The 125,624-nt window shown below is 41.8% G+C and overlaps 1 protein-coding gene and 2 long non-coding RNA genes across 5 annotated transcripts in view; 1 reads left to right on the forward strand and 2 right to left on the reverse strand.

Annotated features, from left to right (window-relative positions):
- Window positions 1-12,138: 12,138 nt before the first annotated feature.
- On the reverse strand, window positions 12,139-104,869 carry EP300 (EP300 lysine acetyltransferase). Of its 3 annotated transcripts, XM_077339390.1 has the most exons (32): window positions 104,852-104,869; window positions 102,833-103,494; window positions 83,356-84,014; window positions 61,051-61,227; window positions 52,099-52,360; window positions 51,020-51,133; window positions 47,620-47,856; window positions 46,962-47,055; window positions 45,091-45,228; window positions 44,018-44,135; window positions 42,445-42,616; window positions 39,611-39,688; window positions 37,831-37,940; window positions 37,227-37,382; window positions 36,446-36,904; window positions 35,803-36,000; window positions 32,714-32,870; window positions 31,502-31,620; window positions 30,682-30,921; window positions 29,927-30,015; window positions 26,794-26,904; window positions 24,441-24,497; window positions 23,172-23,249; window positions 22,953-23,020; window positions 21,691-21,841; window positions 20,223-20,369; window positions 19,278-19,391; window positions 18,374-18,539; window positions 17,910-18,074; window positions 17,436-17,597; window positions 16,279-16,560; window positions 12,139-15,467 (listed from the first exon to the last, which is right to left on the reverse strand). In XM_077339390.1, the coding sequence occupies exons 2-32, from the start codon at window positions 102,924-102,926 to the stop codon at window positions 13,269-13,271; spliced, it is 7,371 nt and encodes a 2,456-aa protein (XP_077195505.1). In that variant the 5' UTR covers window positions 102,927-103,494; window positions 104,852-104,869; the 3' UTR covers window positions 12,139-13,268. The 3 variants fall into 3 exon arrangements, with proteins under 3 accessions (XP_077195505.1, XP_077195504.1, XP_077195506.1); XM_077339389.1 differs by lacking the exon at window positions 104,852-104,869 and having other exon boundaries at window positions 102,833-104,421; XM_077339391.1 differs by lacking the exon at window positions 104,852-104,869 and having other exon boundaries at window positions 26,794-26,874; window positions 102,833-104,420.
- Window positions 104,520-115,590, forward strand: LOC143838296 (uncharacterized). Its single transcript, XR_013231323.1, has 4 exons — window positions 104,520-105,009; window positions 106,000-106,132; window positions 108,279-108,483; window positions 115,106-115,590. It is a non-coding gene; the product is annotated as an uncharacterized LOC143838296 (long non-coding RNA).
- A 7,890-nt stretch (window positions 115,591-123,480) lies between these two features.
- Window positions 123,481-125,624, reverse strand: part of LOC143839117 (uncharacterized) — a 10,225-nt gene continuing 8,081 nt past the window's right edge. The window contains exons 2-3 of the long non-coding RNA XR_013231622.1: window positions 125,227-125,369; window positions 123,481-123,720 (exon numbers count right to left, since the gene is read on the reverse strand). This is a non-coding gene — a long non-coding RNA (uncharacterized LOC143839117). The remainder of the gene's footprint in view (window positions 123,721-125,226; window positions 125,370-125,624) is intronic.

The following is a 125,624-nucleotide window of genomic DNA, read 5'->3' on the forward strand; positions in this document are numbered from 1 at the left end:
AGCCTTATAAGGCACAGGAGTAAAGTTTAAGGCACAAATCACTTTATTGAGTTTCTGTCGTCCTTCTGTGCAAACAGGGAAGGGCAGGGTCTCTTCGATGCTTACTTTGGTTTCCTGAATTACTTTGCAATAATGCCTGCTCTAGATACAAGGTAGCCCCTTTTCAAAGTGTGTGTGAAAAGCCATATATTATCCGAAGGAAGCTTCCATTAGTGAGGTCCTTATCACCTACATTTCAAAAGCAAGTTTCACCAAGATGTTTGCATTGGATGAAATGGCCTATGAGGAAAGGTGAGTAGTTGATTATACAGGCACACTGGATTAGAATAGGAAGGTAGGGAGCACGCTGGACTCCCCCCTATTCACAGATTTCACCACTTGCCGTAATCCTGGGAACAGGCCCCTTGTGAAAGGTGAGGGTCTGGGTGTGGTGGATGACACACATACTTGTCAAGCCAATAGATTTCCCAGTTAAATATCACATGTCATAATTTGGATTGCCTACAGGTGTGGAGAAAATTGTCTTCTCCCTATAATGGAAGCACAAGGTGTGGAAATGAGCAGCTGAAGCTTCTTGTGGGTGGAGGTAAATAACATTCCCTGGGAAACAGAATCCCATTCAAGCCATGAACTTCCCCTTACACACGTTTGGTTTCTTGTGCTCACATTTGTGGGGGTTGGTGGATATCACACTGTTGAAGAATCAAGTATAGAGGAGTGGTGCGCAATACAGAGGAACATCTAAGTGCATGTCTTCCTCTTCATTACAGAAACTTATCCAACACCCCATAGTGGTAGTTTATATTTGTATTCTGACCTTCTTGAGGACTCAAAGCAGATCATATCAGTCAAAGAGACAATAGGTATATAAATAAAATTTAAATTTTAAACATTTAACATTCTGAAAGATAGATTAAATTAACATTAATACATTGTACCAAGCTACCCCCCTCCCTAGAGGAAGAGAGGAAAATCACATGAAATGCACCCTAAATGGTAAATTAATGTGTGGAGCCAAGTGTGGTGTAGTGGTTAAAAGCAGTGGCATATAATCTGGAGAGCTGGGTTTGATTCCCAACTGCTCCACATGCAGCCAGCTGTGTGACCCTGAGCTAGGCACAGTACTGATATGTTTTCAAAGAGCAATTCTGTCAGGTCTCTCAGCCCCACCTGCCACACACGATGTCTGTTGTTGGGAGAGGAAGGGAAAGGGACTTTAAGACACTTTGAGACTTCGGTGGGTAGTGAAAAGTAGGGTACAAAAGTCAACTCTTCTAAATAAATCTTATGCAGGTGTATTCAGAAGTAAATTCTATAGGACGTATTTAAAAACTTGTACACTGGATTGCCATCTTATCCAAAAGTAAGCCTCATAGATTCAAGAGGGTCTTAATGACTTGAATGGGGCTTTGCAGAGGATGTGAAAGATGGTCACTGTGATCCTTCCCGATTTTACTGCACTAGTTTTAATGTTGGCATTTGCCTTGGATTTCAGCAAAGAAGGAAAAATTAAGCAAATATATTTTAATTATTCTATTTATATTTCTCCATTCCCAGCACAGCTGGCAAAATAATAACAGACACATTTCTTATCTTCATTCTATGCTTTCTCTATACACTTTAAATGTTTTTCACTATTTGGGCTGCTACCATGATGACTAAGAAACCCATTATTGAAAAATAAGAGACTTCAAAGATGCCAGATTCTTTTTAAACATACGCACATATAAATATACACAAGGCTCAAGTAACCAAAGCCTTGGACAGGAAACAGTTTATTAACAAATATCATTGTCCTGATCCAGCAGCAAGGAACGTGTGCCAAACAGGTGCTGTGCACACATTTTCTGGATTGAAGAGTGGGATCTAGAGGAGAGCTGTTTGCTGACTACACCAGTTGGACTGTTACCAAGATCTCTTTTGCACTGGGTGTGAGCATATACCACCCTGGCTTTTAGATCTGGCTTCTCTATGGTAGCCAACAGGCCTGGAGAAAATGTCCTCTCTGTTTAACAAAGACTTTATGTGTAGATATTGACAGCTTAAACTTTTCATAGCATGGAAGGAAAAACAAAAATATTGTAAATAATAGCTCATTAAGCCTCTATTCAATGAGCCTCTTGTGGCGCAGAGTGGTAAGGCAGCAGATATGCAGTCTGAAACTGCCCATGAGGTTGGGAGTTCGATCCCAGCAGCCGGCTCAAAGGTTGACTCAGCCTTCCATCCTTCCGAGGTTGGTAAAATTAGTACCCAGCTTGCTGGAGGGTAAATGGTAAAGACTGGGGAAGATACTCACAAACCACCCCGTATTGAGTCTGCCATGAAAACGCTGGAGGGTGTCATTCCAAGGGTCAGACATGACCCGGTGCTTGCACAGGGGATACCTTTACCTTTTAAGCCTCTATTAAAGGGACAGGGTGGTTTTTCTCCAGGTAGTGGCACCCTATGTAAAGAAGAACAGTTGGTTCTTATATCGTGTTTCACTACCCAAATGAGTCTCAAAGCAGCTTACAATCACCCAACCTTTCTCTCCCCATAACAGACACCCTGTGTGGTAGGTGGGGCTGAGAACTGAGATTTGATTACCTCAGAGTGGAATCAAATCTGGCTTGCCAGATTAAAAGCCGCCACTCTTAACCACTACATCAAGCTGGCTTTCAAAGAAATCTGAAAACACGAGTTGCTGATGATTTCTGGGTGGGAAAACTTCATATGGGGGAAGATAATTTTCTTTATTATGATTTCTCTTGTATGGTCACTATAGTGCCATTTGATTGAAGAGGCTTGCTGCAAACCACTAGGAGGAATATCTTCTTGTGAGCAGATATGCTGCACATGTATATTCCCTAGGCTGGTTGACCATTGTCCGGGGATGCTGTAGCCACATATTCCTGCAGTAAGCAGGGGTTTAAACTAGTACCCCCAAGATACTTTCTAGGATGTCACACTCTATGACTCGGGGTAGGGGTGGGGACTGAGAACCGAGAACCAAAATTTTGAACAACTTTGCATCCAAGACAACTGTCTTTGTTCTTACTTCAGCTCAAACTGGCTGTCGGACAGGGAGACAGAGAGTGTATGATCACTTGTGTTGTTCCACTCTCTTTGCAATATTGCTGGACAAGCCCTTTCCACATATTTTGTTTCAGACAAAGTTTGTCTGCAGAATCCCAAGGATTTATTGGCTGCCTGTTAGCTCCATCTTTTCTTCCATGTCCACAATAGCAAGCTGCATCTTGGGGTGAAGGAACAGAGCTCATTGCACATTTAGTGGTGCTAACGTTATGATAAATTGTGGATTTGATGGGGTGGGGGTAACTGTATTGTTCTTTGCGCTGATTTGGGAATCCCCTCTGTGTCTATATTTCTTCTGCAGTAAAAATATAAAAAGGTTTTTCTCTCCTTGTGATTCATTAGGAGGGACAAAAGGAACCCTAATTTGGCTATTTGGCCATCAGATTCATTCAATTTCAAAGGCAGGCAGTGTAGCTTAACCCAAGATGCAGCCCATTCAGATTCTCCCCCTGGCATGAGGTTGACCTGCACAGGGAGCTGTTTCAGTTTGGCACTTTCCAGAGCTTACTCCTTTGCTCTGTCTTGCATGGCTGGAGAGCCAGACCTTGCACTCCCATCTATATGTAAAAGAAAGTAAATCATTCTCCTAATGCTTAATTATTATTTGTTATTTAAATAAGTGACTGGGGGGGAATCCGTGTGCAGTGAAATAAATTTTTCAACAAGAAGAGTGAATAATGCCTTAATTTTTTTAATTTGTTATTTAAACTAAAAGTAGTTTTATATGAAGCTTGGCTGTGGTAATTCAGTGATAAGAATCAAGATACTGAACCTGCACCTTCTTGGGGTTTGTTGCTTGCCATTTTTGTTTTGTTTTGTTTGTTAATGAAATGTTCTCTGCAAGTGCTTGAAATTAAATGTGCATCAGTGTATTGGGGTATGTAGGTGTCTCAACTGTAAGAGTATCCCCTATACTTGACACCCTAGTGCTGCATAATCTGGAAGATGTTCTTTCTAATTGCAGAAGGTAGAGAATACTGGTAAAAGCAAAGGTAAAAAGTTCTTTCTCCACAGGCAGCCCTAGGTCTGAACCCATGCACTGAAAATAGGTTCTTGTGCTTGGAATAATTATTTATTTCCATTTAAAGCAGGGGGAAAGGACAGTGATATAATGGAAGAGCTCAGGAGCTACTTCTGTAAGGGACAGTAATGCAGTGTTTATTGTACATATCACTTCTTTTTACTGCGGTATGTTCTACCTCTGTAATCCCCTTTTTATTATCGTTTGTCATGCCTTCTTGTTTTTCCAGTTCTGCAATCCTAGGCCTACTATTAATTGGAAACCTTTGTTGCCTGAATTGTTTTTCACAGTTTCAGTAAGAAAGGTGGGCTATAAGAACAATAAAAGAAGGAATTAGACCATTGTTTGAGAAGCTGAAGCAATTAAGAGAGAGAAAAACTGTGAATATTCCCTGACACTTTCAAAACTTTAATGATGTATTTGAGGCAATGGATATGCATAGGTTTTCCTTACAAAACACATGAACTGAAGGCTTTTTCCCCTGTGGCTTTGCTTAATTTCTGAATGAGAGATGGTAGAATAGGAAGGTATTTTCATGCCATTTCCCCCACTTATGTGTGCATCCCACACAACATTGTATAATGTGTTATTTTTTGGCTATAGCAGTCATTGACCTCCCTGGAGTGTCTTGTCAACACAGGGAAAAAATCCAGGTGTACAATATGTGACAATGTGTGAATGCAGCCTAAAAACATGTACAAAATAACTGCATTTTTCAATATGGAAACCGTGACCCAGCATACCTTGTAAGACAATTGTTTCCTTTATAAATGTGGCACAAGTTATAGCGTGAGAATTGGAATCATGCGCCTGGCCCTCTTGTAGCTGAAAAGTTCACCTGCTTGCCCCAAACAATGTTAACATGAGAACCCTTTCCTGGGAGGAAGTTGTAATGAATATTTTTAGTAAGATTCTTAGTAGACCCCCTTAGGATTGCACTGCAAATTATGCAGAATAGATGGCTGCACATTCACTTAATTTGTTATTTTAAATGCTGAATTCCTATCTTTGTCTTAAAGTAAATAATATTCACATGCCATTGCAAGGTATGTAGCTTGTTAAACCAGATTGATCAATGTGAGAGCAGCTTATAGAGGGGGAAACACCCACAATTCTGCACGGCCTGCAAAAGGGAGCTGAGTCCTACCGACCCAACAACATCTGCTGGTCCCCCCTCAGACAATGCTAAACCAAAAAAGGAACAAAACCTAACCTTAACAGGTAGGAACTCACAAGTTGAGCTGAACAATAAAAATAATGTAAAACTTGTTATATATTTATTATGGTGCACAATTAAAAACAGAATAAAAACTTCTTAAAAACTATACCGAACTAACAGCACATAGAACCAAGGACCAAATCCGTTTCGACCCTTCCGGGTCTTCCTCAGTGGTCAAGATTATAATAATACACTCTATATATAAATATACCTATATGTATACATCTATAATGTATAGCTGAATGGTTCAGTGGGATCTGTAATGTGTAAACTTTATCCTTTTTGGAGACCAATTCCTATGTTATGTCCCTAAAGTCACCACTCTTCGCTATCATCAAGTTCTGTACTCAGAGTGTAATCTCACGTGCGTCAGAAAAAGCTCAAGTTTTACATTATTTTTATTGTTCAGCTCAACTTGTGAGTTCCCCCCTCAGACACCTCCTCCATGACCCGAAGCAGCCTGACCTTCCTGGTAGCTTGCCTAAGTTATCATTCAATTTTAAGCCACTGTTAGATTGTTATGTTATTTATTACTGTTATTTGTTTAGACTGTTCTATGTATTATGCTGCAATGTTTTATGTGAACCGTCCTGAGTTGTATGGGAGGGCGTTATAAACATTTACTGAATAAATACGGGATGGCCCTGTTGCTCTCTGCACTTTGCTAGGACAAACTGTTTTTCTCTGCCTTGGAGGGAAAGGAGGCTAAAGCTAGAAGCAAAGGGAAGTCTCTCTCTTACCATCTTTATGTATTCTGTAATGTAGTAACCTCCCTAAATTCAATGCTGTTTATTGAGCTACAGACCTTAGAAAATCTAGTCTAGATCCAATTTGTCTTGCAGCTAGGTGAAATACAATTGAGTTCTATTGCAGCCCCACAGCAACTGTTGTGGATAAAAGGAAATTACCAGATTTATCGCCAAATTCTAAACACACTCACTTCTGGTAAGTCTCACAGATTTCAAGGTGGTTAAATGTTGACAAGAGTGCAGCTGAAGGGTTACCAACTACCCCAACAAAGCTACCGTGCTGTGGCAGTAACTCCCACCCAACAGGTCAGCAGGACAGATTATGGATTTTCTTCAAGACTGGAGGCAGACGATAAAGGAAGGACTGTTCCTGTGGGAGCAGCACACAAGCAATGTGGTAGGGGAAATAAAATGATCTTCTGGAGGCAGCTTTGAGTTTGCTGTTTCAGAGTTGTTACCTGAATAAAAACTTCTTAAAAACTATACTGAACTAACAGCACAAGGACCTTGGTCCTATGTGCTGTTAGTTCAGTATAGTTTTTAAGAAGTTTTTATTCTGTTTTTAATTGTGCAATAAATAATAAATAAATAAAATAAGTTTTATATCATTTTTATTGTTCAGCTCAACTTTTGAGTTCCTACCTGTTAAGGTTGGGTTTTGTTCCTTTTTTGGTTTAGAGTTGTTACTTGACCATCTTGGAGTTGATAATTTGCATGGTGAAGTTAATGTCATCTCCAATTTGAAGTGGAGGGAGGGGATGATGTGGTGGCCATATCTGGAACCCCCCCTAAGCAAATATTGTCTCTGATTTTTAGGGAAAGCATAAGAATCTGCATGTACTCATTATTTCCCTCCAGTTCATTTCTCTTTACTGTGTATGCATGTACAAATTCTTCCTGCTCCTGAATACAGTTCTATTAAATATATTTCAACCTCAAGTATTCTTTTAAGGGGGGATTTGAGGGGTTGCTATTTTATTATGGTTTTAATTGAAAATGGTTTTATCACAGTAAGTTAACTTGATATTTAAAAATGTTTACAGTATTTACTCAAATGCAAGCCTATTCTTGTTCACTGGTATGAAATAAAAGAGGATGGTTGTTTTATTAAAGCACACAAGTGATACTTAGGTTAAACAATTGTGTGTGTGTAACATTTTAAGGGGCCAGACCCTCTTATACTCAGGATCATCTTCCTTTTGATTGAATACAGTACCTTATCTATCCTTAGATGAAAGCCAGTGTACACTGTAGGAAAACAACATACTACAGTAAGAATACAAAAAGACATATTATGTCTTTGAGCATTACTGGAACACACACACACACACACACATATATATATATATATAAGCTGATGGAGTGAATTCAGTTTTTACAAGAGAAAGTTAAATTTGTGGCAGGCTACGATTAATTCCCTAACAGAACAGGAGAAAGAATGAATCATGCAGCCAAACTATGAATCTGTGTGTTGAGAAGCACAATGAAAAATGTGGAAGTAAAAAGTCCTATTATATTAACAAAACTTCATTCTAAGCAAAATTAACAGAGTAAGTAATCCATGGACAAGTAATCCATGGACCTTTAAGCGGTGCTGACCAAGGTTCCATAAGTCCTTGTTTTAAAAGGATTTCCTCAGCACCAACGCCTATGAAGCATAAAAAAAAGTTCTATGGATTCAGAGGACAGATGCACTGTCCTAACAGGCAGCAGTACCTCAGACGGATCACTTAAGAAAGGTTAAAATAGCCATTTTGAGCTTGGCTTTTTATGTTTTGTAAAAACTTGTCCATGGATTATTTCCTCTGCGTTGATTTTGCTTAGAATGCACATGTTAACATAATAGACTTTACTTACCCTTTTCCATAGTGCTTCTCAAGACACAGATCCATAGTTTGGCCACACGCTTCATTGTTTGTTCTATTGTTTTCGTGTTCTCCTATAGTGTTTCTATTTTATGATTAATTCTCAGCAGGCTGGCTATTTCTATTGTTCTCTTCATCTTTTTCCCAACTGCCACATAAAAATTTCAATAGAGTGGGGTTAGTGGCTTGAGATACAACATCAGCACATGGTTTGCCTACAAAGACCCACAATACAGATCAAACGTGAGGGTGGGGTAAAACTCCCAATGGCCAGAGGTGCTTCTCCATCTTCCACAGATTCACTGTTTCTGTACCTTCAATATGACCTTGATGTTCCAACACCAGTTCCCCTGTTTCCCTTCCTATTTGCTAGCATTACATTTTAACGTCCATATTTTTTTAATGCAGGAGCCAGTATTTCTGTTCCCTTGGAAAACATCATCATCGTGTTAAGCAGTACTGTTTCCAGCTTCTTAGTATGCACCATGAATCTGTTGAACCTCTGCTGTTACTTACTTCAGTGGAATGAAGATGGGGAGAGAATGGGATCAAAATGGCTTTAGCCTTTCTTTTGATTAACTTTCCATTTAACAAGCCACCCATATTTCCCGGGTCTGTCTGCTTGCTAGAACTTAGCCTCATTTTTGTTGTGATGGCTTACAGTAGCAGTGTTCAAACTTCAGTAACATGGGGACCATTGGGGTTATTAGGATCCTAAACCCAGCCAATCTCCTTCGCCAGCACTACCGAATGAAAGTCAGCCCCATTTCAAAGTGTGTAGCTTGCCCAGCATAGACCTAAGTGATCTTGGTTCTCATACGAATAGAGACAATATAATCAATTACATTTTATGATCGACATAATAGTTTGAATCCAGTGGAACCTTTAGGACCAACAAAGTTTTATGCAAGGTGTCAGCTTTCATGTGCAAACACTTTGTTGGTCTTAAAATCACTAGACTCAAACTTTGTTCTGCTGCTTCAGACCAATATGGCTATCCACCTGAATCTATTTTATAAGCAAGATTAAGTAAAATGCTTTTGTTACGTATGCATTGCATGGTGTACACTGTAATGTCTTACACAACTCACCAAAGTCTAATCAATCTCACCTCTTCATTGGAAGGATTTTTACAGTGGAGGGAGCAAGGAAATTGCGTTCCATTTTTTCACACGGGTTCCAATGGGGTGTATATCAGGGCTGGGCCATACAAAAGCGGGAAATGTCAGGCTGTCCCCAGTTGGGCATTCCCAGCCATTGCTGCCTGCCAAAAGTGCCATTTCCGCCATCTACCCTGGCAACCTCCACCATCCTTTAAAAAGAGGGGGGGGGGCAAGGCTGGTCGTGTTATGTGATTCCAGCATGATGAGATTTTTTAAAGGGGGGATGACAGTGGAGCTGGGGAAGAACAGCACGCTGTGCAGACAAGCCTTGGCCCTCCTGTTTTTTTTATTTTTTAGACAGGCTGACTGCATTGATTCTGCTGTGTTTATTTATTTATATTTCTATATCGCCGTTTCCTATGGCTCTGAGCAGTTTAAACAAGCAAGGGCGCTTTTTTTGTCCCTAGAAGACTGAAAACAAGAAAAGCCAAGGCACTGTATATAATTTCCCCCAAAAAACCAAGTACAGCAAATCAATAACTATATTTAGTACATAAGAAACAGGCACGCATATAAAGCATCAGGCACACTGGAGTGCCGGTTTGAAAGCTGAGAGTGAGGTCCTGCAAGTGAAATAGAAAACACAAGGATTGGTTTGCTGTATTTGGTTTTGAATACACAAACACACACTGGCTTTTCTTTTCAGTGTCCAGGGACAAATATCAGATTTAGAGGGGGTGCTCAAATGTGACAAAATGGTGCAGGAAAATAACTTGAGTTTTTGCTACCTGACAATGTTTGACAAGTAAAAAAAATCAGTGAGAAGTTTTCACTTCCTGTCCTTTGGCTATGTTGTGTGGACACAAATCTGGGTGCAAACAGAAGGGGGAAGTGGGTCAAGGGCTCCCCCATGTGGATATGGAAAAAAATCAGGAGAGCCATCCCATGGCAAAAAACCAGGGGACAGTGTAACATAATGGCTGGGCAAGTCCTCTGTGTGGAAACTGTCCTGCTCATACAAAATGACTAGCATGTCAAATTTAACTGTGAACTGCTGTTGCCCATTACTGTCCACAGAAGCCTGGTAGCTTCTCTTTCCATAGCTGAAATACTTGGCACTGGGAAACATGGATGACAATCAGGAGAGTTAATACCAGAGTAATAAATTAGACTGCACGTCCTACAGGAATGTGACAGAATTGGCACCCCAGATGGGACATCTGTGATGGAGTCCCCAAGGTGGGCTAGCCAACTGAATAGCTTCATGGCTTCCTAGATTCTGGCCTGCCTAGCCTCCCAAAAAGATGTGACAGAATATTAAACCAATTAGTTATATGGATGAACTATTGGTGGTCGGTAACCAATTAGCACATCTGAGCAACAGTTGTTCAGTGAACTCTTCTTCCCCTTCCTAAAATATTGAGGTGTCTGCATTCAGAGAAGGAACATCCATTTTCTATTTCTGCACAACCACAGTCTATCCAAAGGAATGCAGATAGCAGCTTTGCCATTAAGTGTATATATATATAAATATATATTGGCTTTCCTTGGTAGACTTCTACAAAAGGGATTGATCCATATTCATACAAACACAATCCAGGCCAGCTAGCAACTTTGGTCCCTGCATGAACTGTGGGACTTTGCATGAGGCTCTGGAATAGTGTTTATAATCAACTGACATTACGAAAATTAGACCCATAAAAGAGCTTGGGATTTTAAAGAGTTATAGTCTTATTCTCTGCACCCACAAAGTACAAGGAGGTGTTACCTGATTACCAGTTTAATCCCATATTAAAAAAAAGAAAAGAAGAAATCCTTTAATGGACTGCATCCTTATTTTTCCATAGGAGATAAAGTACTGCATGTTTATTATGGAAGGATACACCATATGTAACTTACTTATAGTGCCAAACTCTCCCCTTCTAAAAGACTGCTGAAACAGTTTCTGAAATGCAAAACTAGTATGCCAAAAAAAAAAGGGGGGGGGGAAGGGTCATTTACATTCATATACAAGTTACGGTTACGTCCAGTAATATTTTTATGTTTATAAGATGTTTAGGGGCATCATCTTACACTCAGGTTTCCCATCCCACAAAGCAAGTCCCACAATGCCCAGCATAGCCTTTTTTGGTTAAAAGGGACCTGCTGGAACAATCAGGATTTTTGAACTTTTTAGCCATGCTGGGTAACAGTGTTCATAAAAGACTTTAGATACTGAATGCATGTGAAGCCAAAGCTTCTGGCTCCACCAAATTAGCTATTTCTGCTAATGTCCTGACTAGAGACCCCTTCAAATGAATGTTCTTTGGAGGTATATGTAACTGCAGTACCACAACAGAACAATCACCTCTCACGTGCTATAGCACAAAGCATCTTGGAGACTCCTTATACTTAGTAGCTCATGCAAACACCAAGCCAAGATTTCTCAGCTTTAAAACTTGGCATGAAATCTTTCTCAAACACTCAGCAGCCCTTTCCAAATGCCTGACATAATTTTAATATACTTATCATGAGACATATGCATCAGTGTTAGACCATCTAATTTAATGGGCATGGAAACCTTAAGGCTACAAATAGAAAACTCATGCGTCCCTTGTTGGCACTTATTCATAGAAAGAGGCAGTCTTTCAACCAGCGCTACTTGTTACTATCAGACTGGACAGTCACTCTTCCAGTGTGCCCGCAACCTCCATTCTTCCTCAAATTCTTCAATCGCATGACCTGGAACCCTGAGAGAAAAACATGTCTGAGGTTGTAAGACTCAACTCCTCATTCTCTTCCGACATTCAGAGTATGTTCCAGATGTTCTTTGGGTGTTGAGATTGTACTCAAGTCAAACATACAAATAAGATCCCGCCTGGACAATAAAATAAATGGTTGTAGTTTCCACAGCAAATGGAAGCAAATACAGAGTCATAGCAAAATGGACATTGAAAATTTTCATTACAGCCCAAAATAACAAATTGGAAGAAAAGAGACAATGGTATGTTGCTACACATTAAGAAAATCTCCAAATACTGACTGGTAATGGCTGTTGCAAAAAGCATACCATCTTCTTTCCCCATATTAAAATAAGCACCAATAGTCGGGAAAAGAAGAAGGGAAGCATTAAAAATCAGTCTGTCTCACACAGTTTATTTAACAATAGGTAATAAGAAATCAATTTTAACAGTCTATACAGTGATCGAAAGTTCATATTTATAAGTAATCAACTTTAATTGCATGATTTACAACATTTGAGGGTTTTTTGCTTTCTATTTTCAAGTTTTACAGAAAATGGAAGAGGAGGAAAAGGGGAGGGAAGGAAAGAGAAAGCAAGCGTAAAGAAGAAACCCCAGGGATTCTCTCTCAGGTTAAAATTTATACCCTTGGAATAGTTTCTTACCCTCTTTATTTTTTCCTTTGTTAGATGTAAAAATAACAAAAAAATTCTTTCAAGAAAACAAACCACAATATATATACTACATCCATTTGGCAGCTGCCCTGTGTATTTGCAAAATGTCTTCTCTCTACATGTACAAATTTTTAATACTTGAAGTTTAAGCTCAGACTCTGGTATAGAAAATTCTTGGAGGACAAAAGTAGACTTCGGGAGGGAGACTGGGTTACTTAATTTTTTACAAGTTTAAAAGAATTGACATCTTTCCAACCAAAGAGGAAAAACTGGTATTTATCTTTAATATATATTTATATATATGCACTGTATTTTTAAAGCAACATTCACCCTTTTTGTCCTCCAGTTTTAGGAAATGTTCTCCTGTGGTTTTTTTTTTCTTTTCTTTTTTTGCAGTAGATGAATGGAAAAAACAGAATAGGGAAAATGTTAACCATCTGCATCAGTAAATAACTATCAATATTACATATTTTCATTAATTTAAAAAAAAATAAAACCTATTGGAGGCTAGGGAAGGGAGCCATTTGGTCAGCAGCCAAATAACTATCCGCCTCCCAAGTACCTCCCCAACGCACGCAAAGGGAAAACAAAAACAAGGGGTGGGGGAAGGACTGGTTATGATTCCAGCCATAACAAAAATATATTTTCTTTGTATTGTATTGTCCCTCAGGTTCATTTTGTTGGTTTCTTGTGTTTAAAACCAAACACTACTGCTGCAGAGTTCAGATGTGTTCCAGGGAAAATTGTAATTTCTGCTAAGAAAGATTCAAAAAAATTGTCTTCAGTACAAAAAGTCTTGAGAAAATAAGTTCTTTTTTGCTCCCAAAATGCTACAATGTGTCTTAGTGTATGTCTAGTGTACTCTGTGAAAGGTTTGAATTCAAGTCTGAATTATCTGAGCTGAGCCCCAGTTCTGTGGCACTTGCACCATGGAGGCCTGCCATGCCTGGATTACTAGCAAGCTGAGAAAGCATTGCACTCTGGTCCGGGCTGGCAAAGTGCCCTTGATCCATGGGGTTTGCCTGGGCAGCTACCAGTCCTGGATGTGGGGAGCTGGTCTGTGGAGAGACATGATGTGGAGAAGGCTGAGGCTGCATCCTAGGGGAAGGGCTAGAGTGTGGGGGCTGGGACTGGGGCCGTGGTGAAGGGACAGGCTGAGGAGAACGCACTTGATTGGCGAGTGATGATGGAATCTGCTGGCCTTGTAGGTGTGGGGACTGGGCCTGGCTAGGGAGCATGTGCTGCTGGGGACTCATGGGATTAGGCTGAGCTGGTGATCCCATCTGCTGCTGGAGTAGCCTCTGCTGGAAGGCTTGCTGCAAGCTTGCTCCTGTTTCTGCGCTCATTGCTTGTGGAAGCTGGCTCATTTGTCCCATATTTCCTTGCTGCATCTGCTGCATGTGATGCTGCATCCGTTGCTGCTGCTGCTGGGGGTACCCGACTCCCTGGGGCTGCTGGAACTGGCTATGGTTGGCCATGCCTGGCCCCAGCCCTGGTCCTGCTCCTTGCTGCTGCTGCTGCTGCTGGCGCTGTTGTTCAATCATCTGCTGTCGTCTCAACAGGAGTTCTCGGAACTGAGGAGACATTCCCGAGTGATTCATGTTCATTGGCTGTGCCTGAGGATTCATCCCGCCCATGGCCTGCTGAGGTGGAGGCTGCTGGGGCGGTGACTGCTGGGGCATGCTGGGCCTCTGGACTCCAGCTTGCATTGGATTCATGTTCTGCATGGCTGGGTTTGGGTGCACCCCTTGCTGCCCTGGCATGGCCTGCTGCTGCTGCTGTTGCTGCTGTTGAAGCCCTGCTTGATGCTTGACCCGCTCCTTGATGAAGGCAGCCAACAGCTGAGGGTTGGAGTGCAGGATGTTAAGCACCTGCTGCTGCTGCATGGGAGAGCTGGGAGACCTGAGAGTCCGCAGCAGGTTTTGTAAGGCTGCCTGGGGCAGAGAACTCCGTCTTTGCTGAGCTGCACCTGGCACCTGACCCATTCCTGGCTGTGGAGACATATTGATGGGCTGCCCTTGCTGGGCCACTGACATCATGGGTGGCCTCTGCATTCCTGGCTGCAGCTGTGGAGGCTGGGGCAGCCCTCCCTGGGCCCATGCCGGCTGCTGCTGAATTCCTGCTGGTCCCATCCCTTGATCTATGTGGCCTCCAGGTCCTCTGGCCATCTGAGGAGGGGTTACACCCATAGGCTGTATTGGATTCATTTGGGGCATCTGATGCTGAATTGGCCTCTGGAAAATGGGGACATGAGCCATCTGCCGCTGGTGATCGGCTACTCGCTGAATCTGCATGGCTATTTCCACTGCAGCTGGAGGAGGACCCTGTATAGATGGCTGAGCAGTTTGAGGAGTTGTTGGAGGCGTTACCTGGCCACCTGCCTTGCCCTGGGACACACCACCCGCAGGCTGATTTCTTGGTAAACTATATGAAGGAATCGTATTGGGAAGCGTAGGCTGCGGCTGGGAGACAGGCTGGGCTTGAGGTTGCAGCTGTGCAGTCTGAGAAGTTGGCGTCTGTGGGCCTGTCGGAGTAGTCGGTGTGGCTGGCGTAGGGGAGGGCAACCCTTGCTGCTGGCCCACTATGCCGGTCCTCTGCATGCTTGCCATTCGCCTTCGGAGCATCTGGGCCTGCTGCAGGCGATGCTGAAGCTGCTGCTGACGGAGCTTGTGTTTGATGTTGAGGCAAAAGGGCACTGGGCACTTGTTCTCCTGGCAGTGCTTAGCGTGATAGCAGCAAAGCGCAATGAGCTGCTTGCAGATGGGGCACCCGCCGTTGGTTTTGCGCTTGCAGCCTTTGGTGTGCTGGACGACCCTCTTCATCTTCTGACAGGACGGCAGTGAGCAGTTGGCATTGCGACACTGGCAGGCATGGACCAAAGACTGGATGCAGCGCTGGATGCTCAAGCGACGTGAATCACCAGGACTCTGAGTGGTGGCTGTCTGCTGGTTGTTGCTCTCGTCATCAATACCAAGGCCCAGTTTCTCCATTTTGTGCTCATGGTTTTTAGTGTTATAGCATGTGATACACAGGTCATAATCCTGAAAATAGAAAGGATTCGTCACATAACTATCCACGAAGCTCAATGGAAACCTACACAATTTCACAAAGTTTTTGAAATTCAAGACTTCTCAACAGAAATCTAAACCTGAGAGAAAGTTGTCCATGGTGAAGTTGTCCAACTAATGCATCTGAAACATACAACCACCCTAAACTAGATCCAATAGAAGTCTGACCTGATTAACAGAGACTGCAGAACCACCAGTCTTTAAATTGGGAGCTGTGAAAGAACAGCCAATGGGCAGTGAGTTTCAGCAGAAGACACTCAGAGAACATGAAGGGCAAACAACAGGACTAACATGGACAGCAACTGACAGCTTCAGTCTCGCAATTACTTCAAAATGTATAAAGTCCACAGGCAACTATGGATTTCTATAAAGGGGGCCTTCAGAAGATACATTTCTAGTATGGCTCTGGCTGGAATATTAAGGCTTGTATGATATGTTTGCTTCAACTTCCCAAGGAAATACCCAACTGCAGAGGTGATAATATTAAAGGTCCCAAGAGTTATTTCCCCCTCTAAACCAACAAATAACAGCCTGCTAGGAAGTATCTCCTATTATTTAGAGCTTTACAGTGCCTGCTATACTTGAAGTCAGAGACTTTAATAGTCCTTGAGTATTCCAAAGCAGTCTTTACACAATTTGCAGTCACACAACACATATTGGGATGCCTATTTTGAAGTGAGAATAGTATTTGCTACATTCTAAAGTGCTCCGGTACGTACAGACTAAGGGCTCTGAACTGAGACAACATAAATGCTGTCAGTTCAGAATTGCTGCCCAAACGTACCTCACAGACAGTGCAGTGCCATCTTGTCTCCACATGGTGCTTGCACTCATTGCAGGTGTAAACAAAACGGTCCTGGCTCTGAGTATGCAGCTCCACCAACATGCACATCGTTGACCACATTGCCCTTCGCAGTGAGGAAAACTCCAGGTGTTTGTCTCTAGCAAGTGTGAGGAAGGCATCGCGCCCATCCATCAAGTCGCATGGAATGAGTGGATCAGGTTCAATGATAGGAGGCAGGGAATTGGCTGCAGGACCAGCGATGAGACGTATAACAAAGAATACCTGAAAGGTAACAAGAGCGGCTAATTGACTTAAGCTGTTCAAAGTTAACAAAAATCAACACAATTATTTAGTTATGCAAACCACATATGCCATGCAAGAACCTGCAAAGAGTTCAGCTTTTTCAACCCACAGGCGAGTTTACTAGTTTCCAAGATTAAAAACAAACAGACAAAAAAACCATTTTCTTAAAAAATGCGGACAACTAAAGGTATTATTTTCAGCTCGGGCTGGAATCTCCCTGAATTGAGCAGGCCCCTATTTCTCAGCTGCAGCTTGTCACAGCTGGGGGAATCACCTTGCTGTTTCGCTTTTTCCCACTTTGAAAGGGGGGGGGGGGACACAAATAGCTTGCAACCTTTTAAAAACCCAACAGCTGATAGGTGGATCTGCCATGCTGTTGTTTAAATGGCTGGCAGGCATTTCAGCCTAACAGGGGGGTGGGTAAACCCATCAACTGTTAGGCGGAAATGGCTGCAAGCCATTTCACTGGTCTGTTTTACTTCTGAACATCCCACTTAGGGAGCAAATCAGATGCGATTAATGGCTCATACCATTCCAGCCTAACAGGGCAGGTGTGGCCATCAGCTATTAGGTTGAAATGGCTGCAAGCTATTTCATCAGTTCATTTTACTCCCACCCCCACTAGCTCGGGGATGGTGGGGGGAAGCAAAACAGACATGTTAAATGGCCTGGACCATCAAACTGGGCAAAAATCCAGTAAATGTTTGGGAAAGCTGCCTTCCCTGAACATCAGTTTGGTGGCTATGAACAAGTCTGTGCTGAATGTTGGCCCATTCATTGGTTCATGCCCATCCCTGGTCTCTAGTTTAAAAGCCATTGTATATGGCCAAATATAGTTTGGCATTTCTTCTTACCTCCTTGTGCTTCTCCATAGTGGCGTACAGTTTTTGGGATAGGTCATTGGACACATTGGGCATTCCAGGCTTCTTTTTATTACCACGACTCAAGCTGCTCTTATTTTTACTTGTCTTTTTGTTGTTCTTCTTTTTGGCATTTTTACTGTCTCCTTTGCTCACCTGAAAATTGAACAGAAAACTTAGGAGGTGACTTACCCTTCCCACATTTCCTGGGACAATGAATGTATCACCTAGAAATAACTGAACTTGATTTCCAACTTGAGTGGTATGGCAAAGACACCAGGCAGCCACTCAAACTGTGCAGGATTATGTGCACAATGTACTCCCACCAAGCAAACAGAATATGGAATGCATTTCAACTCATGTCATTCCAAAATGTCTATTCTTTTTTTCCCCCCATTAAGCCAACTCTACAAAACCAAGACTCTACAAAACCAAGTAACAAATGGCAGGTAAAAGCAGCTTCCTTACATCTGTGCTCTCATTGCTAGTGTTTTCTTCTCTCTTCCTCTCCTCCTCTTCCTGTTCTAGCTCCTTAATGCTTTCTTCTAGAACATTGGGCCAGAAGTCTCCTTCAAAATAAGGCAGTTCTTTTGCACTTGTTAAACGGTCTTCTGTTGCCTGCTTAAAAATATCCTGCAACACAAAGCATTTATTAGAAAAAAAGACTGAGATGCACGCTCTGAACTAGTCTCTCCCCAAAGCACTTTCCCCAGCAATTCTTTAGTGTTTATTTGGTTCAACAAAATATAATTTGGGGGCTCACAAGGAAGATGTAATGTAATTACTGTTAAAATATCTCAAACAGCCCAAATGCTTTCCAACCATTAAGCAGTGACAGATGTCCAAAGTACTCAACACGTTTTTACAGTTTTCTGGGAATCAACTGCTACTCCATGAACCAAAATTGATGCTGCCTCTGGTTCACAACTAACCTTGTAATCATGGACTATGCGCTCAGACACAGATTTGTCCAGCATCTTTTTGTACCACTCTTGCAATCGTTTGGGCTTGGGTATCTTCTGATCAGGAGGATGGCAATGGAAAATATAGTCATCTCCTTCACTGGGAGGGCAGGCCCAGATGTGGCCAGTTGTATACCTGATAATACAATATAAACAATAATTTTCAAATGTCTCGTTATCTTCATTAAAGTACTCTTTCAGCAAGACTTTTACTTTTTCTTAAAAACAGTATCCCAAAAATAGCATCTCTTTTAGTATTGCCACTCAAGCTCAGACCTGTCACTCTGGAACAATGTGCAAAACTTCACTGAAGGGATTCTTAAAATGTATTCTACCGCAAACAACCTAACTTTTACATAGTCCCTCATCCTGATGGTATATGCTCTAAGGCGGTGCTCCCCAACCACCGGGCTGTGGCCTGGTACCGGGCTGTGGCGGGGAGGGGGAGAGGGAGGTGCGGGCGCAAGCAGGCACACCTCCCTACCCCCCCATGGAACACGCTCACTGCGCCAGGAGCAATCGGCCACCTCCCGGCACAGCAAGCACCATGCTGCGGGGGGGGGGGGGAGGCGTGGGTGCCAGTGAGCCGGCTGGCGCCCGCAAACACCAGCTCCCTCCCTCCCCCCCACAGCACACTCCCAGCGCAGCAAGTGCCACACCATGGAGGGAGGGAGGATTGCCTGCTGGTTTCCCCTCCCTCTCCCCCCCTGGTTCCCGGGCCTCCCTCTTCCCCCCCCCACGGTCCCCAGCCTGAAAAAGGTTGTGGACCGCTGCTCTAAGGCATGTCTAGATACCAGAACATAAAACATACTTTAAGGTGCAACACTTCCTTTTATCATCAAGACAAAGAATAAATGAAGGATGGAAAACTTACCCCAATTTCTTGACATACTCTAGGTATCCTATTAGTATTTCATGATAGACGGCAGTCCTCAAGCATTTAGGGCGGAAAAAATGAACACTGTCAAGGTAAGATATGTACACTCGCCTAGACAAAGGAGAAATATGTAAGTTCAGGAACAGTTTGCAATACTTAAAGCACCCCTACCACATTTACCATCCTTAAGATACATAAAAAGGTAGAACTCATGCTTCAACTATTGTTCAATTGCCTCTTAATTAATTCACATCCATATTTTCTCTCCTTCCATTTTAAATTTCTATTTCAGTGCTTTTTCCTATCAGTGTCGGTCTTGTCCCATGTACACCTGACCTTTTGTTACTGAGCTCTCTCTAGTATTCAAGTCCAGATACGTGTTACATCATATCTAGGGAGCTCAAATACAACTGGAATTTGCAATAAGACCAAGGAAATAAAATTTAAATGTATGTGACCACTAAAATCCTGTCACCAGAAGAGAAACATCTCTGCAGTTCTCACAAAAATTACGCTATCCCTGTTGATCTTTGTTATATGTTTGTTAGAAATTCAATTCTTAAGTTAAAGGCTTTTATTAGTATTTCCCCATTTAAAAGATTTTTTGTTCATAAAATGTTTAGATTAGAGAGATAGGCTAGTATAAGTGACACAGTACTATATGAGAAGCAGAGACGAGAAAGCATATTATTAGTAGCAGACGGGAATTAAAAATGCTATGGCTGGGTCATACACTTCAAGATGGATGACACTCTTATTTCATCAATGATTCTACCCTAGATTAAGTCAAACTGCTTCTACAAACCAAGCAGGTATTCTGTATTAAACAAACTAATCATTTCTATGCTGGAGGTAGGGAAGAACTGGGCTCAAGAGACACTTGCTACTGGACAAAAATTAACTAGCATCGACTCATATTCACTGTTACAATGAAGTCCTTACCTCTGGTTAGGTTGTGGGCAATCAGACCCATATTCCTGAACATGCATACCAAAAAAGCACAAATCTACACCGTCAATTTCCTCAAAAGCAAAAAGGGCTTTTGTTCGATAAGGGAACTGTTCTGCCATCTCTCCACTATCTACAAATCTGCAGAATTTAAAGACATGATTAAAATGGATTCCAGAAATTATATAGAAAAGTCAACAAAATGCACATAATCCTGTCACGTTAGATTAAAATATGAAAACTACCACACAAAAGGTGCCTGCAGCTATAGAGAAAGGAACATCAGATTTTATTGTGTCTGTTCTTCTCAGCAGATAGAATATTATGGAGGTTGCCCCTCCCATTCACCTCCACAGGAAAAATGTTCCTAGTGAATTCTGTGTGAGAAGATTCTCTGAATTTTAGGACACAGCTGAAGAACAAGCAAACTACTATACCATATACACTTCAACACAACAAAGTGCACAGCATGGATGGGAGCTGGGACAGTAAGAAAGCTCTAGTGAAAGACAAACATTTGTGTGGTCTCTGTTCAATGACAGCCTCATATCCCCTTCAGTAAGGCTCCTCCAAAGTAGGGCAGGATATCCTTGGTCCACTAAGCAAGTACAAGTGTTCCTCTTTTTTAACAGAGGAAAAGAGACTATATTAAGGTGGGAACTCAGTAAAATACAGGGAAAAGAACCCCACAATTCCTCCTCCCAAATACGGCTTCAGTAAAGATGTGATTATTAAAGGTGTGCAACCAGATGTTGCCAATCAGGTAAAATGCCACACATTTCTGATTGGTGCAGTCCAATGCTAAGAAAGGAATCCCTCAATATTTCTGATGTCAAAATAACAGAATTGGAAACTGAGTCTGGGATGCAGCAGAAGCAGCTTATGAAGAAATCATCACACCCTAGCTTATCCACGTTGCATAATTCCTTTAAGATTTAAATAACCACAATTTTTAATGGGCACTAGACCTGGCCTCTAGAGTAGGGCAGTGGTTCTCAACCTTCTTAATGCTGTGACCCTTTAATACAGTTCCTTATCTTGTGGTGACCCCCACCCATAAAATTATGTAAGTGTTCTTTCACAGAAATTAAACCCAAACTGACCAATGGTGTGAAGATCCATTGTTGACAACGGACTAAGAAGTTGTCCCTTTCTTTCTGAATGAAGGATAATAATATCTGATACAAATATGCACTGAAATAGCCATGTGATCAGACTGATGGAATGCAGCCTACTTTCTAAAAACACTTATTTAATTCATTTGAAATCCTTCAATTTTCTAATATCTAATTATTCAAAGAGCAAAAGTTTCAGACTAGTCTTCATATAAGTAAGGTACAGCTGATGGAAATCAAGATTACTTCCAGAGGCCTAAGTACATGTAGCACTAATTAATACTTAACTACAAAAATAATAAAAACCAAGAGCAGGAAACGCTACATTAAAGATTGACAAAACATACCTTGCTTTCATTCCTGGTTTAACTTCTACAGTTTTCTCTGAAGTATGAACAACTCTGACAATAACTTCACCCGATTCAGGGTGATTTTGTCTTCTCAGGAAATCATTTACTCTGTTTTCCAAGAAAGTACCAAGCCTTGTGGTCGGCAATCCTACATAAACAAAAACAAAAACCTCTCTTAATTTATTGTAACAGTAGCACACAAGAACCAAATTAACCTCATAAAATGAAAAACATGTCTGCTTACCTTTTGGATCCCAGTGATTAAGTCTCTCAGTCAATTAAAACTTTACCTGATCTACCCAATTAAAGGCTTCCCTTCTGAGGGACTATTAATTACCTTGATATCTGCTTCCAACAAAGTAATTTCATAACTGAACACATGCATAATTAGCTCCCTGCTAAAAGGGTGCCATTAGGCATAAAACTTGACTCTGAAAGTTCCAGATTACTGAACTCATCTAGAAGCACAGGGGGGGGGGGGAACTAGCTCTGCTGATCTTATTAGATACTATCAAGGGTCCAACTGGTTATGTCCATCCAGGAAAAAGACGTTGGCAGATAACTCAAGGAAGATGGGGCAGCTCATAGCAACAATAAAAAAGGGAAATTCACTGCTAAAATTATGAGGACAGATCAAAACCAAATAGTACATATGAAAGCAGTATCCCTAATCCCCACCCCTGCCAGCTCTCAAGGAATGATTGTAATAAATCCAGAAAGTTTTAATTAGGAAAAACCCAACCAGATGTTCAAGGCTTGAAGTATCACTCTCACATTGTCATTTGGATTCCATTTTAGGAGAGAATGCAGCTAAAGAATGAAACTTCTGGATAGTTATGCTGCAAGTTAATGTCTTCCATACTTCAAAGATGTGTACAGAACTGGGCCTCCTAATTGTATCTTGTCAGCACAAATGATCAGGCAGTTACTAACAGCCCCGAATTTCTATGCTAGCCTTGAAAGGTGTCTTAAAATAAAATTAGAAGTGACCCAAGATTCATAACTCAACTTAAATTTAAAACACAAATTTATGCTGGCATCATACCCCTGACAGGGTAATACTGTTGTAGGTAACAAGAAACTTGCCAATAACTTTCTAAAATTTCTGAAGTATAAATATATTAGAAAAATTGAGAATATGCACTTAACATTGCCCAACTTCAATAAAGCTGAACACACCATTTCTAGATATGGTTCAGTGAAACTAACAGGCTCTACTTTCAAGTAAGAATAGGACTTAAATGTACATCTGTACTTACTTCTAGCAGAGAATTTATTTTCTCTCCTTGTTCGTCCTGTTTTCTTTAGACATCCATCACAAACAAAGCTGAAATAAAAATGAGATAATGGTACAAATTAGTAATATACTTAAGTGTAAACAAAAACATGCAGTGTGATTATTTTAGATCTACAACTACATCAAAACATAGTTATCACCCCAATATCCCTTAAAAGAGAAGGGAAGAGCAGCAACTCACCCAGAAGGCCAAATTATCTCATTGTGAAGTACACAGATTTGATGCATTTTTCTTCCACATTCTATACATTCAACAAACCTTGAAAGGGGAAAAAAGTATGCATAACTTACAGAGTTCTTACTGCTTGGATTGTTTAGGGTAATGTCTATGTTAAAACAATTCACAAATTATGAAACCCCAAACCAAGGCTTGTGTTCAAGCTTACAGATTTACTGTAGGTTTACTACAAAGAAAAAGTGCTACTCTTCGAATGATACGTCTCATCTGAGGAGTACCACCTTTCCCAGATTCTCTCCACCAATGATTTCAGGTGGATTTTGAATATTATAGCTCTCTTTTCCCTACATTCCTCAGAGCAATTGAAGTGAAGAAGAGTTGGTTTTTATATCCCACTTTTCACTGCCCGAAGGAGTCCTAAAGTGGCTTACAATTGCCTTCCCTTCCTCTCCCTACAACAGACACCTATGAGGAGGTGAGGCTGAGAGAGCTTCTGACAGGACTGCTCAGTCAGAACAGCACTGTCAGGACTGAAAAGAGCTCAAGGTCACCCAAGCTGGCTCCATGTGGAGGAGTGGGAAATTAAATCAAGCTTGCTAGATTAGAAGTCGCTGCTCTTAACCCCTACACCACACTGGCTCTGATTTCAGTGCATACACTATGTTCAAAGTGGGATTAGGCACTTTACAACATAGGAGCTGGGTGTGTTTTTTAGAAGAATCCTATGAAACTGATGATTCCAGTATAGGATATCTTAATGGGGCCTCTCTTGGATAACACCCCCCAAAGGAGAATGACTTCTTACAATTTTACATCTGAAAGAAACGGAATGGTTGACCAAGATGTTTGTAGTCTTAATTTTATTATATGTTTTATTAACAATGTTTACGTTTTATTAATGTTAATGAACTCCTGTTGTTCGTCACCCTCAGCCACTAGGGAAGGTGGTATATATAGCAAACAAAAAACAAACTAACAAACAAAACCCCAAACAAAAAACACAAATACATGTTATCATTTTTAATTCTCCATCCATCTTTCAACATTCCAAAGGGAATATAACTCCTCCCTGGAAGGTTTGAGACAGATCACAGACTACATTTAGGCAACATTTGGGGGTAGGTGGATATTGGAGGCAATTGGGATGTCTCAAGGCAGAGAGAAGCTACAATTTGCTACTTTAAATTGTACATGGTGGGAAAGAGCTGCTGCTTTTAAAAGACAATTATAATGAATCATTTTAAAAGGCAAGATTTGAGTTTCTTTACTTACTGTTCAGGGTCCAGTGTATCATTTTTCCTTTTTGAAAACTGGTCTTTATTTATTGTGCTGAGGAGACAAACATACAATCTTAGTTGCAACAAGAATAAGCAACTGATCATAATAAAAGTTACCTACTATATGCGGCAGATTCTGCACAGGACATCCTAAACAAACAACTTTTTAAAAAAAGAGGACAACAGAAGACAGAGACTGAATTGTACAAGTTGAATTACAGTACAGGATTAAATACATTTTCATTACCAGTTTGATCATGAAGCAAAATAGCTTTTCACATAATACTATAGATAGATTCAGACAACTGAAAACAACAGACCAGCTGCTTAAATATTTACAGTGCAACACAGAGGCCACATGTAGCCGGTGCTCATGAAGTTAAACTGTGCAGACACCTGGAAACTGAGAACAGCAGAGAGTGGCAAAAAGTTTTAACTGTGTGGTCAGAAACTACAAATCAGTTGTTCCTCACACCCACTTTGTATGTTTGTAATTCCTGGAAATCTGAATTCCTTTTGTCTCTTTGGACTCCAGAAAGTACAGAATTACTATTCTTACTATTAATTGTTAAAATAAAACTTTATAGCTAGAACTGAAGTTTGTGAAGTTTTATAAAACCTCACTTATTTTAAATGTTTACACATAATTAACCAACATCTAATGGCTATTCAATTGCTAGATTAATCAGGCATTCTCATGTCAATATCCAGTTATTTTATGAGAATATGTACTATAAACAAAGGTATTTTGATTTGATTTCAGTCAAACAAAATTAGCTGTATTTTAAAATATAAGGTTTGTAATCTTTGTATTTTAACACTGCTCACATCAGCATTAATACATCTAAGAGCATTTTACCTATAAAATGCCATATCCATTATTTGGCACAAAGTATTGGTTTCTCAGCCTTAGAATCATAAAATCAAAGTTGGAAGAGGCCATATAGGGAACCTACTCCAGCCCCCTGACCAGCTGCTGCTTGAAGACTGCCAGTGAGAGGGAGCTCACCACCTCCTTAGGGAGCCTATTTCACTGCTGAACTACTCTGTGAATTTTCGTTCTTGATATTGAGCTGGTACCGTTCTAATTTAAAGCCAATGCTCCTATCCTTTGCTGTCAACATGCCCTCTTCCAAGTGACAACCTTTTAGATACTTAGAGATCGACCTTCTCTTCTCCAGGCTGAACATTCCCAAGTCCCTCAACTTCTTCTCATAGGGCTTGGTCCCTAGGCTTAGCACAGGGTGCCCTGGGTAGACAAATATGACTGCAGATGCAATACATAATTTGTTCACCGCAGCACTTTATGTTGGTGCTAACATTTGTTAGCTGTGATTTTATTGTTAATAGTTTTATATATTTTATCCATTTTATTGTATGTTTTTGTACTTGTTATTGTTATTAGCTGGTTGTACACCACCCCAAGACAGCCAAGCCAGAGAAGGGTGGTATAAAAATGTGTAAACACACGAACAAACATACATACATACATCTTTAGGTGGCTGTAGTTTAGTAAATGATTGCTAAATTTATCAGATGGATCTTATCAGTAGAATTCTCTCATATCAAGCTTTTGCATCTAACAGATACATTTTAATCCCAGTCTTTATTTAAGGCACTCAGGACAGTTTTCTTAGTTATTTCTGAATAACTTGTTCAGTGCTTTCCCTGTTTATACTTACACATGAACTCAGAATCCATCTCCATCATCAGGCCCACAACTAAACTATATTCAGTTTTGCATAGGCTTCAGCTTTTAGAGCAATTATGTTTTATAGGGATGTTCTTACACACACACACACACAGAGTATATATACACACTTATATAAAGACATAAATTGTTCTGTGCCATTATACAGATACTACTGCCAGAACTCCAGCAGCATAAAACTACAAAAAGGACAGTAACCTTCACTTTCAAATTTAAGCTTGCCTTCATTTAGTTATTTGCAGGGAACAATTCCTTTCAGGTGAACAGACTGCTATATCTGCTACTTGAGCCAAAGACAAAAATGTAAGGGGTGAACTGGGAGAGCTCTTTGCAGGCTGATAAAATTATTTACAATTAGCCTTGCTAACACATAATTTGATAAATTTGATAAATAATTTGATAAATAAAGTATGATAAATAAATAATTTGGACTTGAAAAATATTTTTGCTTGTTTGTTTCAACATTCATCATTTTATACTGAGGTTTTCAAGTGCCTCAACTTTTCCTGCAATTGGCACAAAGCTTGAGCATTAAATAAAAGGTTTTCTATAATTTGTAGAGTTTAGACTAAAAGAACAGCTGAAGTTATGACATTTTACAAAGCTATTATTTAAAAGGAGACACACAGCTACTCACGTTTGAGGTTGTGATGGGTCATCCCCCAAAGAAACGCTCTCCCCTTGGATTTCGTTGAAGCACTTCTCACAGAAATGATACCTGTCGGCAAGAAGGCCATATTTGGGTGAACTGTTCCGTCCACACAACACAGCCCAAGCCAAGCAACGGAGCCACCAATCACAGCAGGCCAAGGAGGGGGGCGGGAGCAGAGAGCAGGTCGTCAACGGCGACAGGGACATTCAATGATGAAGATTTATGGGACCCAGAGTTTGTTTGGTTTGTTTTGTTTTGGGTTGTTTTTTTTGCAATCAAAGCCAAGTGCAGACAACGACAAGCATGAAGGAGAAATAAAAACACATACACACACAAAGAAATGGGGATTTGCAGGACGAAAAACAAAAAACACAGAAGCAAGACAGGACAACACAAAGCAGAAAGCCAAGGCAAAGCACAGATTAGCATTAAATCTCTCAAATGGGATCACAAGCAGCAAATTATAGCAAATAAAAAGAGTATTCAATTTTAGTATACCCATGCCCTCTTCATTTCAATAGTCAATGCCACATAAAGCAAAGAATCAAAATGAAGAAGAAAGCGGGTAAGAGCAATTGCTGCTCCAACATCTGCATAAGGGTAGCAATGTTTGTAAAAGGACATCTGCCAAGAGAGGGCTGGAAGGGGGTGAAAACAATCCATCTTGAGAATGCTCAAATATTGAAAGACCAGTCTTTTCCCCTCCTGAAGTGGCTGTTTTCAACATCTGTTTAAAGCATCAGTAGCTATCTGAAACTATTTCTACACAGTGGTTTGCAATCTGCCAAAACGTTAGGGTACTTAGAAGGCTTATGGGAACAAGCTACAAATATACTGCTTTTTAAATCTGCAAAGTACAGATGAATATCAATTTAGAGGGATGGGATAGTCAAGATATTAAAGAGATTCCATCTGAAGAGTTTTTACTCAGGATGTTTTCTCCCCTCAAGAATGTATTGAGAATGCAGCCTCTCCATTTCTAAGCAAGTTAATTTGAATGCACAAACACATCTAAACAAAAGGAACAAAACAAAAAAACAACAACTGACAGTATTATAAAGCAAAACAAAGCCAACACTATGGATCTATAATTTAGAGAATCTCAACCAATCCCCCACTTTCAGTTAAGGTTCATTTGTTTATAGAAAACAATGACATGAATCTGTTTAAGCATTTAGAAGTATAGCCTAGATCCAAAGAACTTGGCTAGTTACACGTTTCCAAGAGGGTTTCTTAAAAGTTCATGCATCTCAAAAGTGTTACAAGATAAGATCTCATGATCTCAATAAATCTTACTAGCATACCTAAGTCATAGACCATATGTAAGGTAGTTCTCTGGATCTCAGCTCATATGCAGATAGCAGCTCAGTTAGCATTAATACAATCTCTGCAAGTTAGGCTACTAGAGCCCTATCTAGTCCCAGTGATCCACGCAACAGTTACCTCTGGGCTGGATTACTGTAACTCCCTGCTCTGGAAACTGCAACTGGTCCAGAATGCAGCTGCCTGGGTCCTCACTCAAACACCATGAAGGATCTACATAACACCAGTCCTTCAGCAGCTGCATTGGTTTCCAGTTGAATTCCAAATCAGGTTTAAGGTGCTGGTATTAATCTTTAAGGCCATACATGATCCAGGTCCAGCGTATCTTAAGGACTATCTATCTGAATATGTTCTCTGAAGGGCATTATGCTCAGCCAATGCCAGCAGGCTTGTGATCTTTGGCCTCAAAGAAGTGTACCTGGCCTTGACCAGGCCTGAAGGAACGAGCTCCCAAGTGAGATCAGGGCCCTGTTAGAACTCCAGCAGTTCCGCAGGGCATGTAAAATGGAGCTCTTCTGCCAGGCCTTTAGTTGAGGCCAGCATAAATGGAAATAAACAACTACAGGATGCTCCCTACAGACACACTCCCCTTTTCACTGTTCATCACGAACTGCCCTGACAAGGGCTAGGTAGATTCATGACTACATGGGGTTATTAATCCTAGTTTTATTGTGTATACTCATATTTTACAGTTTTAAAATGGCATTCATGCATCAATGTTGCATTTTATTCATGCTATCAGCCTGAGACACTGAGTGAGGGATGGGATATAAATCAAATGAAGAGAACAAATCAAATCAAATCAAATCAATCAATAATAGATATAGGCCTTTTTGATCAATTTGACAATAAGAATATCATCTTGTGGCTTGAAACTGTTTAAGTTACAAAAATAGAAGGGATTGAAGTCATCTAAGAATGTTGCAACAACATTCTTGCCCCCCTGGCAGCGGGGGAAGGAAAGAAGCAGGAGGAACACATCCCCAACTCAAGAGTTCTCAACATTACTTCCGCCCATAAGACAGCTCCAAATAAAATCTTCCCATTTGAAACATCACTGACCACAAGGATCCTCAATTGTTTCTGAGGAGGATAGCAAGTCTTGAGAAAGAAAGACTACCAGCATAATGCTGGCTGGGCCTGTAAAAGGATCGACTCCAGGCAGCTCAATCTTGTACACTAAGTGAGCGTCCACTCTAGAGAAGAATAGAGTGGGCAGAAAGTAGGCTGCACATCCAGAGCAGGTAACTTAATGCCTGCTGGAACTTGTGCAAATGATGCTGGATGAGGTGGAGCTTGGTCTGCTCCAGTCAGGGACTTGTGTTTAATAGCCCTTCCCTGATCTAACAAGAATCCTTTAAAAAAATTAACTCCAAAATTTAATACTATTTAATGACTTTAGGTTGGGATGTGACAAATGTGCGGGCTGAGACAAACAAAATAAAACTCCCTCAGAATGATACGGAAGACAAAAAAGCCAGTGATCTCAAGATGCAAACATGCATGTTTAAGGAATGGTCTAAAACCATTACTGTAACCTCCTAACATGCTGACATACTATTGTGCAATTCAGTATGGAGGAAAGACAATGGGTTTACTGCAAGACCTTTGAACTTATCAATAAAGATATACAAAATATAAATTAACATTCTGAATCTGATACATGGAGAAAAGAAAAATGCACAGAGCAACTTGCTAGCATAAGAAGTGACCAGGCTGTTCACGGCTCTAAGGGCATGCCTGCTTCTGTCTAATGCATTACTGCAGGCATAGTTCTGCACCAATTTTCTCTTACCTGTTCTGGTAACTGTAATACGTCGCATCTCGTGGGATTGTACATAACTGTTTGCCATAGCAACATAATGTCTGTGGTGAAAACTCCAACTGCAAAAACAGAAAAAAGATTTTATACATATTTATGTCAGCATTGGGGAGCTGTTCATTTGAGGAGATTTTTGCCTAGCCAAAAGATTTGTTTGGTAAATCACAACACAGTTTTCTTACACACAGACATCTCTAGTGCAAAGTAACATGCAAGTTTAGCTGTTCTAATGAAGACACATTTATCCCTTCACTGTTCTTTCTCTGGACAACTAAAATGTTACATAGTATGATACTGTGTCTGGGGCAGCAACCTTTTGCATGGTTACTTGGTAATAACTGTCACCAAGTTCAGTATTGTTACAAATGGAAACATCTCAAATAATGTGACTATCTTACAACTGCTTGCTCACAATGCTAGATACCTTGAGGCACAATTAATCAGCTCTGGAATAAAAATAAACCCACAATTTTAAAACACTTTAAATGAATGTGACTGAAATATTTTCCTATTGTGGACTTTAACTCTCCAATGATCTTCACAAAAGGGTAAGTCAGCCCTATAAGAAATTTTGCTAGGGACAAATAAAGCCATAGGCAGAACACTCACCACCCCCAAGCATCTATATTGAAAACTTATAATTGATGGGAAGAAATGTTTACATTTATGTATTTTAATCTTTGAAGGAAACTGCTATACTTTGTTCATACTCTGAGGCACTTCCTCACCTTTCTCCCACAGCAATAGCCAAGGCTCTGCATTACTGGATCAATTTCCTGTTCAAACACCTCTGCCAGCTTGGAACAGTACTTATATACTCTGGATGTTTTGCGGTTGTAAAGCCAAGCATTGTTAAACATGAGCCAAATATCATCAACATATTGCCAAGGTTCCTGGTACTGTCCTGTGTCAAGTTTCCTCTTGATAGTAGAAAGATCCATTGGGTTCTTAACTATGTCAAAGTAATCCTACAGAAAAAGAAACAAAAAGGCAACATTGACCTGAACTACAAGGAAAAGGGAATTTTGAAGCATTAGATGCTATGCTATCTTGGGCATTTGTTTGCTTCCTTTGTTAATGGAATGTTTTGCCGTTACTTTATGAATTCAGTTTTGCAACATGAGTTTGTTTCTCCATTTGAGAACCTCAAATATAGGTTACCAAAACACAAAATTAACCAAGTACTTTGCGCAGTCCTCCGTGAGGCAGAAGGGAACTAGTAGTCCACTCATACCAAGAGGCAGCTCTGTGAAGATAAACCAAGCCCTCATGCTGTTCAAAGCGATTAGAAAAGTTTCTTCCTGTGCTTGTAGTACTTGGAATGCTCGCCAGTGTCAGTGTAAAGAGCACATGAATTATCAAATTATCTCTGGCTTCTAGAGTTTTTGAGGGAAACTTGCTCTGAACAAGACTTCTCCAGGTTTCCCATCCCAAGTCCTAACTTTTAATTGGGGGATGAGGTGTGGATAAACTAAGCTTTATTACAATTTAGTTAAGCACAAAAGCCCTTTGTCACCGGAAGAGAAAATACTTTTGTAATGCACTTACGGGAATTCCTAGTACTTGGGGATCCACTGGCTGCCTGAAGGGAAGGGACTCTGGATCCTGACGGTAAAGTGCCTCCAAAGTTGGCATAAGTGCCTGCCTCAACTCTTCTGGCTTGAAAACTTCTCACAGATAAATGCACAAGAGGAAAAATGGGGGGAAAGTTAGAAATCTGCTGAAACATCCATTGCATACATGTGCAATTGCTTTAATCATTCAGTATCCAGTTCTGGTATGATACAATCTGTAATGGCTGGAGGAGAGAACTGAAAATGCACACATTCACCAAATGTAATGTTTTGTTAATAGTAAATTCACAAAAAGACATGCACAACAAAACGTTATCAGATATTAAAATTTTGCATTAAAAAGGAGTTCCTAAAACTCCCAACAGATTTTCTATGGAGGTATTGCACCACAGCCTTGCTAAAGTATGGGAATGGGAACCGAAAACAATAAAACATTAAATACTTGCTTTTGCTATGGGGCAACAGCTCCTTTCAATGTTAGTGTTAACATTGAAAAGTGGATGAGGGAGGAGAGATGGTTTGGCTCTTATCCTCACTCAACCCCACCCTCTGCTGCAACTTTCATAATCAGGGCTGGGATACTCCAAAGCCTTGATTACGGTAAGGCCATGTTGCATTGTACTCCACTACTTTTTTAAAAAGTAGAATTAGGTGAGATAAGAAACTGCTCCTCTACCACCACCTTTCAACAAATCCAATATGCAATTCTATGAGGCAAAAGCTCTCTAATGCTTTTTCTGCAAGGAGTATGTGGCACAAGTTAAAGAACTTGTTCCTTTCCCATGTCTATCCCCTTCTCAACAGTATCTAGAGCTCCTGTCCTATGAACTTACAACGTTTTTGGAAAGGAGGAGGGGGAAGTAAAAAGCTTATTCCTCTCTCACAAGGAAACCTGAAAAGTAGATCTAAACTGAAATCTGATCTGGAAGGGGGGGGGGAGTCCCTCCAATATGCAGAAACATCCATTCTTCTTGTACTTAACCTCATTTGTGCTATTGTCATGATCAGCACAGTAGTCAGGCACGTGAACACAAATGCTGCACTTCACTGTTTAGTCTTCCAATCCGTTTTTCAGCAGACAGTTCTTAAAACCATAACTATTTCTGTGACTAATATACTAAAAGCATGCCTTAGTTTCATATTTAAAAGTTACTCTGCTTCCCTGTGCAACAGAAAAGCTACTTACTTTTCCTCTTAGACTGTCCTGAAGCTGGTGAAGACTGGGTACCTGGAGTACTCGGTCTTTCTTCCTCTTCCTTCACTTCTGACTTCATCTCTGGTTTCTTTTCCTCCTGCTCTGGTGGTTCAGATTTACATTCCTCTGACATAGACTCTATCTTTACCTGGATAAAGGTAATGTATTTGAGCAAAAAGTCTAGCACAACATTAACATGTACCTCTAAAGAAAGCAGCACCATTTCCCCACCACCACCACGTAAACATTGAAGCTCACCCTTCCCTTAGAATCATAGAGTTGGAAGGGTCCTCCTAGGTCATCTAGTCCAACCCCCTGCACTATGCAGGACACTCATAACCCTACCACTTATCCACTGTAACCTGCCACCCCCTTGAACATTCACAGAATCAGCCTCTCCGTCAGATGGCTATCCAGCCTCAATTTTTCATCCCATTTCTTCTGGTCCGTTCCTCTGGGGCAAGAGAGAACAACTCTGCTCCATCCTCTATATGGCACCCTTTTAAATACTTGAACATGGTTATCAGATCCCCTCTCAGTCGTCTCTGCTCCAGGCTAAATAGATCAAGCTCCCCCAACCTTTCCTCATAGGTCTTGATCTCCAAACTTCTCACCATCTTTGTTGCCCTCCCCTGAACACGCTCCAGTTTGTCTACAATATATTTTCATTCAAGAAAATGAGACATCCCTATGATTTGGAAAGGAAAAGCTACAAATCTAGATGACCACATGTTTCACAAGAGTATCACATGAACAGAGGTTAAAAGACCTATACCTAACTGCAACCTTCTAAAACTGCGTACAGTGAAAATAATCTACATTAATTTCTCACAAGTTAATAACATACATTTTTTGTCTTCATTAATATTTATAGGTGGGAAACAAAGTTTAAAAATTACACAAAGTCAAATTTTTACTAAACACTAAAGCAGTACCATACTAAAAATGTTAAGTAGGTTACACAGACAGAAACATAAAGAGCTTTTTGGTAAGAAAACTACAAAATACATCCAGCTAAGCCTAACAAGACTTTATTCTGGCAGATTTTTAAAAATCTGCATTTTAAAGTTCAGTTTTATTCCTTTCTGAGGTCAGCCTCTTAACCAGCCAATTTCTTCAACAAGGATTTCACTTCTACGGTGTCCTATCATGATGTTCTTTATTCAGCTCTTCTTACTCAATACCAGGCCTCTGATTCCTCTTATTTATGTAGTTTAGGTCTGATACATCCACAGAGATCTTGACTGGTCAAGGGAAGCCCTACAGTTCCATGCTCAAAATCTGAGTTTCATTTCACCAGAACTACAAAAGACACTTCTGTTTTGGTTGCTATTTAAGATGATTCTTATGAACTTTCTGCCTAAAATTTTTTAAAAATGATTTTTATGAATTTTTAAAAATCTCTTTCCCCCTTTAAGGCACCCATTTTACATATTAAACATAATAAGAACCAAATCTCCAATAGGAAACAGTTATTCCTTTGAAATAGTGCTGAGGAAGGCAGTTGCATAGTTAATTCTGAAAAATAAAACCACCCCCTACACACACAGTGGGAACCACCATCCAGAAAGTATATCCAAAATTAGTTGGAAGCCACTCTAAATACCCAAGAATACTGCTTGCCATCAGTTGATCTTATTGTTAATTGGTTTTAATGTTTAATGTTAATAAGTTTTAATGTTATATTAATTATGAAATGTTAGTTTTATTGTTTATGTACTAATAGTTTTATTGACTTGCAAACCGCCCCGAGCTAGCTATGCCAGGAGGGGTGGTGAATAAATCACGTAAATTTTGTAAAAATACAAGAAAAATTGTGTACTGTAAAACAGTGAGTAACTCTACAGAAGCACCCAACTGTAAATATCATCAGTGAACCGTAACAGGAATGCTGCATTGTATCCATCTTTTAACACTGCTTGAATGAGAAGACTTGGCAGTTGTTAACTTACAAGCAAGAGACTTGTCTATAAAGCACACAAATTGAAGGATTGTGTTTTTATAATTTTTTCATTGACTCCTAAGTCTTCTCCTTCTCCCTTGTTGATACCTGCTATGTGCTGGATAGCCCCTTTTCAATTATACATGGCAAGCTGTGCATATCCTACAGAGATCTCAGTCCTTTTTGATCATCAAAATAATGCAGTGAACCCTATCACCTGCATATTAAAAGCAAACAGGTAAAATGTATGTATTTTCTGTACCAAGAGTCTGGTAGCACCTTAAAGTAATAAGATTCGTAGCAAGAAATCAAATTTCATGAGTCATGGTTCACCTCTTCAGATCAGCTAGAATTTGAATCAATCTACATCTTGAAGAGTGGAATGATTTCAGATGCCGAATGACAATAAAAGGTAAATAAAAATAACAGCTGCCACAAATTTTCTTACTTATTAAGGTCCTACTGGACTCTTGCTCTTTTCTACTGCAACAGATAGACTAATATGGCTATCCATCTTGAGCGAATGTCTTTACTGGGATTTTGCAAACCAAACCAAACCAAACGTCCTTGAAAAGAGTGAAACGAGTTCAATGCTGTACAACTACACATTAGGACTGTACCTCCTCAGTGCCACTCAACCAATTAAAGAGTTCATAGGGCTGAGATACTGGTCCCCATCAACTTAACACACTTTTTGGCTTGTGCTTTTAAGGGTGATCTGAAAGCTACATGACTGCAAATGGTGACAATTCTATAATTCCACTACCACCATCACCTCCCCTAAAGTGCAGAGTCTGCTCCCATCTGGAGAAACAGAAAACGTTGTTTTCAGGTTAGCCAGAGAATGTCTCATCCTTTGTCCTCACAAAGATCTTGCTGGTTCTCATACTTCTCTATAAGAAATGCTGGTGCAGAATGCTGTACTTTTATTAGGTTCAGCCATGAAGCCCACAGGGTTACCTTTGGTCAGTTACTATCTCTTGAACCTAATATACCTCATAAGGTTGTTATAAGAATATAATGAAAAACAGAACAAAAATGTTTCATGTATGCCATCCTATGTGCTATGGCAGGGCAGAAATCCAAAGGACTAAAAAAAACCATCATTAGACACATCTAATGAGCATGCCCTACTCACCTCCGGTTTCTCTTCCATTGGAAGATCAGTTTGTTCAGACTCCTCTTCTTCCATTTTAACCTCCATTTTAATTTCAGGCAAAGGCTGTTGCTGCTGCTGCTGCTGCTCAGGAGCAGCCTGCTGAGAGTTCACATCTGCACTGCTGGTAGATGGTGGGTTTGATACCTGCCCATCTATGCTTACCCCTGGTTGTGAAAGCTAGGGGACAAACCAGAAAACCCAGATCCTAAGTAATAGCTTTACAGTCAATTTATTCTTTACTTCATTTTTATGCCTCTCTTAGATAATATCTTAGGCATTGCATTCCAATTTGAAGAGGGGCCATACAATTATAATGTCTCAACATTAGTCCAACTAGTATATAGTGTTCTTCAACATTATTCTCCAAGCTCGCCCAGTGCTGATTATGCAGAACCACATCATTTACAGAGCACTGCACTCCCTCAAAACTCTACTAAACAAAACATACCATGGGTTATATACCAGAGTGTATTATTCTATTTTTCCAGAGCAATGCATGCCATCAAGTTTGCAGAGTCTGCTCAATCACTGAAGCTGTATACTAAGGTAAAAACCAAGAAAACTGCATCTTAAGTTTGAACTTTTGCATTTAAGAGTAGGGATATTGTTAAAGTTTCCTTACAGGTGTTGCAGGATGCTGAGGCTGCAGTGGTGCTGTTGGGGTGGGAACAGATGCAGTCGTGCTCTGCTGTGATAGAGGCTGCTGTGGCAGCTGCTGTTCTGCTGAAGGGGTAACCGACACTGGAGGCTGCACTTGCGGAGTCAGCTGAGCCTGTGGAGGTGTTGGAGTCTGCCTCTGAGGAGGATGCATAGTTTGTGACTGTGGAGCAGGTGGCATTGCTTGGGGGACGGTGGCAGGAGCAGTGGCAAGTGTCACCTGTGGTGGTGCTGGTGGCTGTTGCTGTTGAGAAACCAGACCTGGGGGTGTATGATGAGGTGTAGGAGTACGACTTGGTACAGGGGAAGGAGAATTTCGATGCAAAGTGGGCTGTGGAATAGGGGGGCAGTGAACGTGACCCCCTTGAGAACCTGAAGCCACCACTGGAGAGTTCACAGGACAGGAAGAGCTCATCATTTGTGCCTGGGGACAAAAATTAGACTTATCAATACCTGAACAAATGACACTGGACATCATGTTCCCTGAACATGAGCAATTCTTTCTTCTCTCCCCACTATACAAAAGGTAAAAGAGGAAAGTATAGTGGCAGAGGAACTGGAAGTTGTTGGTCTACCAAAGAGTGACTGGGCACCTTCTACTACCTCCAATCCTCTTTAGATGTCTAGACAAACCAGTAGTTGCATTATGGCCTAGTTTCTTTTTTTAAATGTCCCATTTGATCTATCACACCCAAAGAAGTCTATATACAAAGACAATGAAACTATCCTCAAAAGTGGAAACATACTTGAGAAGTTGGTGTCTGATTGCCAGGCTGAGACATAGGTGTGCTTGCTGCACTCATTCCTGGGGATAATGCTGGGAACTGGTTCTGCTGCAGGAACTGATTTTGATTGGAAGGCTGCCCAACACCAGGCTGTTGCATACGTGGGGGGAATCCCATCTACAAGAAGCAACATTTATTATGAATAAAACAGTGCAGTCATCCCCTTTTCTGGCCAGAATATAGCTTGACATTATATTTCCAGGAACAACAACCCAACATGTTTGATGGAACCCCTTCTCTTCAAACAGCTGCAAAGCATACTTGCTTGGAATGGATGAAAACATAGCAATGTTGAGGAGCAACAGAGAGAGGCTTTGGCCTCCTTGTTAGTCTTCTGAGATGGTTGGCCGCTGTGTGAAATAGGATCCTGGACTAGATTAGTTATTGGTCTGATGAAGCAAAGCTGTTCTTATGTTAGGGTAAGAATTTAGATTCTTTCTGGTTTCTCAGCCCTGTTCCTAAGCAAGCTCTAATTTCGGAAACTGAACCAGCTCAAGAAAGAGCTGTGTGAAGGGTTCACACACACAGGATGTCACACTCAATAGGGGAAAAACAGTCAACTGACCTGGCTCATGGCCCCTGCCTGACTTAGCTGTCCAGGGTGCTGAAGAGGAGGAGCTTGCCGGGGTCCGACTGATGGCATCTGCATGTTCATTGGGCCAAACTGATTGATTCCTGCGTATTCACAAAAGGTCAAATTGATTAGAACATTTAAACCATGTCACCTGTTAACATGCAAGGGTTAGAGGGCAGAAAAGTTTTAATGGCCAAGGCAGGCAAAAAATGAGTTAGGGATAAACATCATTAAGACCAAAAAGATAAAAAACAAGATGGCACCGAAAGTGCAAGTGGCATATAATCACAGTAGTTATGGAATGTCTTTGAAGCAAAAAGAATTAGAGGCAGTAAAGGGATATATAAATCAAGTGCAGAGAGGCAGTAAGCTTTGAATGCAAGACCTAGAAGCTGAAGTAAACAGACTGAGTCAAAGAAAAGTAGATCATGAGAATGTTAGAGGGGAAAAGCTACTTAGCATAGAAATTCTGAAACACGAACAGAGGAAACACAGAAGGAAGTAATAAGAAGGATGTGACAGGATTTGAACAGGGAAGGAGTTCTGTTTTTGCCACAGTCAGAGAAGTCAATAGAAAACCCAGGTAAGAATACGCCAGTAACACAGGGGTGGAGATCAGAATGAAGGTGAGAACAGCTGAAGAAACATTAGATAAGAGAACCAGTTAAAGAATACAAAAAAAACCATGAGAGATCACTTGGAGAAAGTGTAGAGGAATGAAAGTCTCAGAATCAAGCACCAAGCTCTGCTTGTTTTCTTTTGAAAGGTGAAAATAGTCATGAAACTTATGAGGAAAGTCAAAATAAGAAAACAATACTGAAACCCGAGGAAACCAGTGTTGGAGTGTAGATGTGTCAAAGACAGCTGGGCATGTCAAGAAGCACAAGTTTGAAGAGAGACATAACTAGAATCGCACTGAAAATTCTTGTGGGGTAGCTTCACCGAATGTAACATTGAAAGGACTGATCTAGTCAACAGAACAGAATCAACTATAAAAACAAACACTCAATGATCAGAACTCAAGAGGACAGGGACAGATGGGAAAGAGTCAAGATAATGGCCATTCATGCTCTTTCAGAGGAACAGTGAGAAGGACTGCAGGCAAGAACAGCCAAAAAAAGGCAAAAATACAAGAATGGAGCCGTAGACAAAAGGATTTACAGAAGACATTAGTATAATCTTTCCTTTGTCAACTCTGGAACAGCTAAATAGTGGAGGACAAGCAAATCAGCTATGGAAATGGATGGAGAGACTAGGAAAAGAACAGCATACAATAGCATTAAGAAATAAAGGGGGGAAGTCATAAAAAAACATGCTAGACCAAACAGCACAGTGAGATGTAGAGGAAGAGGAGCAGAACTTGGAATGGTCAACTAGGTGCATGAGACATTCATTTCAATGAAATCCTATTGGAGTAAACAACCATGGTGAAGAAAGTAATTTTTTTTCTCTGAGCTGAACACAATTTTTCGCATTAGACTTGAAAAAATATACAAAACATCATCATCATATAGCAATAAAGTTGAAACTTTCCCCTGTACATATGTATAATACTGACAGACCTCACAATGGTTTCCCAAATCTTCTAAGTATGTTATGAAAAAGTCATTTGTGTTTAAGGAAAAAGGGAATTACTGTAAGAGCTTCATAATGGTACATGATGAAATAAATGTTAACTGGTTAAGAGAAAAATGCCAAACTCCAGTGCATTTGAGGCGATGGGGTGTCTACTCCCTTTCCAACCTGCTCAAACTTTTCTTTAAACTCTCACCTGGTGCTGTAGGCATGCGATTCACCATCTGGTTTGGCACACTGGCACGAATCATATTTGGATCAGGAAGAGGACCATCTATAGCATTGATGAAATAACATTGTTAATGAACTAAGACTGTTTTCATAAGACTTAGATTTACTGTCTTTTACTAAGGGAGGGAAATAGTTTTTATATCCACAAGCCCCAAAATTAATCAGTACTGGACAAAAATTCACAGTTGGTCCACTGCCTTGCCGGGGCTGGGATTCAGGGGACAGCCCTGCAGTGGCTGTACTCTTTTCCCTGGAACTATAAATGGCTGCGGGGGAAGAGCAGTCACGTTGTTAACAACTCCCCTGTGGGGTGCCACAGGGCACGATACTCTCCTCCACATTATTTTACATCTTTATGTGCCCTGTGGCCCAGCAGATCCAGTGTTTTGGGTTGGGTTGCCATCAGTATGCTGATGACATCCAGCTCTATCTCTTGATGGATGGCCCCCAACTGCCCCTCAGAAACATTTGCTAGATGTTTGGAAGTGGCGACTCTCTGGCTCAAGCAAAGCCGGCTGAGACACAGCCCTTGCAAGATGGAGGTCCGGTAGGAAATGCCCGGATAAGGAAGCGTGTTTACCCACTCTGGACAGTGTACAATTGGAGATCTCACATATGGCCAGGAGCCTGGGGGTGATTCTGGACGCGTCCCTTTCTATGGAACCACAGGTCACCAGAGTAGCCCAACCGGCATTTTTCCACCTACTCCAGGCGAGGCTGCTAGTGCTCCACCTGATCCAGGATCACCTAGCGACACTGAGCCCAGTGTACCTGAGGAACCATTTAACTTCCTATGCCCCACACAGGGCTCTGTGACAGGTAATAGGCTGGAGCTCCTGGAAGAGCTCAGAGCCCTGGCAGAGCTTGTAAAGTTCGACAGGGCCTGCAAGACAGAGCTCTTCTGTTAGACATTTGGTTGAGGCCAAGTGGAAAGTGGAAGATCTAGCCCCTCCTCCAATGTGCCCAAATATACCATCTCCCATGGAGTTATGGAAGTCGGGGGGTGGGGGGGGGAAGGGCTGGAAGGGAGAACTGTTATGAGGGTAGTTGGGGATGTTAGAATTGCTTTTATTGTAAAGGTTGTTTTATAACTATGACATTTATAACTATGACTGCTGTAAGCTGGCAGGCTGGGAGCAGCAGCCTAGAAATGGAATTAATGAACAATATATAACTAAACTAACTTCAAAGCCCATTCATAAGAATGGGCTTTGAGAGCCCCCCCCCCCCCCGGCATGATGAGGTGGCGAGGCTGGACCCCCCACCCAGCCCCATGATATGGCGGGTTCCTTGGGGGCCTGGAAGCACACCCGCAGCCTCACAGAGACCACGGGTGTGCTCCCAGGCCCCCCAGGAAGACATCCCAGGCCCCCTCCCCCCTGCGGCCTCTTACCTGGGGCCCTGGAGTGCAGAGACTCACAGATGTGCCAGCTGTAGCAGCCAGGCACAGCTGTGAGACAAGGGGTGAGGGCTGGGTGAGGGAGGACGGGAGCTGTAGGACCAGGGCCAATCAGGGTGCAGCTGGCTGCACCCTGATTGCCCCTGGAGAGGCCAGACCCTTCATCCCCCAAGGCTGTTTCACAATTATATAGAGGCACCAAATGGATAAGATAGTTGACTTAAAACTTTGTTGGTCATAAAGGTGGCACTGGGCTCAAACTTTGTGCTGTGACTTCAGACCAACATGGCTACCCATCTGGACTTGTTCATTTGCTTTTAACTGCTTAGGACTCCCAAAATATTCTATCTAGCAAACTGCCAATACATCAATGTGTTACACTATTCTAAACAACGCAGAATATCTACTTATTCTTACGTAATATCCTAGTATTAAAAAGGATTCAAAAGGCATGCAGATGCAACAGAGTATCAAAATGGGAATGACAAACTTTGTTGGGGGTTGATTCTGAATCTGATAAAAGTTAATGATTTCAGTTGATCTATTTCATTGGAGTTTCTTTTTACATGTGCTTAATGCTACTTTAAACTAAGTTAGGTCACACACTGAAAATAGGTAAAATAAAACCTTTTAATAAATTAAAACAAACCATAATCCATTCCAATACCAACATTCAACAAAGGACAATACAAGCTTAGAAAATGAACTCTCCAGAAAAAAAAGGGAGTTCTTACTGTGAATTCCTTTTCTCGGCAGAGGCAGGATGGCATTCAGTATTATCACTCACATCAGAGAAGGTGGAAAGAATAGTTTTTAGGGAACAAAATCTACTGTCACTTAAACTTAACATTCCAGCTTGAACAAGTCAATGGCTAAGCATAATGGAAGTTCTAGGAAGCCCTACTCCCCCAAAAAGTAGCTTGCCATCTGGAAGAGTGGATCAATAACCTCAAAATATCATAGTGGTGGGCTGAATGCTCTCATGCCTCTTCTGAGAAAAGGAATTCATGTTTTCTCTAAAATATGCAGGCTTTCCATATCTTTTGGGATTAAGAGCACAGTATTCATGCAGGCTTTCCTATTACTCCTCAAGATGGTATTTATGGCAGCTACCTAACATTTCAGTATACTGGCACTGAAACTCTAGTCTAAACCTTCATGCAGAAACCAAGGACCAAATAGACATCTATGCAAGTTGGAGACTTTCCAGATTAATGTATCACCCAAGGAATATTTTCCAGGTAGTTCAGAATCCTATAGGTAGAATGAAGCAACCCTGACAACACTGGATCCAAATACCAGCATTCCTTCAGCCATATTGGGAGTCCTCACTCACTGGAAGCAACCAATGATTAGGAACCAACGCTTATAGTTTAATTGCCAGACCATCTGACACTTACTTGCTGTCATCCCAGGTTGCGGCTGCCCCATGGGTCCTTGATTCATAGGGGCTGGTGGCATTCCAGGGGCATTCGGTATCATACTCTGCCTCTGCAGTCTGGTCCTCCTCTTTTCTTCTAGTTCCTTCTGGATCTTATAAATCTTCTCTGCTAGTAAATGGTAATACTCTGCCTGCAATGGGAGAAGAATTAAAGAGGTATATGTTAAGAATACCTGATGAAGTGTATTTCTGTTCAAATTTTTATTTTTTATTTGATTTATTACTTCAATTTATTGACCGCCACTCCCAAAGGTTCGTGGCGGTTCACATATGTCCAACTAAAACCCCATAAAAACCCAATTAAAAACCTGTCAAACCCCATTAAAAGGACTATGGGAACAACAATAGTCATCAACAACAGGTAAGATGGCAGTACCTTCAACCCCCCAAAGCAGGAGAACTTCTATAGGGTAGGTAACTTTTTTGGACCAAGTAGCAAACAAAGCATGTTGGTAAATGAGAAGAGGTGTCAGCAGTAGTGACAGCTTTTGCTCTCCTCAGAAGCAACAGCACCTCATGTCTAATTGGCATCTTCCTCCAATTACCACAGAGTTTAAGCCAGGCTTTCTCAACCGGGGTTTCACGACAGTCCTGGAAGGGTTTCCCTAATGGATAGGAGTTACTTTTTAATGTTTTTTTAATTGTTAAATATTTATTGTGTAATATGACCCTATTTGGTCATGCAAACCTACCCACCCCCATCTCAGAATGGCCAACGATGGGCCTGGAGGGGAAGAGAAGGGGCCCCAGGTGGGTGGGTACCCAGCTATGCGTCCCAACCACATTCTGCACAATCGTGCCACTTTTTGAGTTTCTCGAAGCCTGAAGAATATTTCAGGGGTTTCTCAACAGTAAAAAAAGTTGAGAACCAATTTTTCACCTTTTCCTCACCTTGCTTGGTACCACATTACCTCAACTTGGTACCACATTACCTCAACTAAAGCAGTTTAGAACAAGCTGGCTCTTTTGCACATAAGAGTATTTTGGTCATGCAGATCATTGCAACCGGCCTTATAAATAGCTAAAAACTTCCTACAATTTAGTGGTATTACTGAATAAATCGTTTCAACCCATTTGTTTCATATGTGTGAATTACAATTCAGGGGTAGTCAACCTGTGGTCCTCCAGATGTCCATGGACTACAATTCCCATGAGCCCCTGCCAGCAAATGCTGGCAGGGGCTCATGGGAATTGTAGTCCATGGACATCTGGAGGACCACAGGTTGACTACCCCTGTTGTAATTTGTTTTATACAAGTTAAAATGAAATGAAAAAGAATACTACTTTATTTTTTTCAGCAACAGATGAACAGGCCTGACACTGAGGCCAAGTATTTAGAAATCCATATTGAAGGAGGTACTGTGATATCAGAAAATGATAGTGCTTAGCTGCTGTGTAATACTGGGAAATGAATTGTCACATCTGGGCTCAGCTCCAAACACAGAATCACTTTCGCACAAATGTTTTAATTAAATTTAATATCCTTACACATAGCAGAAACATAATTTCTTCTACAAATCTCGACAACTCACCCTGCTATTTGCTGATTCATACATGTCCCCTTCCACTTTCCGAGCATAGGAGACAAGATTAGCCATGCGCCTATCTTTTAGCGCCGCAGGGTCAGGCGTTGGAAATATGGCTTGTACTCTGCAGGAAAAGAATCAGCAACTGTTTAAATATTTCCTCCTAAATACCTAGACCCAAAAATCTAATGTCCCTTAACTGTTATCAATTTATAAGCCAAATAAAATCCCCTTCCCTCCTGATTGGGAAAGATCACAACAGATTATGTGAAAATGTTTGCGGTCGTCCCTCCACAACCATGAGGGGTCCCTTAAAAACAAGTAGTGGAAGATCCCGTGAGCAAAACTCTTTCCTTATAACAAACCACCATTGTCTAATGAATCGATTTGCACTTATTACAGAGAAATGGCAATGCTCTGGATTTTCATAGACAATACAAGAATAGAAGGGTGGGACATAGTGAAAAACCAGAATAATAGCCAAATTAGAGGACACTGGGATGCCTGCATGGAAGCATAAACTAGTTGAATCCAGCATAGTAAATTGACACACAAGGAGTCTTCAATCTTCAATACAATACCTGTTTAATAGTTTCCAATGCGTTTCTGGAGCATCTTAGAAGCTTTGAATAGCTGTTTGTGAAACTGCTCTCTTAAGCCACTATACTGGCTATTAAAAATGTAGACTATAGACAAATACATATCAAACTAATATGCTTAGAGGAAGAAGTCTCACAGAAACACCCTTTTGATCCTTCAGTCTTATAAATATAGCTGTCTATGGTAATGCATCTGGGTAGAGCTATGAGGTTCATTATGTTTTATTACATATTGTATCTTGCACTTAACTTCTGTTCAGCACTGGAGAATCTGACTGGTTTTGGTTTTATCCTGCTGGAAAATTGATTACTACCTCAGATGAGGTCCAATCAGCTAAGCAACTCTGAAGAACTTTCTAGCATATTTTTTGAGGGGATGGGGTGAAGGGAGATATTTAAACGTTTCAAGGACATCTCTTAACTCTTTCAGTTATTTTGTTCCTGAAAGACTGAACCATCATACAGCAATCAAATACGTACAGTTTATGAACAAGATGATTTCGGAGGTCCTGAGTAATATCTTCATGCCATGGTTTCCGAATTCCAATGCCAGATGGATGTGTTGCTGTTGGCATGGCCCCCAGACTGGCAACATTAGCACTTTCATTCATCATGGGACTGAGAGAAATAGAACAGATGCTTAGCAGAAACTCAAAAAGTACCACTAGAACTTATCTACAGGCAGCACAAGGTATTGGGTATAGACATGGGCAACCCTTAAATTCATTTAAGGGGTTCAATCCAAGAGTATTTATTTCAATACTGTATACTTTCAGGGAATTAAGAGAACCATAATATAGTTCTAGTGTCTCCTGTTATGTGCCCTTGGAGTTAAATGAGAACAAACTTCTAAACCAGAGCTCTAAAACATTTAATAAAATAATTAATGCTAGCTGTACTTCAAACTACTGAAAAAATATAGAACTACTATACAAATGTACACAATTGAATTTTACTTTCCAAGAAGCATATCTGAGCTGCTTACTCCTTAGCTGTTTTAATTACACTGCCTCCTTAGCCCATTGCACAGTGGTTATGTTCAAATTTCTGCAGTTTCAATGCCTAACTAGTTTCACTCTTCTCTGTACCTGCTAGTTTCCTTGGGAAAAATGTTGTTTTTTACAATTTAAACAGAGATCCTCAAGCCATATTCAGGATTCTGTTCATTCTGTGATTCATGAAAAGTTCAGAATCCAACACTCAGGGACTTTAATCTTTCATTTTCATACTGATATGAAGATAAAATTTTCAGATAGCCAATTTCTCATGAAAGCTGTGGTCAGACTGGGTTCAATAAGATTAACAGTGTTGGGGAGCTAGTGCACCAGTGTTGTTAGATCTTAGTCCCAAAAGCAGAATTATGGAATAAGCAGGTTTGCTTTAATGTGTATAATTTATACAGGATGTAACAATTTTCCATGACAGCATGGGCACAGCATTATATATATCGTACCACTAAACTGTGGTATCTCACAAACTGTGTGTATATGAGAAATCACTTCACATATATTTAAATGCCAATACATTCCAGGAGATTACTGAACTAACTATTCAATAACATGTGGGTCAACTGAGATAAATGAACACCTATTTTTAAAAAATTAGGTTCTAATGACTGCTTTACCTACAGGAAAAGGAGCCATCAGGTACACATGCAGCCCTCAGCAAAAAGAAAACAGATTTCATATAATGAACAAAATAAGTAAATTATACTGTGCTTGGATACTAAACCTAAAGATCATATTAAATACAATGTTCTTGGATTGAAGACAGCTGGGAAACAATGAAAATACTTGAGTCCAAAGTTGATCTTTAATAAAGAAATGATGGTCACTTTAAAACAGTTCATTTCTTTTTTTAAGCCTTCAATTGCTTTTATTTCAACTATATTACAGAGACCATACAATTACAGAGATGACAAAAAGAGTTTCTGACTTTTAACGTTTAAGAATCCCTAGTCATTTCATAGTCCTCTTGCATAAATACCAATATACAGTCAGTCTTTTCTCATTAATCATCATAACCTATAGTCATCTCAGTACCAGCATACTTTCTACTAATATAGTTAACCCCTAATTTCCATTCATTTTAATATCCTTAATTGGTTTATCATTTACATATTTTATCAGTTTTGCCATCTGAGCCACTTATAATACTTTGCCATTCAAAATCTCCAGAGATTTCCATTTTTTTGCCCAAACAATTCTTATTTCTATTCACAAAGCTCAGAATATACGATTCTGTTTTCATGCCAAAAACTGGCTTTTGTTGCTGTTGGGGTATATACCTTTTGATGAATTCTTTGTACAACACATATAATCAAAAAGTTATGAACCATATAAACAACTTACTTTTGCGAATTCATAGCTGAATGTAACATTGAGTCAGAAAGCAGACTTTGAGCCTGGACCCCAACACCTCCATTCACTCCCATAGGATTAGCATCTGGATTGGGGGGGAAAATCAATAAACTATGCTTGACTACACATTCTTTGTACTAGGTAACAAGTGTCCTGAGCAGCCGCAGCACTCCTTCAGGTGCTCTGAAACAGTGAATTTATTCTGTTTTGTCCACATACCACAAATTTTCAAATTTCCCACAAGATTACAGGTTACATAACTTTCTAGGTTCAAGCCCTAACAATTCACCATACTTCCATTTTTCTGCACTTTAATTCAGCATCTTCAAATCCCTGAAATGGCAGGGATTACTAGAGAAATACCTTTTACCAAAATCAGTAGAAGACAACACCCTCCCTCTACTTGTGCAGTTACTCATGGAGACTGGGAGAAAAGTTTTTAATGATTCCATCGACCTGCCAGAGGGCCAGTCCTGCCTCCATTTCCCCTTCCCAATCTACCCCAATCTTGAACATAGTAGAGCATGATGGAATCTTGATAAGAGTTTTTTGTATGAAGCCTATCATCATTATAACCCTACTTCACCCAAAGAATGCTCATCTTTAGTAATACATAACCATGTATCATCATAAGCATTTTCCAACTTACTTGCAGGATTCATGGGACGGAGTCCCTGGGGTGACTGTCCTTGTTGCTGGCTTTTCACTTGAGCCTGTGGCTGCGTCTGCATCTGGTTCCCTTGATATGTCAATCCAAGGGCAGCATATGCCCGCTCAATAGAGCTGGGGTCAATCTGGTTGGTAGTGTTAATGTTGGGGGTTGTCTGCTGTCCCACTCCTACAGAACCAGAATTTCCAAGTCCTACTGCAGCACCACCTAATAATGCTGAAGTGAATGAAAACATTATTAAGAGGAGTGGCAATATGTGCTAAAAGCAGCTCTTGCCTACATAAAACGTGGGTCAAAAAGCACTCAAGCATCTCTCCCACATGCCTAGATCCAATTCCATCAATGGAACCTCCAGACAGATAGCAGGAAGCTGTCAGGCACCCCTCCATGTTACTTAAATTCAGCTCTCATGGGGATTCTCTCCAATGAATGTATATACTGAATTTAGGTATTGGAATTTTACCCCCGCAAGACACTATGAGAGTAAATTTTTGGTAAAACAGCACTAAATATCAAACTAAGATATTTCACTGAATTACTCTGTGTGACTTAAATCTCATGTCGAATTTCTACAGATGGAAGGATTTCCATTCACAGAGTGATTACTTCTTGGGTTTTCTCCTCCTGCCCAAAATTTCCCTTGAAATGCTGCTCTTGGGGGGGATCCCCTAGGACAGTGTTCCCCAACCTTTTTATCACCAGGGACCGGTCAACGCTTGACAATTTTACTGAGGCCCGGGGGGATAGTCTTTTGCTGAGGGACGTCACCGCTGCCTGAGCCCCTGCTCCACTTTCTTTCCCATCAGCGCCCCTGACTTCCCGCCTCCCACTGGGGGGGGGGGGGCTCTTGCCAGCAGCAGCTGCGCAGTGCCATGCTGAGGAGGAGCCCCAGCCATGGCGGCCGCGGGAGAGTATGAAAAATGAGCCAGCAGCAGTCAGGGCAGCCCCCGAGGCAGCAGCTGGGCAGGAGGACAAGGAGGAGCCACGGCCCAGTACCGACTGATTCACGGACCGGCACCGGTCCCCGGACCGGGGGTTGGGGACCATTGCTCTAGGAAAACAATGCAAGGGAATGAAGTCTGCGGAGGGAGGGAGGAATGGCAAAATTTCCCCATCCCTCTTGTGAGCATAGGAATTTTATGTGGAATCCAAAACACAGACTAAATCAGTGAAATTTCTCACTTATTTACAGTAATTTTATCCTTGTTTTACCCATATATTCTTAAAGCAGTTCACAGGTTACAATAAAAACACATTGAACTACCTCATCTCAACAGCAGCATAAAACAATGCTCTGAAAGATTAAATTTAACTCCCAAACATAAAATAAGCTAGTCTTCACCCACTGTGAAAGGAGGCAAGTAAGAGAGAAACATGTGCCTCAAAGAGAAAATTCCACCACACTGGGATAACCCAATGAAACAGTTCTTGCTCCTGATAGATGCCAATCATGTATCTGGGATGGTATGATGGGCAGGGGTAATCAGATCACTTTGTGATCAGAAACATATGCAGGGTAGAATTATCTAAAGTTAATATAGTAGACAGTTGTTGTTGTGACCTTAAAAGCCAAGGAAAAATACATCTAATACTGAACAAAAGGGCAAGAGGGTGAAGGAGGGATAAAGATCTTTCAGAATTTGGGGGTGCTGCTGGATCATGGCTTACAGTATGTTGCTGAGGTTTCTTCTGTGGCACATAGCACATTTTATCAGCTTTGGCTAATATGCGAACTATGTCCCTTTCTTGAAAAGTTAGAAATGGCCACCGTGATCTTTCCTCTGATCCCAACCTGGTCAGATTACCATAACTGCTTTACATGGGGCTGCCTTTGAAAAATGTTTTAAACTTCAGTTGATTCAAAATACGATAGCCAGATTATTGTTGGGGGCTGGAAAAAGGTGTTGGATCCCTGTGTTGAAAGATCTGTGCTACTTGCCCATCTGCTTCTGAAAACTTTCAAAGTGCTGGTTCTACCCTTAAAGCCCTAAATAACTTGGTGCCATGGTACCTGAATGACTGCCTCCCTCCATACCACCTAGCCCACTAGTTAATTTCTTCTGCCCTGCTTTCTCTGCCCCTGTGTTCAAAAGTTAGGCAGGTATCAACCAGTTTCAGGGCTTTTTCAGTGATTAATTCTGTCTTTAAAACATCCTCCTTTCTGAGGCTCATCTGAAATCTACCGTACTTTCTGCTGCCCCATGCCTTGGCTTTTTTAATGAGGTTAGCTCAGTTTTTAAAGGCTTTTTTATTGTCTTGCTTGCCACCTGAAACAGGTGGCTTGTGGTATAAAAATTGTCTAAGTAATACAGAATGGAAGGAGCAGTTTTTTAGAACAGCTATCAAAGGACTGAAAACTTTCAATTCTCAAATGACCAGTTACTGGTTGGGATCAGTCCTGTGATCAATACAGGAATCACTGCACTCTCTCATGAACTTGATCTGCTCTCATAGACATGAGCAATTCACTAAGCTCAATTTGCTACATTTCTGTACATAACTATCTGCGACCATAAAAAATAATGGGAATAAATCCACAACTGAAGGTCTAATACAGTGGCCACAAGCTTACATGAAAAAGGCAGGATTAAGGGCAGATGTGTGTATATACATGGATGCATTGCCCCACCCCATAATCTGAGGTGAAAACAGAGAGAATATCCAGCGCAACACTAGACACAGCTACAGAGTTGTAAAGAACTAAATTCTGAAAAAAATTATACTAACTTTTGAAACGCGGCAGGTGTTTTTATAAATGCAGTTCAAACACAAAGCATTTGGTCCCATGATTTTTGAAAATCTTTCACCCTGACCAAGGCATGGATGACAACAGGAAGATAGAGCAGTAGAGCAATGCAAGGCTGCAGTACAGATGTGGATGTGTCTACCTTCCTTACCACTTTTTAAAGCATTCTGGACAAGCACACGTGGAGGCAGCTTGTCCTAAAACTGCTAGATAGGCACCTTCTATCATTGTTAAAAGTCTGGTAGGACTGACTGCCTGACCAACAGCCAACAACAACAGCTTTTCCACTAATTAAAAAAGACAAAAATGAAAAATACTAAGCCACCATGGCTGTTTCCTATCAAGAGCAGCAGGATATTGAACCAACCAAGTTAATCGCTCCTTCTTGCCTAATGATAATACAGGGTATCACTTCTAAGCAGTTGTGACTACAGTTCATGGTCTATGTACACAAGTAGGTTCCTGTCATAAGGCTGGAGAGGAAGAGAAGAACAGAAAGTCCATGTCCACCAGGCACACTTATCACTGACTTTTGCACAAGACTGATGATCCACCAGCCTTCCTGGTACTCATCCCTGAAAAGTTCCAGCTATTTTGCTAGAAAAAGTAATCAGAAAAGAAAGGACTGCTTACACTGTTGATTTCTTTTGTCTCCAGCATTCTTAAGAGGGAGACACACAGGACAATCATGCCGTGTACAGTTCTTCCAGTGCGATATGATTTGTCGAGAAGATGCACAGTGAGGCACTAAATAAAAATGGTAAAAGATCCATTTTGTAACATGCTTCTTTTAAATCGCTCAGTTCCTTCAAGTTACTTATACAAACATTTCTCCTTAGTATATATATATTTAATAAGATAAATGCTCTTAAAACATACATGGGAACCATTTTAACACAGGAGTGCAAGTTTAACTTGAACATTTTTGATACAGGACTGGGAGAATCCTAAGCCAAATAATGTGTAGCTAATGCTGAGAATAAGAATAAGAGCCTCTTGTGGCGCAGAGTGGTAAGGCAGCAGACATGCTGTCTGAAGCTCTGACCATAAGGTTGGGAGTTCAATCCCAGCAGCCGGCTCAAGGTTGACTCAGCCTTCCATCCTTCCGAGGTCGGTAAAATGAGTACCCAGTTTGCTGGGGGGTAAACGGTAATGACTGGGGAAGGCACTGGCAAGTCACCCCGTATTGTCTGCCATGAAAACGCTAGAGGGTGTCACCCCAAGGGTCAGACATGACTCGGTGCTTGCACAGGGGATACCTTTACCTTTACCTTTAATGCTGAGAAATAATGCTACCTGATCCCAAGATTGTTCACTTGAGATCTACTCTTCAAAGAGATCTACCCTTCAATGTATTCCTACAGGTTCCATAACCATTTATTTAAGAACCCTGCTAGCTTCAGGAACCCGAACCATTGCAACCAGTCCTGACAGATTACTGGGACATGCTCAGGATGTCTTAAGTACCAGTTTCATCCAAATACAAAACAGCTAAAACATGGTGCTTTTCTTGATAGCTGACTCTTATTTCATAGCGGATGCATGTTACAATTACTAGAACTGCAATGTACCTTTATTTCTGAAAAAAACTACCACCAGTCCCTTTATTATCCCTACAGTTTCAAACAATTTTAGCTTCCTATTGCAAGACAAGGTTTCTCAAGATGTTCAATCAGTGGTCTAAACAGAGAAAAGTAGATTGGTTTACTTACCCTGGCAAGATTTTCCCGCCTGGCAATGTGTCATATGGTTGAGAACATTCTTCATGGTACGACAGTGTGGAAGGTTACACTGTCGCACCTCACCATTTGCTTGCTCCCTCCGCTGACATTTATGAGCATGCAAGAGGAGAACAAGTTGCTGCTGAATGAGTTTGCGCTTCTCTGGGTCTGCTGTAGGTGCTCCTGATCCCATGCCTTGGGGCGCAGTTGACACCATCCCAGTCTGCTGAACTGGAGGAGTTTGCTGTTGACCCTACAGAGGAGAAAACAAACGGATATACAATACAATATGGTTTTCTGAAAGACAACAAACCAAAGAAAAAACAATTCTTGTAATTTGAAATTTCATACTTAAACCTTAAACTACCTACTAGATGCCTACTGGATGGGGGATACGCTTCTAGATAACACTGTGTGTGAACGAAAACTTGGGGTACTTGTGTATTGTAAGCTAAACATGAGCAGGCAGTGTGATGCAGCGGTAAAAAAGGCAAATGCCATTTTGGGCTGTATCAACAGGGGCATCACATCAAAATCACAAGATGTCATAGTCCCATTGTATACGGCACTGGTCAGACCACACCTGGAGTACTGTGTGCAGTTCTGGAGGCCTCACTTCAAGAAGGACATAGATAAAATTGACCAGTGGTCTTACCTGTGAGGGGTCCTTCTCCCCAGAGGTATAAAATGAAGGATGGCAAATGAATCTCTTGTAGCTGATGGAAGCTAGAATTGACCTTGGGAACAAAGGTCGGATCCAGTCGAAGAGAAACCTTATCCTTATGGAATGTGCAGAGCTTTGGATTGGATGAAAGGGCCCCCAGCTCCCCAACTCTTCTGACCGAAGTAACTGCGACTAAGAATAACACCTTCATTCGAAGAAATTTCAAACCAATTTCAGCAATCGGCTCAAAGGGATGCTTAGTCAGAGCGTTCAGAACCAGGTTGAGCTTCCAGGTAGGGAATCTATGGCGTACCGGAGGCCCTAGCACCGACGCTCCTTTTAGGAACTGGATTATGTGAGGATGTTGTGACAGGCTCTTTCCCTTAATTGTTTGAATAACGGTGGCTATCGCTGTGACTTGTTTCCGCAAAGTAGCCGTCCTGAGACCTTGACCAATCCCATCTTGGAGGAAGGCCAGAATATCACCTAAGGTTGGTGAGTATGAGGAAACCTTTTTTCTTCTGCACCAACCCCTGAATACTCTCCATGTGTACTCGTAGATGCGATTTGTGGAAGCCCTTCTCGCCGCCAGGATGGTATTGGTGACCTTTGTGTCATATCCCTTCTTCACATAGCGCTCCCTCTCAGCTTCCAAGCGGCTAGGTGGTACCATCCGGGATCCGGATGCCAGACAGGACCCTGCTGCAGTAGGTCCAGAACTGAAGGAAGATGAAAGGGATCGGTAATCGCCATTTGTAAGATTGTGGAAAACCACGGTCTTCTTGGCCATACTGGAGCCACAAGGATCAAATCTGCACTGAGTGCTCTTATCCTCCTTAGAAGCTGTGGAATTACCAGTACAGGCGGGAAGGCATAAAGGAGTCTGTCTAGCCAAGGAGAAGTCAAGGCGTCCGTTGCCTCCGCTTGTTGATGAAGGTATCGGGAGAAAAACCACAGAACCTGGTGGTTTAGATGGGATGCAAAAAGATCCACTATGGGGACACCAAACCTGTCTGTGATGTTCAGAAACACCGACTTCTTGAGCATCCATTCCGTCTCTGAAAGAGTAGATCTGCTTAGCCAGTCCACCAAGCAGTTCTCCACCCTTCGAATATGCTCTGCTCGAAGCGACAGCAGATGGCGTTCTGCAAAGTGAAAGACCTTCAGAGCTTCCTTGTGCATCTGTATGGAATGAGAGCCCCCCTGATGATTTATATATGCACGTGTGGCAATGTTGTCCGTCCGTATTAAAACACCCTTGTTTTGCAAACAGGGCTTTAATCTTGAAAGAGTCAAAAATACCGCCCTCATTTCCAAGACATTTATGGGAAGGTGACTCTTGTGAGGTGACCACAAACCCTGTACCAGGTCGCTCTTGGTTGTGGCGCCCCACCCACTGAGGCTTGCACCCGTGAAGACCTCCACCTCCCGCAACAGAATACATTTCTTCCCTTTGGAGAGATTGTCTGCTTGGGTCCACCACCTGAGGCTGTCCTTCACCCGAGTGGGCAACTGTAATGTCATATGCTTCTTGTGAATGATGCTCATGTTATGGGGATGCAAGAAGGCTTGTAGCTCCCTTGAGTGAAGCCTGGTCCATTGGACCATATCCAGACATGAAATACATAGACCCATCAATCTCGCCAGTGTCATGAGTAGGGAACAATCTTCGTTGATGACCTGTGTTGCTAGATCTTGGAGTTTCTGAATCCTCTTCTCCGTGTTGAAGAGTGCCCCTTTCTGAGTGTCTATCAGTACCCTAGATGCTCCATCCTCTAAGATAGTGACAGAGAGCTCTTTTGAAAATTGATTATGAACCCGAACTTCTGGAGGGTTTCTACCACTAGGGTAGTGTTGGTGATGGCCACATCCTGTGATGGGGACCTGATCAGCAGGTCGTCTAGATACGGGTGCACATGCACCTTGAGGTTCCTCAGAACTATGGGGTTTATGAGGACCTCTGAGAATACTCGGGGCGCCGATGACAGTCCGAAAGGTAAAGCTCGGAATTGATAATGTTGGTCATCTACACAGAATCTGAGAAATTGCTTGTGCGAGTGATTTATGGGCACGTGGAGATAAGCCTCCTTGCAGATCCAACGAAGCGAGGAACTCTCCCTGCTGGATAGCTTCCTTGATTGAGAGAAGGGTCTCCATTCTGAACTTTCTTGCTCTTACTGCCCGATTGAGTTTCTTCAGGTCTAGTATTGCCCTCCAATCGTCGTTCTTTTTGGGAACTGTGAAGAAGATGGAGTAGAGACCCTATGGCCCTTATCTGTAACAAGTGGGCAATGCCTTTAGAGTCCTTCGCCTTTTTTCCGAGCGATTGCTTAGAGGAGATTGAAGGATAAGTTCTGGCGGGGGACGTATGAACTTGACTGAATAGCCTTTTGAGACTACTTCTATGGCCCAATTGTCCTGGACCTGAGAAGACCACACCTGTGCGAACACTTGTAGTTTGCCCTCCACCGGAATGCTTACATAGTCAGCCTTATTCTGCTTAGGATCTCTGTCTGACTTGTCAAAGCGCTGGTTTTTGTAAAACTTTTGTCCAAAACCACCCCATCTGTAGGGCTGTCTTGACTGGTACCAGGCTTGCCTCCTGTCCTGTCTGTTCTTAGGAAAGGAGCCACCGCCTCAAAAGGAATAGTTTGAGTAAGGTCTGCGATCATTCTTCATGATAAATCTAGCCATGCCTCTCTTCTTCTCCTTTGAGTTAGTTAGAATCCTGTCTAAGGATTCTCCGTGGAATTGGTAAGCAGTGACAATTGCCTTGGACCTGACATCCGCTTGCCAGGTCCTAAGCCACAGTACTCTACATGCTGCAGATGGAGAAGCCATGGTGCGGGCATTAAAAATTGCTGCATCCAGAGTAGCATCAGCTGCGAGATACACCTTGTAGTATTCTGTTTGCTCCCTCAAGGGGGCGCTTGTCTTTTTCACCCAAAAGTCGTGCCATCTTCCTGGCCCAAACTTTAGCGGCTCTCATCACGATTGAGGATACAGAAGAAGCCATAACAGTGCCATAGCATCAGCTTTGTGGGCCTTGCACAAGGCAAAATCCGCTTTCTTGTCCATGGGATCCTTTACAGAACCCTCTCCATCTTCCGAGAGAAGGCCAGGTGCTTGCAGAGCCACTACTGCTGCATCCACGATTGGTACCTGCAGAAACGCTCAGCGTAATCAGGCAGTGCATATAATTTCTTAGCATAGGATGGGAACTGTTTATTTGCCATGGGCTTGACCCATTCTTTTTTAATTTGTCTTTCAAAATAATCAGGAAAAGGGAAGATTCTGAGAGAGTAATCTTATGGTGGAAAGAAAACAAGGTTGCACTGTAACTTTTCATCGAGTGGTCTTCTGTGCAGTCACACATGGGTTCTGCGGACTCGCAGGCCTGCGATTCCGCAGAACCCATGTATGTGGGACTGCACAGAAGCTACGAAGATGAACTCTGAGTTCCCCAAAGGTCTTTTTGGTCTGCTAGGCCCTTCCTCTGGATCCTCCAGGGGATTTGGCTTCAAATCAAGGGCAGCTAATGTCTTATCTAGTAAGGAGGAATAATCTTCTATTTTAAAGAAACGTTTTGAAGGTTCTGGGAGTTCAATATCAACCTCCAGTTCTTCATCAGTAAGAAAGGCTGTGTCCTGTCTAGGATTAACATTAGAATCTGAGTCAGAAGAGTGCTGTGAAACCATTTATTGAGGATAGCTCCTCTTCCTTGCTGCTTTGGTGGGCCATGACCGCCTAGGGTTGGACCTATCTTAGTCATAACCCCTAGAGTGGGGGGGGGGGAAGAGAAGAATCTGAGCGCCCCTTGCTCCTAGTACCCAGAGCCCTCCATATGGGCCGAAGTTGGCTTGGAATGGACTGATTAATAGCTTCTATCAAGGCATTTGGTAAGAAATTTTGCCCATCGGGCCTTATTGTGTTGTATCCGTGCCGGTAGGCCTCATCTCGGCCTCCTGGGAAGTCTGCTGGACTCCTTCTTTTTTGGCGGGAAGATGGCCGCTGCCATTTCCAGCTGCGTTGGGGGGGGTGCGCTCTGGCGCAGCCGCGGCCAATTTCTTGCTTTTTGAAGCACGGCCCTTCTCCCCTGCTCCGACCAGACGTGGGACGGCCTTCCCTGGCACGTCCGCCGGACCCAGGAGCTTATCAGACGCAGCACGATCTCCATTTCCCTCCAGGACATGGGCTGCGATGTCCTCAAATGTATCTCAAAATTCTTCTTCTACTCTCCTGGTCGCCATGAGGCCCTCTTAGCAGTCGGGGGGTGGGGGGGTCCCAAAAACGGCGCGAAAAGCCACTGCCTCATCTGAAGCCTCAGACGGCTTAAAGGCTCCCAACCGCCCGAAGTGCAAGAAAGAAAATCAAAGAGAGAAAGAACTTCTTAGAGATTAGGTAAGAAGGTTAGAAAAATAGTAAAGAGTTAGATAGGAGTTATTTTTACTGAGGCCTGCTAGCAGAGCTAGAAGAATGTGCTCTCCCTGATCAAGAGGCAGGAAAGAACTGGAGAAGAGAGGCTTGGGAAGAAGGAGGGGGGGAAAGTGAGCCTGTTTCCCTGAAGCGGAGAATGGAACAACCCAAGATGTCTTCCACCTCTGGGGGAGAATGAAAGAGTACAGATGAGAGCGACGACAATGATCTGGGGCCAAGGGACATATGAAGATAGGTTAAGGGACTTTGGAATGTTCAGCCTGGAGAAAAGAAGGCTGAGAGGGGACATCATAGCCCTCTTTAAGTAGTTGAAAGGTTGTCACTTGGAGGAGGGCAGGGTGCTGTTTCCGTTGGCTGCAGAGGAAAGGACGCGCAGTAATGGGTTTAAACTACAAGTACAACGATATAGGCTAGATATCGGGAAAAAAATTTTCACAGTCAGAGTAGTTCAGCAGTGGAATAGGCTTCCTAAGGAGGTGGTGAGCTCCCCCTCACTGGCAGTCTTCAAGCAAAGGTTGGATACACGCTTTTCTTGGATGCTTTAGGATGCTTTGGGCTGATCCTGCGTTGAGCAGGGGGTTGGACTAGATGGCCTGTATGGCCCCTTCCAACTCTATGATTCTATGATTCTATAACTAGTTATATTCATTAGTGTAAGGTAATCTAATGATCCCTTCTCTTCCAAAGACAAAGCTGCTTGCCAGCTAGAAGAATTTTTTTCCTGCAAAACTTCTTGAACAATCTCACAGTCTGAGTGATTTACACTCTGGAAACCAATTTAAAACCCACTGTTGCAGCCACATTACTCTACCACACTACATGGTCTCTAACACAGACCCCAACACTACTACCATGATTGCTGGCAATTACAGGATGTATGTGGCCCCCGGAGACTTCTTGATAGAACACACAGAGAGCTGTAACAAAAATAGGGATGAAGTTTGGAAGAAGATCAAGATGTTACAGTTAAGTATTTGCTTGCAGCATCCATTGAAAAGGGCTGATATTGCGAGAACTGGAAAACTGATGACTTGTTCAAGTGGCTTTTATGTAAGACTTTTATTTTTTATATATATATATATATATTTATATTTATTTATTTATACACACACACACATATATCCTCCCTGGACAGGGCTTGAGATATCAAGGTTATATTGACCAATTACTGGCTATAGAAAGATGACTTTTAAAAATCTTTAAGCAATACACTATCAGCATTAAACTCCTAGTACTGTGCCCTACACAACACAGATTCCTAGCCAGCACATCAGGTATGCCTACTGGCAAAAGGATTCAGATTTACTGCTTCAACTGAAGTCTGTTTTTAAGAATACCAAATCTTTACAGCTTCCAGCAGCAACTGCCAACAAAATAATAGGTTGCTTTAGCTTTAACTCAAGGGTAGTGAAATTTTAAAATATATTTAAAACATCTCTTACCTCTGCATTAACCAACTGTGATAGATGATGCTTCCTTTCTCCCCAAAACTGCCATTACTACTACATTAACCAGACAAAACTAAAACTGAAGTACTCTGTTATGATAGCTTACGTATTGTATCGCTCAACATTTATAGCTACTCATGCAGAAAAGATAACAAAATTTACTTATAAGCAATAATTATAGGATTTACCTCTTAAATTAAATAACTCCGCCCAACCCACTGGGCTACCAGTATGAGATAATTTAATGTTTTCCACATTTTTCTACTGTTCCATGTTGCTTGTTTCACTTCATTAATTATTGTTAATCTAAGTTATCTGTATGGTTTCTGTTCTGTTTTATATGAACCACCCTGAGCCTTCGGAGAGGGTGGTATATAAATAAATGAATAAATAAAATAATTAATAGATCAGCTGACACACAATATTTAGAAAAGGCCAATATTAATCAGGAGGAAGGAAATATTTTGGGGGGCAATTTTAGTTCTGCTATATCATCATAACAACGCTCATGGAAGGCCCATATATATTTAATAAAATTATTTTTTTCATTATTTCAAAAAATATCTGTTTTGAGAATTTCCGCATTTGCAGTGCTATTTAATTTTAAAAGCTTTACCATGTAATGCTAAATGCAAATCAATTAAAACACTCTTGAAGGCCTTAAGGTATTGCCACTGTTCAACGTACTAAGAGACCAGTAGTTTGCCGCCCTGTCAAGTTAATCACTGTACTCAACACAAACCAGATTTTAATCAACTGATAACGTGCTGTTCTGTTATTTATATTTCTTCATTATTACAAGTCTCTCCAATGGAGAGTCCGTCCCATTACCCAGGCCCTGGGAAATGCAGGAACGCCGGAATTGCCATTAAAGTAAATGGTGCCTTTTATATTAAGAGTGGAAAAGGAACAATTTTAAGAAACTGACAATACAACACACTTTTAGATATCAAACTAAGAATCTAGTAACTGACAGTTGCAGACTATAAATATTTTAATAAAAAGTATTTGCAGTCTTACATAAAGATTTAATAGGCTGTAACTAGCTTTGAAAAGATACACTAAGAATAAAGTGTTCATGGGGAGAAGGCAAAAACTACAGATTTTAAAAAATATATAGGGGAAGCAATACAATGTCTCAGCTGAGTGAGATGAATCAGCTGACCACTGCTGTCTAACTCTTAGGGGTGGAGTCTCACCTCACAGTCGTAAAGGAGAGTTTATTTAAAGTGATACAGCATAAGAAGGCACACAGGTTTTGTGGGCGGCTGTATCCTAGTGCCTGTATGACCCATTATGCACGGGGGTTTTAGCGCACATTCGGGGTGGAATGGCGGCGACTAAAATCACGGATAACGCACGGAGCCGGCTGCAACCGGCTGCAGCTTCGGTGCATGCCGCCGAAAAAGCCGCGTCAGTGAAACGCGGAAGAAAGCGCAGCTTCCGGGTGAGCGGGGCGCAACCAGAAGCGGCGCCCGGATCGGTGCGTGCATAATCGGTTACTCTGGGTTTTGCCGCCGTCGCGCCCCGCCCCGTGTATAACCGGTATGCGTCGCGTCTTCCCCCTCCGCGTTTTCCATGTGACTCGAAATCGCCGTTTCGGCGGCCGTGCATAATGGGCCTATCTGGTGCTTCTGAACAGGAGTTTATTACAGGGGAGTTGAGCTGGGGAGTTAGGTCTCCAGTATAGGTTTTGTGTAAAAGGCCACAAATGCTCTAAAAAAGGGGAGCATCCTTCCTGCTATATTAGACTGCAGAAGATCAGGTAAGAACCCCTCTTCAACCCTAGAACACCCTTAAACAACCAAATCAGTTATGAAGATAGAAAGCTGGGGGAAGAGTGCGCACTATCCATTGCTTTGCAGGGAATGCCAATTTGTATAATTATCTTGCCACTGTGTGGAAACGATGAGGGGGGGTGCTTAGCGCACAGAGCTCTTGGCTATGAGAAAAGAGGTTAGTTCCCTTGAGGGTTGTCAACCTGGAGAAGCTGAGGGGGAGAGGTATATGGATGAGATCATCAGGGTCCTACTAGAATAGTCCCATTTTCACAGCACTTGCATCAGTAGCTGAGACACATAAAGATGAATTTTTAAAGCATTACCATCTGCACACAACATAACTCTTACTTCCTGCCACCCATTCCCATTTTGTTTGCCAACATTGTCACTGCATTTCATTCAGCACTTAAGCCAAAAAATTGCCTCCCTAGTCTATGTTCATATTTTGTTTGAAATGGATCTTCTAGACTTTCTCAAAGCAGAACCATTTTCTCCCTCCTTTTAAAATGGCCCAATAATAAGTACTATGCAACAGTCTAACATAAACGTATGTCATTTGGGAAAGAAATGTCTAAGATGTACCATGAAAAGTGTTTAATATGCTACTACTTACCATGTTAGGCATTACTGGACCAGGCACTGGCTTCTTGTCCATTGGAAATTGGGGTAAACTGTTAGGTAGCACGGGTTTATTCTGCATCTGAGGACCAAGTCCTGTGGCTCCAATCGGTTGCCCAGTGTTTTGGCTATATGGTGGGACATAAGGACTGGGATTGTTCATCATTCCCATCTAGAAATTAAGAAATGGTATATTTAGAAAGATTTGCATTGTTTCTTTTAAAATGTCATGGAATATACTCTTGTTAGCTGGGAATGCATTCAACATTATTTTAATGTACTGTGAATGAAAAGCCAAAGCATAATCTGAAAGAAGAATATATAGAAGTTGTATTTTCTCCTACTTCCTTGGAAATATAGTGAAGATCACTGGGCTGAAAATCTGAAAGTCTTCTCAAAAAGTTGTAATGAGGGCTGCTTGCTCCTAAACCAGCTATAGTCAGATTAAAACACTGCACACTACTGGCACCATAACCACCCCAATCTTTTAAAGTATATTTTAATTAATCGTCATATAATATTTAAACATATTTTACAACTCTGAGCTATCCCAGAAGTTTCAAGATTGCAATCCCAAAAATGTTCATATACATTATATTCATTTACATTTATAACAATTACAACTAGCTTCAAATTCAATTACTTCCATAGCTGTACAAAAATATTTATCGTAATACAGATCTTGTTATATAGGCATTAGATATTTCGCTATCAATGATTATTTAAGTAGGAAAATCACATGACCAGCAAAAAGTCATTCCTTCCACCTATCTATTAAGGTTGCTCTCTGACTGCAGCATCAGCTCCACATTAAGTTCCATTTGATGTCAACTGGCTTCAAGAAAAGGTTCATGAAAATATGGCTCTCTGTCAATTTTTGTACACTACATTCTACATTTTTAAGCATCCAAATGAGGTCTCAATTACCACTATAGGTAGAATATATCTCATTCTATGTTAACAATAAGAATGCATTTATAGGAAATATAATCTAGAACAATAATTTTGACAGTAGATACATTTATTCCAGTATTAGCTTTTGTGAGTCAGTTCATAAAAGCTCACACTGGAATAAATGTTATTGGTCTACAAGGTGCTATGGGCCTTCTTTTTTTATTTCTAACATGCTTACCCCTATAGATACACGACTCTGCACAATTTCAACAAAACTCAAAATCTATGATGCAAACCTAATGCAGTGGTAAGAGTTTTCCAGGGGGAAAAATCTGAATTGGGAAATTTTCCAATTCCAATTTAAATTATTTATATTACTGAAATAATATTAGCAAAACTAGGTAAAACATAATGTGCAAGCCTGGACCGGATCCAAGCACTGGAGTCTTTCCATGCTTCATAGCCCACATTTAGCCCACCTAGCATGATTGACTGGTAGCTCAAGAGCTCAGATAACTACATATAAACAGACATTTACTATGTTATGCAGAAATTTTTCAAGGCACAAATGCACCATCAGAAAAAATTCTGTTTCATAATACTGCCTTCATTTGCTAAACGTTATAAATTTGGCATGGGCTGACTGACTTGTGTACCTTGGTACTGCCACTGTTACATGTACGTACATGACCAGATCCACTTGCTAATTTTTGAGACCATATCTGCATACCACATATATCAAAGGCCACATATACCAACAATATGAGAAATAAAATTCAACTAGAAGCCTTCTGCTAGAGAACTGGCTTGTCTGTTCAAGTCATATGTTGAATTTGCTAACTTCACTGTTTTTAACCTCATAATACACTTTCCATTGAGTTTCTGATTCTCAGTCTATTTCAAACCTTGTGTCCTTCAAGTACCTTGCTTCTGGGCTCCCTACCCTGTGGTTTTCTCAACTCTTAAAATTTCATCCTTCACCCAGCTATACAATGCTGTTCCTGAATCCAGACTTTAATTCTAGTAAAACTGGTAGTATTCCCTTCTTTCCCAAATACTGTATCAACTTTGACACCCTTGTTCCCTTAGAAGCTGGAATTCATGAACCAACTGTACCAACACAATTCACCTCATGTCAGAGAACTCACTTGAACAAGTATAAAATTGGTGAGGCACTAAAAAAAATTAGATGTACTAAACAGGTTACCAAGATGCACTGGCTTTACTATATGGCACTACAAAGTTGGGGTTAGAGATCAAAGAAAGTATTTAACTCCCATAAAAATTAATCACAGTGTACATTTATTAACTGATCTTTCTGACAGGATCATGTGAATCTGAAAAAGAACTACATAACCATTTAGGTAACTGATGGTGATTGACATTCCTCAGTTAAACAATGCAAGTGAGCAGTGGTTGTTTTCATTTTTTATTTCATTTATATTTAGCCATATATGAGTGGTTACTGACTGATCTTTTAAACACTCAAGTTTGAAACTCTTTGTTAACTAAGCTCCTGTAGCAAGAACACAATTAACGTTTTTCTTCTGATTTCTGTGAAACTCAGCCTCCAGCAGGTTTTATTAAAATAAAAAGCCTAACTTGCTGCTTTCCTTTTGCAAGCTCTAACATTTAGACACATACTTCTTGTAATGGATATACCTACAGCTAACCAGTCAAGAAAAATTTCATTGTGTAAAGATAAAATGGCCTTCTCACAAGCAAGTTACAAAATTTTATTAACTAAAATTAGGGAGAAACTTTGTTACAAAGTTAAAACTTTGATATGTAAATCAAATTTAAAAAAATTAAAAAATTAAAAAAAATAACACATCCATAAACACTTTTCTTGGTTAAAACGTGATTTCTAAAAAGACGGAAAGTAGTGTGTAAAAGGTCATATGTATACATATGTTGTTTGTTCCTTATGCCAACATACAAGAATTGGTGAGGAAAATGTTTGTTAACTGCATGACAGACTATAATGTAACTAATGAGAATAACCTACCTGACTTCATACTAATGTTCTTTCAGCACACAAGTTGTCTACAGTCCCAACACTAAGTTGTCAACCATGAATGACAAAACATACTTTATTTTTATTTATTATTTTATTCATTTAATTTATATACTGCCTCTCACTGTGATATCTTAGGGCAGTGTCTATTACTTTAATATACATGCTAAACAGAGCTTTTATGTGCTCTAAACATGTGCACAGATTTCAGTGACAATCATTAGTACACAATAGTTTATAGTAATGTTCAGGAAATAACTTTGAAAATTGGATCATCAGGAAATTCATAAACTAGCAAGAAAGCCCATTGCAAGCCGGAATGCAATGGGCACTAGGATCCAGGAGACACTGGGAGGTGCAGATCTCTTTCTGTGTGTGTCTCTCTCTCCCTCTCACTGCACATCTCAGTGTGCCTCGTAGCAGAAGGCATAGAAGGTAATTAGGGCTGGTTTGTAGGAGGGAAGGAGGGCTGGTGTGCAGTTTGGGGCAGCTCTCTGTCTGTCCGTGTCTCCGTCGCAGCAGGGGCAGCTCTCTGTGTCTCTGTCAGCAGCTTGGGGCAGCTCTCTCTGTGTGTCTCTCTGCCTCCCTCTGTCGGTCTCTGGTATGTCTGAGAGGAATGTGGCTAGAATCCAGGGAGGGAGCTGTAGGGGCAGGGCCAATCAAAGTGCAGGACAGCCAGACATGTTCCACCCTCCAGGCTGTTTCACAAATATATAGAGGAACCATGGATAAGGATGTGAGCCTAATTAAGCCTTTCAATAACAATCAGGTTAAATACTTTAGTGGAAGTCTATGATCCCTGCAGATAATCAAATCTACATTATTTAAAGAGAAGTTGTTTATACTAGTGGTTCCCATAGTGGGCAGTATAATGGAAGGTGGGATTACCTAGAAGAGCACTAAGAGGCAACAAGGTTGCAGGGTAGGGGTGCTTGAGGCAGGCCCTGTCCACAGAGTGGTTGACAAAACAATGCCAAATGCCTTTACCATTCACTGTAAATAACGTTACTATTCACTAGTTGCAAAAAAAACTCAGTAATCACCTCCACAAGTCATTACACACTCTCAGTACTCCAATGAATAACATTAAAGTCCATGTTCTCAATGATAAACTATTCTGGAAACTGTGTTGAAAATTAGGAAGATTTTGACTTTTTGCCCCTACATATTCAAGTCTGTTGGATATCAAAAAGCAACTGAGGGAGATGTTATGGCCTTTTTGATAGTGCTAGAGTTCTTTGAAGACACAAATGTTTTGGTCAATGATGAACTCAAGAAGATCAGGCATGATACTGCAATCACAACTATCTGCAAAGCTCAATTAAATGAATTTGCAGTTGCAAGGAAATGAGGTCAAACTTATTAAGGCCAAATCTGTCATCTCTGAGTTTATTTCAAAGTTAAATGTATTCAAATGAACATAGGCTGCTGTGAGCTGTACCAATTTATCACTAACTTTTTTGTGACCACCTGGATATGCTACACGAAGATGCAGGATTTCCAGACTGGGTGATAAATCCATTTTCAGAGAAAGTTGAGCTAGTGGAAGAACTAATTGAGCTGCAAGATGACACTATGCAGAACCCTAGAAAATTGTAGCAAGAGTTTTTGTTACAGAAGGAAATTTATCACTATTTTGTACTATAAGAAGGTCCTTGTCACATTTCCAACATTATACTGGAGTACTGGATGGAATGTGGATTCAGTGTGGTTATCCAACTTCTCTCCAAGCAAAGAAACTGACTCTAGATTACTAAATGTGGTGATTTCAGACTCCTGCTGACTTTAAATTCAACATTGGGAAACTGATATCACTTCATCATCACATTAAGAATTTACTGAAATTGAAGTATTACTAAATGTGGTGTCTAAAATTCTTGGTAAATGATTACTAGATTCTGAAAAAGCTAATATCACTAGTTCAAATGTATTAATTTTGCTTAATAAATTAAATTTAAAAGTTTAAATTGGATTTAGAATACATGTGTGAGTAAGTGTGCGCATTATCCGGAAGATTCCCGGGGGGGGGGGAGGGTGTCATTGGTTGAAGTATGTCATTCGCAATTGTAACTCAAAACCTATTCCTAGGTAGATCTTTCTCTTCTGTTTTCCTCATGCCTATCTGCCCGACATCTATACTAGGGTTGTACGATCTGGCCGCTGAAGCAGCCATTCCTGCCTGTAGTAGCCAGCCCGCACTGCAGGGGGGGGTAGGTGCAGGTGCTGGCTGGGCACTGGGCAACACACACATGCAGGTGCAGAGCTCTGCGCCTGCATGAGTGCATTGCCTGGCACAACCGTGGCCTCCCCCACCTCCCACGGCGCTGGCTGCTACGGGCAGAACGGCTACTTCGGCAGCCGAATCACACAAACCTAAATTGAGTGCTTGAACTAGTACAATGTATTATGCCGTAATTTCTATTATTATTCTATTCACTATCATCAGATTGCTTACAGAAAATGCACCATATTAACTACAGCATATGTTAATGAGGTAGCTTTGTTGTTTTTGTCACTCTTGCACCGAACAGACAATGTATTGGAACTTAAATTATTTTTTCCCCTTTAATCAGCTTGAATATAGTGATTAAGAGTGGGAGCTACTCATCTGGAGATCCAGGCTTGATGCCCCACTCCTCCACATGTAGCTAAGCTGGGTGATCTTGGAATAGTCACAGTTTTGTTAGAAATGTTCTCACAGAGGTGGTCTGTCAGAGCTTTCTTAGCCCTACCTACCTCACAGGGTGTCTGTTGTGGAGCTGCCTTGATACTTCTTTGGGTAGTGAAAAGCAGGGTATAAAAACTTTTGGAAAGAAAGGTTTTTTGGAACTTTTGGAAAGAAAGCATTTAAGAATATATCAAGTTTGGTTACTGTATGAGCAGGAATCACTTCGGATCTCATGGCAAATTGGTTTGGAGGCTTTGCCATGTCTGGGGTAAGCTGCATGGGATTTCAGGTGTTGGGACTGGGAATCACATTCCAGTTGGGCAGATTCAGCCCTGACAGGGTCACGGGGGATGTTTATGAAACCTGAGGGTGGGGGTCTGAAAACATTTGGAAACCACTGGTCTGAATCAATATTTGACCATTAGGGTCATTCTGCACACCAGCCATAATGAAACCCTGCATACATGGCAAAAAGGGCAAAGCGTTTAATTCCCCAAAACATTTTTTTAAACCCAGTAATCATATCAAGAATGCAAATCATTTATTTTCCAAAGTATTAGAGTCAAAGCTTCACTCACTTTTCTCAAGTTGAACCAGATATTAAGGGCAAATTGTTGAAGAGAAACTGTGATAATTCATTACTGTTGCTGTGTTCCATTACTGTGGCAAAAGCTAAACATAGGCTTTCTGACGATTACCAAAGCAATACACTTTAGAATCTGCCTTCTAAGATTCCCTCACATAAGACTCTTCAAGTGGTTTATGAATGTGCATTAAAGGTAAAAGAAATGAAGAGTTGGGTTTTATATCCCGCATTTCACTTCCCAAAGGAGTCTCAAAGCAGATTATAATTTTTATTTATTTATTTATTTGACTTCAAGCCCACCGCTCTCAGAGACCGGCTCATGGCAGGTTACACAAAAAATTCAGTAATACAATAAAATCCCCATAAAATCTCATTAAAACCCAATACATGGCAAAAAGGGCAGAGTGTTTAATTCCCCAAAACATTTATTTTAAACCCAGTAATCACCTTCCCTTCCTGTCCCCACAACTGACACCCTGTGAGGTAGGTGGGGCTGAGAGAGCTCTGCGAGAAGTGTTCTGTGAGAACAGATCTAGTCCAAGGTCACCCAGATGGCTGTACGTGGAAGAGTGGGGAATCAAACACGGCTCTCCAGATTAGAAGACGTCACTCTTAACCATTATATCAAGCTGGCTAAGACGTTCAAGTGAGATGTGCATGCAACAGAATACATCTTTTCTGTTCAATCAGAACCAATTGTACTACAATTTGTTTCCTCTATAATTGCTAAGCTGTGAACAAATTTCAGGGTTTAAAGATGATATTGTACCCACTCAGATTTGTATTGAGCATTAAACTAAAATTTCATGTATTTTAAATATAGTCTTACTAGGGCTGTCAATTGGTAAAAGAAATTTTCAAACATAGATGATTGATAATTAATGCTGCAATCCCATGCATATATCCCCACTTTGTTCATTGAGACTACTTCTGAGTAAACGTGTAAGGAACCAAAATGTTAATCTGTGCATATCTGCATATAAATAAAATAGATTCAGGTGGGCAGCAGAAAAAGTTTTACTTCACTGGCAACTTTGAAGACCAATAAAACTTTATTCAAGGTATAAGATTTCATGCGCATGCATACTTCATCATCAGTTATTAATAAAATAGTTTTCAAGAAAAAATCAATTTTGAATGACATATGCAACTTCAGGCACTATATTTCTGTAAACCGAGAAATATCCAAGATGACATCTGATACCCTTTAAGGCAAAAGTCTGCTACCAAAGTAATTAAAAGTTTTAAAACTGATTAACCTAATCATTTATTTATGTAAGGATGCAGCCCGGCTTTAAAATCTCCAGTTTTACATTTTGTACTATGATACTAGCATTTGCTGAGAACTGACATTAGAGTTCAGATGCACAATTTCAAGAACTACAGTGCAGCTTTTAAACTATCTAGTATGTATTAGTGTCTTGGTACATAAAATTCTACAGTATCCTTGCTCAAAGTCTGGATAGTTGTTAAAATTACTTTTCACCAAATATTCTAACTTCTGTTTTGAAAATATATTTATTCTTCTTCTCCTTTCCTGCAAATGAGCAGGAAGTCTGTTCACAATGTGTGAGCCAAGCCAATGGGGAAATCATTCTCAGTCTTAGCTATATAAATGTTGAAATGATACAGATTATAACAAGAATGCTTGGATAGTTTCCTGAAGAAGTAATACATTGCCCCCCTTAAAACAAGTGTGCAGGATAGAAGGGGGCAGGACAGTTGGATGCAGAAGGCAAAAAAACCCCAAGGTTGCCTCATCCATTCAATGAAGGTATTCACAGGTCTCCGCTTGTCATTAACCTTAAACACTTTTCATCAGGGATCCAGAGACAGCATTGTCAGAGATACTCTCATACCATTCTGGGTAATTGCCTTGGATGCCCAGTACAAAGATAAACCACCCTGAGACCAGAGGAGGGCGGTATATAAATGTAAAATAAATAAATAACCTCTTGCTCCCCCCCCTCTCTACCAACTGCAGGTAACTTGAGAGGGGCTTCACTTTACACTGGAATAAATAAGAATAAATAACCTTCACCACTTCTTTGCAACTCTGAAGCCCAGAGAAAGGAGTCATTCCACATTCTACCAAACCAGCACATGTCACAGGATTTGGTCATTTCTAAAGCCCCATGGTCAATGTCACAATCCTTCTGTAAACATTACTCTGTTCTTTCTGGGGTATCTTTTTGTTTGGGACAAGGTAACAACAACTTTGTTTTTATAGCCTGCCCTTCCGAGTTGGCTCAGTGTGGGCAACAAGGTAAAACTTACAAAAATAATATAAATTTCATAAACTAAACAATCATAATATAATTTTAAATTATATTAAAAGTTGTTGCCTCAAAAATCTTATTGGAGGGTGCTAGTTAGGTTCTGGGCAGATCGAGGTGTTTTGCTTTGTCGGTGGGCGGGTATTTCTTAAGCAGGGAGGCCAGCATTTCCTCGATGTTAATTTCCTGGCCTCAAACATAGGCCTGGCAGAACAGCTAAGTCTTACAGGCCCTCCAGAACTGTTGGAAGTCCTGGAGGGCCCTGATCTCACCTTCGGAGACTTCCACCAGGATGGGGCGATGGCCGAAAAGGCCCTGGCCCCAGTCAAGGCCAGTTTTACCTATTTGGAGTTGGAGACCTGAGCAAGTTCTTATGCTTTTCTTACTTCAGAGCAAAGGAACCCACAAAAGGGGGTATCCAAACTTCTGTTTTCACTGAGAACGGCATCGTGGAATGGAACCAGTGAGAACAATCTTTCACCATATCCTGCAGCACTCAATGCCCAAAGGTGGTGCCCACTAAGGAGAAATAATTAAGTCTGTTGAGACTGAAGACCTTGTTGCCACTTTGCATATTTTCTCCACTGAGGCTTGATAACTGAAGGCTACATTTCTCATTGAGTGGGCCATGATCTCTGCTGGAACCAAAATGTTGCTGGTCTTGTAGGCATGGAAAATGTACTGTCAAATGGTGTACCTGATAGCTGATGTGAACATAATTTCAAAAAGGACATGGACAAAATTGAGATGGTTCAGAGGAGAGGAACGAGAATTATCTCGGGCACGGGACCAAACCCTATGAGGAAAGGCTGAGGGACTTGGGAATGTTCAGCCTGTATAGAGTAGGTTTAGAAGGAACACGATTGCTGACTGTCTTTAAGTATTTGAAAAGTTGTCACTTAGAAGAGAGTAGGGAAAGGTTCTTGTTGGCAGTAGAGGATAGGACCTGCAGTAATGGGCTTAAACTATGCATAGAATGATATCAGTTAGATATCAGGGGGAAAACTCAAAGTAGTTCAGCAGTGGAATAGACAGCCTAAGGTGGTGAGCTCCCCCTCATTAGCAGCCTTCAAGCAGCAGCTGGACATATTTATCCTGGATGCTTTAGGCTGATATTGCATTGAGTTGGACTAGAGGGCCTGCATGGCCCCTTCCAATTCTATTTTTATGATTCTATATCATCTTCCTTTATTTGCAGCAGTTAATAAAATGAAAACAGTCACTTTTTCTTGTGAATTATGTATATTGGAAACAAATTGTGAAGGCCCTACAGAGATCTGAGAAGTTCTAATGTTTCTCCTTGGGTAACTAGGATGTGGGCAGAAGGAAGAACTTGAATCTCCTGATTTCTGTGAAAAGTTAGGTTCATCTTAGTGATGAAGGTGTGACCCCATCTGAGCACCATCTCGTCCTTGTGGAAGATACATATGTCAGAGTCAAGCCAGGAGCTGACTCTGAAGAGCTTGCATTGGCACCACCTTTAAAAGGTTCTTTCCCATGTATAAGGACCATCTTGTGGATGCCCTTATAAAAGCCATGATGGTCTTTGTGACCTGAGTAGCTGAGGTTCAGGGGCCCATTCTTTTCAAAGGCCACAATCAGATGGAGCAACTCTCAATCCAGGTGTCAAGTCTGTCCCTGCTACATTACATCTGGACTCACAGAAAGGGGGCCTTAACTAAGCATTCCACCAAGGAAGAAAATCATGGCCTGAAGAGGCAATCTGTAGCCACAAAGATAATCTCCTAATTTATCTTCCAAAGAGTTTGGGATCACTGGGAGGGGCTTGAATGGCATAGAGTAGGCCTTTGGCCATGCAGAGGCTACAGTATCAGCACATTCTTTTGATCAAGGTAGATGGCATATGGAGAAAAATCTCAGAACTTGATGACAGGATATTATGGCAACAGATCCACTTCCAGTATTCCAAATCTGGCTGTAATTAGTAGGAAAATTTCCCATTTGATGGACCATGTGTTTTTGTTGATAGTCTGTAAAACTGTCTGTCCGGATGAGTATGTGCTAGTCGCTAACATCTACCTGGAATATGAGTGATTTCCTAACAGCTCAGTTCCAAGGCACTGATGTCCATTGTTTTTTCCTTTGATATTTATATGCCTTGGGCTGGGATGTTGAACAGTGACACTGCCTAAGCAGAAAAAATCAGAAAAGTTGCAGGATGTGATCCAAGACACAGGATTGACTCCATTATGTTTGTTTCAGCTCACCAGATCATGCCCTATGTCAGAGACCATTTTAGGTTCAGGGTCCAGGTGGTATAGTTCCTGTGATGAGATAAAACTGTTTTCCTCATTTAAAACTAAGCTATGGATTTCCTGGAGTTGAACAGCTCTCCCTGATTGCTAGCTCCCAAGTGGAAGAACAGGTTGTTTTCCAGACAAAAATGGATTTGGACACTACGCTGGTGAATGAAGGCCAAGAGAGCTATAAGGACCTTTGATGAGAACCAAAGAACTGAAGCTAATCCAAAGGGTAGAGCACTGAACTGGAGGCAATCTGGAGGATCCTGCAAGGATGGACATGTATAAACAGGTTTTTGTGAGATAGGTGGATATCTGACGGATTGTAGGGCATCCATGTGGAAGTGACCTGCTCCCATATTTTGGGTCAAGAATAGGTCTTTGGCCCCTGTTTCTCATGGGCACTGAGAAATATATGTTTATATATTTGATAACTGGCTCTGTAGCCTGTAACTTTGGTAAGGTTTTTTTTTTGGGGGGGGGTATACGGTTTGTTTTGTTTTGAGAATGGGGGAGATAGAGATCTGGGAAAGTGAAGGAGGCAGAGTCTGGGAAAACTGCAAAACATTATGGCACAGCTAAACTAGTTTACAGAACCCAGTGGTTTTATTGAGATTGAAGTGACTAGGTTGGAATTTCTGAAGCCAGCCAACCATCAGAATATCTTTGGCATCATGGTTTCCTTGTTTGGTCAGCCAATGAGGCTTGTCATGCCTGTAGGACTAAAGCAATGATGGTTTATTGGCATGGGGGGGGGCTCTTGAAAGGGGTTGCAGATTTGTGACCACTGGGCCTTCCTTTGATCTAATCTAATCTGGGATAAAATGTGATAGGAACAAAAGGAATGGGAGGGAGAGGATTTTCTATTGTTCCTCTGCAGGCTCTTATTATCTCTCATTTCTACCAGAATCTTGTTGAGACAGTCCCTCAGCAGCCTTCCACCATGGAGGGGGTAGTCTAGTATGGCGATCCACTTGTTATGTGCAAGATCATAGGGTGTGTGGACAAAAGCAGCTGCCATGAAGCAGCATGCAAAGGTCACTGTGTTGAGGAATGTATTGACTAGGGAAGTAACTGCCTTCAGAACTTGGTTGGTGCCCTCTATTGCCCTTCTGTTGTCACTGGGAGTGAGTTGGATCCATTTCAGGACTGACACTGTGGCTGCTCTAGAAATTATGGCATTAGCTGCTGCCCTGATGGTCATTGCCATGGCCTCATGGGACTCCCACAGTGCATAGTTTGATTTTCTGTCCAATTCATCCTTCATGGATCTGACACCATCCTCTGAGACCAGGCCAGTGGACTGCAGCACTGCTACCAGAGGATTCACTAAGAGAACCTAAAAGAATACCATATCATGAGGAGTCAAGGAGCTTTTGAGAACATTTGAGACCTTTCTGTTAGTTATAAGCTTGGCCCACTCTCCCTTCATCAGCCTTTTGAAAAACAACCAGGAAATGGAAACTATCTCTGAGGGTAGGTCCTTGCGCCTTAGATTCTGGATTTGCTCTCTAAAGGTTACTTTCATAAAGTGCTTTCATTTGGAGCCACAGCAGTATTCCTAGGTTGCTCAGGACTAGACTCAGGGGAGCTCTATTCACAGGAGAGAGAAGGAAGGAAATCTCCATATTTTCAGAGATTTATTTTCCATCCCTTCAGAGCTTCCAACATGTAACACTGGGCCATTCTCTTCCACATTCATACAAGGAAAGAAGGAGGGTGAACAGAGAAAAAATTGTGTAGCAGCAACAGAGCCAAGAGATAGTGTGAAAAAAGCGTGAAGAGAAAGAGGGCCAGGCTGAAGATGTTAGGAAACTCTCCCTCAGATATGAAATCACTGTAGGACAGGCTTTCTCAACTAGGGTTTTACAATGGTCCTGGGAGTTAATGTTTAAACTATTTTTTTTAAAAAATTGTTAAACTTTTATCAGTTGATATGGCCATACATATGGTAATGTTGACCTGCTCTTCCCCCCCTCCCAAAACGGCCAGTAATGGGCCTGGAGGAGGTAGGAAGGTAGGCATGTACATAGCTATGTTTCCTAACCATATTCTTAATGATTGCAGAACTTCAGGGGTTTCTTGAAGCTGGAAGAATGTTTCAGGGATTTCTCAACGGTAAAAAAGTTGAGAATAGCACTTCTCTTTATTTCAACCTATAACCCTATTTCTCTTCTGTACTATATACTTTTTTCATGACATTTATTGTGTTGCATCTTATCAATTTATTTATTTTATATTTATATTCTACTCCACAAAGTCTTGGGAGCAGCTAACAATAAGGTAACATAGTATAAGTCATAAAATAATTAAATACTTTACAATACATACACAAGGATTAGTATCTCTGCTCATTAATTGACCATCCATCAATTGATAGAGCTATATATATATTGGCATGGGGGGGAGTATAAATGTATAGGGGGAGGCCCTATAAATAAACAAGACACTGAAAGCAAAGGGGGGGGGAGTATAAATGTATAGGGGGAGGCCCATTACCTGGTTATATCCCCTCCGACAACCAAAGATCTGAAGGAAGAGTTCCATTTTACAGGTTCTGCAGAACTGTTGGAAGTTCCAACAGGGCCCTGATCAGGAGTTCATTCCACCAGGGCAAGGCCAGACACACCTCTTTGGGGCTGGGGATCACTAGCCTGTCAACGCTGGCAGAGCATGAAGCCCTTCAGGGGACATATTCAGATATGTGGTCCCTAAAATATGCTGGACCTGGACCGCGGTATAGCCTTGAAGGTTAATACTAGCACCTTAAACGTGATCCGGAATTTGACCAAAAGCCTGTGCAGCTGCTAAAGAACCAGTGTTACGTGGGTCCTCCATAGTGTTTGAGCAAGGACCGAGCAGCTGCATTCTGGAGCAGTTGGGAGTTTCCCAAGCAAGGATAAGGGAATGCCCCCACAGAATGAGTTACACTAATCCAGCCTAAAGGTAACTCCCAATGGTTCATGGTGGCTAGGTGACCTGGAGCCAGGCAGGGCACTCATAGCGTAGCTTGTTGAAGGCATTAAATGCCAGCTGAACTATACTTTTGTGACCTGGGCCTCCACTGTCAGTGAGGCATCCAGAATCATTCCTAAACTCCTGGCCAACTGATCAGCTGAAATCTGTATGCTGCCCATGCTGGGAAGATGTGTTTCCTGGTCTGGCCCTTTCTCATCTATCCAGGAGACTGCCATTTTTGATGGATTCAGGCAGTTCTGCTATAACCATTCCCTCACAGCCTCAAGAGATCAGGCCAACAAGTCTCAAATTCCGAACCAGTTTGGCAAGGGGGCGCATAAAAAACTTAAATAACAATGGAAAGAGAATTGATGTCTACATTTGAGTTTACATTGGCACGACTTGATTCTCTCCCATCACCACCCTCTGTCTTTGATCTGCCTCGGTCCAACTGGTGTTGGAGCTCATCTGTCAGGGCAACTGCATGGTCTCCACCCCACGGCCAGGTCAGAAACTGGACTGGATCAAGGACATAAGTTCCTTCTAGGAATGCTAGCAATTGATCTGTAGCCACCAGATCACAAGGTTAATTTTGTCATATTAAAATGAATTTCTATTCAACCCTCTATGATAACCTCAGTCTTTTCCATATTTGACTCCTCAAAATTAATGTACATTTATTTTCAGTATCTTAATTTAGAAGTGAAATTTAATCCTGACAAAAAGGAGGTGCTGCTGGGGGGGGGGGGGGGGCAGGAAATGGATTATTACATTCTGGATGAGGTTACATTCCCTGTAAGGGAGCAAGCCTGAACTCTCCGCAGAAGCCAAACTGAGGCTATTGGGGCACATTATAAAAGGACCAGAGTCACTGTAAAAGACAATAATGCTAGGAAAAGTTGGAAGGCAGCAGAAAAGTATAGGACTCAAAATAAAAGAGACAGAATCAATGAAGAAAGCCAGAAGATCTGAGAATGGCTGTTATCAATAGGATGTTCTGAAGGACATTAATTCTTAGGGTCACCATAAGTTGGCAGCAACTTGATAGCAATTGACAAAACATGCAAAGAAACATGTTCATAGCTTGGGGGTACTCCTTAGCTCAGGTTTCTTGTAGGATAAACAGATGGCAGTGGCAGACGGGGGTACCTTTCAGTAGCTTTGGCTGGTGAGCCAGGTGCAGCCCTTTTTGGACAGAAAACACCTTGCCAATGTAGTGCATGCACTGGTTACATCTAAATTACTACTATGCAGGGCTGCCCTTGAATGCTGCAGCCAGAATACTGACTTACTCCATCTATGCTGGCTTTCAAGTTGCTGCTGAACTCTATTCAAGGTACTTATATTGATCTTTAAAGCCCTGTATGCCCTCAGACCAACATGCAACATGCCTTAAATTGTCCCATATGAAATGACTTGCTCACTCAAGTCATCGTGGCTGATCCTGCATTGAGCAAAGGATTAGACTAGGTGGCCTGTATAGCCCCTTCTAACTCTATGATTCTATGATTTCTGGAGGATCTGTTTTGGTTGCCCCACCATTTGAGGTTCAATTAAGGGTCTTCTCCATCTGGTCTCTCCACCAGGTCTGCTGGGATCCCAGTTTGAACTGCCCTTCCCCAGAGCCCACCAAACAGCTGATCTTGCACAGAACTCTCTCTCCACAGAATGAGCTTGAGGTTTGCAGGGAACACAGGTCTGAACCAGTGTCCTCCAGAGCCTGCTGGCTGGCAGCTATTTTACAGATTTCTTCTACTTCCCTCCATTTAGAAGGGAGGGGAGTGAAAGGGAGGGCTTAAATGGTTGTCCTCATTAAAACTTAAGTTGATGAGTAGACTCATCAAGCTGCTAAGTTTAAATGGCCAGAAGACACCATACTACACTCATTCCATTCTTTTATCATTTAGTTGTTATACAGGGAAAGGAGAAGCCCTATTATATGCTCCTCTGCAGCACTGGCAGTGGCTGAGGACAATTGTCTCGAATGGACTCCACTGAATATTCTGAAATACTGCAAAGGTGCAAATAAATTAAGGAATAGGTGAAAAGTAGCCCTTGACCATAACTTTGGGAGCAAGCCTCACCAAATAAAGCTGTATTTCTAGTAAACTCAGGTCAGTAGGCTTTGTTTTCAAGCATGCACTTAATTGCAGTGTGCAGTGTGAAAGCAGGGGGTTCCAAACAGCTTTGTGCTTTCCCTGCTGTATTTTGTAAAGAGCAGAAACCTCAATCTGAACCAAAATTCATGATGTTTAGTTCGTTAGTCCGTGCCCATCTCTGTCCTGCCTTTGAAGATTCTTAACTGTGTTTCTGTACTTATTCAGAGAAGTTTTCTATTTCTATTGGCATGGCCAATGAGTTGGTGATGACTGCCCTTAAATGAAGGGGACTACAAGTGTGACTTTTATTCTTGCAGAGCTATGGAGTAAGAAGCCCTCAATAATACCTGCAGACACTGCTACTTGACTTCACTGAATATCTGACTAGTGTTCCCAAACCTAAAAGTGACTGGAATAAGCACAATTCAGATAGTAGGTCAGTGGCAATCTATACACTGCAAAAGAGACTTGTGGGAATGCTTTCTCCCAAAACACAGGACTAAAGTACCATGTTTACTGACAACAAGCCAATGTATAACCAATTTGCTATGGATTTTGAGAATGTTTATTTTAAACATTATGTCTAACTCTTCAACTAGCAAATTGATTCCCAGGGCAACACATACTAAAATCATTATTGGTTGAAACTTAAGAATAAGAGACAGCAAAAAAAAAACTAAAATAAGTAGGGATACTTGAGCTCCTGAGAGTTTGAATCACCTCATTATTGCCAGGAGTGAATATGCCACTATCAATTATTAGATTGACTAATTGGTGAGATTTTGCTGTTAAAAGTCCAACAGCACTTACGCACACTGGTTCCTTTGTCTCTTACAGCCCTATAGTGCTGCTGCACAACTATATTTAAATATTATCATACATATCTTCCAAAATAGTTTAAAAACTATATCCTGCCTTCTGTTGCTCCAACCTATTACTAATGTGTGTTAACTTGGGAGACTTATCCATTATGGATATAGTCAATGGTTGCTGCATTTCGGCAGCTGCAATGTTTACCATGCATAGCCCAGTGAACATTTTCCCATTCTTATATGACCAGCTATAGGGTAACCCATCTGGCAATTACCAACGCCCGGGGCATTTCCATCATAACTCTGGCTCTGTCGAACAGGCTATCTAAAGAATCTGGGGTTTGCTATTTTACCTTTAGTTTCAGCTGGGGATGTTTTAATTATGACTGTAAGCTGCCTTGAACCAAGAGGAAGGCAAGTATAAATGTTTTATTTTAATTAATAAAAATCTATTGCACTGTTCCCCCTTCAAGGATCGCTGCCTTGTTGTGGCAAGGGGGCTTGCGTAGTTCAGTGAAGCTATGAGCTATGCCGTGCAGGGCCACCCAAGACGGACAGGTCATAGCTGAGAGCTCTGACAAAAGGTGATCCACTGGAGAAGGAAATGGCAAACCACTCCAGTATCTTTGCCATGAAAACTCTATGGACAGTTCCAATAGGCATAACGATATGACGCTGGAAGATGAGCCCCTCAGGTCGGAAGGTGTCCAATATGCTACTGGGGATGAGCAGACGGCTAGTACGAGTAGCGCCAGAATGAATGAAGCGGCTGGGCCAAAGCCGAAAGGACGCTCAGTTGTGGAAGTAACTGGTGGCGAAAAGACAGTCCGATGCTGTAAAGATTTTTATTCCATAGGAACCTGGAACGTCAGATCCATGAATCAAGGCAAGCTGGACGTGGTTAAACAAGAAATGACAAGACTGAACATCGACATTTTAGGAATCAGTGAACTAAAATGGACAGGAATGGGTGAATTTAATTCAGATTACCATCAGGTATACTACTGTGGACAAGAATCTCGCAGAAGAAATGGAGTAGCCTTCATAATCAATAAGAGAGTAGGAAAAGCAGTCTTGGGATACAATCCCCAAAATGACAGAATGATCTCAGTTCGAATCCAAGGCAAACCATTCAACATCACAGTGATCCAGGTCTACGCCCCAACCACTGCTGCTGAAGAGGATGAAGTTGATCAGTTCTATGAAGCCCTACAACACCTTCTAGAAGCAACGCCCAAAAATGATGTGCTTATCATCATGGGGGATTGGAATGCTAAAGTAGGAAGCCAAAAGATAACCGGGATAACAGGCAAGTTTGGCCTTGGAGTACAAAATGAAGCAGGGCACAGGCTGGTAGAATTTTGTCAAGAGAATACAATGGTCATAGCAAACACTCTTTTCCAGCAACCCAAGAGACGACTCTACACATGGACATCACCAGACGGTCAACACAGAAATCAGATTGACTATGTGCTCTGCAGCCAAAGATGGAAAAGTTCTATCCAGTCAATAAAAACAAGACCAGGAGCTGATTGTGGTTCAGATCATGAGCTTCTTGTTGCAAAATTTAGGCTTAAATTGAAGAAAGTAGGGAAAAGCACTAGGCCACTCAGGTATGAACTAAATCATATCCCCGACGAATACACAGTGGAGGTGACAAATAGATTTAAGGAATTAGATCTGATAGACAGAGTGCCTGAAGAACTATGGATGGAGGTTCGCAACATTGTACAAGAGGTAGCAACTAAAACCATCCCAAAGAAAAAGAAATGCAAGAAATCAAAATGGCTGTCTGAGGAAGCTTTACAAATAGCTAAGGAGAGAAGGGAAGTGAAAGGCAAGGGAGAAAGAGAAAGATACACCCAACTGAATGCAGAATTCCAGAGAAAAGCTAGAAGAGATAAGAATGCCTTCTTAAATGAACAGTGCAAACAAATAGAAGAAAACAATAGAATCGGCAGGACCAGAGATCTTTTCAAGAAAATTGGAGATATGAAGAGAACGTTTCATGCAAAGATGGGTATGATAAGGGACCAAAATGGTAGGGACCTCACAGAAGCAGAAGAGATTAAACAAAGGTGGCAAAATTATACAGAAGAACTATACAAGAGCGAGCTTAACATCCCTGATGACCACAATGGGGTAGTTACTGACCTGGAGCCAGACATCCTGGAATGTGAAGTCAAATGGGCCTTAGGAAGTCTGAGTAACAATAAAGCTAGTGGTGGTGACAGCATTCCAGTTGAACTATTCAAAATCTTAAAGGACGATGCAGTAAAAGTGCTACACTCAATATGCCAGCAAATTTGGAAAACTCAACAATGGCCACAGGATTGGAAAAGGTCAGTTTACATTCCAATTCCAAAGAAGGGCAATGCCAAAGAATGTTCAAACTACCGCACCATTGCACTAATTTCTCATGCTAGCAAAGTTATGCTCAAAATCCTACAAGCTAGGCTCCAGCAATATGTGGACCGAGAACTTCCAGAAGTACAGGCAGGATTTCGAAGAGGCAGAGGAACTAGAGATCAAATTGCCAACATACGCTGGATCATGGAGAAAGCTAGGGAGTACCAGAAGAACGTCTACTTCTGCTTCATTGACTATGCTAAAGCCTTTGATTGTGTGGAACACAACAAATTGTGGCAAGTTCTTAAAGAGATGGGAATACCAGAGCATCTTATTTGTCTCTTGAGAAATTTATATGCAGGTCAAGAAGCAACAGTGAGAACTGAACATGGAATCACTGACTGGTTCAAAATTGAGAAAGGAGTTCGGCAAGGCTGTATACTGTCGCCTTGCCTATTTAACTTGTATGCAGAGCACATCATGAGAAATGCGGGATTAGAGGAGTCACAAATTGGGATCAAGATTGCAGGGAGAAATATCAACAACCTCAGATATGCAGATGATACCACTCTAATGGCAGAAAGTGAAGAGGAACTAAAGAGCCTGTTGATGCGGGTGAAGGAGGAGAGTGCAAAAGTTGGCTTGAAACTCAACATCAAGAAAACAAAGATCATGGCATCCGGCCCTCTCAATTCCTGGCAAATAGATGGGGAAGAAATGGAGATAGTGACAGATTTTATTTTCCTGGGCTCCAAGATCACTGCAGATGGGGACTGCAGCAAAGAAATTAAAAGACGCTTGCTCCTGGGGAGGAAAGCTATGGCAAATCTAGACAGCATCCTAAAAAGCAGAGACATCACCCTGCCAACAAAAGTGCGTTTAGTCAAGGCTATGGTCTTCCCAGTTGCAATGTATGGCTGCGAAAGTTGGACCATAAGGAAGGCCGAGCGTCAAAGAATTGAGGCTTTTGAACTCTGGTGCTGGAGAAGACTCTTGCGAGTCCCTTGGACTGCAAGGCGAACAAACCGGTCAGTCCTAGAGGAGATCAGCCCTGACTGCTCTTTAGAAGGCCAGATCCTGAAGATGAAACTCAAATATTTTGGCCACCTCATGAGAAGGAAGGACTCCCTGGAGAAGAGCCTAATGCTGGGAGCGATCGAGGGCAAAAGAAGAAGGGGACGACAGAGAATGAGGTGGCTGGATGGAGTCACTGAAGCAGTAGGTGCAAACTTAAATGGACTCCAGGGAATGGTAGAGGACAGGAAGGCCTGGAGGATCATTGTCCATGGGGTCGCGATTGGTCGGACACGACTTCGCACATAACAACAACAACAAATTGCACTGTTGCCTAAGATGAAAGGGTGCCATATAGAGGATAGAGCAGAGTTGTTTTCTCTTGCCCCAGAGGGACGGACTAGAACCAATAGGATGAAATTAATGCAAACAAAATTCCGTCTAAACATCAGGAAGAAGTTCCTGACAGAGCGGTTTCTCAGTGGAACAGGCTTCCTTGAGAGGTGGTGGGTTCTCCATCTTTGGAAATTTTTAAACAGAGGCTGGATAGCCATCTGACGTTGAGGCTGATTCTGTGAAGGCTCAAGGGGGTGGCAGGTTACAATGGATGAGCAATTAGGTTGTGAATGTCTTGCACAGTACAGGGTGTTAGACTAGATCAGTGGTCCCCAACCTTATCACCGGGGACTGGTCAACGCTTGACAATTTTACTGAGGCCCGGGGGGGGGGTAGTCTTTTGCCGAGGGACATCACCGCCTGAGCCCCTGCTCTGCTTGCTTTCCCGCCGGCACCTCTGACTTCCTGCTGCCCGCTGGGGGGTGCTGCCAGCAGCAGATGCGCAGTGCCACTCCAAGGGGGAGCCCCTGCCATGGGGGCTGCTGGAGAGCACCAAAGGTGAGCCGGCGGCAGAGTGGCAGGGCAGCCCCGAGGCAGCAGCTGGGGAGGAGGAGCTGCGGCCCGGTACCGACTGGTCCCGGGACCACTGAACTAGATGACCCGTGAGGCACCTTCCAACTCTATGATTTTCCTTATTGTTAGGATAGGCTGGAGCTGGGAACATGCACATGCTTGCAAGGGTATACTGGTTAAGGGGGGGGGGGCTTGTCCTCTGGGCAATGCCTATTAACTGAGCATTGTAGATAATCAAGTCCTAGATAATAAAGCTTCTACTGTAAACCTCTTTCCAGATTTACAGCAAAAGTTCAGAAGTGCAACAGGAAAAGTTTGTTACTTAAACCAACTTGCAGTATCTGCCCTCATAAATAAGACAATAAACTGCAGAGACACAACACTGATCAACTGTGGACTTCAGAGCAGCCCTGCTGAATCAAACTGAGAGTCCATCTATTCCAGCATCCTGTTTCCAAGGAGGGCCAGCCAAATGCCTGCAGGAAACATGCAAACAGATTATGATGATAATGATGAATGTCTGCTTCTTCATATTGGCCCCTGCATCTGGTAATTGATGCATACTATCTCTCAACATGAAGGTGCCAATTTGCTGACAAGGTTTTTTCTTTAATCTGGCAACTATTCAATTAATGGAGGAGGAAAGTGCTACCATTCACTAAGCCAGTCATGAAACTCTGGGGTTTCTTGACAGTGCTGGAACCTTTCCTTGAATGGGTGGTAATTATTCATTTAACATTCTTTTAATTTCCTAACATTTATTAGGTTAAGGTGACATGATCATATATGGTCATGTTAATCCTCCCCACCCCCCATGGCCAATGATGGACCTGGAGTGGGTGTGAAGGGGAAGGGTCCTGAATAGGCATGTATACAGCTATGCTTCTCAACCATATTCTGCACAATCACATCACTTCTGGGGTTTCTCCAAGCCTGAAGAATGTTTCAGGGGTTTCTCAATGGTGAAAAAGTTGAGAAAGGCTGCACTAAGACATGGAGAACAGCTAATAGAATGCCACCTTACACATAAACATTATTATTTAGGAAAGCTCACTTAAGATACTAATCATAGGGGTTTTATTGGTCTATGAGATTTTATAATTGTAAGCCGACACAAGTCTCTTGTGAGTGGCAGGATATAAGTCCAAGATAAATAAATAGATAAACAAATGTCTGCTCCTGGAAATAATATATTATTCATTTTTACTGATACTAATACAGAAATATTTCAAGCATTTTTTAAAAGCAATAACCTCTATATCCTAATGTATGCCTTCTTTAATGTGCATTAACAAGCTCTTATATATTAATAAAAATGTACAACATAATGGTGCTGAATGTCACATGCAAAATCCGTTCTACAGAAAAGTTCTAATAGAAAAACATTTCAGAAGATTATCATCCCACTGTCATACAGCATAGAAGTTTAATGTGCTCACAAGAAACTGTTCTCTTACCTTGCTCATTGCTCCAGGCTGTGGACCTCTCAAGCCTGCCTGTCCTCCCATTTGTGGGGAACCTTGCTGCAGTGTCTCAGCCAACAAGTTACCAGCATTGCCCATTCCTGGGTTTGGATATGGCATGTTGGATCGCCCTCTTCCTGCTCCAATTGAACCGTTCATTACTTGACCTTGCATCATTCCTTGTCCATTACCTGCAGTCAACATACCAGGATTCATCCCAGCATTTATTCCTGCATTCATCCCCATTCCAGGCTGATTTACTGGACTATTTACTGCTGGCATCATTCCTGCAGTAGACTGAGCTGATGGACCTTGGTTTGGCCCACCTGTGCCCATCCCCAAGTTTGGAGATGTCAAAGCAGCCTGTGCCATGGGGCTTTTGACCATACTGTTTAAGATTCCCATTCCAGGATTGTTCTGTTGGGGTTGACTGGCCATGCTCTGGCCTGGCCCACCAACCCCCATATTAAGATTTGGTGAGCTACCAGCCCGTAACAGTTCAGACAGCTGTTTGTGTTTAGAAGCAGCATCTTGCGCCATATTAAGGCTAGTCTGTAGCTGATTAATGTCACCTCCATTGGTAAGTCCCAGTTCTGTGGAGCTGATCAGCTCATCTGGCAAGTCATGTTCCAAATCAAAGAGGGATCCAAAATCTAAGGGAAAAAGGGAAAGAAAACATTTAGATATTTTGGAGCAGGCACATCAAATGAACAGAGTGATCTATTAAATGATACAATACGTTACTTCTCAATCTTGGTTTTTTAAAACACGTACATATACAGCAGAATCTCAAAACACTACATATGTTCTCAGTAGGTCTTACAATATTAGGTTGATATTCAGCCCTGACTGAAGATGGAGTCTGAATAAGAGTAGCTTGCCTGAAGTCACCTAATTAGCTTAGTGCTCTGCCAATATGTACCAGGGATCTTACTGTTCAACCTCTTAACCACATTGCTCCAAGTCTTCATGTACACATATGAGGTTGAAGAATAACCCAGTTACCACTCTGGAATAAGACAGGTACAACAACATTAGATGCATTCTTGCCACACAAAGTGTGCATCTAAATCCCTGAAACCTCACTATTACCTAAGTAGTTCATAACCAAAACTTGACAATTTTACTTTGCTCAAACTTGCAAGTTAACAAAACTTGCCATCACACATGCATACACATGACATATATGCGTACACATTAACCATACCTAGAGCACAGGACTGCCCTATTCCACTAAAAGGAGAAAAGGGAGACAGAAAATGTATCATATTGCTGGCATGCAGATGGACAGTCTTTACAATCTCAGAAGTTTACTTGATGACTCTCAAGGTTAGAAGAAGTAGGCAGGGTCCACAGTAGGCTTGTGCACCAGGGGCCTGATCCAGACCAATTTGAATTCGGCGCCCGTTAAAGTCAATGGTACCACTGACTTTAATGGGAAGTCTGGCATTCCTGCCTCTCCTGAGGGTGGGGTTACAGCCTCCAAACTTTCTGGGTAGCTCCAGAAGGCTTTTCCCTGACCCCCCCCCCTCTGGATTTCACAATGATTGGACCACAGGGTCCACGTCCAGGGGTTCCTAAAGAAGGTGCCCCCATCTCTCCATTCTATTCAATGGAGAGTCCGTCCCAATGGAGAGGCCCTGGGAAATGCAGGAACGCCGGAATTGCCATTAAAGTCAATAGTGCCATTGACTTTAAAGGTAAAGGTATCCCCTGTGCTATCCCCATGTCTGACCCTTGGGGTGATGCTCTCTAGCGTTTTCATGGCAGACTCAATACAGGGTGGCCTTGCCATTGCCTTCCCCAGTCATTACCATTTTACCCCCCAGCAAGCTGGGTACCGACCTCGGAAGGATGGCAGGCTGAGTCAATCTTGAGCCGGCTGCTGGGATCGAACTCCCAACCTTATGGACAGACAACTTCAGACTGCATTTCTGCCACTTACTACTCTGCGCCAGAAGAGACTCTGCCATTGACTTTAATGGGCACCAAAGCCAGATCAGTCCTGATCGGGCCCCTGGTGCACCAGCCTAGTCCACACAGTCTGGATACACATGCGCTCCTAAATGCTACTACCAATGCACAATGCATGACTTGTTAACAGCCAGCTTGTTTAGCACCTGCCTCCTTTGCTTCTTAGTCTCTGCTGTGCAGCCTGGTAATCTTGACAGTATAGACGCCTCTGAAAACCCAATCCAGTATAACTCCCTTGCAAGACTAGATCTTCTTAGTGAGAGCTGTTTGAAGTCAGGCAGGAAGATCCATCACAAGGAGCAGAGAAAATCTATTACTACTTTACAATGGCCTGCTCCTGTACAACACATAGTAAATGAGGAACATGTGGGAGTGGAGGTGGATAGAACTGAGTCCCATGTAATTGCTGACCTCCAATGAAGAATAAACATTCCAATATACTGTTTGAGGACTACATACATGCAATGTATTATGGGGGCAAGACTGTGAATGAAGACTATTAATATCCAGTTAGCAAGGAAGTATGAATACAGCAAATCCAAGTGACACCCCTTTAAATCCTCCTCACACAGAAACAGTAACACACATGAGCTCCCAGAGTCAAGAAAACATTTACACAGCATGCAAAAACCAGCCCTATTCTGAGGCAACAGACACTTCTGGCCAGATAACAAACTTCCTGTGGTACAGTATCCACTTCTCCAAATAGAATAAAGAAAGCCATTAGAGTTTAATGCAGCACAAAGTACAATTCTCTGAATTTTTACCATAGTAGCATTGAAACTATTTACCCCATAGAATTTTGAATGGGTGGTAATGTAGCTGGCAGTTCTACATGACTATGGTAGTTCTACATGAATGTATTACATAAGCACAAACCAAAATAGAGTATATTCCAGACATATAGTAATTCAGGGTTCGTTCCAATGGATTATGGTCTGCAGAAGTATTAGTTAGAATCTGAATATCCCAACCCAGCGGAAGTAAAGATTTTGACAGCTAACATTGGTCAATCCTTGAGAATATGAGTTATGTCTTTGAGAATAAAAGTAAATTGATGTCTTTGTGGATTCTTGAATCTCCAAACATCAGTTAAGGAGAACAGATGAAAATAAGATAGAAGCTTCCTTGGCAACTTTGCACCTTATTTTCTGGAAGACTCACCCAACCTTGGATCTGGAACTGCATTAAAATCTACCAAAATAAACTCAATATCTAGGATTTCCAAGTGTTTTGGGGAAAATCCATAAAAAAACATGTCTTTAGCATTATTTGGAGCATACATATTAGACAGAATTACCTTTTTAGTGTCTGGCAAGTGGAGCTTGAGTGTTATAAAATGTCCATCTGCGTCTTGAAACAGAATTTCAGCACTGATATTTAAATTCACAATATATATAAGCTATACCTCTTTTTGGGGGTGTGTGTGTGTGGTTTAAGCACGATATCTAAAGACTTTACCAAGCTTCTCAAATTGAAGAATTTTTGAATGAGACCTCTTAATATGAGTTTACTGTAAACAAATAATATCTGCCCGCAATCTCCTTCATTTAATTGGTGCATGTAAGCCATTCACATTAACCAAAAGAAATTTCAGCTTCTCCATATTTTACCCTGATGTGAATGGACCAGGTTGTTGAGAGAAGGATGAAAGTAGAGTCGGAGCTCGACTTGGAGGGCCTTGACAGAGTTCATCTGCCAATTCTTGTGCTTGCTGAAGTATTTTGATGATCTGTCCTCTAGTAAGTAAAACAATTCCAAAGCAAAAGGAATCTTCCAAAAATACCTAATCTCTTTTTATATGATAGTTTGTCCCCCCAAAAATGAAACTGTGCTCTTTTGCAAAGAGTTTGTTGGGAGAGCTCGTAAAATCTTAAAACAGCTCTTCTCCAGTACACAATCTCTCACCAACACTGTCAAAACTTATCATAACATCACTTGGCTGTTTCTTGCAAATTAAAGCTCTGGAGAAGACTATAAGCCTTATCAACTTGAATTTCTTCATCTGGTAGTTACTTCTCCAGTGTAGTAATTATCTCCTGGTGGAGGCCTTGTTTGCCAAATTCTTCTACTGTGCCTTTGATCCTCACATTTCTTGATCTTGTTTGAGTTTCCAAAACCTCGAACTTCTCTTCAGCAGCTGATTTCCAATCCTTCTGTTCAGTCACATCTATCTCCACTTTTTGGACTTTAGTGTGATCCTCATCAATCCGCTTTGTATTGGACTCCATAGCTGACATCTTCCTTCCTTTGTTCAGTGGATAGAAATGCACAATGAATCCATTTTCCCCATATGTTCCGTCCTAGACCCCGACGTCCCAGTGGGGTTTGATCATATCTTACATCCAACGAGTACCCCTGGATGAACTGAATTTGAACTAAACAATGGAAGGCAAATCTCCTGGGATTAGTGGAATGTTGAATTCACCTTCACTTGAAAAGTTGGGTTTGTTTTCATGACTATCCCTATGGAAAATGCACAGTTCATGATTGCCTTAACAGTGCACCTAGATCCAGACACCCTTTTTGCTGATGTGACTGCTGTAAGAAACAATGCTTTTGTCCTCAACCATTTAAGAATAATTTCTTTAGCAGGTTAAAAGCTCTGCCTAGTAAGAGCAGACAGCATGATATGCAATTTCCAAATAAGAAATGTGTGCAGTTGTAGTGGATCTTTTAGAACAGCACCCTTGAAAAACCAAGATATGTGGGGGTGTCTAGAAAGACTAAGGTAAAGGTAAAGGTATCCCCTGTGCAAGCACCGAGTCATGTCTGACCCTTGGGGTGACATCCTCTAGCGTTTTCTTGGCAGACTCAATACGGGGTGGTTTGCCAGTGCCTTCCCCAGTCATTACCATTTACCCCCCAGCAAGCTGGGTACTCATTTTACCGACGTCGGAAAGATGGAAGGCTGAGTCAACCTTGAACCGGCTGCTGGGATTGAACTCCCAGCCTCATGGGCAGACAGCTTCAGACAGCATGACTGCTGCCTTACCACTCTGCGCCACAAGAGATTCTCTGGAAAGACTAAGGTCTTGGAAATATGGCAATACAATCATCGGAGCTGCAATCTGGTATTTCAGAGTAGAAGCCTTGATGCCATTGCATTGGCCATCTTGAAGAAATGCTAGAATGGATATGATCTCTGCCTTCAAAAGGTTGATTACTTTTCTTGTGATCCACCTGACAAACACTTTCTAAGAAGTGCTGCAAATTCTATTACTTGATTGCTTTCTGGAAGCTAGCAAGAAATCTGTCAATTCCACAGAGTAGATTATAGTTGTTAGAAGTTGCCCCATTCAATTTCTAAGTAATTAGATGCTATTTCCAAGTGTCACTGGTGGTTGGAGCTCTATCTCCTGAAGATCAGAGAACCGTGCCTGCCAAGGCCAATACACTGCTACTAAGGTAATCTCTGCTTTCTGTTCCTTGATCTTCAACAAGATAAACCATGGTGGGAGGATAGGAGAACTGAAAACTCCTTGGCCACTGGGATGTTGGGGTCATCAGATGCTTCAGTCTTGGGAGGGAAAAATCCAGTGAAGTTCCAGTTCACTTGATAGTTGTTCGGTGAAAGAAAGAGGCTCATCAGAAGAAGACCAAAGTGAGATATGATCAAATGGAACACTTTTTTCTTCAGGGACCATTACCCTTCTTGAATGGTGTGCCTGCTGAGCCAATCCACCTGGATAGTCATTGATCACTTTATATGCTGTGCCTTGATTGATGCCAGATTCTTCACCACCCATGCCTTCTTGTGAAGCATCAACGATATGGGATCCCCCCTTGCCTGCTGTGATAAGCTTTGGCAGACATACTGTCTGTTCTGATTAGAACATGTTGACTGGCTACCCTCAGATACAGTAAGGTCAGGTAGACTGCCCAAAGCTCCAGAAGGATGACAGGAATTCTTATCTCACTTCTGGACCACTGACCGGTACTGATGAGAGTTCTAGCACTACCTCTAAACCAGACTGGTATCCATGAAGATATACTTCTTCTCCTTTGGGATGTTGTATTTCTTTCTCTACAAAAGGTTAGGCATTCTTGTCCACTAGACAAGATTGGTTTTTACTGTCAAAGACACCCTGATGGGAAGAGCCTCTCTCTTCATAATTTGTAGCTGGGAAAATCTCAGAAGCTGTTGTAAAGATCTTATGTGCAATCAACTCCACACTGGGCAGCATCGATGCTGGAAATCAGTAGGACCATCAAATTTGCAATGGTCATCATTGGTGAAGACCTGCTCACGATGATCAAATGTGACATGACCGTCATTTTCTTTGCCTTTAGTTCTGTTAGAAATACAGTTGCACGTTGTGCTTAATGGGACACTCAGATGTTCTAGTCTCTGTATAGTTTTCTAGAGAACTTTTTGGTAAGCTGAGAACATTAGGAATCTTCTGTGACCAAGAAAAATAATAAAATGGAGGTACATATCCATTAGATCTATTGACTTAAGGTATGAAAATATAAACGTGAAGACAATTTTTGAAGACCCCTCATAGATGAGACTCTTTGATCGAGAACAGTAAGAATCTTCTGTGGCCAATAAAGATTAAAAACTAGAGGTATGTTTCCATTAAATCTACTGATTTAGGGTACTCTTCTCACTGCAAGGGTTCAGTGAAGAGTCTACATTCTGAAATGCTTCAGGTTTGATTAACTTGTTTAAGTATTTTAAATCTAGGATCACCCTCCAATCTCTAATCTTTTTCAGCACTGTGAAGATGAAATATATTCTTTGCTCCCTTGCAGGGCAACATATGTGGAGTTTTTCCAGATTTGAATGTTTGTCTAGAGGAGCTCTGATTTGACTTTGTTGTCCTTGTTGAATGTCAGTAGGACACATTAGGAGCAAAAGGAATAATTCCTCAAATGTCCTTTATCAGTATGGCTTAGTGTCCTGGGAAATGCCTTTCCCTTGTCCTTGGTTTCAACTAGAATTTTGCCAAAAGTATTCCTAAATAGCCTGTCACCTTGAAATGGATAGGCTGTAACTATTAATTTAACATGGAAGTCGGCTTGCCAAGCCTGAAGCCATAATGCTCTTCTGGCAGCTGCCACAGATGCCATAGCTTTAAATGAGAAAATGAAGGAATCTGTTGCATCCGCCGTGAATGAGATGGCTTTGCGTATTCTGCTAGCGCCCTCCAACAGATGACAGTTGCTGATCGGGATGAACTGAAGAAATTTCCTAAGCAGGACAACAGTTGTTCGAGACTACTGAGGTTGTTGAGAATGCCTTAAAAGCTGCAGTTGTGATTTCATGAGTCTTTCTTAGGACAGCGGTTCCTTTTCTCCAGACTATCTCAATTTGTGCCCTTGCCATCTTCTGATAGGAGACTAGATGACTGCAAGGCTACCATTACAGCAACTACTAGGGGGACCTGAAAAAACTGATTAGTGAGGGTTGATAGTTTCTTGAGAAAATTTGTTTGTTGGCTAAAGGCTTTTTCTATTCTGCCTTTAACTGTTTCTCAAATAATTCAGCGAAGGGAAAAATCTTCTCTGCTACACTAGACCGAGGGAAGAATTCTTTGTTCCCTTGAGTTCCAATATAATAGGACCTCTCCTGTAGATCTAAGGCAGCCATGATCTTGGATAAGAGATATTGGTAATCCTCTGATTTAAAATACCTGACGAATGGTTTGAGAATTTCAATCTCATTCTCTTCCTCATAGGAAAGGAACTAACAGTGTTCTTCCACTTTGTCTAAATACGCGGGTTGGGACCCACATACCTGAGGGACCGCCTACCGCCCTATATCCCCCCGCAGGGCTTTACGCTCAGCGGGGGAGAATCTCCTGATCGTTCCTGGCCCTAGAGAAGCGTGCCTGGCCTCGACCAGGGCCAGGGCCTTTTCGGTCCTGGCCCCTACCTGGTGGAATGAGCTCCCGGTTGAGCTGCGGGCCCTGCAGGATTTACCAGCTTTCCGCAGGGCCTGCAAGATGGAGCTCTTCTGCCAGGTTTTTGGTTGAGGCCGGGGTCAGCGAATGAGTGCCAGCATTCCCCCCCCCCCCGGACCTAGTAAGTTAGATCTCCTCCCCACCCTCCCTGCCGCTCTGATAGCAGGGGTGGGAATAATGAGAGCTTCCGCCATGTTGGGATTGTTTTAAAGTCTTTTAATGGGTATTTTAATGGGGATAGGACTATTGTGATCCTACAGGGAATGGCAGGAAATAAATCTAATTAAATATATCTAATTAGAAATAAATCTAAATAATAATAATAATAATAATAAATATATATATGTCTGTATCCCATTGTGAGCCAATTCATTCTTTTTTTGCTACAGGTTCCTTCCTAGCTGAGGCAGCTAGGCCTCCCTTTGAGAGAGACTATTCTTTCCAAATCTCCAGTCTAGATGGGGAAAGGCAGGAAAAGGAACTGGAGTGCGATTGATCTTTTGCACATCCACCCTGGCAAAAACTGCCAATTCCCCCTGCATGGTTTGTCGATTAGACTAATAAACCTTTGGGAAGTAACAAAGGTCCCAATCCCTGTGCATTTCATGAGTAGACCTGACTCACCCCTTTCAAAACTAGACCCAGTTGGACATGTGTTTCTGAGGCATGGGAGCTTGACTGACTATCTAGTTTGTACACCATTTGTGGAGTTATAGGTATGGGAAAAACCATTAAACAGCCTCTTCCCAATCAGTTGGCAAGGTTGCCAATAGTAACAGGTATAGAAATAGCGGTTGCAAGTTCCAGCAGTAGAATTGAAACATATGCTTTTGAGGTGCTGGTCTCTTTGCTCCAGAAACAGACACAGAGGTGATTCCTTGGCAACCTGTAGTGATCATGTTGGTGCTTTGCCTAGGAATGGCAATAAGGGGGACTTCTGACTTTCTTTCTGAGAGGAAGTTCTCACTGCCCTCACAAACTTCCATGTTAAAGCAAATGAAAGATATGCTCTCTAAACATCGGCAATTTACCTGTGAGCTTACTATGGAAGAGAGACAGACCAGAAGAGCAGGGAAAGGAAGAAATTAGCGGGGGTGGGGGGTGGAAATAGACAAAGTAAATATCTAAGAGTACAAAAATGTTAAAAAGTGGAAATGGAATTGAATAGGTAATGCTCTCAGAGTTGCAGCAGGAAAAGAATAGAAGAGATTTATAACTCCCACAGCAGAGACAGGAAGTGGAGAGAATTTGTTCCTGCTTTCCTGAATGGAGGGTGGGAATCATGCAGCAAGATGTCCTCCACCTCAGAGAGAGAAGATAATGACTTGGATCTCTCTTTTCCATGAGCAAGGCAGCTATTGCACTACATGGAGGCTAATAACTTAGAAGATCACTGTATCATGCTAATAGTTTGTTTGAAATGTACTTAAGTAAACAGACATTGCTGGCTTTTTCAGCGAGAAATGAGACTTTGTCAAGCACAGTGTGATCCAACATGGTATGAATGGCAGACTTGGATCTGGGAAGCCTGGACCAAAATCTGATTTGCCATAAAGTTCACTGGATGATCCTGGGCACATCACTTTCTCTCAGACTAAAACGAGGAAGAGACATGGACACCACTCTGATCAGATAAGAGGCTGGAGAAGGTTTTTTTTTTTAAGTTTGAGTAATGCAAATAATTTGATATGTACATAATATTCCTCATTACTGAAATGTACTGCATACTGCCATCAGGCAATTTTACACAACCTGATTCAAAATGCACTAATAAAACATCACCTATATACTGCTTTTTAAAGAGTGCAGAACCTCACATACACTATGCTAGATCCTAACAGTCTACAATTTTCACTCCTTCCTACTGCAGACTCACATCATGCCATTACTCAGGGTTTTAGATCTCCCTCCCCAGCAAGAGTTTGTGGAAATCAGTGAGCTGCAGTGGAAAGGGAGGGGCAGAAAAGTTAGCACTGTTAGCCTGGATCCAACCGTTAGCCTGGATCCTAGTACACTGTTAGCCTGGATCCAACCCACTATCTTGATCTAATCCTGACAATACTCCCATTATCGTCAGTATTACTGCCATATTGCTGAAGGAGTCTGACAGGACCAAAAAATTATGTCAAGGATTGAACAAATGAGATTTGTAATGACAGCTCTGTATACTGACTCTGATATTTTGCAACACTAGAAGTATTTCTGAGCTTACTTGATAATTTCCCATGTTTCTCAGGAGGATGAATAGTGAGAAGCATGGGCAAGGATGGCCTTTGACAGTAATGAATACCATTCTGAAAAGGGAAAAGGCAACTCTTTCTATCCATTTATATATACAACAAATCTTGTCCCAAACACTAACTAGCTTTAAATACTAAAGTGAATGCTGTTTAATATAAGCAAATCAATCAAGGGCATTTCCAAGTAAATATGCAGCCCAGCTAGACAATCAATCCTGGAATGAGAAACCTAGTAAGTTTCGTATTTAGCCTAATATATTCATATAATCAAAACACACACACACAGCTACAAATCCTGTCAACCAAGCCTGAACACTGTTACATGTCCCATTGTTGTCATCTGAACACAGAATGCATGCTGACATTTGGTATCCCTTAATCTGCATGGGCATGTCATTAACAATACAAAACAATTTCCTGAAATGAGCCTAACAAAAATGTGATTTGATTGAAGAACCTATAATGTTCCTGTAATACAGTGTACAACAGTGGTCCCCAACCACCGGGCTGTGGTCCCCCCGCCCCCCACCGCAGTGAGAAACGTCCCAGGCTGCAAGCTTCTTTCTGCGGGAAGGGGGAGAGGGAAGCGTGGCCGCTGGTGCATGCGTGGCAGGTCTGCGCGTGCACGTTTGCAGCCATGCATAGTGCAAACACGCATGCACGGACCTGCCACGCATGCACCGGCGGCAAACCTGTCGTGCATGTGCGTTTGCAGCAGCACATGGCGCACGCACATGCACGGACCTGCTGCGCATGCACATTTGCGCATGGGCTGCTGCGCATGCGCAGCACCCGGATCGCCCCCCCCCCACCGGTCCACAGCTTGAAAAAGGTTGTAGACCACTGGTGTACAGCATTCATTTTATAGAAGCATTTTATAGGGAGGTATCATGAATAAACCGCACCAGAGCACAACAGAAGGGTCAGGACAAAATTATATATTTCTCTTCAGCACAGTAATTTGCAGTTTCTAGCATTTCCAAAGAATGTTTCTCAACAAATGGACATGAAGCAGAAAAGAATCATGGAAGCCAGGTGGTAAGTGACAATAAGCCATAGCACTTTCATAAAATATCACCCAAATCATTACTCTTTGTACTGACCTCCTTCAAAAGGAGCAGTATTTTAATCACAACAATCTATCTATTTGTATTCTATTTTGAATATGTTCCTATACAGCATTGCCATGTTCATAAAGTGCCTTGGACTAAACAGATGACAAACATTTAAAATAAATGAAGCAGTATCCTCAGTTGGCAAACTAGTTGCTAAGATCTGTGACATTTCTATACAATGCTCAAATGTATACTAGATTAGAACAACTGTAACTTTTATCTTGTATCAGGTTTGTCATATTGGCTGTTGCCAGTGTCAAATAGTAATTGCTCTGTCAAGGTATCTGATAGTGGCTTAGGCCTTTCTGAGAGTTGAAACATATTCCACAACATGACTATGACCCTTCAAAAATGTAATCCATCAGATATGTTCAGGTCAACCATCAAAGCCAGTACTTTTTGTGCTCCAACCCCCACCCCTTTTACATAGTGCTACGGGTGGTGTGTTGTCTGCACACTCATTTTCACTGCTCCTTTAACTCTTGTTCACATTTCCTCAAACTAGCTGCAGAGAAAATAGCCCTATTTAGGGTTACTCAGAGACTAATTGCTTTATTAATGCTCAGGCTATTCCTTCACATGTTCCTGAGCTGATCCTGAAAAGTCAAAACGTTTGGGTCAAGTTCTGTTAAGTAGGGGGAGGAAAAGCCAAAACAGCGAAGAAAAACCAATGGTGCAGTGCAGGAAAATTATTATATTCTTCTCAAAGATCCTTACATGTTTCACATGCTGTTTCATCAACGAGCTACCATGTATTTATAATAAAAAAATTAATGCAATTAGACAATTAAAAATGAAGACAGGCATTCAGCACAAACTGAAGATAGTAAATTGTCTAAACTAGAAAACTGATTAACTACTTACACATTTTGATAAATTACAGATTAACACCAAGTTCCCTAATATGGAAAGGCCTCGGCTATTTCATCTCTCTATGGGTCACAATACTATATAGCTACTGGAAAACATTTGTTATGTTCAATTTGCACTGAACTGTCTTGTTTTTAATTCTCTGTAGCTATATATCCTTAACACTATTTCGCTCCCTTATATATTTGGGAAACAGCCTCCTGAGAGGAGACTGTCTGGGGCCCTCCCCCTCCAGGTCCACCCTGACTGGCCCTCCCCCTCCAGCTCCCACCCACCCTCCTTCCCTGCTAGAAGCCTTGTGGCTGCGGCCTCCATTGTCGCCCACGAGGAGAGAGGCAGCGACACGTCATTGTGGCCTGCAGGTATGCTCATGCTGTGAGGGAGCCCGGGGTGGGGGGGATTTGCAGCCTCCCTGCGGGCTGCAAAGCCCTGTTGCCGCTGGGGGGGGCATTCCTTTGGCCCACAAAGCTGCGGCCACCTTCTCACGCCCTTCTGCCTGCCGCCCCTTTCAAAGCCCATTTTTAAAATGGGCTTTGATACTAGCTTATATATTTTAAAAATCTGTTAATATAGATTCAAAAACATGCACAAAATGCATATGGCTCTTGGAATGGAATATAATTTTCCTCCATTGCACCATTAATTTTTCTTCCCTGCTTTGTGTTAGCACTAGCAAGTCACGGCTCAAACTAAAATGGAAACAGAAGGCACACACCTGTTCACCTGCAATACCCAGAATATGCTCTAACTAGGTGGTAGTCTGACCAAAGATTTGCCATTGCTCAATTAAAAATCACGAATACGAAACCAACATTGAAATGCCCTTACAGAAGTGTGGCCATGGATTATATTCACTTAATTTATAGCTCACCCTTCTAACTGAACCTCAGGACTCTTTACATACCCTAGAAATTATATATTCTTTAAAAAGTTTTAAAAATCACTATTCTTTTCTCTTGCTTTAAAAAAAATGAAACCATAGCATCATTCAACCTGTATTTTCTAATCTATGATATCCTGTACCTATGCTGATGGTATTCTTCAGTATCTGACTAGCTGGAATTGTGGCACAGATGATAAAAGGGCTGTTTTCTTTCAGAAAATCTTCTGTCTATTAAGAGGTCAAAAAACCCATCATTTCATGGTACGTGGCAGATTTTATCCTGCCCTTCATTCAAAAAGTTCAATTTAGCTCATACCATGCTTCTCTCCATTATTTTATACTTAAAACGACTCTAAGATTGGTAGTTTAAAAAAGAGTGACTGGCCCAAATTCACCCAACATGTTTCATGCCTGACTCCCAAACAGGCAACTAAGGTTGTCCCACAAGTCATTGCTGCAGTAGTGAGGTTTTAACAGAAGGGTAGCAATTTTTGGTTTATTGTAACAGTAATTTTGCTACTTTAGAGAAATAATCTGTTGTGCCCTTGCCAACTAGAGCCAACTTCATCATATGCATGAAGTTACCCTCAGTTGGTAAAGAAACACTCATGCAGATAAATACACACACACAAAAGAAGAATATTAACGGACATCAATGAAATGTAAGGAATAGGTGAGGATATGACTTTTCTGCATAAAATCCAAACATACTTGACAGTCCTGCAGGCACATTCATTTTAATTGGTGTGTGGGTGTGTGAATTTTTAAAAAAATCTTTTTTGGGGAAAAATCTCATTTTATTTTCAAGCAAAATGGCTATTCTTCTAGTCAGATTTTAGCAAGCTGGCTGAACAGCACAATTACAGACATTTGCATTTGATATTGTTCTGGGTCTGACCTGTAAACAATTTGGGGACCGAAGTGTTGTCAATGCATAAACAATGATATGCAAGCCTATAAACTCCTTACTGAAGCTGCAATAAGAGTTACATGGATTAAATTTTAAGTTCATTTATGAAAGACATTAAATAGCTTTCTGGAATGTCTTTATTGTAATGTAAAATTGTTGCATGAGAACATTTTTATATGATTGGTGATCAAAAAGGCAAGTGAGATTGTATATATTTTCCAAGACAGTTGGTACAATTTTTAGCATTAAGTCCGATTTATGTGATCATGCTGATCTATAGAACTTGAACATTCTTAATCAGTGGTCCGCAACCTTTTTTGGGTTGCGGACCAGTGGGGGGAGGGCGGATCCGGTGGTTGGGGACCACTGTTCTTAATCACTTGAAACACATTTGAGCTGCATATTTTTGGACAATAAACATTTACTTATTGTGCCGCTTTTCTTGCATGGTACTTCATATGACACAACCACCTCATCTATGGTGACATTTAAATTAAAGTATTAGGTCTTGTCATTGTTAAAGAGTACATTGCAAAGGCAATCCATAAAGACATGCACAACACAAAGTTGAGCACCTTGCGTAAACTGCCCATCTACACAGGTAAACTGAATTTTTTAAAGTAACCCCTAACTGGAAGTTTGTAAAACCAATTCAAGGGAAATTGCTGCAACTATGCAATTCAGATACCCTTGAACAGTTGTTACACAAAACTCACTTTGAAATTTTGTGAAGATGAAGCTGAAAATGGGAAAAGTCAATAAAACACCTGAAACATATATACCATATTTACAATTCTCTCAGGACTACAGCCACGTATATGAGTTTTATTTTTGTCTGTCAAGAGAAAAAAACCAAAAATGGGTCTTATCAGGTAAAGCAAAAGTGATTTTAACAGATTTTTAGAAGTATAGTTTTTACACTATGATAATTTTTTAAATCAGTTTTTGATAGAGGGGGTATGGGAATCATTTTGTGCTACAGGTATGAACAAAGCAAACAGCTACTGTGTTATGCTTACATTGCTGAAAGCCTATTGCTCAAAGTTGTTAGTGCTTCTACTTACATAACCTACAGTGACCTACTGATACAATTACCTTAAAGGCAGCCATATTACTTGCCATATCTATTTACTTGGGACAAGTAAAACTGGCCCTAGGTCAGAAGTCTCCAACAGGCTGCCCATGACCACTTTGATGCATGCCAATGTATTTCCTGGTACCAACTTACTTCTTACCTGGAGTATCTCCATTGCCAGCCAATTCTGGCTTTCCCCCACTGCACTGGAAGAAAAGATGGTTTAAAAAACACCAGGAAGCACTAAATTTACACTCATGGAAGTACCATTTGGAAACAGCTACCTCCATCAAAATAGGTTACTTAGCTTGGAACCTCCCAGCGTTTTCATTAGACCCTGTCCTTGTGGCAACTATTTGTTGACTCCTACCCTCCAAGCAGCCATTTTGGTATGATACCTAATATCTGTCCTGAAAATTATGAAATAGGCTACAGGTTCAAAAAGATTGGGAAGTCTTGCCCTAGGTGAACAGCTGAAGTGAGCTAGTTTGAGTATACTCTTCTAATCTTACTGAGATCAAAAACTACATGGCAAAGAAACCAAGTTTTGCATACAGTCAACTGTTGTAGAAAAGAGAGGAACCTTAACTGTTACTGGCCTTTCAAAATACAGCCACATAGGTAGTCCAAAGTTAAAGCAGTATTGCAGTTTCTTCTGGCTGCCAAGATATGCAACTGTGGGAAATGTGGAGAACTGGAACCTATGTTCACTCAGTTGATGCAGAAAACGACAAAGCTATCTCAGGATAGCCTGACCTAGGGAGAGTAGGAAGGAACCAGTTCCCGCTACACAGGGATGAGAAGAGAAGGATGAAGCATAAGCAAAGAGACTGTTCTTCTCCACTGCCATATTATTCATAGCCCCCAGTTCTAAGGGGATTGTCAGCACTGTCAATAAACAAAGGGAACATCTACTCTAAGTAATAATGTCCACGTTTGCTATATTGAGCTACAGTCTATTTTAGACAATAAACATGGCACCAAATTACAATATGAATAAAAATATAAACTCTCAGAAGAATGATATCCCAGCTAAAAGAGATGATGGGAAGAAAATGGACAATATAGACAGCTGTACAGAAGACCTAAGAATTTGTTCAGAAATATGCTAGTCATACAGACTAGCAGCAAGGTAAGTACGAGGCAGTTTGCTCCACAATACCAAAAGAATCTGTCAAACATCAAATACATACAGTGCACCAGAAATTTGAACTATATGTACCTTATCTACAGAGTAATGACTTGAAAGAGGCATCTTCCAGATGCTACTCCAGCACTCTAACCACTAATATCCTGGTCTCTAGTTCCAAGAGGCACACAGCTATGTATATGTAGCCCAAATGACTTTGGTTTTACTCATTTCTAAACAGTAGTCCCACAGACCTTATTAGAAATTAAGAGAAACCTTCAAAGAACACTTTAAGAGAATAAAAAATCCCAGGTTTTTGAGCACACCTAAAGCTGGTGTTCGAATTCTAGCCTACATAATCTGAATTACAATGCTGTTTTGAATATATATTACCCTTTTACAGTTTCTGTTGTGGCCAGAAAGCAGAAAAGAGAAAAATTATTTTGGGGAAAAAGCTCTCATGAGACTGAAAAGCACCCTGATTTTTTGCAATAGAAATTAATTTCAATCAAAACCCCTTACCTAGTAACCATCTTGTCCAATACACAAAACTAAGGCAGATTTTTTAAAAAAATTAACTCTAGCACATAACTTACTACAGCAGCAGAAATGCAACTTATGCATTTATATGAACTCAATTATAGGTAGATTACATATAAAACAGATCCTATAAGTCTGATAAAGAGTTTTCTTTATACAACCTATTCACTTCATGGACTTGATAATTGTGTTTTTTCTATTTAACATGTGTTATTGTGTTTTCAGCAAAGCTCACATATGATTACTTCACACAACCTACTTTTCACAACTTAGCTTTATTCAAGGAGTGAAATGTCTTAGTCCTATATGATGTATGTTCAAGTAACTAGCTACTATAATAAAATATAGATTTGAGCAAGTGTCATATCTAAAATCTGTGACAGAAATTAACATGACTGATAGAGAACCCAACCAATATCATTGCTATTGAACAGTAAAAAGTAATACCAAAAATCACCAACTTTAGTATTGTGATAATGAGACCATTTAATCTGCTAATAATCTTGCATTCCTCCTCATTCCATACATTTTACAACTGTATAAGTTTGTTAAATATGCTGCATGGCACCTGAGCTTCAGAACAGCAAAGAAATAAAGCAGCAAGGGATTCTAATAGCTAGAAAAAGATGCAGCACTGTGACGCAGCATTATGAGAAACAGGCTAATAATTTGTTTCAGAAAATAAGTATACTATCATTCCACATGTTAGCATCCTTTAAAATGATTTCTCTGGATAACTACATTCTAGTTACAAAAAACCATGGTATCTTCACTTCTCAAAAACTTACCACCACAATCACAGTAATAAACCCCTATATAAGAGCATTACTGAATATTAAGCATATGTAGTCCTAGTGGAAGCAACATTTTACTCAAAATGTAGTTTAAGAATTTACTACAATTTAAGAGCTCCGGTTGATTTAACTGCATTGTCAAGGAATGCTCATTTAAATAAAACTGAAGTGGGTATAACGGATTTCATTCATATTACTAGCAACAATTAATAGGAAACCATAAGTATGTCTTTTGAAAGCAGGTCAAAAATCATCAATCAGGACAATAAACTCAATTTGCTCCATTGTATGCCTACACCAGCAACAGGAAGGTGCAAAGGCTTTTATTATTACCATGCAGGAAGAAATAAAAGATGATTGAAATATGCTTTATGAAGATTCTAATTCTCTAACTGAGCAACTCATAAGAAAAACTGTATCAAATCCAAAGTCACACCTTGTTTCTACAATAACTTGTTTCCCTTGTCAGCTAGAATGAACTATTTACACTAACCAGAAAGCTACATAATCTGATGGTATTTAATATGGTGCTGTGATTTAGTAGCTGAACAGACAATTTGTCTACATTCTCCTACAGTCTTAAATGTGATGCATTTTCAATGTTACGTGTCTGACTAATCTACATATTCGCATCCATCTACAATGGAAAGGAAAGTGATATGATAGGAATCTAAATACTACTCTGAAGCACAATTCTGAGAAAGCTGAACACTTACATTGTTTACTTTACCTTCAGTAGTAATTCTTCGACCAGAGAGAAACTGCTTCCAACTCAACTTTCATAATATAATAGGAACTGTTGACTTCATGGCTATACATACCTAATATTAATATTGAAATACAGCAAATATGGCTTGGTTTGAAGTCACCTCCAAGGCCCTCAAATTATTGAGAAGGCCCTCACTGAAAAATATTAATACCAGAAGCATGAAACTTTATACTAGTCAAGCCAGTATTCAAACCAAAAGACACTTTGATATGTTGCTATCAAATCAATCAGCCATCTTCCCTTTTATTTTCAATATATATATTCATCAGTAATAATAACATTAATATGCTCAGTGAACAAAAACTCACTATAAACCACAGTACCTAGATGAGGCCTAGATAAGAATTCCAGATTTGTTCTCTTTTAAAAGGACTTTGAAGAATACTACACAAAGATTGTTCAGGCACTCCACTACTGCCCCCCCCCCCCGAAACTACAGCAAATACTCCTGTGTAGTCAGCTTCATTCTACAACACAACACTTTCCTGAACTTTCAGCACAACCAGTACATATTTGTTACAAATGGGAACACCTGTAACTTGCACCCCAACTCCAAAGGAGTTCTAATGTTTCCAAACTGGCTTACTCAAGGAACCATTACAATGTCAGCAACACAGCAAATAGCTATACTCATCCACACATATCCAGCAAGCCCATATAGGAACTTCAGACATTTTGGTTGCAGAGCAGAGAAATACAAGATGCAGAAAAGAACTGTGCTCCATATTGTTTCTCAAAGCAATTCTAATTAAATAATTTAACGAATGTGTGCAGATCTTATACACCAAATGAACAACATCTGTACCTCAAATAGCATCACTACTTACTTGAGGTAACAAATTAAATATAGAAGAGAAAAAAATACTCAGAGCAGAATACCATGTCTAAGTAATTTGAAATATTCTACATGCATACATGCACCTACAAAAAGTGAAAAGACCATTTGCACACATATGAAAAAAAAATCACACAGACAAATAAAGTTTTAAGGTTCAAGGGTTTGAAGTGTTGCAATAGCCAATAAAACATATCTGTTTTCAGTCCCTCCAAAAATTAAAGGCAGCAGCAATTAAACATCCAATGGGATTAATGCAGCAAGGTGTAAAGAAAAACAAGGTACATAAAAAAGGCTTATGAACAGTCTATAAAAAGGGTGGTGAGCAACACATCAGAAAACAGAATAACGAAAGAATCACTATAGAAGGAGCCCTTATGAGGGAGGACACACATTAAAACAAGGGAGATCTATTGCTCAAAACTGACCTGTGCCATCGCTTGCAGAGACAGAGAGCGCCGGTGAGGAGAGTTTAGGCCGCTTGGCTGAAGGCGGGCCCGACTCCACCACATTCTCGGCCATTTTTAATTCTTTTTTAGACAAACAGAGCCCAAACAGAAGATGGGGACCCCCAATGCCGTCACCTCCTTCTTGAATCCGGAGTCAGCTGGACAACAGTAAGAAAAGAAGGAGCTGAAGAAGAAAGCGACAAAGTTCCTCTTTTTCTGCCCCTCTGGATCGGTCTCCGTAGGGTAGCAGCGATTAAGGGGGAACAGAGATAGAAAATAGGGTGTGGAAGCAGTCTTTTCTCCGGGCCACAGGGGGAAAATAAGGATGCGAAGAACAAATCAAGCCCTTTCCCAAAAACAATTAAGAGGGCTTGGTGGATTTATAAATCAAATTAAATCCGGCTGTTATGCTGCTGGTGCTTCCTCGTCACCACCAACACCACCATCTTCATCCTCCGGGGGGTCGTCTTCTCCTCCTGCTGCTGCCTCTTCGCCGCCGCCATCAACCTCTTCCTCCTCGGCGTCGTCCTCCTCCTCCTCATCGCCACAAGGAGGCGGGCGAAGGAGGAGAGGAGAAAAAAAGGAGAAAGAATTGCTCTCCTCCGCTGAGCAGTTTCTTCCCCACTCTCTCCAAAACCAGCCTGCAAAGGAAGAGAAAAATGCCCACCGCTAATGAAAACGGGGCTGGGGAAGGGGATCAGAAAGAGGGTATCGAGGGTCCCCAACTCCCCCTGCGCTTTTCTCGCCAGTCACTAATGGCTGCAGAAAGGGGAGCCGTAAGGATGAGGATGAAGCTAAGTCCCAGGAGTCTCCGCTTCACATCTTGTTGTGCAGGAACAAGGAGGAGGAGGAGGAGGGGTTGTTGTCCCGATGGAGGCAGCGCGGATCCCGGGATGGGGGCAGGAGAGGGTGGGCTTCAGGACTCGACCCCCCCCCCCTTCTTCCTTTCTTCCTCAGTAGCAGGCAGGGTGCCCCCCTTCTGGTCAGACGGAGGGATCGATCCCAGAGCAGGAGGAGGAAGCAGCAGCAGCAGCAGCCCCTCCCCCTCTGCCTCTTCCCCCTCCCCGGGGAATAGGGATGGTTGCGAGAGCTGGGTCTGCGGAGAGGAGAAGGCTCGCCTCCGAACCGGAGACGCCGAGCCTCAGGCGCTTCTGTCGCGGCTCCGTCTCAGGTCCGCCATGGAGCCCCGGGAGGAGGGGTGACCGTAGAGAGCCCTCCAACGCGGCCTCCTACCCCGCGACGGGCTCAGCGGCCGAGGGAGGCTGTGGGTGGGGTCCACCCGGGGTCCCGAGTCCCTAGCCGAAGCCGGGAGTGCGTCCTCCCCTACTGGCTGCGAGGCTGGTGTGGAGGGTATATCGCGCAGACTTCGGGCTCTCTCGGGTCTGGCCGGCCAGGCGCCCTGAGTTGCTCTGGATCTCTCTCGCCGCTTTCGCCCTTCCTAGGCTCTGCCCGCCCAGCTCGGTCTCCCCGGTTCGCTCCCTCCCCTCAGTCGCTCACACACAAACAAAATGGCGGCTGTTGTTTCTTCACTCTCCCGATTCCTCCGAGGGAAGCGAGCGGCGGCGGCCGGAAATGAGCCAAGAGAAAAAAGAGGCGTGGCCAAAGCAGAGAGGCGGGGACGCACGCAGCTCGCACACACAATGGAACGCGGAGGGCCGCGGGGGGGGAGGGCCCGAGGAGGGGTCGGCCGCGGTCACGAGACCACTTCAGCCACTAGGCTGGCGCTCCCGGAGAGATCCCTTCCGCAAACTCGCTGGCCTCCGCCTCTTAAAGGGGAGGGCGATACTTTTCGCCCTCGTCCCCCCTCCTCTCCCTTTATTTCCAGTCGGCAAAAATACACCGCGAGGGACAGGCCTATTGTAATCTGGGGGGAGGGGGGAGGTTGTGTACCCTGGAACTGGCAGTGCCCGTGCTGCGCATCGGAAGCGCTAGGCGGGAGGCCCTCCCCCCTCTCCCCTCATTTGCTGCTTCATAAGACACCGGCCCCGACGTACTAACCTGGGGGGTTTGATGGGGGTGGGGGGACAAGGCGGCAGAGCTGCTGCAGGTAAAAACGAGAGCAGGGCCGGCCTCTCACCGTCTCACAGATGCCTATGTATACGCACACAGATGTGGCGGGGGTGATGACGCTGCATATTATGTGTACAGATTGCACGGTACATCCACGTTATTTTGTCCCCTATGGTGGTAGGACGGCGCCCCCCCCCAAATAAAAATAAATCCCCAAAACCACTACGCAGCCCTGAGGTGGAGGTACAAAGGTCTTTATCAAAGAGTTGCGCAATTTCATGTTCTCGTTTTCTTGCCAGAATCCATTTCTGTTCCTCTAAAAGAAGGGAAATGGGGGGGGGGCGCTTTATTACGCAGAAAGACGCGGGGCCGCGTTGTTTGGGCGCTGTGTAGTAATTGAGAGGAATTTTAATGCTGCCCCGTATGGTTTTTATGTTATTGACCACACCGTCCGTTCTTATAAAGAGTCGACATCGTACTCCATTACGCCCGAAGTGTTTTTTGAAAGGACGGATTTCGAGTATATTGGACAATGTAAATACAGCACCCGTTGTCTTCCAATATGTTCTGAATCCTGCAAGATGTCGGCGTCTCCAGAAAACGGCAGCGTTTCCCACTCGTGTACAGTTCTTTCGGCAGATATAAAAGATATTTCTTTCCCCAACACCCTCTCCCTTTCTTACCCTCAGTCGGAGAAGAGCCAATTCACACTCTAAAATTGAACAGTTACTTCCTCCCCCTCCCCCTTTAAACCAGTAGCTGATGGGGAATTAATTACCTGAAACCATTCATAAGCACAGATTGCTATTTGAGATGGCCACTAAACTCACTGTCTTTAGTGGCCAGTTGGCCACAATCATGAATTTAAAAGGCTGAAAGAGCATTCCGCCACCTTTGTGCTTGTTTTCACCTGACCCTATGGATGAGCGAAGCTCTGCTGAAGTGATCCAGGTTCCTGTTGTGTTTGTGAAATGATTATCTGTGTACATTTTTGTCAAAAGTGTTCACACATCCAGACTCAGCCCACTTCCAGAAGGGCTGGGCAGGGGGTGAGAATGAATTGGGGTGCAAAATATTCTGGTCACTGAACAGACCAAGCTAAAGGTTTCTTCTCCCATATCTGTTATTGTTTGTAGGACCTGAAGCTTCCTATCTTTAGTGGCTTTCCCTGCACAGCTCACAGTCCATTTTCAATGTGACTTATTGTACTTTCCAGTTGTTGTGGAAGTGAACTAGCAGTAGTTGCACAGGCTTGACAGCCCAGGGGAGGTAAGTGATTGCAAAATGCATCAAAACTCACAAATTGAGATAGGATCCCCTCTCAACTGGCTTAATTCTCTATCTTTCCCTTCAGTCTGGGTCCTAAGAAATTTTGTTAGTGCTTTAAATTATACAAAAGTACCCGCAATCCAAGTCATTTGTATTCATAATGAAGCATTCCATATTTTGTATCAGAAATGGAAGGATACATAGTTGATTCACCCAACATTCAGAGTCCAATGCAACATGCCATGCCAACTTGTTCAACAGTCATTGGAAACCTGGAAACACAAATCCCAGCATACTAAAAGAGTAAAAGAACTTTGAGAGAACTCCATCTTGTACATTAACCAGCAAAATTGGGATCAAAGGAGATGGTTCTTTTGTGGTTTAGGAAGAAGCAACCAAAGTACACATGCAGAATAGTCAGGAGCATCGAATGTGTATGTGAACTTAACCTATCACAGATTTTAAAATAGTATGTACTAGTAGATAAAATTTAAACTCTATATTCAGTGCTAAATCCAATAGTAGTTGACATTTCAGTTAATCTTAAATGGAACAGTAAAGATCTATAAAAATTCTTGCATTGAAAACCCTATAACATCGCCATAAGAAAAGTTGGATTTTATACCCCAGTTTTCTCTACCTGAAAGAGTCTCAAAGTGGCTTACAATCGCTTTCCCTTCTTCTCCCTGCAACAGGCACCCTGTGAGGTAGGTGAGACTGAGAGAGCTTTGAGAGAAACTGCTCCATGAGAACAGTTCTAACCTTGTGACTAGCCCAAGGTCACCCAACTGGCTGCATGTGGGGGAGTGGGGAAGCAAACCCGGCTTTCCAGATTAGAAGCCGCCACTCTTAACCACTACACCAAGCTGTCTCTCTTTAAGCCAGCTGAATTTTGATGGATCTCTATTACCGTTTATGCACTGGGAACTTCACTGCCCCAGAGCCCATGCAGGAGCACAGATCGGGGGCAGATGAGGTGCACTGGGTCAAATGCTCCCGCAGGAAGAGGTGGGTCAACCTACCATGACTAAAACTCCAGCCTGCAGCCCAGCATGAAACCTCCAGTGCATAAACGGTCTATGGCAGCGCTTTCTACCACCAGATATCTATCAAAATTAAAAACATGAGCATACAGAACCACCTTAGGTTAGAGCCACACATGTGCTGGTATCCCAACTGGGTTCCTGTAATTTATGGAGATGCCTTTGAATGCTATGTAACTCTTAATTTGGTCTCAGGTTATAACTGGAATCTGCCATGGTGATAGGGTTGCCAAATATGTCTTGGGAAATTCCTGTAGATTTGGGGGCAGTACTTGGGGAAGGCAGAATATGAGGATGGGAAGGAATTTAGCCTCCAAAGCTGCCATTTTCACCAAGGAAATGGAAATCTCTGCAGTCAGGAAATCAGCTGTGATTCCTAGAGAACTTCAGCAAGTCTACGTGGTAATCATATTGCAACAGTGCTAGAGTGCTACATCACCTGTTTGCTAATTTGCTTCTGGGCCCAAATCAAAGTTCTGGTTTTGACCTGTAAACCTCAAAAATAGGATGAAGGACAGCCGCTCCATCAACTCAGACCTGCTTTGTGTGCTCACAATGAAAGAGTTGAGGCCAGGAAATATGCAGAGCAGAGCTTTTTCAGTTGTAGGCCCAACTGTGGTATTTCCTTCCCTTAGCCTTGATCAGAAATTAGCCATGGCTACTTTGTCCCAGAGATAATTTAATTCCTATTTTTAAAAACATGTATAATGGTTTTCAGTTGATGCTAACAATAATGTTGATTTTGCAGTTTTTATTACCTGCTGTTGCTTTTACAATTATTTTTATCCACTGCTTACTTGCTTTGGTTAATTTATTTTTTATTATTTTAAATCTTTTTATATTGTATTGTCTTAAGTCACCTTGGGTATTAATTTAATAATTTATAATAATAAAATATACATTTTAATAATATAAATATCTTAAATAAAATAAATTTATGCACTAGAGGCCATTTTTTCAGATGTTCATCAGAGAAGTTGACTCTGGTTTACAATGGTTAATGGCATGACACATGCATTTTTAATTTGTCACTAATTTTTGTTATTGCCATAGTTTGGGCTGCAGCAGATACATATGAAATTTTGCCTCATTATTATCCCCAGGTTTTAAAAATGATACAAGCAAATTAGAGAAGATTCAAAATTACCTACCACCACCACCATTAGTAGATTAACAAGTGTGGATAACTGATAACTCACTGCTAACAGCTTGGAATATTAAGAATATATAGCCTGTGGTCTGACACTATACACCCTTACTCAGCAATTCACTGAAGTTTACACCCATACTAAGATGGAGTCTTAAAAGGTAAATAATAGCACAGGACTCTTAAAGCCATTTTCAAAAGTTTGAAATATTGTTATTGTTTACCAAATTTTTATTCTGGCTTTCTGTCTCCATAGGACTACCAAAGTGGCTAACAAACTTAAACATACAGATTAAAACGTTAACTTAAAAGCCATTAAAACAATACACAAATGTATAATTAAAACTAATAAAAACAATATCTTAAAATAAGTAGCAAAGATAAAAACAGCTACTTAAAAGAGGGATCACTCAGGGAATGTCAAGCGAAACACAGAAAAGTCTTCATTTACCCACTGGCAGAAGACAGTGACAGAAGGGGTCAGGCAAATCTTCCAGGGGAGGGAGTTGAGAGTTTTGGTGCCATTTTTAGGAAGGCCATCTTCCAGGTTACCAACCATCTAACCTCAGATGAAGGGGCCAACCAAAACAAACCCTCTGAAGATGACCACAGTGGTTAGAGGTTCATAAGGGATTAGGCAATTCTTCAGGTATGTTAGTCCCTGGGTACATAGGGCTTAAAATATCAGCACCTTGAATTGGAAACAAATTGAAAGCCAGTGTAGAATTAACAGGACTGGAGTCCTTACAACCCCTCCAGTCGATGTTCTACCTGCAGCATTCAACACCAGTTGAAGTTTCCAAATACTTTTCAAGGGCAGCCCCATGCAGAATGCATTAGATCAGTGGTCCCCAACCCGCGGGCCACGACCCGGCGCCGGGCCGCGAAGGCCTCGGCGCCGGGCCACGGCTCCGTCTTCCCTCCCCCCGAAGTGAGAAGCTCACCAGGCTGTGAGCAAATCGGGCGCCAAAGCGGCCGATTAGCTTGCGGCCTGGCAAGCTTCTCACTTCGGGAAGTGAGGGAAGAGAAGCTTGCCGAGCCGCAAGCTAATCGGCCGCTTTAGCTTTAGCGGCCGATTTGCTCGTGGCCTGGAGGGGCCGGGAGGGGAAGCCGCGGGCGCCGGCATGGTGGCGGCGCAAACGCGTATGCGCGGACTGCTGCGCACGCGCGTTTGCGCCCCTGCTGGGCGCAAACGCACATGCGCGGCAGTCCGCGCATGCACATTTGCGCTGGGGCTGCCGCGCGTGCGCGGGCCCCTGGACCGCCCTCTCCGCGCACCACTCCGCAGCGGTCCGCGGCAAGCAGAAGCTTGCGGACCGCTGCATTAGATTATTGCATTTAGCTGGGGCCTGTAAGATCCCTTCCAACTCTATGATTCTAATCTACCTGTACCCAGGCCATACACCATGGTGGCCATATCTTTTCTGCCCAGGAAAGGCTGCAGCTGGCTACGCAGTCAAAACTAATAAAAGGTAGTCCTGGCCACAGTTGCTACCTGATTATTCAGAAATAGGCCCAGATCCAAGAGCATTCCCAGACTATAGACAATGCCTTCAAAGGGAGTACAGCCCCATCCAGAACAGGTGACACCTTAAATTCTGGGTCAGATCTTCTGCTAACCAGTAGCACTTCCATCTTGTCAGGATTAAGCTAAAATGTATTAGCTCATGTCTACTCCAAAACTGCCTCAGGCACTGGTTCAAGGTTTCTTACAGCTTCCCTCAGATCAGCTGGAAGTATGAGATAGAGCTGAGTGTCATCCATGTATTGCTGACAACCCAGGCCAAATCTCCCAATTACCTCACCCAGTAGTTTCATGTATATATTACAAAGCACTGGGGCCAAGAGTCTCATAAGCCATATGCCAAGGGGCTGAGCAGCAGTCCCACCTTCTGAAGTCTTCCTTAAAGGTAAGGCCAGAAACACTTTGGAGTGGGGCCTCTCCATCCCAGCCCATATGTATATCATGATTAATGGTATCAAAAACAACTGAGAAGTTCCAGAGAATCAACAAAATCACACTGTCCCTTCCTAGCTCAGATCATCCAGCAGGCCATCCAATTTTATATTCTGCAAGGCCCAACACATCTACAGCATATTAGCAGCATCTTATCAGTTTTCCTTCTCTTTATTTACTTTATACCATGCTTTTGTCTCCAAAAGCAGTGGTCCCCAACCTTTTTATCACTGGGGATTGGTCAACGCTTGACAATTTTACTGAGGCCCGGGGGGGGCAGTCTTTTGCCAAGGGACGTTGCTGCCACCACCTGAGATCCTGCTCCGCTTGCTTTCCTGATGGCGCCCCTGACTTCCCGCCGCCCACTGGGTGGCGCTGCCAGCAGCAGCTGTGCAGTGCCACACCAAGGGGGAGCCCCAGTCATGGCGGCCGCCAGAGAGCACCAAAGGTGAGCCAGCAGCAGAGTGGCAGTGCAGCCCCCAAGGCAGCAGCTGGGGAGGAGGACTAGGAGGAGCCGCGGCCCGGTACCAACTGATCCATGGACCGGTACTGGTCCCCGGACCAGGGGTTGTGGACCACTGTCCAAAAGGACACAAGGTGGCTTACATTGTGATCTGCATTTTATCCTCAGAACAACCCTGTGAAGCGGGTAAGGCTATGAGTGTATGACTAGCTCCAATGGCACCCAGTAAGATTCTGTGGCAGAGTAGGCATTTAAACCTTGGTCTCCAACATCCCAGCCCAACTCTGTAACCACAACACCACACTAGCAGCAGATTGGTTTTAGTTTCCAGGGTCACCTCTCTAGAATCTTTTGATTTTAAACAAAAATTGCTATTAGTGTTGTAGAACAAATTTAGAGTCTAGTGGCACCTTTAAGATTAACAAAGTTTTGTTTAAGGTGTGAGCTTTTGTGCTCACACACACACTTCCTCAGGTACAAAGTCATGGAATGGAAATAATCAACTCATATTTCTAAGCAAAGTGTGAACATAATGAAAATGGTTAACAGATTCCAGAATTAAATAGGAAAAAACACCAATTTGGATTTGTTTGTATTCACTTGAGATTGAATTACATGGGGAAAATTCTGTGTCCACATTAAGAGAATAATGGGTGACTAGATAATCAGTTGCTGACAGCAGTAAGTTGAGACTTTGCCCTTCTGCCACCTGCCTGTCCTCCCAGCATGGAAGTATCTTGGGACATCATCTTCTTTGAAGTAGAGCATTTGGCTCTCCCTGTTCGCAGATCTGCAGAACAATGCATATGCACCTTTAAGACCAACAAAGTTTGGTCTTAAATTTGTTCTGCTGCTTCAGACCAACATGGCTACCCTCTTGAATCTATTAGTGTTAAAGCCATTGTTTCCCAAGCTAAAGATGCTGTTTCCAGAGAGAGATGTATGATACAGATATTCAACAGTTTCAGAAATTAATATATTCAACACTTTAGGACAAACACTATCAAGTCCCCAGCAATCTCAGCTTTATTGCATAAATGTAAAAGGAATTCCACCACCATTCTCTGTAGTGAATAAAAATCTGAAGATGCAAATCATTCACTGGTTGTCCTGCAGGCCTCCTGATTTTGCTTTGCTTATTAAACAAAAATAGATAGTGCGTGTCATTACATGATCATGCTCCTCAACTATTTTGGTCAAGTCTCCTGTACTTTCAGATTCAATTTATACTATCTCGTCCTTTTGTGCAGGGTCACTGTGGGGACCTGTAATCAGACTAAACAGACCTGAAGCTGTTGGATGTAGACCTGTGGAAGAGGCGAACCTGCAAGGCAGTTAGCCTGGTAATTTTTGAACTGAGTTGGTCTAGAAATATATAGCATAATTCTCAGGGAATAAAAAATAATCTGCAATCAGGTGGCAGCAACTAGATTTGAGAGAACAATACAAATTTCAGACACTGACTCAAAGGCAGTACTGAACCAAGGAGGTCAAGGGAGGCATCCAGAAACAAAGTGCAAGCCAGGACAGATTGAAGAACAATCTGATTTGATTCAAAATTGGGAGGGGAGGGACAGTTCATGTTTCTTCTGGGAACTATTAATCTTCTAATCAGCCCTTATATAAGCACAGGAGAGCCATCCAAGGAGAACAGGACTAGAACTTATAAACAAGAATGCAGAAAGACCCCCCCCCTTTTTTTTTAAGGATTGCCAGATGGTTTTTAATGTGGGTAGCATTCCATGTTTAAGGGGATGTCCTTTAATCTAGAACACAGTGGCTCTACAGATTATGTAGATGTACTTTATTTTAGAAAGAAAGATCCTATTGCAGATAAATGTACAGGTCACAGCACTGTATTCCTATGCATGCTGAAAAGAAAGCATTGAGTGTATTCACTTTTCTGTACCTCATTTTCCATATGTGTTAAATGTGGATAATCATGCATACTTCCCTTATGAGTTTGCTGTGAGACTCTGTTATTACTAGTAATTGTTATGACTGATGTACTTACAGTGAAGAGAATTTAAAATATTATGGTATGAATTTAATTATAGTATTAGAGGAGAAAGCCTTGGGTTAATAATTAGATAATTAAAGAAAGGAAAGAGGAGCCTTAAGATTAGAATTGGACCCTGTAACTCTGGTTTTGATTTGGAAAAGGACCCTGTAACTCTGGTTTGGAAAACAGGATGGGACCATTCCCTTACAATATTAAATGACTGCATCAAAACCATGATTCCACCCCAGGGCCAGTTTCCCTTTTATATATAGGAAACCATAGATAAGGATATATTTCTAGATATGTAGAACCAGCAAAGTTTTAATAGTGTGAACTGAAGACCATCCATCCAGAAACTAGGCAGTATTGTTCCATAATACCCTAAGAACTTAGTACCACCACCATTGAGGATAGATGGCTGGCCACCTGAGAAACCCAAGGAAGGTTGCCAATTTAATACTGGAAAATCCCTGGAAATGCGGGGCTGGAGAATGGGATGGGTGAGGTTTGAGGAGGGGAGGACCCTCAGCAGGTATAATGCTATAGAGTCCATCTTCCAAAGCAACCATCTCTAGGGGAACTAATCTCTGAAGTCTGGAGATCCGTTGTAACTTCAGAATATCACCAGGTCTCAGCTGGAGGTTGGCAACCTTATATCATTGTAATCTGCCAGCAAGTTAAGACTTCGTTTTTATGTCTGGCATTCCTATACTAATCTAAATCGTTTTAGTTCTCCTCCCTGTTTTGTATTTATTTTTTCAAAATATTGTTATATTTTTATATTTGAAGTGTATATATGCTTTATTTGTTTTAGCTATCGATGCTTATGTATATATGTTTATAAATTTATTTTATTTTATTGTGTAGTTTTAATGTTTGCTGCTTTGGGGCCCCAAATTGAGTGGAAAGGCGGCATAGAATTAAAAAAATAAACAAAATACAATTTACAACAAAAACCACAATGGGGACAGCAATGACTATTGTGTATCCTTGCTGCAGAAGGCCTTGGAAGTCCTAAGGCTGACATCAGGAAAAATGGTCACGCCAGGCAGACTTTTTCTGCAGTAATCTAGTCCTTTGGAATCATCTATGAGTGTGGCTGTGGGACACTTTCACTTCCTGCAGTGAGAGGGAAACATATTTTGTGCATATTTATGTTGTGTGTTTTATTTTGTGTGCTTTTATGTTTTCTTTTATGTTTGATCATGTGTGTGGTTTTTATGGTGTTGATGGACTACCAACTTGTTTGTTAGCCGCCTCAGTTCTAAGGAACTGAGGCAGGATATAAATAGAAGGCCTTTCTCACCCACGGGAACCCAAAGCAGCTTCTGTTGCATTCCTGTCCTCCATTTTATCCTCACAATAACCCTGTGAAGTAGTTTAGACTGAGCACGTATGGCTGACCTAAGGTCTCCTAAAGAGCTTCCATGATAGAGAGGGGATTCAAACCTGGGTCTCAGAGGTCCTAGACCAGCAGTCTAGCCACGACACTACCCTGACTGCCACAGACAAGCACAGTTACCCATCTGGGACTGCCAAAAGCAAAGCTCAGCACAGATGGACAGAAAGGCTTATTCTGCTTCAGTTTGCTCTGTGGTAATAATTCATTGTTCTTTATGGGAATCTCCAGCTGTGAGTCCAGTCCCATTAAATATTTGAAATATGTTTTTGGAAGAAGAGAGGGAAGAAATACTAACAAAGAAAATATTTTCATCACTCTTAAAAGCCACAGCAAAATAAATGTACACATCAGACCAGTTTGGTAGCTGTGTAGTAGATTTAGACAAATGTATCATCTTTGGCAGAAGAGTCATTCCCTTATCTTCCTTCTGATAAACTCTGCAGAAGAAGAAAAGTAGCTCCCCTTGAAACAGGTTGCAGACAACTCCCAGTGTTGTGAATTGATGAATATATCTCTGAAGCTGGGATAGCATTTAACTGTTCAGGAAAGATCACAAGATTACAAAATACTTTGGCTGCAACCCTGAAAACACTTCTTGAGAGGAAGAAAGCCCAGTTGAATCAAATGAGACTTGCTTCTGAAGACATCTGCTTAGGTTTGCTCCCTTTGATTAGTAAAATCTAGGAACAAGGTAACACTACAACAGAGCACTGAAACCATAGGTAATTAACAGCACAAGAAAAAGCAGAGTTACCCTTTTCAAAGTCTATAGAAGTCAATGAGTTTGGGTATGATTCTGTTTAGGATTGCACTCTTAGCCTCTCCTTGTTGACTTTAGAAGATATAACTGTGTTTAGAATTACAGTGTAGGATGGCAAGTAACTCAGGCAGACTACATGGCTGATCCCTCATTGTTAATGCACACAAACAATGCCTAACACTCTTTTTCTGTGTTTCAGTTTCTGTGATCAACCCTTGAAGATTTTTTTCTAGCCTGTCCACCTTCATTGTTTTATGTGAACAACCGGAAGTAAAATAAAAAACACCCTCTCTCTTTCCATTTACAAATAACAACAAAACACTTCTCTGACTGGTTAATGGAAGCCATGTTTGCAAGCTTGGAGTACACTGAACAGGCGAGTCACCAACAAGGATCCATAACAGTACTGTCACTACCAAAAAATCCTTGGAGCTTTTTTGCTGTTGGATATGCTGCTAGGGAGTATTTCTTCCCAGTATGATTGAGCACTTTTTAAAAGCTCCATAAGGCTTGAAGCACCAATGATATTTTCATGTGTGGAAGGAACAGTTTCCAAAGGCACCCTGCGGAGGAAAACATTTCACTCTATTGGCCCCAAAATGTTTCTAGTCTCACCATTGTCCCAGTGTGCAAACCCACAACTATGCTGCTCTGCTGTTTACTAAAAGAATTTTCACCCTCCCCCCCTGGAACATATGTTTTTGCTTAAAATAAATGATCGAAAGCACATTATTGGAATAGTTCATGTGATCCCAAACACTGTAACAGGCTTACAATATTTATTCACTGTATAGGGAAAGGGGAAAAGACTGGCTCTCAAAACTGATTGATACATTACCAGAAGCGGCCGGATTGTCTATTACCTCACTGCTTCCCCCACCACATTGCTACTGTCTGTCTTTATTCAGATGAGATGTATTCACAACATGGGTTTATTCACAACATGGCATTTGTTCATAAATTAACTGGCATGAGTGATGTCGGTGCAGTGGCCAAGTTACTCTGCAAAGGAGAATCAACCAGACTGTTTCTTCTCAGACTCCAAAGTGCTTAAAGGTTTTTCAAACTACATAGCTCATTGCTGCATCCCTAAGATATTTAGTCCACTTTTCAATGACTAATTATATGATCTGGATTCTCCAGGCATTTAAGATGCTGGTATTATGACAGGTAGGCTGGCCCAATCTTGTTACAACTTGGAAGCAAAGCAGGGGTGGTCCTGGTTAATATTTAGATGGGAGACCACCAAGGAAGTTCAGGCCACGGAAGTGGCCAATGACAAAGCACCTCTGAACATCTCTTGCCTTGAAAATCCTGTGGGGTCAGTTGCAACTTGACCGCACTTTCCACCACAACTACGCAAAGGCTCAAGGACTTACTGTAGTGCAAGTGGGAGTTAGCCCACAGTAAAAGCCAGGGAATATAAAGCAGCTGTCCCCAACCCCCAGTCCAGAGATCGGGACCGGTCCATGGATCAGTTGGTACTGGGCCGCGGCTCCTCGTTCTCCTCCCCAGCTGCTGCCTTGGGGGCTGCCCTGTCACTCTGCCGCTGGCTCACCTTTGGTACTCTCCGGTGGCCGCCATGGCTGAGGATCCCCCTTGGCATGACATTGCACAGCTGTTGCTGGCAGCGCAGTGGGTGATGGGAAGTCAGGGACGCTGGCAGGAAAGCAAGCGGAGCAGGGGCTCAGGCAGTGGTGGTGACATCCCTCGGCAAAAGACTACGCCCCTACCCCGGGCCTCAGTAAAATTGTCAAGAGTTGACCGGTCCCTGGTGATAAAAAGGTTGGGGACCACAGTTCTAAAGGAATCCATAAACCTAGTGATGTCACCTTACGCTCTCCCCCATATTTTTAAACTTCTGTTTTCTGAGCTGTCCTTCAAAGTGCTAGACTGACACATTATAATTAGTACAGCACGTGACCAAAGAACCGCTTAAGAAGCAAAACCATATGGGTGTGTTTATTATGCATTATGCATGTCTTCTACATCCTGTAGGTGTTCTATAAAAATCAGGTCTGTAATATTCTAATAGCCTGCTGATTGGAACTTTCAGTTGAAATGTTTGCAGATGCGTATAACTTGGATCAACTTCCGTGCTTCATAGCATCTATCACCTGCACCTTTGCTGAAGATCAGGAGGGCATGAATATTGTCTCCAGTCTATCTAAGGGCCCTAATGCTGTGAAAATTGTGACCATGTTGCCTTGAAAAATAGAGTAAATTGTGCCTACAGCAATTAACTCACTAACCAGTGCTATGAGGTTATAATCCTTTCAAAGAGCCGTTTTTGCTGCTGTTTTTATTTACTATTTGCCTGCAGCTGACACTGCTCTTCCCAGTTACTTGCCAAGTTAAAAAGAGGGACAGGTCTTGCCTTCCTCTCTGTCCAGCTTTGACACAGATAGGTCAATAATTAACCTATTGCCATAGCCCAGTTATCCTTGCACAGACAGGCCTGAAATAATAGGATTCATAATCAATTGTAGCCATGGACTTAATTTCTTTTTATCAATTGTTCCTTATCCCCTTCATACAGCTTCTGTTAAGCAACCATTGTTATAATGACTAATGTTCCCCCTTCCCCACCCAATCTCAGAGTCCCACCTGACATGTGTACATTTAACCAATTATGAAATATACTTGCAGCTTTTGGGGACGTGAGCAGAGACTATGAGTTCTTGCTGATGAGCAAACATTGCATCAGTTTAATAGAGAGATCAGAAAACTTGAACAGGAAAAAAAGGGGACAGTGTTACACCATTATGATCAGAGTCCAGTAGCACATTTAAGACCAACAAAGATTTATTCAAGGCATGAGCTTTTGAGTGCAAGTGTGCTTGCACTTGAAAGCTCACACCTTGAATAAATCTTTGTTGTCTTAAAGGTGCTACTGGACTCTGATTTTATTGTGCTACTTCAGACCAACACGGCTGCTCATTTGAATCACACCATTATGATTTTACAGTTTCATCAGAGAACCTTCTATCTTACTGAATTGTTTTTTATACAGACCTTATTTTACTGTTTACAGGATGAAAATCAGTAAAAACACAAGGCATCAATATAAGTGACAGTTTGGGTAAGATGGAGTTTTTAAGTATAATTTCAAATAGAACATCTGTGATCTGATTCTGAGTCTTAAAACTTTCTGCTGGCTAAGACTCTGCAGAGATACTTAGTTACAATACAATACAATACCTTTATTGGCATAAAGCAGATTAGGAGGATATACAAAGATAGTTAGTTGTGTAAGTCATCCTGGTTGTGGCAATTGGCAACAGAGAAAGAACTCTTCAACATGGGGAAAAATATTTTGACAAAATTTCACCAAATTCTTCTTTTAAAAATTGCTTAGGGAAATCTAGATTAAACCTGTCGATATGCATAGGAATAGACTCACTGAAGGAACAACTATATAGTCATCTATAGTTGGTGGATGAGGTGAAGGAGGTGGGGACCCTAGGGGGAAGTGACCATGTCCTCATAGAATTCCTTTTGAGATGGGGAGCCAAGGAAGCTTGTAGCCAGACGCGGATGTTGGATTTTCGTAGGGCAAACTTTAATAAACTCAGAGACATGATGAGTGTCATACCATGGACGAGAATGCTGGAAGGGAAGGGAGCATGTGAAGGATGGGCGCTACTCAAACAAGAGCTATTGCATGCTCAATCAATTACTATCCCAGAAAGACGAAAACACTGCAGGAGCTCTAAGAAGCCTATTTGGATGAACAGAGAACTTCAAGAGGAACTAAGAAAGAAAAGGATAATGTTCAGGAAATGGAGGGAAGGACAGAGCTCTAAAGAAGAGTACCTACAGGTTACTAGGCACTGTAGATCAATCATCAGAAAGGCCAAAGCTGAGAGTGAGCTAAGATTGGCCAGGGAAGCCCATTGTAACAAACGTAAAGTAAAGGAGGCAATAGGCCCACTGTTGGGTGCAGATGGACAAACTCTAACGAAAGATGCAGAGAAAGCAGAAAGGCTTAGTGCCTATTTTACATCTGTTTTTTCCCACAGGTCAAAGTGTTTAGGCACATCTAGAGATGGCCGTAGCCAAAGGATAGTGTCTGGGTGGCAGGTTAACATGGATAGAGAGGTTGTTGAGAGGTATTTAGCTGCACTGGATGAGTTCAAATCCCCTGGTCTGGATGAAATGCACCTGAGAGTGCTCAAAGACCTTTCCAGAGAACTTGCACAACCCTTATCCATCATCTTCGGGACCTCTTTAAGGACTAGAGGTGTCCCGGAGGACTGGAAGAGAGCAAACGGTATTCCGATCTTCAAAAAAGGGAGGAAGGATGACCCAGGAAACTACAGACCACTGAGTCTGACCTCTGTTGTGGGGAAGATAATGGAGGAGATATTAAAGGGAGCGATCTGCAAACATCTGGAGGACAATTTGGTGATCCAAGGAAGTCAGCATGGATTTGTCTCCAACAGGTCCTGCCAGACCAACCTAGTTTCCTTTTTTGACCAAGTAACCCGTTTGCTGGATCGGGGAAATTCGGTTGATGTCATTTACTTGGATTTTAGTAAAGCTTTTGACAAGGTTCCCCATGATGTTCTGATGGATAAGTTGAAGGACTGCAATCTGGATTTTCAGATCGTTAGGTGGATAGGGAATTGGTTAGAGAACCGCACTCAAAGAGTTGTTGTCAATGGTGTTTCATCAGACTGGAGAGAGGTGAGTAGCGGGGTACCTCAGGGCTCGGTGCTCGGCCCGGTACTTTTTAACATATTTATTAATGATCTAGATGAGGGGGTAGAGGGACTATTCATCAAGTTTGCAGATGACACCAAATTGGGAGGACTAGCAAATACTCCGGAAGATAGAGACAGAGTTCAACGAGATCTGAACACAATGGAAAAATGGGCAAATGAGAACAAGATGCAATTTAATAAAGATAAGTGTAAAGTTCTGCATCTGGGTCAGAAAAATGAAAAGCATGCCTACTGGATGGGGGATACGCTTCTAGGTAGCACTGTGTGTGAACGAGACCTTGGGGTACTTGTGGATTGTAAACTAAACATGAGCAGGCAGTCTGATGCAGCGGTAAAAAAGGCGAATGCCATTTTGGGCTGTATCAACAGAGGCATCACATCAAAATCACAAGATGTCATAGTCCCATTGTATACGGCACTGGTCAGACCACACCTGGAGTACTGTGTGCAGTTCTGGAGGCCTCACTTCAAGAAGGACATTGATAAAATTGAAAGGGTACAGAGGAGAGCGACGAAGATGATCTGGGGCCAAGGGACCAAGCCCTATGAAGATAGGTTGAGGGACTTGGGAATGTTCAGCCTGGAGAAAAGGAGGTTGAGAGGGGACATGATAGCCCTCTTTAAGTATTTGAAAGGTTGTCACTTGGAGGAGGGCAGGATGCTGTTTCTGCTGGCTGCAGAGGAGAGGACACGCAGTAATGGGTTTAAACTTCAAGTACAACGATATAGGCTAGATATCAGGAAAAAGTTTTTCACAGTCAGAGTAGTTCAGCAGTGGAATAGACTGCCTAAGGAGGTGGTGAGCGCCCCCTCACTGGAAGTCTTCAAGCAAAGGTTGGATACACACTTTTCTTGGATGCTTTAGGATGCTTAGGGCTAATCCTGCGTTGAGCAGGGGGTTGGACTAGATGGCCTGTATGGCCCCTTCCAACTCTATGATTCTATCTACAACTCTGGAAGCAATTTTTCAGAAGAAATTAGCAGCTACATTACAGATATCACACAGCAATTCTTTCAGATGGTCAAGTTTTATTTATTTATTTAGATTTCAAACACATGGCACAATGATGGAATCCAGAGAGTTCCAAGTATACAAATTCTGTGCATGGAGCTGCTGGTGTTTTACCTTCAGAGAAAGACCAATTTGCCTCATTGATGCAGGGTTACCAATGTCCCTTCCCTTTAAAAGAGGCTAAATGGAATGCTATATTATCAGGTGATGTTATGTACCACCATGCTATGAAAAGCTTCAGCTGAACATCTCCACATGTTAAGCTTCTATCCAAAGGATAGGACACTTTCCTCCAGGCCTGTTGGCAACCTTGCTCATTTAGGCCTGCTCTTGAAAGTTTTCTAATTTTCAGGGGCATTTTAGGGGACTCAGATGGCTGTTTCAGGGAGTAGGTAGTAAAAAAAAAAAGCTTTGTACATGAGCAGAACATTGCAGACTTCTACAGCTTCCATAAATATGCACATTGCTGGCATATAAATACAATAAATAAATAATAAATATATATATTGGCTGGTATTATCAGTTATCAATATTGCAACTTATCCAGCCTGAAACAGAGGAATACTCACCCAGCTAATCCCCACCTCCACAATGGATATTGGACTAATAGCAATAATTCATATGAATTAAACTTGTTAAAATTATGTAATAGTTACCATCACTAGCAGTGCTATTTTCTCCAGTAAGCGGGGGGGGGGGGGAGCTGAATGATATGTCCGATGACCCAGGTGGGGGAAGTGAACAGGTCCCAAATACAACAATTTCTAAGAAAGCTATGAAAATCAGTGCTGGAAAAAGATAAGGAGATGGACCCAACAATTGTTCCTAATTCAGGAGACTTCTAGTGGAAGAGGTTCTTCCTCTGGTTAAAGGTCCCCCCACACCCTTAGTTGAGCAAAGTTGTAGGATAGAACCCCCATGATATACCATAACTTCAGAAATAGCTGAGGAGTGTGTTGGCATTTTAAAATAAGTAGCAAATTACACTGCTGTATAAATGAATTAATCTACCATTTAATTTTTCTCACCTTTAATTGTGCCCTTCAAGTTTTCCTGGAGCAGCAGTCATGTCCCAGTGCTGTACCGAGAACATACAGATTATTGTCTCAGCATCTTTCAGGCATCTACAGTGGCAGCAAACTTTTGAATACCAGTAGGAGCCAGCATCAGGGAAAGACTTTGCCATGTTTGTTTTGTCCTCCTGGTCGTCTGCTGGATTAGATGGACCACTGGTCTGTTCCAGCAAAGATTTTATGTTCTTATGCAGGTACAAATATGATGCACCGCTCAACACTGTGTACGTTTATTCATAATTAACAGTGCTATTCAAAACAGTTACTCTGCTCTGCCACAGATTAATGGAAATTGCCAGTTCATCTTTAAAAATGGCCATAAGCCTTTGGAATACTTGGGGGCTTTTCGCACACCTTCAAAATCGCACAATGGTTGCCAATTGAAAACGCTACTGATTTGCCATTATGCACAACGTCGTTGACAATCTGCCACACACCTGAAACCGATCCGCAAAAAGCGCTTCCTTGTAGCGCTTTCAGGGAAATCCCCAAAAGTGGATTCACCCTCCGGAAAGCGCTACACTCCTGCAACCAATCTGCAGCACTAGCGGGAAAGTTCTGTGCATTACCATTGTTGTGGTTTCTACAAAGTCCCTCCCCCTGGCTCTCTCCTCTGATCTTCCGGCAAAGCGATCGCCATTTTTTTTTCTCCGAGCGAGCGAAGTTCAACCCACCAGCAAGCCTGTTTAGAGGCTTCCCCGGCTTCAGTCCCTCCCCAGAGCTGTTTATTCACTAAGCACAAACAACAGACAAGCCCGTTTGCTGATGTATTTTCCCTTTATTTTTTACACTGTTTTCGGCCGAAAATCGGGCCCGTGAGGGGGGGGTTTCACTCGGGGGGAGCGTGGCAACGATGAAACGACAGCTCAAACACACCTGCCAGCTGATGGGTCTCTCCGTTGCAACAAATCAACACATATTCGTTGCAATGGGTGTGTTTTTTTTTTTTTTTTAAAAACCCTTTCTTAAAGGGAAAGGGGCTGTTTGGGAGCATGCTAACGGCTGCCCATTGGCTGCTTGACGGCCAGGGGCGGGACGAGCTTGGCAATAGCGCTTGCTGTCTAGCGATTTTTGCTGAGACTGGAAGCTTGTGGGAAACAATAGAAACGCAACTGGATTCCACTACAAAGTCAGGTATGCATAATGACGAATTGCACTATTTTAAATGGCGATTTTTCGTTCAGCAAACAATTTGCTACAAGGATCCCGGTGCGGAAAGCCCCTTGGTTGGATAGTGTCAGGATCTGCTGGGTTGCAAGCCTCCTACCTTGATCATTTGGTGTTGTTATTCTGCGTAGTGTCATCTGCCAGTGGGGAGCGGGTTTGGGAAAGTTAACTGATTATAGTTGTTTCTATTGCTTTGCATTGCTTGCTTGCTTGCGTAGTCTAATTGCCAATTTTCTCTTGTGAGGATGGAACTGTGGGAGAGGGGAGCTTGGATGTTATTAGTGAGGCTGGCCTTGATTCAGCCTTGCATGAATGATATGATGTGCACCTGGGGTGCAAGACTAGTTCATGCCTTTTTCCTGGGAACAGGGGGAAGCCTACCTGCTGCCAGCTGGGGGTAAGGGTTTCTGGGGTTATATTTATCAGTGTATTGCCTATTAAATCAGTTTCAACAAGAATAACCATGAGATTTGTATCGCTACCTCAATAAAATGCTATTGCTGCTAATGCCAAATGTGTTAATTTAGGAAGTTGATGGGGGTCTGACAGGAGCCACAGTGATTTGCAGAGATGGTTTAATAAAGTAATCATATAATTTAATTAATAATTTAATTTGAAAAGTTAAATTATCAATGTAACTTTATTACATGTGCATGCCTCTTGCTACCGACCCTGAGCCAACCGGGCAGCCTATAAAAATAAAGTTATCATTGTTGTTATTCCACTGCAGATCCCCAGCAATTTGTCTCTTCCCGAGGGTCTGTGGACAGGAACATTTCAGGTGACACAAAAGGCTGTAGCATGGAGCAGCATAACCTGAAGAAATCACCATCCCCTGTAAAGAAAAATTAAAACTTTGGACTTGCTATAGACCCTTATATTCCATGCAGGTCGTTCCCATAAATATCTAGTTTTAGACTTAATCAGACACATAAGGCAGAAATGCTGTTTTGCTCCAGGATGTTTTTAAAGCCTAAATTTAACTGATAATTAATTAATGTTTTAATTTATACTTGTGATTTATTTGTAATGATTCTTTTAACTTTGATGCTACCTGCGCTGGGCTGACTAGGGAAGGGTGGGCTATAAGAATAAATAATAATAATAATAAATAACACATGTAAAACATCATATCAGACAGGGAAACATCACTTCTGTATATTGTGTTACAAAATGCAAGCTATCAGAGCCAAGCTGTTGCTCAGAATAAATTTACTATAATTCATGGACCTTAGGGCTGCCAGCCCCCAGATGGGGCCTGGGGATCCCCTGATGTTACAGTACGTTCCCAGACTACAGAGATCAGTTCCCTTAGAAAAAATATATTCTTTGGAGGGTGGACTCTGTAGTATTGTACCCCACCAAAGTCCTCGTGCTCCCCAGGCTCCAACTCCAAATCTCCAGGAGTTTCCCAGTCTGGATCTGGAGGCCAGATGGGACCTGACAAACCTAGTGGGTGAGTTATCACTGAAGATGAATTCCACGAAATAATTACTTTGCTGCCCAACGATTAATTCTACAAAATAATTACTTTGCTGCCCAAAATTATGCCTTTAGGTGATTCCCTTAGCATCCCTAAATATATCTGAATGATTTTTTAAAAAATCAATTTGATGTTATCACTAATGTTTTCATGTTCTAAAAGAACATGTTTCAATGCCTGTATTACACTGAAAAGGAAAACAGCTGAAAAAGGGGCAGTGGTCAGTTATTTTATTACAAGGGGGAACACTACCATTAACTGTGGAATGGGCCCTGAAAACAAGATAGTATTATTTGCTTAGATTCAAATGAGTAGCCGTGTTGGTCTGCAGTGGCACAATAAAATCAGAGTCCAGTAGCACCTTTAAGACCAACAAAGATTTATTCAAGGCATGAGCTTTCGAGTACAAGCACTCAAAAGCTCACGCCTTTAATAAATCTTTGTTGATCTTAAAGGTGCTACTGAACTCTGATATTATTTGCTTAGCAACTGCTTTGTGTTAATTAACCATATCCACTTTTTGTAATTACATTACACGAAGGATGATAATCACTTTATCCTCCAATTATGGAGGAGGTAGCTTTCCTTTGACCTTTCTTGCAGTGCCTGTGAAAGGCACTGGGTATGTGTTGCTATCAGTACCCATAAAAGTAGTCTTTCTCTGCTTATAATCAGTGAAACATCCCTTGCATCTTCACATATACCTGCCAAGATTTTCTCTACATTTTTGAAGAGTGACTCTCATGAGTTAGCTACACTCCTTTGTGGCTGCACCTCCACCTCACCTCTCATCTGTTCCTCATTCTCTCTTTTCTTCTGTTTCTTCTTTCCATTTCCAACCCTGGTCTTCATTCTTACCTCTTAGTAAATCTGGCTGCTCCATATGGAAGCCTACTCCAGTTCCTCATTTTTCTTTTCCTCTGTGCCATGAGATATGAGCAGGGAAGGAGATGGGTAATTTTCGTCGACCATCTCTGTCAATTTGATTGTTGCTGTTGATGCTGACGATGATGATAAGGAAGGAGAAATAGAAAGTATGCACTTTTCATCCCATCTTTCCATCCCCCCATTTAAATCAATACAATTAAAACAAAATCAAACAACAATGTTAAAATATAAACCCAAAAGGAATAATCAGCAATAAAACAGCATGTTATTTGAACTCAAATTTGATGGACTTCAAATATCCTTGGGGGAGGAGCTATTAAACAGTACACTTTCCATGCAATTTCACTGCATCATGCATCAGTAAGACT

This window comes from Paroedura picta, chromosome 5 (assembly GCF_049243985.1).
Source record: "Paroedura picta isolate Pp20150507F chromosome 5, Ppicta_v3.0, whole genome shotgun sequence".
NCBI classification, from domain to species: Eukaryota; Metazoa; Chordata; class Lepidosauria; order Squamata; family Gekkonidae; genus Paroedura; species Paroedura picta.

What these genes read in the sequence shown, in the direction of transcription:
- EP300 (XM_077339390.1), bottom strand. Translation starts at nt 102,926, where the DNA reads ATGGCCGAGAATGTGGTGGAGTCGGGCCCGCCTTCAGCCAAGCGGCCT. An exon ending in CTAGCAATGAGAGCACAGAT is followed by an intron (nt 17,598 to 17,909) that starts GTAAGGAAGCTG and finishes TTCAATTTTCAG; the next exon opens with GTGAGCAAAGGAGACAGTAA. An exon ending in GGCACTGCACTGTCTGTGAG is followed by an intron (nt 15,468 to 16,278) that starts GTACGTTTGGGC and finishes TTCTATTTTCAG; the next exon opens with GATTATGACCTGTGTATCAC.